At 38.1% G+C, this 136,170-nt stretch overlaps 12 protein-coding genes, 1 long non-coding RNA gene and 1 pseudogene across 21 annotated transcripts; 5 read left to right on the top strand and 9 right to left on the bottom strand.

Moving 5' to 3' along the window:
- Positions 1-2,035: 2,035 nt before the first annotated feature.
- On the top strand, positions 2,036-7,726 carry LOC141905467 (solute carrier family 23 member 1-like). The gene is made up of 14 exons (XM_074794334.1): positions 2,036-2,119; positions 2,367-2,524; positions 2,811-2,915; positions 3,102-3,192; positions 3,412-3,593; positions 3,756-3,879; positions 4,208-4,364; positions 4,500-4,649; positions 4,885-4,988; positions 5,176-5,305; positions 5,474-5,617; positions 5,760-5,855; positions 6,038-6,156; positions 7,568-7,726. The coding sequence occupies exons 1-14, from the start codon at positions 2,036-2,038 to the stop codon at positions 7,724-7,726; spliced, it is 1,803 nt and encodes a 600-aa protein (XP_074650435.1).
- A 1,082-nt stretch (positions 7,727-8,808) lies between these two features.
- Positions 8,809-19,846, bottom strand: LOC141905466 (protein disulfide-isomerase A4-like). Its single transcript, XM_074794333.1, has 25 exons — positions 19,700-19,846; positions 19,435-19,522; positions 19,236-19,356; positions 19,041-19,148; positions 18,792-18,918; positions 17,534-17,758; positions 17,168-17,335; positions 16,954-17,056; positions 16,692-16,820; positions 16,520-16,599; positions 16,212-16,269; positions 16,016-16,070; positions 14,197-14,535; positions 12,303-12,516; positions 12,037-12,124; positions 11,838-11,958; positions 11,644-11,751; positions 11,395-11,521; positions 10,538-10,762; positions 10,169-10,336; positions 9,955-10,057; positions 9,693-9,821; positions 9,521-9,600; positions 9,210-9,267; positions 8,809-9,060 (listed from the first exon to the last, which is right to left on the bottom strand). Exons 1-25 carry the CDS (start codon positions 19,831-19,833, stop codon positions 8,956-8,958), a joined length of 3,261 nt encoding a protein of 1,086 aa, XP_074650434.1. The 5' UTR covers positions 19,834-19,846; the 3' UTR covers positions 8,809-8,955.
- Positions 19,847-21,145: 1,299 nt separating this feature from the next.
- On the bottom strand, positions 21,146-28,479 carry LOC141905465 (transmembrane protein 26-like). Its single transcript, XM_074794332.1, has 3 exons — positions 27,862-28,479; positions 22,986-23,193; positions 21,146-22,039 (listed from the first exon to the last, which is right to left on the bottom strand). Exons 1-3 carry the CDS (start codon positions 28,053-28,055, stop codon positions 21,146-21,148), a joined length of 1,296 nt encoding a protein of 431 aa, XP_074650433.1. The 5' UTR covers positions 28,056-28,479.
- A 4,290-nt stretch (positions 28,480-32,769) lies between these two features.
- On the bottom strand, positions 32,770-35,596 carry LOC141905463 (angiotensin-converting enzyme-like; annotated as a pseudogene).
- A 573-nt stretch (positions 35,597-36,169) lies between these two features.
- Positions 36,170-36,928, bottom strand: LOC141904958 (uncharacterized). Its single transcript, XR_012619231.1, has 3 exons — positions 36,812-36,928; positions 36,364-36,594; positions 36,170-36,256 (listed from the first exon to the last, which is right to left on the bottom strand). It is a non-coding gene; the product is annotated as an uncharacterized LOC141904958 (long non-coding RNA).
- Positions 36,929-38,005: 1,077 nt separating this feature from the next.
- On the bottom strand, positions 38,006-42,328 carry LOC141905461 (solute carrier family 23 member 1-like). Its single transcript, XM_074794328.1, has 14 exons — positions 42,305-42,328; positions 41,959-42,132; positions 41,563-41,720; positions 41,192-41,286; positions 40,913-41,058; positions 40,574-40,755; positions 40,282-40,405; positions 39,814-39,970; positions 39,534-39,683; positions 39,342-39,445; positions 39,013-39,142; positions 38,707-38,850; positions 38,439-38,534; positions 38,006-38,256 (listed from the first exon to the last, which is right to left on the bottom strand). The coding sequence occupies exons 1-14, from the start codon at positions 42,326-42,328 to the stop codon at positions 38,006-38,008; spliced, it is 1,935 nt and encodes a 644-aa protein (XP_074650429.1).
- A 3,557-nt stretch (positions 42,329-45,885) lies between these two features.
- On the bottom strand, positions 45,886-50,526 carry LOC141905458 (solute carrier family 23 member 1-like). Its single transcript, XM_074794324.1, has 15 exons — positions 50,497-50,526; positions 50,072-50,245; positions 49,698-49,855; positions 49,360-49,454; positions 49,203-49,232; positions 49,087-49,130; positions 48,770-48,951; positions 48,467-48,590; positions 47,978-48,134; positions 47,656-47,805; positions 47,465-47,568; positions 47,131-47,260; positions 46,823-46,966; positions 46,586-46,681; positions 45,886-46,400 (listed from the first exon to the last, which is right to left on the bottom strand). The coding sequence occupies exons 1-15, from the start codon at positions 50,518-50,520 to the stop codon at positions 46,288-46,290; spliced, it is 1,725 nt and encodes a 574-aa protein (XP_074650425.1). The 5' UTR covers positions 50,521-50,526; the 3' UTR covers positions 45,886-46,287.
- Positions 50,527-53,273: 2,747 nt separating this feature from the next.
- On the bottom strand, positions 53,274-62,254 carry LOC141905184 (uncharacterized). Of its 4 annotated transcripts, none has more exons than XM_074793975.1 (4): positions 62,194-62,254; positions 59,095-61,953; positions 58,125-58,572; positions 53,274-53,508 (listed from the first exon to the last, which is right to left on the bottom strand). In XM_074793975.1, exons 2-4 carry the CDS (start codon positions 61,945-61,947, stop codon positions 53,504-53,506), a joined length of 3,306 nt encoding a protein of 1,101 aa, XP_074650076.1. In that variant the 5' UTR covers positions 61,948-61,953; positions 62,194-62,254; the 3' UTR covers positions 53,274-53,503. The 4 variants fall into 4 exon arrangements, with proteins under 4 accessions (XP_074650076.1, XP_074650073.1, XP_074650074.1 ...); XM_074793972.1 differs by lacking the exon at positions 53,274-53,508 and adding an exon at positions 57,056-57,214; XM_074793973.1 differs by lacking the exon at positions 53,274-53,508 and adding an exon at positions 57,056-57,214 and having other exon boundaries at positions 62,071-62,197.
- A 397-nt stretch (positions 62,255-62,651) lies between these two features.
- Positions 62,652-67,158, top strand: LOC141905457 (uncharacterized). The gene is made up of 6 exons (XM_074794323.1): positions 62,652-63,016; positions 63,548-63,674; positions 63,842-65,572; positions 65,992-66,115; positions 66,248-66,367; positions 66,478-67,158. The coding sequence occupies exons 1-6, from the start codon at positions 62,657-62,659 to the stop codon at positions 66,659-66,661; spliced, it is 2,646 nt and encodes an 881-aa protein (XP_074650424.1). The 5' UTR covers positions 62,652-62,656; the 3' UTR covers positions 66,662-67,158.
- A 4,549-nt stretch (positions 67,159-71,707) lies between these two features.
- On the top strand, positions 71,708-77,890 carry LOC141905590 (uncharacterized). Its single transcript, XM_074794523.1, has 5 exons — positions 71,708-71,891; positions 75,181-75,229; positions 77,118-77,276; positions 77,442-77,579; positions 77,677-77,890. The coding sequence occupies exons 1-5, from the start codon at positions 71,858-71,860 to the stop codon at positions 77,816-77,818; spliced, it is 522 nt and encodes a 173-aa protein (XP_074650624.1). The 5' UTR covers positions 71,708-71,857; the 3' UTR covers positions 77,819-77,890.
- A 2,122-nt stretch (positions 77,891-80,012) lies between these two features.
- LOC141905545 (anoctamin-7-like) lies at positions 80,013-95,067 on the top strand. 6 transcript variants are annotated; one of them, XM_074794444.1, is made up of 24 exons: positions 80,031-80,079; positions 80,168-80,958; positions 81,772-81,844; positions 81,923-82,023; positions 83,285-83,360; positions 85,355-85,703; positions 85,832-85,903; positions 85,996-86,090; positions 86,162-86,283; positions 86,543-86,632; positions 86,753-86,914; positions 87,089-87,125; positions 87,310-87,419; positions 87,506-87,660; positions 87,864-88,035; positions 88,216-88,345; positions 88,744-88,877; positions 89,652-89,732; positions 90,783-90,863; positions 91,037-91,095; positions 91,360-91,425; positions 91,815-91,861; positions 92,781-92,949; positions 94,573-95,067. In XM_074794444.1, the coding sequence occupies exons 2-24, from the start codon at positions 80,497-80,499 to the stop codon at positions 94,874-94,876; spliced, it is 3,147 nt and encodes a 1,048-aa protein (XP_074650545.1). In that variant the 5' UTR covers positions 80,031-80,079; positions 80,168-80,496; the 3' UTR covers positions 94,877-95,067. The 6 variants fall into 6 exon arrangements, with proteins under 6 accessions (XP_074650544.1, XP_074650549.1, XP_074650546.1 ...); XM_074794443.1 differs by having other exon boundaries at positions 80,013-80,958; XM_074794448.1 differs by having other exon boundaries at positions 80,013-80,958; positions 92,781-93,026; positions 94,573-94,713.
- Positions 95,068-98,368: 3,301 nt separating this feature from the next.
- On the bottom strand, positions 98,369-103,043 carry LOC141905456 (ganglioside GM2 activator-like). The gene is made up of 4 exons (XM_074794322.1): positions 102,917-103,043; positions 100,502-100,703; positions 98,854-99,034; positions 98,369-98,494 (listed from the first exon to the last, which is right to left on the bottom strand). Exons 1-4 carry the CDS (start codon positions 103,041-103,043, stop codon positions 98,369-98,371), a joined length of 636 nt encoding a protein of 211 aa, XP_074650423.1.
- Positions 103,044-108,858: 5,815 nt separating this feature from the next.
- On the bottom strand, positions 108,859-120,463 carry LOC141905204 (uncharacterized). Its single transcript, XM_074794007.1, has 27 exons — positions 120,348-120,463; positions 119,549-119,699; positions 119,089-119,233; positions 118,757-118,873; positions 118,399-118,554; positions 118,072-118,206; positions 117,806-117,971; positions 117,387-117,537; positions 116,750-116,863; positions 116,321-116,536; positions 115,948-116,144; positions 115,622-115,813; positions 115,297-115,512; positions 114,933-114,950; positions 114,676-114,811; positions 114,365-114,530; positions 114,165-114,280; positions 113,914-113,999; positions 113,658-113,824; positions 112,866-113,091; positions 112,409-112,549; positions 111,528-111,697; positions 110,719-110,927; positions 110,365-110,505; positions 109,944-110,036; positions 109,556-109,714; positions 108,859-109,207 (listed from the first exon to the last, which is right to left on the bottom strand). Exons 2-27 carry the CDS (start codon positions 119,645-119,647, stop codon positions 109,064-109,066), a joined length of 3,876 nt encoding a protein of 1,291 aa, XP_074650108.1. The 5' UTR covers positions 119,648-119,699; positions 120,348-120,463; the 3' UTR covers positions 108,859-109,063.
- A 1,535-nt stretch (positions 120,464-121,998) lies between these two features.
- Positions 121,999-122,826, top strand: LOC141905452 (putative G-protein coupled receptor 139). Its single transcript, XM_074794317.1, has one exon. The coding sequence runs from the start codon at positions 121,999-122,001 to the stop codon at positions 122,824-122,826; it is 828 nt and encodes a 275-aa protein (XP_074650418.1).
- Positions 122,827-136,170: the final 13,344 nt, after the last annotated feature.

Raw genomic sequence — 136,170 nt, 5'->3', positions numbered from 1 at the left:
CCTCTAAACTGCGTCAGAAGATACTAGGTTCAAACTACGGACATCCCGCTTAATCAGACGCCCACTTTAACCGTCAAGTGCTGCCCCTATACATATGGTTGACGGCGAATGCGTGAACTAACTTACAACCCACATGCCACATTAAGAATATTGTTCACATATTCGCCGTCAATGTTATATGTAGCGGCAGCACCTAACTGTCAAAATTTTGACGCAGTCGGTGGCGTGGGTCCGGACTCGCACTGCGGAACTAAATATTCAAATATTGAAGGTTCTGCTGCCTATGCTATAACAACAAAGTCTGTAGTCCCTGTGAAGATTCAAGAGAGCACTCTGCTGCTGCATTTGCAAGCTCAACTGAGGACTGGAGGATTGTCAATTTCTGCAGCAACAACTGGGCCGGGCAAAAGATGGAAGTTTTCAGTTTCGGCCTGATGCTCATCCGGCGCGTTATGAGCCTATTATGAATCGATTTAAGATTGTAACTTTTTAAAAAAAATTGTAGCTCAATGGACCTGATTAAGGCTTCTTGTTCACGAAAGTTACTATGTTTCAGATTTTTTTCAGGTTAAGCCGTTGAAAATGTGAAAATATCACAATCCAATCTACTCATCGACTCGATGTAGGCTATGAATTTTCTTCTAGATTTAGCTACGATAGTTTCCATTTCATCCCGGTCCAATATGAATCATGATCAGTTGTTGCCCGATAGTTCACTGTCGGAATTCTCCACCAGATGGAGAAGTTGGGATCACCTTGATTACATAAATTAGTCTCTATTGTTCTGGATCGTATATTTCACAATTTCTGTTGTATCTCAGTATTCCTGAAGATGACTATTAGTTTATAGTCAAAACGTTGAGTAAACTACACTAGCTCATGGAATTCGGACCTTATTTTTTTCGTCTTTATTGTGGGATTCTCGGTAATATTTGGCTCACCTAATTTCGATATATACCCCTACTATGAGACACTGATATCATCGATCGAACTCACGGCATTGCGAGTCAATATTCCACTGAATATGAAATGACTTTGATATCAATTGAAGCCAACTACATTTATACACTGCAAGTCAGCACTTCATTAAATGATATGACGCAATGATAGCACATTATTAGCAATAACAATAAACTTGCTTTATTCTCAACGGCCGAGTATGAATTTATGACCTGAGCTTATCAACAAAATCCGATCTTTTCTGCAAATAAGATATCCATTCAAGCAATAAGGAACCCAAATATGATATTATATTCTATTTTTAAACGTGACTGCCATCTGGTCAATTAACTGATAATCCATGTCGAATCCAGACTAACGGCATATCATCTAACCAAGAAAGTATAAATTCTTGGATAGAAAACCAATCCGAATCAAGCAGCTTCCTTTTTTGGTTTTAATAACCCAAAGAATTAATCTTCGCTAAAAATGTGAGGAAATCTTCAAGTTCTTGACCTCCCTGAAGAAAAAGACCATTAAATTATATAGCCGTTTAGCGGTGATGAAATGTATCTGATTTCGTGACTGTCTACGCAATGTATAAAAAAAAGGAACAGATTTGCCATTTCAATGGTTATTTCTTTTTGAACTGGTATTTACAAAAGAACTGGTATTCACAATATTAAGAGTTTGCGGATGCGATTTAGATCCAACTGGTACGAAATATATAGTTGGAAACCTATTATACAAAAAGTTCGGAGGGATTTCGATCAGTCGTTGTTTTCGAAACAACCATACCGGTACCGGTGCCTGTATGTTATTCGGGTAATTCGGAGAATAACTGTGGTAATTAACGGTAAGCTGTTGTCACAATAATGGACAGTCACAGTACATATAATTTCATTGAAATTACTAAATTACTATTTTTACCGCAGCTGGAACTATATTTCCTATTCAGCAAGAGAGAAATGGATTGAGAGAGAACGAGAGGGAATGAGAGCTGTCGAATGAATCTATGTCGATGACGAGTGTTACCGGCGACATATAATGGTAGATGTGACAGCTGAGCGACGCTCCGAGGAACCAGTTCTGAACGATGGCTGAATCATACACGATGGATTTATATTACACAGTAGAAGAATGTCCACCGTGGTACACATCACTAATATTTGGATTCCAAGTGAGCATGTATTTTTTTTAAATTAAATGGAACCAGCTTTTCATATAAGAAACGATAGATATGTCCGTACATCTCATATTTGTATAGGTTGACATTTCGCAATAGAATCAAATTATAAATTCCATGGCCAATTTCAATCCACAAATGAGTTCACAAGCCTGTCAGATTGGCCAGGTTATGTTATGGAGTCAGAAGGAAAAAAACACTGAGGAAGAAATTTACATCATTGATTTGGCATTAATTTCAGCATTATGTAACACTGTTTGGTGGGACGATTAACATTCCGTTGTTACTAGCAGAACCTCTGTGTATGGGCAATGATGAGGTGGCAAAAAGTGAACTTATTGGAACTGTTTTCTTCATGGTCGGTATAGGAACGTTACTTCAAACAGTATTTGGAACGAGGTATTTGCTGACGATATGATATGCTCTACATCAGTATTTAGTATCATCATTAGTTCCGTATTTGAACTAATAATAGAAAAGCATATAGTCTACAGTAAAGAATCAAACAAAAGTACTTACCTTGATATGCCCTATTCTAACCTAAACCGTCTACACCTACGATCTTGAAGACAGTGAAGTCGGCTCAATATGAGTCCAAACCACTCGAATACCCGTAATACAAGAAAAAGGATAGAATCAGTCAAAACAATCTGCAGAACACACAAAACATTGTTTTCCTCTTCAGATTACCAATCGTACAAGGTTGTTCAGTCGCATTTATAATTCCGACGTTTGCTATTCTATCTTTACCTAAATGGGAGTGTCCTGGTTCTCAAAACGGTAAGCAGCAATCGCACTTCATAAAAAGCTAATGGTATGATTGAATCGTAACATCGCTAAATAGTGCGATTCATTTGGATTGTGGCGTAAACCTATAATTACCGATATAAATAAACGCATTGTTTATGTTGCTATTTGTTGTAGTAAATGGTCCGCTGACCAATTTGTCCAGTAATCTAATGGCTACTCAGAAGCTAATGGCTTCAAACCAATCATTTTTGACTGCAAACGAAACCGATCACGTTTTAATCTCTCCCACCGAAGTTTGGCAAAGTCGTATTCGTGAGGTAACGATTCTATAGAGTTTAAACGTTAGTACGGCGTTGGTTTAAAACTTAGTTATGGATTTCTAGCACTTGAAAAAGAATGTTCGAAATGGCAAAAAGCCCACGGTGACAACTTTTTGATATATTTTAGAATTTCAAATCTACTTATTTCTTGATTCATTTAACTCCACGGTAATTCTGCTGAGGAGCTGCTTCATAATAAAGTTTCTAAAATTTCAGGTGCAAGGGGCAATAATCGGTGCATCCATGATCCAAATCGTGTTCGGATTTAGTGGAATAATGGGATTTATACTGCGGTTCATCGGCCCTATAGTTATTGCTCCCACCATAAGTCTAGTCGGACTTTCATTGTTTGTACCAGCGGCGGAAATGGCATCTAAACAATGGTGGATTGCGATATCGTAAGTGTCCGTTTTTTCATTACCACGGTATCTTATCCTCCTGAGTGTGGATTTTCTTGATGAAATAAGGTTTTATCATGTCCAACAATTAAGAGAAACAATTATTCATGAGTTGGATTTGATTCCATTAGGATGGATGCTCTGTGTCATTTTTGTTTGTAGCACGGTTATTCTGATAACGATATTCTCCCAATATATGCGTAACATATCGATACCTTGTCTCAAGTACATCAAAGGTCAAGGTTGCACTAGAACGAGCGGTTGGTCTCTTTTTACGCAATTTCCGGTAAGCGATAACGATTTCCCTCCGATAATCAGATAAACATCCCGTGATTTTCTGACATGAATACATATTCGAGAAAATATCGACCAGGAGGCACACTGTTCCCATCAAAATTTTCTCGCAGAGAACTAAAACGGTTGAATCCCAAAATACTTTTCTTTGGATGGAGGCGCCTCTGTGCATTTTTTTCTCAGGTGATTGGTTAATCATATTCAGTTTTTTTAGAAGGACTCGTTAGTTTTATTTGTACAGGTCTTCAATCGGATTTTCATACATTTAGAAATGCATCCGCGAGTTATTGTGAAAAAAGCTACTGATATTCCTATTTCAGTTGATATTGTCGATCCTTATAATTTGGTTGATATGCTTCGTCTTGACAATAACTGATGTACTACCAAATGAACCTGATAGCTGGGGCTATGGAGCACGAACTGATACTAGATTATCGGTGATTACGCAATCTTCCTGGTTCAGAGTTCCGTTTCCAGGTATTCGAGAAATCATATCAATGCTATTCTATCCCCGTTTGTTGACATTTTTAAGATTTCCAAATTTAAGATGACGTGGCTTATCGTCCAAATGTAAAATAAGATCATCGGGAAAATTTTGTATTTTACATATAGGTCAGTGGGGAATGCCTACATTTAGTACAGCGGCAGTAGTTGGAATGGTATCAGGAGTCTTGTCGTCGATGGTTGAATCCGTTGGTGACTATTACGCGTGTGCGCGATTATCTGGCGCCCCTCCACCGCCAAAACACGCAATAAATAGAGGTACGTAAACCTTTGTACTGTCTCACAGACAGAAAGGGCCAAATTCGGTTTTCGAATCTAGTCGATCAGAGGTCGGAACTAATAACCGAATGCGCTTTATTTCCGAAATATTTCCAGAATATAGTTTCGACTAACTGACATTCGGTTTCGCTTAGTCGATTAACTCCGATAACCAAAGTTGGCCCACGTTGCGTATGGACGGGGCCTATAGTATACTATATTCGTCTCGTTTCAGGTATAGGAATAGAAGGTGTGGCTAGTCTCTTAGCAGGAATTTTAGGCACTGGAAATGCCATGACTTCTTATAGCGAAAATATCAGCACTATCGGAATAACTAAGGTTTATTTACTTGCTACTGCGAACAAATACTTTACCATAGAAACTAACTCACCCGAAATGTCCTCTGTCAAAATGGATGCTTATGAATCTTGAAAATAACTGAATGTGTAGGCTTTTCTTTTGTCTCGGGCAAAAAGTGGCCGTTCCTTTGATAATGAATATGAGAGGCAAACTTTTTCATTCCCAGGTTGGAAGCCGACGCGTAGTTCAGATAGGGGCATTGGTGTCACTCATTTTTGGTATTGTGGGGAAATTCGGTGCTCTGTTTGTGACGATACCAGATCCGGTTATCGGTGGGATGTCTCTGATCATGTTCGGTACGACCTCGCGTAATCGAGAAAGTTCTCTATTGTTCTTCGACTAGGATCGCGCAATAAAACATGAAACATCACAAAAAAACTCCACATTATAGCCTAGTTCTTATGATCAACCACTCCTCACAAATTCATTTCTTTACATAATTATATTTAATGTATTTACTATAGGAATGATCACAGCAGTTGGGCTATCAAATCTACAGTACGTTGATATGAATTCAACTCGTAATATCTTCATCGTCGGATTCTCCATATTTTCTGGATTAACTCTACCGCATTGGCTGACCACACATCCTGGTGCTATCAATACTGGTAAAAGTATAGACATTGTTTGGAAATTTTTGTTTCATAAATCTAAACATTGTGTTTCATTAGATGTATTTGTCCATTTAACCAGTATATTTAAGCCATGGTTAAGCCAGAATAATGATATAAGATATTGAATCAATTATAGGTGCACCAATAGTTGATCAGATATTCACTGTTCTGCTTTCTACATCGATGTTTGTCGGCGGATTTCTTGCATTTTTCTTAGACAACACAATACCAGGTTTACCATTTGTCGCAAAGACCTCCAGTTCCACCAGATTCTGAACTAGAAAAAGTAGCATTTAAACCTTAATCTGCATAATCTACTAGGACTGTGGAACTGGATCCAGGAAACATATATTTCGTTTGTCTTTTTAAGTTTCTACCTTTTAGGCTATTGGCCCTCAATTTTTTATATTCCAGGTACACTCGCAGAAAGAGGTTTAGATAATTGGTGTAATGAAAGTAGCAAAACAGGAGATACTGAAATTGACAATCAAGGAAACTCGTCAACGTATGAATTTCCATTCGGAATGAATTTAGTAAGGAAGCACAGATGGACACGGTATGTTCCGTTCTGTCCAACGTATGGCGTAGAGACGAATGATGAACAACTGAATGCAGCCGAGGATGATTGCGATGAAATAAGAAGATCAATCCTAGTGACAGTCCAACCTTAATCAAATATAGTATATTCCCGGTATATACATATCCATAAAAACAAAGTAACCTTATTACATATTCACTAATCTATCGCAATATGAACCTGGTCAGGAGAATTGCCCTCTGGTAAAACAAAACTGTGATCTAACAAACTCACATGCCAGGCACGTATCTGATCGTTGGCGTGCACGCGAGAATAAGATCTCAGCATTAAATGCAATAAAACCATAATTCCCGTAATCAAAGATGGCTGACATGTGCGCGATTCGCTTCCAGTGATGTTGTTGGTTACGTTTGCCGTCGAAGCGCAAAGCTGTCAGAACCACCAAGCTGAAATGATCGCTTGTTACGTGTGCAATGTGTAACCAATGAAGAATGTTGTGCAAATACTTCGAATACTGTGGAGATTGTATGCCAGAAATTTAGTAGTGTATGGAAAAAACAGCAATATATTTTTTGTCATGAAAATTGCTCAAAAAGGTTTCTCTTCTTGCATTTTTCTCCTTTAAGTTTTCTTTAGTTCTTTAAGTTTTTTTAAGTCACGATGTAGAAACCATGGAAACAATAAGGTCACCAGATTTCGATAATTATATTACAAAAACTCAAAACAGCATAGAAAGTCTATATGGTAGGGTAGATAGTATGGTAGTGATATATTCTCGAGGCTAAAATGGTCTTTGAAGACAGCCCGAAGGTATTTTTCCTTTTTTCAGTTACGGTTCTTTTTAGAAATGAGAGGCGAGGCGAGTGAATACGTGTAACTGCACACTTATCTGCACACTGCACACTTATCAAAGGGTTGCCCGATTACATAGGCGTTGCCGAGTCCGATGATTTCTACACTGAACTCACGGCTAGAGATTTTCTAACGTGTGAAGGTAAAGGGGTGAAGGTGTGCCCCACGGCCCGTTCAATGAATGGAATTGCGCTCCGTGTCTAGTTGTGCAAGTGCGCTATATTTCAATAGCCATAACGACATTATGAACAAATGCGATGTACGATATCAGCAATCCGGTCATTTGGCATTTGATCTCGGAAATGGTCTCTACGTTGTAGGCCTAAGTGGGTGCGATGCTTCCTGGTCCATGACCTGCCCTGCACACAGCAAAAGCTATTGATTCATGTACAATGTACCAAAGTTGCCCTGTGGCTGCGGGATAACCGCTTCCATATTTAAAATCCTGGCGAAAATCACTAACTGTCACCGTACCGCAACGTCACCGGTCTATTTGCACCCGGTCAATCTGGCAGTTATCCTCGCATTTTTGCCATTTTCATTAAAAAAAACAGTTGTTAGACCCTAGCGGTCGCTCAACAGGAGCCCATCAAGTGGTTGTCTCGGAGATAACATTAGCCGAGGACAAGTCGGACAAGGTGGCTGACAGCGAAGGAAAGTTCAAAGCCAGTTTCCATAAAGTATCTGCAAAAGGTGACCAGAAGGTGGAGTAATTTGCTACGAAAGCCAACGCGCTTGCCCCACTTGTTTCATCGCAAGGACATTTGTTTGGGTCTAGTCACTAGAAGGTAATGAATTACGCTGCCCTTGTGGTCAGTGTGATTGCATATGTGTTTGCATTTATCGCATTTTGTCGTACTCGTCGAGGACATACTGCCATAGTGCCTGTGGCAGCGAATGCCTTGCTTACCGCGCATGCTTTTAAAATGACAGGCAAAGGGGCGTTGTATCTCCCACCATCACAGGTGTACGATCAACCAGAACCACCCATAGAAACCGTGTTGCAGGACATTGACCGACTGATTAAATTGTTGGTTGGAGCTGTACTGATATACATGCTCGTTCGGTTTGCCTTGGGCTGTTGGATTAATTGTCGACGGATGTTTAATATTTTAATATCAATATTTTCACAGTTATTGAAGACATAAGACGCCCTTTAAGTCAGCCCTACTACCTGTTGGACATTGTCCCCGAAGTTCATTCACTTCGTCTCCGGTGGCTGTGCCGAACAAGCTACTAGATACTACCCACAAAATTAAATAGTCTCCGTTTCGATCTCGATCTTACGGCCAGTAATTTTACCGGCATCAAGGACTTTATCTCCTTAATGGCGGATTGGAAAGAGACTGCTGTTGCATTAACCTGTTTAAGCAAGGTGACTGCTGCATCAAGCAGGTGCTGGCACGCCTGATCGGGGTTCGACGGGCAACCTGGCGGCCGAAAGTTGTTGACGGATACACTAGCAATGACGATGAATATATATGCATCCAACGCGAGGCAGCGTTGTCAATTTTCCCTTGGTATGTAAATAACACCCAATAATCCGTTCTCAATACGACCCCCGTCTTTCTCACCAGCACCTACCATTCCACAGCAGAATGGGCAGAATAATAATAGCCACTGTGCCGTCATCATACCACCATCATTAGCGATAACAGTAAACTTGCTTTGTTCTCAACGACCGAGTATGAATTAATGACCTGAGTTTATCAACAAAATCCGATATGTTTTGCAACTAAGATATCCATTCGAACAAAAAGGAACAAAAGGAAAATTTTATACTGTATATATTCTACTTTCAAACGTGACAACCATCATGGTAAATAAACTGATAATCGATGTCGAATCCAGACTAACGGCGTATCATCTAACCAAAATAAATCAAAATTCATAGACACAAAACCAATCCGAATCAAATAGTTTTGATTCTATCAAAAATAACTCAATGTATCTTTATCGCTTTAGCTGCTCTTCCTTTTTTGGTTTTAATTACCGAAGAATTCACCTTCGGTAAAAATGCGAGGAAATCTTCAAGTTCTCGACCTCCCTGAAAAATATGATTTAATAGAAAAAGACCATAAAGATATACAGCCGTTTAGCGGTGATCAAATCTTAAGTCGTGAAAAAAACAGATGTGCTATTTCAATGGTTATCCCTTTTTGAACTGGTGTTTACAATATTAAGAGTAATACTTACGTTATAGACTTGCGGGTGCGATTTAGATCCAACTGGTACGAAATAGATAGTTGGAAACCTATTATACAAAAAGTTCGGAGAGATTTCGATCAGTCGTTGTTTTCGAAACAACCATACCGGTACCGGTACCTGTATGTTATTCGGGTAATTCGTAGAATAACTGTGGTAATTAACGGTAAGCTGTTGTCACAATAATGGACAGTCACAGTAATTGAAAATAAGTTATGTCTGTTATAGCATTGCCATCATATAGCCAGTATATTTTGGCAGATGCCTGGAATCGAAATATGAACGATAAAATTTCTACATACTGGTGGACATGGTATGGCAGTGGTACGTCATTGGCTGTTGCATCAAATTTTGCGATCACTATGCTCTTCTCATCCTTGAACTGAATAATACGTTTAAACGTAAATTTACGCATTATTCACATCAATGATATGCGAAAACTACATACGAAGTTTATTTATGGTTTCAACTCACGGTTTCGCCTAGTTCGTTAAATTTAGGTTCCAGACTTTTACAGTGTCCGCACCAAGGAGCGTAAAATTCTATGAGCACATCTTTAGTTGGGTCGTTGACTATTTCATTGAAAGTTATCGCAACCACTTTCTAGAAAAGATTATCATCTCAAAACCTAAGTACGCAGTTTGAATTAATTTCAAACATGAATTGAAATACATTCTAATGTAAGTGCCAATATGCTGAATAAAGTAAAATCTTCATATTTCTAATATCATTTTACCTTTACTGGACCATCGTTGTGTTTTGGTACCGATTCTGACTTAATGTAAGGCTCCAGATTGCCGTCCAGAAAATTCTGCACAAATCTCTCCAAGGTTTCCACACTGGATAAAAGTAAATTACGTTGCACGTTTAGCTCTTTTCTAGAGAAAATCGACAAAAATCGAGTGGCATATATCGGTCAAGGTCATAAAGATTTGAAAAATTAGACGAACTCAAATTCTTCAGCCATCACGAAATTTTGACCGTCATTATTCGTTGCGATGGCGTTTACACTTGATTCGACTAAGCCATAATCATCCAACATCTTCGAATATTCGCCACTTCTTGAGACGGCAAAATTCACATTCTTCCCTATGAACTTTTTCGCCACTCTTAGCACCCTATTTTGTAAACGAACAAAAACAATGTATATCATGTGTATTCAGATGATCTGTTGATTTACGTCCATATAACTTTTAGCATCAATCCAAATTCTAAATCATGAAAATCGGTAATTTATGATCATTCAGTTTGGATTGAATTGATATTATTAGAATTGCTCATATCAATGTGCAGATAACAGATTTCGAATTTCGAGGTACCTGTTTCTCCAATACCTTGAACCTTTGGGATTTCGTTTGTAATCGATCTCATAGTAAACGACGACCAGCGGGGTTTTGAAATATTTCTGATTATTATAATCCCTTATTCCACAAAGACCGAATATATTGTTTTTTATAAACTGCAAAATATCTCCGGATTTGTAGACGACTTCCGAATCTTCGGACTTACTCCTCCAGAACTCCGGGCGGTATAAGACTATTTCACTAAAAAAAAACCATCACAATCATTATTGTAACTGTGTGACGATTTACAAGCATATATGGGGAGATACAATATCACATTTGTATTAATATGATGTGGCTTTATTTTCATAGGAAGCTGATGTTAACAGGACTGCTTTGAAGTATATTCATTAGCTGCGATCTGACCCAAAAAGGCATCATTCAGATGAAAGCAGCCATTTCATATGCTACTATTGGGTTCCCATCCCCGTTATTAGATTTCTTTTTCTAAGAAAAACATCGAAAAATTCCGAAAGGATGACCGTCAAATATGGAGGTCTTAACGATCTTTGACTTGTTTAAAAGGGCAACCTCATTAGGAAGGCAGCCCCCCGAGACCACCCCCAAATTGCCGTGACAAAGCGAAGTGAGTCACTTCACACGCGCCGAAATAATTTCACCTGTGCGAAAATTTGGCTCGGGCCTGTTTGGACCAAATACATTCATTCGTGGTGTCCATGCTGTAGGCGCCCGAACACATCGTGGATTTGCTCTTTGTTCTAATGAATACTCTTTGACATTCGTCGATGTTATTCAGACACTCATTTATCACCTAAAGGTTTTTGAGATATACGCAACATGGAACTGTGCCCATTATCCACAAAAAAACTTACTCATTATGTTTGAGTCCCGCGTTGATATCTTTGTTGCTTGAATAAGCGAATGTGAACACTCCATTAAATTCATTAACTGCTTTGCGAAACTTCTCCCGAAGGTCGGCGTCATCATTTTCAAAGAAACCTGTTAACAATATGAAAAAGGATTGAAGTAGACAGATTTCCGGGTGATATCTCTATATTAACCGGTGTGACAGAACGCTCTACACAGATTTTGACTTGTCATCGATACAATCTTGGTCTTACCAATAACCATCGGTTTCTCAGCTTCTTCGAGGACGCGAGTAGCGTGGGTTATATCTTTTAAGTGTTTTACAGGGGAAGCCTTCTTTTTCATATAACCTACTATGCCATCTAAAAACGAAAAAATATATATCGGGTATGTCATTAGTTTATCGCCAACTAACAAAGAAGACATTTGTATCCTGCAGAATACGTACCTGAGTCTCGGGGGCCATCATATTTTATTGCCAGCTTGCCAGATTCGAATATTCGCAGATCAGGATACCCAGGCACCCCATACTTTGAACAAGTTTCCTTGCCACTTTCTGTGCAGTCAACCTAGAAATAGATTACTCAAGGAGTCAAAATTAGTGCACGCTTCAATGTTTAGACCATTAACTTTATGAAGAGACCAACCTTGAATAATCTTATAGGAGGATCATTCGTACGAAGCTTAGTGGCAGCTGTTTCATATTCTGGGGCCAGTCTCTTACAGTGTCCGCACCTTCAAACAAGTCAAAAGGATTAATAATCGTATTTAAACATAGAAATGATTTTATATCACATTTTTATATTCCAACATATATGGATGCAATTGGAATACGTAAACCTCAAAAACCTCAACAACATAATTGAAACAAGGATTCTATGTTAACAGCGTGCATTATACTGGCCGCACTTACCAAGGAGCAAAAAAATCAACCAGAGCCAAGTCATATTCTTTAATCCTGCTTGCAAAGTCAGAATCCGTTAAGTCTATGACATCGGAAGCACCAGTAAGCACCACAGCAACAGATATCAGAAGGAATGTAAGCATTTTGACCGTCGAGATAAGCACAGGCGAGAGAACAAGCTGAGATTCAATAAGTTCAACGCAATTGTTCGCATAAATACGATCTACAACAAACGAGGCAAGGCCCCTATTGGCCAAAGGGAAAATAAAACGCATTACGTGGAATCGTAAACGTTCCTGTTCAAAAGTGCTATTAATAACGACCAGTACTGGCAAATTGACTCTAAGTCACAATAGGAGGTTTTCTTTGTAGAAACTGAGCGCTTCTTTCATGATTATCGTAGAGTCCATAGATATGTTCTCATTGGAAATAGAGTGATTTTCCCGGTAGCCGGTAGCACTTATGAAACCCAACAATCGTGCCTTATTGATGTTTTTAGACCTCGCACTTGGACGTTAGTTAATTTTACAAAATATAATTCTTTTTGGCCTGGCAGGCGTCACCAATGCAAAAATCAAATTGATCAAAGTCAGCCGCATTTTCTTTCTGATCGTCTCAGGTTTGGTAAAGAAAAATTTTAAAATAGTAATGTGGTCGTCTTTAGTTCCAAATTGTCTTCGTTATCCTCTGCAACTTTGTAACACTAGTTTGAAATAACATTTGACATATATCATAAAACTGGTGTTACCCAGTTGTGTTACCCAGTTATTGAATAGTTATGGTATGTATAGTGTTTATACGGTATACTGACTTCAGTCTGTTATAAGTGTGAATCATTCAGTGTTTATACTTGACTTACCCCTATAAACTGTACCTATATAAATATCTGTTTACTGACCACAGTGAGTCCCAGCCACAGTACTTTAATAAATGTACGTGCTTTGTAATATTATACGTCTGGTGTCGTCGTTAGTTTTATGGGTTTTAGTTCGACCCTGGAGCTTGGATCCGAAAAAGAATTGGGTATTTCGGCCCTGGAGTTTCATCCGTAACACTGGACGTAGGCAAAACTTCGAAGATCGTCTATTACTTCGTTTTTGCACTTTCGACTTAGTCAGGAAAAGGAATGTAAAATCAGAAGAAATGTGAGCATTTATTTCGTCCAGACAAGAACAAGTTCAATAGTTCGACGTTGTTGTTCGCTTAAATTCGATCTACAACATGTTATGGGAAGGCCTCTAATGGACAAAGGAACAATAAAACCGACGTGTGTATATGATATTGTAAACGCGCTAGTTCAAATGTATCCTGTAGAAAGGTTGATCCACGTTCAAAAATCTCGAAAGGATCAGGGAGTAAAGACCTTCTGCAGCGATAACCGGACGATTTAGGAGGGGGGGGGGTGGAAGCGGCCTACGCCCATTATTATTTTTGCTGAGATAGGTTTAAAAAAAGACAACAGTGTGGATTTTGTCTTCAGATGCCTGGAAATCGCATATACGGCATCCTGTATTTCAAAATTTTCTGGGGGAAGGCCCCCATCGGGATTCGAACCTACGAACCTACGGTGCTCATAAGATCGGGCTTCGGGTTTTTGTTCGCTAGGATGATATTTAGCTCCAAGAAAAGAGGAATCATTCGGAGTATTTTTGGCAAATTTAGATACACATATTATTGTAACTCGATTAAAACAGTTAAATCGTAATCGTTTGTTTAATGATATTTTTTGTTTGTTCGACAACAACGACTATTTCATGTTTTATCAATGATAGTTAGCTTCGTCACAAATCTTCCGTGTCAGCGATATACGCTGGAGTGTTCCTAATGTTTCGTTGGATAGAGTTCGCTCGTTCTAACTCGAATGAAATAATGTGTGGTATACGAGTCTGTGGTAGATAGTTACAGTTCTGCGGCGTCACGGCTTGGCTTTTTGCGTCGGCATCTTCGTGCCACGATTCTGGACTCGGAAGCATCAAATCCGTTCTTCGCTTTATTATCGGTCGGACGTCAGTAATATCACTTTCCGCTGAGAGGTCGGTCGTCATGCTGAGACTTTTCCAGGAATAGTCTCGCGAATGCTCGCACAAATTCGCCGTCGTGCTCACGTGACGTACGAGCGTGATTTCGCCGTTCTTTTTGAGGACTCGTTCGCGCTCGTAACACAGGGTAAAGCCTCGGTACACCTGCAGCAATACGACCAACGTGTTCTTACACGTGAAAAATATATTCATATAACTCAACACTTTAAACTTAACGATAAGCAAAAGTCTCAAGACGAGAAATGGCAGCCCTTGCTTTAACACCGTAGTAGCTATCGCCAATATCTCGAAATGCATCCGAGTTACTGTAAAAAAAGCTACTGATATTCCCATTTCAGTTGATATTGTCGATCTTTATAATGTGGTTGATATGCTTCGTCTTGACAATAACTGATGTATTACCAAATGAACCTGATAGCTGGGGTTATGGAGCACGAACTGATACTAGATTATCGGTGATTACGCAATTTTCAATTGTCAATTTTCCTTTGGTATGTAAATAACACCCAACAATCCGTTCTCAATACGACCTCCGTCTTTCTCACCAGAACCTACCATTCCACAGCAGAATGGGAAGAATAATAATAGCCACTGTGCCGTCATCATACCACCATCATTAGCGATAACTGTAAACTTGCTTTGTTCTCAACGACCGAGTATGAATTAATGACCTGAGTTTATCAACAAAATCCGATATGTTTTGCAACTAAGATATCCATTAGAACAAAAAGGAACAAAAGGAAAATTCTATACTGTATATATTCTACTTTCAAACGTGACAACCATCATGGTAAATTAACTGATAATCGATGTCGAATCCAGACTAACGGCGTATCATCTAACCAAAATAAATCAAAATTCATAGACACAAAACCAATCCGAATCAAATAGTTTTGATTCTATCAAAAATAACTCAATGTATCAATATATATCAATATATCAATCATTAGCATTACCTCACATACAATACTGTAATATCGTCGGGGCTAACAACTACCCCTCTAGACTAAATAATCTCTATACCCTACAGAAAAAGCTACGCGCATAATAAATAAGAAACATTACCTAGAACATTCAGGACCATTATTCAAATCTACGAAACAACTCACAATATTCGATATCAATAATCAACAAGTTCTACACTTCATGTTTAAATCTATAAATGACCTACTTCCCAAGCGATAAAATAATTTATTTACAAAGTTAAACACAACCACAATACACGTCGATGTAAGGAATTAGATGTAACTTTCACAAAGCATAATTATAGGCAATTTACAATAATCCACAATGGCCCAAAACTCTGGAACTCTGTGCAGAAAAATCTGAAATTATGTCATTCTATCTCGTCGTTTGGAAATACTGTAAAAAATCATCTCATTTCCCAATTTGTTTAGATGAAATTATGTACTTCTAATTGATCAATCTAATATACTGAATATCCTGGAATTATCATATTTTCTATGTTGAATGTTTTTGTCATGTAAGTTGTATGTATGAATGGGGCGTGAATGTGAGTGTGTGGGCGACTGATAAGTTTATTGTAACTTCACTTGTCGTCCAACGTCCTATTTTACAATATTTTGTACTAATTGCTACTACTTTATAGTGTTATTTAATTCTTAAATAAAACATTATTATCTTTATCGCTATAGCGGCGCTTCCTTTTTTGGTTTTAATTACCCAAAGAATTCATCTTCCTTAAAAATGCGAGGAAATCTTCAAGTTCACGACCTCCCTGAAAAAACATTTAATAGAAAAAGACCATAAAGATATACAGCCGTTTAGCGGTGATCAAATCTTAAGTCGTGAAAAAACAGATATTGCAATGGTTATCCCTTTTTGAACTGGTGTTTACAATATTAAGAGTAATACTCACGTTATAGACTTGCGGGTGCGATTTAGATCCAACTGGTACGAAATAGATAGTTGGAAACCTATTATACAAAAAGTTCGGAGAGATTTCGATCAGTCGTTGTTTTCGAAACAGCCATACCGGTACCGGTACCTGTATGTTATTCGGGTAATTCGGAGAATAACTGTGATAATTAACGGTAAGCTGTTGTCACAATAATGGACAGTCACAGTAATTGAAAATAAGTTATGTCTGTTTTTTAACACTGCCATCATATAGCCAGTATATTTTAGCAGATGCCTGGAAATATGAACGATAAAATTTCTACATACTGGTGGACATGGTATGGCAGTGGTACGTCATTGGTTGTTGCATCAAATCTTGCGATCACTATGCTCTTCTCATCCTTTAACTGAATAATACGTTTAAACGTAATTTCACGCATTTTTCACATAAATAATATGTGAAAACTACATACGAAGTTTATTTATGGTTTCAACTCACGGTTTCGCCTAGTTCGTTATATTTAGGTTCTAGACGTTTACAGTGTCCGCACCAAGGAGCGTAAAATTCTATGAGCACATCTTTAGTTGGGTCGTTGACTATTTTATTGAAAGTTATAGCAACCACTTCCTAGAAAAGATTATCATATAAAACCTAAGTACGCAGTTTGAATTAATATCAAACATGAATTGAAATACGTTCTAATGTAAGTGCCACATATGCTGAATAAAGTAAAATATTCATATTTCGAATGTCATTTTACCTTTACTGGACCATCGTTGTGTTCTGGTACCGGGTCGGACTTCATGTAAGGCTCCAGATTGCCGTCCAGAAAATTCTGCACAAATCTCTCCAAGGTTTCCTCACTGGATAAAAGTAAATTACGTTGCACGTTTAGCTCTTTTCTAGAGAAAATCGACAAAAATCGAGTGGCATATATCGGTCAAGGTCATAAAGATTTGAAAAATTAGACGAACTCAAATTCTTCAGCCATCACGAAATTTTGACCGTCATTATTCGTTGCGATGGCGTTTACACTTGATCCGACTAAGCCATAATCATCCAACATCCTCGAATATTCGCCACGTTTTGAGACGGCAAAATTCACATTCTTCCCTATGAACTTTTTCGCCAATTTTAGCACGCTATTTTGTAAACGAACAAAAACAATGTATATCATGTGTATTAAGCTGATCTGTTGATTTACGTCCATGTAACTTATAACTTTTAGCAACAAATCCAAATTCTAAATGATGAAAATCGGTAATTTATGATCATTCAGTTTGTATTGAATTGATATCATTAGAATTTCTCATATCAACAGATTTCGAATTTCGAGGTACCTGTCTCTACAATGCTTTGATCCTTTGGGATTTCGTTTGAAATCGATCTCATAGTAAACGACGACCAGCGGGGTTTTGAAATATTTCTGATTATTATAATCCCTTATTCCACAAAGACCGAATATATTGTTTTTTATAAACTGCAAAATATCTCCGGATTTGTAGACAACTTCCGAATCTTCGTACTTATTCTTCCAGAATCTCGGGCGGTATAAAACTATTTCACTAAAAAAAACCATCACAATCATTATTGTAACTTTGTGACGATATACAAGCATACATGGGGGATACAATATCACACAGAAAAAAAACAGTAATGTATAGATTACACAACTACCTTTCACGGCATTTGTATTGATACGATATGACTTTACTTTCATAGGAAGTTTTGACAAAATCAACTTATTGCTGATGTTAACAGGACTGCTTTGAAGTATATTCATTAGCTGCGATCTGACCCAAAAAGGCATCATTCAGATGAAAGCAGCCATTTCATATGCTACTATTGGGTTCCCATCCCCGTTATTAGATTTCTCTTTCTAAGAAAAACATCGAAAAATTCCGAAAGGATGACCGTCAAATATGGAGGTCTTAACGATCTTTGACTTGTTGAAAAGGACAACCTCATTAGGAAGGCAGCCCCCCGAGACCACCCCCAAATTGCCGTGACAAAGCGAAGTGAGTCACTTCACACGCGCCGAAATAATTTCACCTGTGCGAAAATTTGGCTCGCGCCTGTTCGGACCAAATACATTCATTCGTGGTGTCCATGCTGTGGGCGCCCGAACACATCGTGGATTTGATCAAATGATTCACAATATACGTCGTAAATGTCTTCTAGAGACGGGATTAACAAGCCCGCACAGACGAGTCTAGGGCGCAATGTAGTCTACTGAAAATCAGTCACTTGTTTAGACTGGTTTTTAAACGTAGCCGAACCGGAATATGAAAATTTACCACGCGGTTAGAGATACGTCCATGCTTTCAGCTAACCGACAAAGCGGCGATAGACACAACCGAGATGACGGTGTATTGAAACATTTCGTCATCTCTCATCGCACTTAACCAAAAATCTAAATAGTTAAATTTTGTTTCAACGACAATAGCCTTTAATCCCAGTAAACTAAAACCTAGTTTGTTCTAATGAATACGCTTTGACAATCGTCGATGTTATTCAGACACTCATTTATCCCCTAGAGGTTTTTGAGATATACGCAACATGAAACTGTGCCCATATACCCACAAAAAAACTACTTACTCATTATGTTTGAGTCCCGCGTTGATATCTTTGTTGCTTGAATAAGCGAATGTGAACATTCCATTAAATTCATTAACTGCTTTGCGAAACTTCTCCCGAAGGTCGGCGTCATCCTTTTCAAAGAAACCTGTTAACAATATGAAAAAGGATTGAAGTAGACAGATTTCCGGGTGATATCTCTATATTAACCGGTATGACAAAACGCTCTAGACAGATTCTGACTTGTCATCGATACAATCTTGGTCTTACCAATAACCATCGGTTTCTCAGCAGCTTTGAGGACGAGAGTAGCGTGGTCTAGATCTTTTAAGTGTTTTACAGGGGAAGCCTTCTTTTTCATATAAGTTACTATGCCGCCTAAAAACAAAAAAAATATATATCGGGTATATCATTAGTTTATCGCCAACTAACAAAGAAGACATTTGTATCCTGCAGAATACGTACTTGAGTCTCGGGGGCCATCATATTTCATTCGCAGCTTGCCATATTCGAATATTCGCAGATCAGGATACCCAGACACGCCATACTTTGAACAAGTTTCCTTGCCACTTTCTGTGCAGTCAACCTAGAAATAGATTACTCAAGGAGTCAAAATTAGTGCACGCTTCAATGTTTAGACCATTAACTTTATGAAGAGACCAACCTTGAATAATCTTATAGGAGGATCATTCTTAAGAATCGTAATGGCAGCTGATTCATATTCTGGAGCCAGTCTCTTACATTGTCCGCACCTTCAAACAAGTCAAAAGGATTGATAATCGTATTTAAACATAGAAATGATTTTATATCACATTTAATATTCCAACAGATACAGATGCAATTGGAATACGTAAACCTCAAAAACCTCAACAATATAATTGAAACAAGGATTCAATGTTAACAGCGTGCATTATACTGGCCGCACTTACCAAGGAGCAAAAAAATCAACCAGAGCCAAGTCATATTCTTTAATCCTGCTTGCAAAGTCAGAATCCGTTAAGTCTATGCCATCGGAAGCACCAGTAAGCACCACAGCAACAGATATCAGAAGGAATGTAAGCATTTTGACCGTCGAGATAAGCACAGGCGAGAGAACAAGCTGAGATACAATAAGTTCAACGCAATTGTTCGCTTTAATACGATCTACAACAAACGAGGCAAGGCCCCTATTGGCCAAAGGGGGACAATAAAACGCATTACGTGGAATTGTAAAAGTTCCTGTTCAGAAGTGCTATTTATAACGACCAGTACTGGGAAATTGACTTTAAGTCACAATAGGGGGTTTTCTTTGTAGAAACTTAGCGCTTCTTTCATGATTATCGTAGAGTCCATAGATATGTACTCATTGGAAATAGAGTGATTTCCCCGTGATAACCGGTAGCACTTATGAAACCCAACAATCGCGCCTTATTGATGTTTTAAGACCTCGCACTTGGACGTTAGTTAATTTTACAAAATATAGTTTTTTTTGGCCTGGCAGGCGTCACAAATGCAATAGTCAAATTGATCAGAGTCAGCAGCATTTTCTTTCAGATTGTCTCAGGTTTGGTAAAGAAAAATTCTAAGATAGTAATGTGTTCGTCTTTAGTTTCAAATTGTCTCCGTTATCCTCTGCAACTTGGTTACACTAGTTTGAAATAACATTTGACATATATCATAAAACTGGACGTAGGCAAAACTCTTCGTTTTTGCACTTTCGACTAAGTCTGTTAAAAGGAATGTAAGAAATGTGAGCATTTCGACTGTTCAGACAAGAGCAAGCTGAGATTCAATAGTTCGACGTTGTTGTTCGCTTAAATTCGATCTACAACATGTTATGGAATGGCATCTAATGGACAAAGGAACAATAAAAACGACGTGTGTATATGATATTGTAAACGCCCTAGTTCAAATCTTTCCTGTAGAAAGGTTGATCCACGTTCAAAAATCTCGAAAGGATCAGGGAGTAAAGACCTTCTGCCGCGATAACCGGTCGATTTAGGAGGGGGGGGGGGTTGGAAGCGGCCTACGCCCCCTTATTTTTGCTGAGATAGGTTTAAAAAAAGACAACAGTGTGGATTTTGTCTTCAGATGCCTGGAAATCGCATATACGGCATCCTGTATTTCAAAATTTTCTGGGGGAAGGCACCCATCGGGATTCGAACCTACGAACCTACGGTGCTCATAAGATCGGGCTTCGGGTTTTTGTTCGCTAGGATGATATTTAGCTCCAAGAAAAGAGGAATCATTCGGAGTATTTTTGGCAAATTTAGATACATATATTATTGTAACTCGATTAAAACAGTTTACATAATCGTAATCGTTTGTTTAATGATATTTTTTGTTTGTTCGACAACAACGACTATTTCATGTTTTATCAATGATAGTTAGCTTCGTCACAAATCTTCCGTGTCAGCGATATACGCTGGAGTGTTCCTAATGTTTCGTTGGATAGAGTTCGCTCGTTCTAACTCGTATGAAATGCTGGGTGGTATACGAGTCTGTGGTAGATAGTTACAGTTCTGCGGCGTCACGGCTTGGCTTTTTGCGTCGGCATCTTCGTGCCACGATTCTGGACTCGGAAGCATCAAATCCGTTCTTCGCTTTATTATCGGTCGGACGTCAGTAATATCAGTTTCCGGTGAGAGGTCGGTCGTCATGCTGAGACTTTTCCAGGAATAGTCTCGCGAATGCTCGCACAAATTCGCCGTCGTGCTCACGTGACGTACGAGCGTGATTTCGCCGTTCTTTTTGAGGACTCGTTCGCGCTCGTAACACAGGGTAAAGCCTCGGTACACCTGCAGCAATACGACCAACGTGTTCTTACACGTGAAAAATATATTCATATAACTCAACACTTTAAATTTAACGATGAGCAAAAGTCTCAAGACGAGAAATGGCAGATCTTGCATTAACACCGTAGTAGCTATCGCCCATATCTCCGTCTCGCAACAGAAACAACAGTGGTCGTGATGCCATTTCCGCTTCCGTTTACTGCGTTTTCTAGTCGAAGTGACGACCAACGAAAATTGCAACACGCTCAACGACCAACATCCAAGAATCGCCATGGTTAGAATTATATTCGTTTGGACAATATCCTCTTTAAACGCCTCAAACAACTCTAATATATCGGCCGCCATTCCTATATAAACCAGTAGTAGTTGAGATAGCTGATCACGTGTGATTTTACCCTTGGGTAACAGCCATCTTCCAATAATTAGTATCAGTAGCAGGAGCTGTTCGAGAACCTTCGCCCAACCTTCCGGGGAAAACATAATCGGAATGATCAACTGAAATACATTAGAATTAAGAATATGTACCATCAGTTTGCTTTTCTAAATTGATAGCGTTTTATTCATTTACTACTCCCAGTCTCGAGTGAAAAGGAGTGTATCATGTACTCAATCAAACCCATCCTTATCCTTTATTTTTCATTTTATTTCATCGTATATATCTCAATATTCCCCCAACTGAACTTTTATCTTTTTTCTTTTAAATCTTTCATCTCTTATTGACGTTTATTACAACTTGCTTTCCATTAGTATACTTAAATACTATCTACTTGGGGCTGATTAAGACCTGTCGTCAAATGAAGAAATAAGCCAATCTACGCAGATTTGTAGCCTCGCACTTGGGAAAGCGAACATCTTAGTGGATTCTTATCACGAAATCTCGCCATCCTGAATCCCGATAGTAGGGTTATCTGATTATGTTTTTCTTCCCCATCGAACAGGCGATTTCTGTATTCATATGTCGATACTTTTGTAAAGAAATGGATGCTTTTACTGCCCAAATAGACATATACAATGCGATACCAGAATATTTAAGTAGACTGTTACACACATTTTGTGGCTGTATGTATCGGGCTACCTCGCATTAGCGTTATCAGTTATCAATACAGTTCGTGATCTGGAAAGGTAGCAATACATTTTCTTCGAAAGCATTCAAAGTAAGATCTAAAATCAATTTTGTTTTGATATCAATTAAGCAATGCAGACTTGTAATTACGATTAGTCTTTCGGTTATGGTCAATGCTCTTATTTGAGAACCTTTATATCGCGTTCTCGAATACTCTTCGACATTATTCTAATCTAGAAGTGGTCATTCTTTATCAGAACATTGTGTCTTAATCATTCTAACATAATCATACTTCTCCATTATCTACCAAATTGAATAGCCAACCCGGCCCCTCGAGCGTTGTTACACAGTAAAACTGTTTAATGGTTTTGTACTCACTCCTTCGAGGACTAAGTATTTATCGTGGTGTTCTTCTTCATGGAACCCGTTCAGCGTAGTCGCGTCTTTACCGTCGGTTGTCGGTGTAGAGTCGGTGAAATTTTTCGTCATGTTTGTATGCGTAACCCGTTTCTCCAGAAGGTCCAACTCTATGAACCACGTCGATGGAATGACGCTACATAGATACAAAAACACACTCGGACAAAACCTGAAAATATATCAAATAATAAAATTCAGTCAGATTTCTTTGAGTTTAGCAACACTCAGTGATTAATTACTGATCTGAATCGTTTAGATATTGAACGATCTTGATAAACGAAATGCGAAGTCAATTTTGACGCGCGTAAAACGTCAACGACTAATGAACCACAATGACGACGAAGATTGATAGTTTGGTTTATAATAAGTCGTATTAGAAATTTAAGCGCTTGGTTACGACAATTTTCTTCGCAAAATTATCTCGGGAAGATGGAATTACATCAGCTGGATCCATAAGATTTCCTCCTATTTCGATATTTCTCAACCGAAGATCGCAATTTACGTATAAATGCTAGCCGAACCCCTGTAGTCTTGGTCAACGACTTCCACTCTTTCATCTATAATTGATATTTACAACTTTGTTTGTGTTCGTTTACGTATTTACTTAGGGCTAATTTATATCTGTCATCAAATACATAAACGAGCCGCGAAATCGGTCCACGCGGAATTGTAGCCTCGCACTTGGACGGCAAAAAAATCCGCAAAATGTACAGTTTTATTTGCTCTGGCAGACGCCACCAATGCAATTGTCGAATCCCCAGGGCTCTGCACGAAGAGATAACCTATCTTCTAGGCTATTGACGTGTCTTTTATTTACACTCATTCGGGTCGGTTTTCGTCTTGACGACTTTATTTCGATCGAAGGCAATCACATGCTATATCGTCGACCACATTTTTTTCCGTATCAGGTTTTGCAAATCTACATTCGTATAATCGCGTGTAATTAATTGTGAAAGTCACAAATGACTTTGCTATTATTCGCGATACATTGCGAATGTTTACCTCTTCACAAACGACATTGCTTAATTACTTCTTCGCATGCAAACGAAAGCTCGTATAGAAAGACGAGTATCGGAGTTAAATTGAACAGTTTTCGAGAGAAGGATTTCGTTTTGCTTGTTGTTCAAAACACTATGATTGCACTTTGCATTTAAAGCACAACCTATTTTGTATTCTATCTATGCACGGATGAAGCACTTTCTTACGCTTCATTTTGTCGACTATGCAAGTTATGATGTTGTTGTGTTCATTAAGAATCAAGAAGTGATTTTCGTATCGAGAAAAAAGCACGAGTGAATATCGGCCCAACAGCACGGATTGTAACCGGTAACCACGAGCGTGCATTGATTTGCATAAAACAGAAATACCGCTCGATGTCCGTAATAACGATGGACGTATAAACTAGAGTTTCTAGTTTATAAGTTTATACGTCTATGATATAACTGTATATGTTTTACCCCGTACACACCAGCACAAAAAACCAAAATGAGATAGAAGCTTTAGTAGTCGAATAAAACACTCTAATCTGTGTAAACTGTTGAAAATGTCCCGCAATTCAAATTTTATACGATAGAATTCATTGAAACGAAACCAGAACGTTTTGGCTCTTGACTAACAGCCATCATCAGGTGCAATTAGAAATAAAAGCTTTAGTTTTGCATTAAAAAGAATAAACAGAACGTTCCAAATCAAGTTATTTTTTTATTTTCGCATTTTTAATTAATATAATAATGAAATCGATTCCAGACGCGAACATGATATTAGATCCAGGCTGCGTAAATCCCTTGACACGTTGAATTAACTCGCTATTGAATAAGACCGCTGCAAATCATAGATACGAGTTGGATTGAAGAGTAAAGAATGAAAGGCGTTAGTTTTAACTTGGCACGTTATAGTTATTACGGGTAATAATATAAACATGCCCTGACTGTATAACAACGAATGCTTCATCATCGCTGCGAGTGTCAGGGCGATTCAGAGATTAACGCCGAATACAATTCCTTACGTCGCGGTTCTTGTGTCTGCGTAATAAAATCTGATGAATTACTTTCATATCCCGCATGGACAGTTGTATGAGGAATCACCAGTTCGCAGACAAAAACGATTATCCGTGGGCAAGCAGCCGAAAAGAAATAAATCTACCGATGACTAGTGAATTCCTTATTTATTACGATGGACTACATCTTGTTGATTGTCGACAACTCTGTGGAAAACAAATGATAGGAGTTGTGGAGTCCTCTATTTTCTATTTCAAGCTGTTTTTCAGTGATGGTGCATCTCCCAAAATTCGACCCAAACGATGCCACTTGGCATACTAACAACTTATAGATGCGTGTAGTTTGGGAGTAGGGGAGGATGACTTATGACTTGGCCAGTATAAAACGGCCATTAATGTCAATGGATTAATTTTCACACTCGAAACCGTTGGGTTTAAAGCTTCGACATTCTGGGAGGCATTTTCCTTGTTATTCCTGACAAAACTCTGATTTTACCATCCCTTTGACCATAGTAGATTATCAGTGGAATACCCTGGTAAATGCGAGTCGTTCGTTTTTATGAATGAAATTTTGTCCAAAGCAAAATGCCAATCGCCGAAGGAACGAAATGCATATTACAATTATGGAAAGTCTGTACTCCATTTCTTGAGAGGCAATCAAATATTCAGACATGAAGCGAGTAAATATACTATACGCGCTGTATTGGTAGAGTAGATTGTCACGAGAGTGATATTTCTCAATTCGAAAAACAACACAGTCGCCTCAGATATTGACAAGATTTATTTTCAAGTAGTTTTGATCGAAGTGAAAACGAATCTTCGCGGTTCGGTACCGGTATATAAAAAAGTAAAAATGAGCCTAAAAATGTAGGAAAAAGCGAACAAAACTGAATGACCAAATCATTATAGATTCGTTTTACAATCGAATCTATATGGTTTTCTCATTGGTGTGGAATAAGCGAAGGCGTACTACAACTGAAAACTACCAACTAATTATGTTCTAGATTCTGATCGTAATCGTGCTTATTGAATTTCTGTGGTATTGAGCTCTCATTAATGAATAAGTAATAAGCTTCCTACGCGGTTTTCGATTATTGTTTAAACTTCTATTTTGAAGTTGCCTTTCTATAGATACGTTATAGTAAAAGTATATACAACGCTGAAGGATTCGGCACATTCGTTGAATCAATGGCTTTTACTTTCGCTGGTTGTAAAAGTATGGGCCTGATAATGTAATGTTTAAGCATTGATATAGTATTGTAATTAAATGGTGCCGTCGAGAAGAGATGCTTCACGGTGGAGAGGAATACGAAAAACTGTGTTAACCGCCTGTGCAATCAGAAAACGCGTACGAGTTGGGACGCTGTTTTGTACACATCTTGATGGCAAATCACGGTACTACGACGCCTTTGGGAAACATTACAGTTTTCAGAGACATTCAATCATCCTATAACATTTTCACTTTTCCATCTTTAATATCTCCAGTGTTGACACGAGAAGAGCGTGCAGACGTCGTATTGAGAATGAATTTTGTGAATTCAATAGTCAAAACATTGGAGTCTCCAATGTTTTGACATGAATTGACTAGAGCGCGGAGGCATCGTATTGAAAAATGGATTTAGAATTTTGTGAATTTAAAAATCCATACGGTTAACAACGAGAAATCTAGCGGTAGGTATACAGACTATTTAGATTAAAAAAAACTACACCGTTGGAATCGGCTTAAAATAGTATCGTAGCCTAAATATCATCGTTAAACATATCGTAAAGGATCATATTTGTAAAAGATAAAATGTTATGAAAAGGTAACCATGATGATGTCGTAGCAAACTATCAAAATCTAAAATATCTGCTAGGATAATTAATTACCCCAATATGATGCGGTGCAATCTTGGTTTACGTCCTTTCCACAATTTTTCGACGATATTCAAGAGGCTGAGTTGATTGTTTGACGAGTCAGTGTGTCGCACGAGGAGTTGATGTCAAATTGATCACGTTAGTCAACAAGTTTCCAAAACGGGAAATATTGGCTCTCACAATATTTGCCAATGCAACGAAAGAAACCCTTTCGTATACGAGAAAATATCGAAACAATATTGGGTAGATTTGTACTTAAGTACAGTGATTAAATTCCCGCCTTTGAGAGGCATTTTTTATATTTGAGTATCGCAAATAAGATAGACAAGGGGGCAAAATTAATATAAAAAAATCTAATATGCTATTCCGGTAAGTGGCCATCACAACGATGTATATCTGATACAGAAAAAAAAACAATAATCGCTCGAATTATTGGCAAGTTGTGCTTTTAATAGGAAATACCTATTTGCACTATATTCACTGAACCAAGATCAAGTAAATAAAAACTATATCATCATCAAATATTTATATCTATATCATTAAATATTTTCTTACGATTATGTTACTTCTGTTGTAGAAACGTTCGTCTGTTTCTAACAAACACGATCAAATATGATATTTTTCGTTAGGCTGAACATGATATGAGGAAGATCGAAAAATTACTTTGGAAGAAACTTTCAAGCGGTGTACGCAGTTCTCTTGAATGAAAACCTTAAAGCTTGGCGGATATTTCAAATCTTACGGATTCAAGTATTTTCTACAACGATAGCAGAATCGAAGCAATTTCAACCTAAACAATTCGCTATCATTCAACGATATCAAGTTGTTGTGTTGTGATGTTTCGACTCCGACAGTCAAGTTCTGTATATCTACTGGTCGCTCTTTTTATCTCGTTTCCTAAACCATAAAACTACTGGAACAATTTAAACGAATTTGAAATCTTTCTAAGCTTTCGGACGGCCGTGTTTAGTTCTACATACTTACCATTTCCACTCGCCGTTTTTCTTGTACCTCAACGTGAAATAGGTTTCGGCAAGTAAGACAACAAGAGGCGTCAGCAACAGAAAATGCATCTGATTATGATTTCTAGCATGAACTCTGAACATACATACTACAGCGTGTAAGATGAACAAAACACGCGCTAAAATAGCTTTCGCTATTATCATGTTGTAACCCATCTTCTTATGGAAGAGGTGAGAAATTTCGCCAAGTTTTTGACCAAGTCCGATATAGATCCGAGTTCGTTTTCATGCAGACGTTTGACCGATTGTACACGAATGAGGATTCTCGACTGTTCCGAATCTCCTGAAAGTGCTTGTATTCTCCGCGAATTCTACAGGCGCCGTATCGACGAATTACCCGCTTGCGCGAGGTTCACCGAAGCATTTCGTTCAGAATTCTGACTCGACCGGCATCGAATACGTAGTGCGCCTTTATTCATTCAAACTGCATCCGCCTTCGTATTCAATTTTCCATATTTCATTGATGTATGATCTTTTTACGTATTCGAATATTCCAGAAACTTCCGCCCGTTACGGTGTGGTTAACTAAATCACCAGGAAACCTTTGAGCCGATGTATAAAGCATTCCCGCGCGGGTCTGCCGTCTCTGCAGAGAGCGATGCTAGCGTGCCACTGATCACCAGACGCGACGACGGCAACTACTTATTTCTATTAATCGTTGTTGTTTTCACGCTGATTTTCCGCAAATAGCCGTCTCTACTGACTACACACAACAAACGACCGATCTGATGCAAAAACTTCGGGCACTTATACTATCAATACATGTAGGGGAAATTGAACAAATATAACTAGCTCTTTAGCTAGCGAATTATGAAATAAACAGAAATAACTTTGGTGACGGCTCGAAAAACATTGATCCCCATGCCAAACAGCTTTCACAAACCTGCCTGTCATGGTGGCCAGTATGTAAATATTGAACTATTCCAATATGATGGGTTTCCTGTCTAGGTTAGTTTCTTATCGAAAAACTACAAAAATGATTTAGCTAGTCGCAGTTCCTTATTTTATATTGATCAAGCACTTTCAGCGTTTCGTTCATAGAAAACATGAAGCAAACCTACTGACCGATGAACAAAATATATCTTTGGCCGAAGTCAACACGCGCTAAACGGTACACTGTCTGGTCGTACTGATTGAACTATAATTGCGAGCGATGTTTCGTAGGAGATAAATTGGATTATAGCTTGACGTAGACCAGGCAATTTTCGAGGAGAGAACATAAAAAGTTCATCCTAACGTGCCAGTGGCAGACAGCGTCTCGATGAATCAACCGCGGTAAACTACCGTGGAGGCAAAAATTTATCCTCGCTTGCCAGAGATAGATCATGTATTATTTTAGAACAGTATCTATATGATAGGTATACAGTAATATACCCGAAATTTTGAAAATATCATAAAGGTCTTTGAATCATTATCCGAAATTACATCGAATTATCATTCATATTTTGCTATTCATAATTGGGAGTGGGGAGGCGATACTCGGTGGTTCATCGGGTGAAAAGAAGTAAATTCTGGTCCACCGTAACGGGATAATATTTTCAATTACGACTATCAAATTACATCGTTATAATCATTAATTGTTATGATACATCGTAATTATCTGTTTTTCATTTTGCGATGAGGAGGAATAATGTTTACGGTGATATTTTCGTGATATATCAACGGTCTACTTCATACTGGCGCTGTTACGCTGTATTCGCTCATGAAAAATGCAAATAACAGCCTAACTTTCATTGATACTATACTAACTGATATTCAAGAGTGATGTCTGAAAACTATGCCAGCGCAGCCAGCACGCGCGCATATGAAAATTGCTAATTAACTTAATGCACAGTTTTTCTTCAACTAAAATATTTTCGTTTTTCGGATGTAATGAACTATTGCACAATGCTATTGAACTTCTATCTCATATTGATTGTTCTTGACGAGCAGCTCATCTGCGAATCGAAGGCCAATCTCGTGAGAAAAATATATGATCCACCGATTTCTATGTTGACGCGCATATTATTTCTGGTTTACCCAGAACGATGTATAGCACGGGCACTGGTTAGGTGTGTCAGGGATGCACCACCGTAGAAACCCAACTCTTTACTGTTCGACACAAAAATACACGACTCTATTTTTGCAAAACAATAGGGCAGAAATCTGCACCAGTTACAGAAATGTTATAACAAGAAAACCTAGCTTGAAAGTGTTATTGCCGCCTTGAAAAATAACACATATTGCTTAATATTGTCGAGAATATTTAGTCTGATATAAATCATATAACATTATGGATCAATAAAGTTATTTTGGATTTGAGTATATTGATTTTTGAATTGAACTGACCGGCAACCAGTCTATACCCGATTTATTGATGTCGTAGTGCACACCCTCTCAAAAATGAAATAAGAGTCATGAAATATATATACATGTATATATAATTGCAGAATAAACGCCAAAATTCACAAGTGCTATTATTATTATTATTTTGAAACGCCAATACTATGACGTAGTGGAAATCGACTCACACAGAACCCTATATATAACGCATAATAGATACCAATGTATATAAACATGAAACGCTTTTTAAGACTTCAAAAATACACATTTTATCATCACAGATACACGGTAGTTTGTTTTTAAAGCGAAGCCGGCGCTCTAACCTTCATTGTTGTTTTAATGCGGCAATTTGTGTGGTAAAGATACCAAACGTGCGATGTGATGCGAGAACTAAAGATAATACTATCGCTTCGAAGGCTGCATCAATTCCGGGTTCCGGGTCGATTGAACCGATTTTTCGTAACCATCTTTCGTTCAATTATTCATGGTTTTTCATTGACTTTCGCGCGCTCTCGACAAAAAATCTGGGCCGATGTCGAGACGTTATGTTTCACCTCGGATGAATAATTCATTCACTTCACACTGGCTCATCATCTGCAACCAAAATGATTTCTCTAATGTTTCCGTTAATTCGTTTTCTTTGCACTGAAATAGCAGAAACTAGTATAAGTTTTTTTTAGTGTGTAACAATTTTCCTGTACGTTTCTTTGATAATAGGTATGATATGTAATGGTAGTGACGTGCAATATAGTTAAATATGATGCGTATCAATAACCTCATCCTCGAATCCCTGCCGGGGGAGGATGCAATAACCTGCACCCAGCCCAAAGGTGGACTTAGTTTTGTCACCCTACACAGAGAACAGAAATTCAGTTGGTAGAGGATTGCCAATTACATTTCTCATGAGAATTATTCGATACAGAAAATACAAAATTCAACTGCAGTTCATGTAAGTAAAAGTGAAGGAAGGCTGATATATGACAAATTTCATGTTTGCACGAAGGCCTAAAACAAAGAACTCGTTCTTATAAAAATACAACAATTTTGTCAGCTCTTTAGAATGTCTGAGATGAAATGAGATTTTAGCCGTCGCATTGTATAATCAGAGCTTTTATTTATTAAGCGTTACATCCATAACAATTATGTTCGAGTTGGTTTGAAATTTATCAGTTGATTCAGTCGAACGCTTGGATACGAACGCGTTTACTATGAGAGTAGTAACGAAGAAATGTGTCGCCGATCTTCAATAGCTCTTTCAACATATTAACCAATATTTCATGCATCAACGTCATATCAATCAGTTAGAAAAACATTCAATTGCGTTATATTTACTTGTAGGCACCGCGTCATTCATTAGCTCGTTCATTCGATAAGTATAAGCCACGAAAAAATGCATAAAAGCACTCGAAGTAGAATATAGACATTAAACACATAATAATACCATTCTACGTAATGGGAACAAATGCTGCCATTACCCAGAGGTTAAACCTCGAATTGAAGGTTTAAGTGAATATGAATTGATAATTTCGATATATATATATATACGATATATTTTTTATTCTCGAATCTTCGAGAAAATCTCCCGATCAATCCCACGTACTCCAAGTGTAGTGCTACGTACTCGACAGTTGCGGCCGACCAGCCCGAGGAGCTTTTTCATTAGGGAAAAATTCAGCTAATTTATTCACAATTGACTATTCAATAATAACCATTGCGAGTGAGTCTCCAGATCAGTTAATTATCCGTTTATTTATTTGATTTATCATCGTTAATTGTAATAACTTTTCTCTCCAATTACTGCCGCTCGACAAGCGTTAATGCGCCGAGCTAAGCGTCTATAGCGCGTGGCTGTGTGTTTAGGCCTGCGGGAAGATGGACGACTGTGATGAAATCATTTACACTGTTTAGTCCACGCTGGGGCGTCGTGCCCTGCATACAAATTCTTTCCCATTTGATTCGTTATGCGGCGTTCGGTTTTATCCGCATGTCAGGAGGCCTTCCGTTCGCTTTGGATGGACAATATACGGGGGATTTCATTTATTTTTGTATAATGACGCACTTCATCAATTTGTCGTTGGTTAGCACCATCATCGATAAACCTAGCACGATAGCTTGGTTATTTTCCATACATCGAAATGTCTATGTGAAATACTTTCGTAATTTTCCATCGATAAACATCAGGAATCTTGTGGATATATAATGTATGGTGGCTGATTCGGGCCATACTAAAAAAAATTTCTGTACGGCTAAAGCAACGATAAAAAAATTTTCACATTGGCCCGTTTTTTAGTTTTCTCGCGCGAGAATTCAAAAAGTTTGGTTTTCTCGTGCGAGAATTCAAAACCTTTGATAAAACGGGCCAGTGTGAAAAATTTTTTATAGTTGCTTTAGCCGTACAGAAAAATTTTTTAGTAAGGCCCGAATCTGCCACCATAATAATGGCGTTGAGGTAATATTGCGTTGAGGTAAATTTCATGGTAAATTTCAGAGGTCAGTAACTACGTCGTAAAAACAAACAAGACAACGAGGAGTTTTATTCTGTTGCATCTTAAACGTTTTATTTACATCACCAACCTACGTAAACACCATTTTCGCTATTGTACTGGTGAAGCCAATTGTATAACGGTTGGAAATAGCTTAACAAAGATGTTGCCTCGATATCGGATGAACCGGTGAATTCTTCTTTAGCTCTCTTCCACGGGACGCTTGCCCCTAGTTTCAGGAAGTCACTGAAAACAAAAACGAAACATTGAATTGAAGAACCTGAATTCAGCTTAAACTTCTTCTTGATTTCGTTTTTGTGTGGTACCTGAACCTTCTCCCGGCCTTTTTCGATTGATAGAAGTCGCACTGATGCAAAGGGCCAGCGTGGCCCGATACGTTGCAAAGCGATTGGTAAAATTCGAATTGCAATACAACGGAAAGGAAATACCTACGAAATCAGAAAAAAAGAAAATCAAATTTCATATAATATCATATTATACCCTTTGGCTTGGGTTAAAGTTGTCGATGTTTAGATAATGATTGAATGATCATCTTACACTATATACTTATTCTCGTAAGCAATGTGGTATTTGCTGCCGGCGTCGAAATCATCTTCCGACCTGGAGACAGGTGCGGCGACACCTTGGAACCTCTTCCTAGAATAAGAGATTCTGATCTTGTGTAACTAAGAGAATGCGTGATAGCACACGACATCGACGGAGGCCATTATTGAAGGTTTTTTGCGGATATATTTACATGTAAAATGATGAAATTACCGTATCTGCCACCATTCACTGTTCAATTTGCCGAGAGGCGTTGTGCCGTTATACACGCCCCATCTCCATGTGGCTAAAGACATCGCGAACGGCAACAAGGGTAATTTCACCATAGCCATATTAAACAAATAGTTGATATTAGTTCCTATAAATATGAACCTTCGATTTAAAGTTTTACTAAAAATGCTGATTTGATTTAAAACATTTCTTTCTACAAAACTTACCCTCATCGGTAGCATTATAATCTTGGAAGATTTTCAACGCGTGCAGATGATTCAAGCTCATTGCTGAAAGCGTCACAGTATCTCCGGTCGCTTCGTGGAATGCCGAGTTTCCAGATCTACGGAACTTTAAAGGCTGATTCTTATATGCCATGTAGTACTGGATGTGTCCCATCTCGTGGTGGGCGGTTTGAAAACTCATCATGTTTGGCTTTGCGCAAAATAATATCCTATACAACAATAGAAAATTACAATTACCATTCTATCTTTAATGTTACAATTGCTATCAGTTTTACAATTTCACCATAATTATTCATCAATGTAAAGATTTATTTTCAGTGTCAAGATTTGTTTTTAGACCTGTAGTCGTCCTTCTTTTTTGAATCCATGTCCCATGCCGTCCCGTGACAACTGATGTGCCCGCCATCTTTGCGTTGTTCCAGATGACTGTACTTCCAGAATTTCTTAGTCATTGCTGGCATTCCAATTGACGTGAAGAAATCTTCGGCCATTTTGAAAATACCAGTTGGCGAAGGATTCATGCGTTTGATTTCGTCTGAGAAGTCTGGACTTTTACTTTTTGGAAAAGGCAACATTTCATGCGTTAACATGTCCCAATTCATAGCGTACATCTCTCCTGTATAAAACAACAGAAACGCCGTTGTGTCTGTTCCAAAACACTGAGTATAAGCAATAACGAAAGCCCGATAACAGTAAGGTAATTTGAAATTCAAAATGATTGGATAATCCAATTCTTTGATCAGTTTTGTACAATGGTTCCACAAGGGACTTAGACTTGCATCCATGATCCTATGGTGGCTGATAAGAGCCATAGCGTAAAGTTCCTGGTACACAAATGAGGGCGCCAGAACGCCAGAACGCCAAAACAAAAAAAAAACGTCCAATTTTCTCTGAAAGTTCGTTTTGGCGCGCCAAAACAAAGAAAATTCCGTTTTGGCGCCCCCACCAAAACGAACTTTCATTTTGGCCCCCCCCGCCAAAACGAACTTTCGTTTTGGCGCCCACGCCAAAACAACGAAAAACGTCGAAATTTCTCTAAAAGTTCGTTTGGCGCGCCAAAACGGAGAATATTCCGTGGCGCCAAAACGAACTTTCGTTTTGGCGCCCCCGCCAAAACGAACTTTAAACCACGTAAAATAATTCTATATATACGTAAAATATTTTCATATATGCAAATTTATGCAAATTACACACAAGATCAACGCGCCAAATTGAAAAATAATTTTACTGTGGTTGAATGCTTGTTTTGGCGGAGGCGCCAAAACGGAAATAACCGCGCCAAAACGAAATTTTCTTTGTTTTGGCGCGCCAAAACGAAATTTTCTTTGTTTTGGCGCGCCAAAACGAACTTTTAGAGAAAATTGGACGTTTTTTTTCGTTTTGGCGTTCTGGCGTTCTGGCGCCCTCATTTACATACCAGGAATTTTACGCTATGGCCCTTATCAGCCACCATATGATCCTGTATGAAAGGAGCTTGAAAAATTCACATCAACGCGATGAACTTGAATAGGGAAGAAAAAGAGTTTAACATACGGAATAGATGGGCTGGAATTGGTTCATTACGCTTTAGTTTTCCAGGATACATCTTAATCAAATGGTGACGCACGTAAGCATGTAATTCTGTGTAGAAAGGTGATATTTCAGTCCAGAGTCTGGTGACGACGTCGGGGACATCCGGTTCATGTATCGATTTTGCGTTCCAATATCGCGATGGATCGTGGTTGGCTGAAAGTAACGGTAAAAAATGTGTCTCATATTTCATGAAATTCAGCGAGTTTACGTCATTTCGAATTATTCGCGGACCAGCTTCCTTGCATCTTATTACCTTGTCTATAGAGAGACATCTGTTCTTCAAAAGGTTTCCTCATTTTTCTACCCGTTTCGTTCCGCCATTTTTGCCATATGAAGAGAGCTTTGTCGTAATCGGTTGTTTTTTGTAATACGACCTGTATCTCGTCTATGTCTAAACACCGACCTTCAAGACAGACACGCGCGGCTTCGTAGATTTCCGAAATATTTTTCGCTAGTTCCGAAGCACGTCTGAAAATGCAATTACATATTGATTTTGTTGTTGTCGCTCAGGTTAGAATTTACGGTCGAAAATGGCATCTCTATTTTGCATATTACGCGAGTTCCAATCGTCACAATACAGTGGTGTAGGTAAGAGAGATTCGCTTACTGTAGGGCCTGGTTCGGGGGATTATCTCTGAAATATCCTAGGCTGGCGTTGAATAAGCGTCGAGTAGATTTGGATAATCTGGATGCATTGAAGAACGACAGTCGACTAAACATGACCGAGTCACATTTAACGCTGATATCATTGAAATATGGTTGCTGTAATTACATTAAAAGTAACATAAGATTCTTTCTTACGATTTTGTATTGGTAAACTATGTAGAACTTACAATCTCTTTGATAAGCTGGTTTTTAGTATTTGAATGTAAGTTGTACTGAATCAATGAAGTCCACCGGGAGAGCGCTGTCGCTAAGTGTTCAGATGTTTTTATCAGTGATTTCGCAGTTTTTTCCGACACTAAAACCGAACGAAAGAATGTATGTAGGACGAAGACTTTGAAACAAAAGTTCTTTGCTGTTTTGTCACTTAAGCTTGTTACATTCCCGAATACATCAGGCACTTACGTATCTTTTCAATGCCATAGGGTTGAGTAGATTTTTCCGAAACCAGGCAATGAAACTTTGTATTCAACCTTTTAAGAATTCCTTCAAGCGACTTTAAATCGTCGAAATATTGCAAGGCATTTCCTCTGTTTGTTTCATGACCGTTCCTTCTGTTGTCGTCGGCGAGAATTTTGGAAGCGATGAGCCATAGAGTACATACGATCGCGTAAAACTGAATTCGCTGCATGGCGACTAGATTATACAAAGAAATAAAACATGATACACACGTATTTCCTACGAAAATTCCAGACTAAAAAAAAAACCGGCAAACCCTCTCAGAATCGTGGTCGACCTGAGGCTTGTATGTATATGAGCCAACATTGCGAAAAATTGATAGTTCATAAAGGTACCATTTCTAACGCATACTGTATATGTTTCTCTGTTCACGACTAAATTCATTTTTTCTTACCTTTGTTACTCCAACTATTTCTACGTTTGTAACTCCTATAATTTATTCCATGATTTCGGAGTCATTTTCATAGCAAAAGTGCCTTGCTTGTCTTTCACACATGTTCCATTGTTTAAGCTCTGTGGGCCGTGACAACTGTTACTGTTGATATAGCATTAGAATTTGAAGTTATTGCTTATCGATAAATTTCACAGAGGAGTAACATCAGTTGGAGGCCGGTTTAATTATTATTTTCATTTTTATTTTAATTACTATTCATCGCAAACTCGATATCGAATATCAATAGAATTCAGCTATTCATAATCCTTGCTAATTCGAAGTGATTGATCTAAGCCAAGATGTTTGATGTCACTGACTGGATGATCAAGAACTTCGCTCCATATGACGTGACTTTAAAAAGTCTGATGAATCGCATGAAAAGATAAGAGGATTCGAACAATCGGATATCACTGATCCTTCGTAGACAGCTGAGTAAGATTATATCATTGACTGAATACCATATGATGTTGCCCGAACCAGGTCGATACCGTTATTTTGGTCCTTGATACTGCCGCTCAAATCGTGCTGTATATATATATATATATATATATATATATATATATATATATATATATATATATATATATATATATATATATATATATATATATATATATATATATATATATATATATATATATATATATATATATATATATATATATATATATATATATATATATATATATATATATATATATATAAGACGCAAATGATTAGAATAAATCAACCGAAGATATGATAATATATGCTGTCCTTCGAAGTTTGCAATATGTCTTAAACTACAGTGTATCGGCTATTTCTTGTACACTTGCATCTGCTTCCAGAAGGCTTCAGCACTTCAAGTTTAAAAAGCTTGGGTTGTTTTCGCAGATTTGGGATGGGATCAGAAATGCCGTTGTATTCTGATATTGGCATTTTCATTAATATCCCATCCAATTTCATTAGAAAATATGTGATAATATAATAACATTATGTTTTAAGGGGAAATTGAGAGCTTAAAGAACGTGGTCCATATGGGCCAGGCAGTGAGTTTCAGATCTTATTACGAGATGGTAGTTCTCCCGGCCGAATTCGTTATTACACGATAGATTGGTGAAAATGAAAAAAATAAAGATACTGTGCTTTTGTGGATATACTTTATTTTGGCTAAGGTTAAACTGTCACTACGCTTGATCTTCTTATTTCATCGCGATCATCTCCGATAACTTTCAGTTGTTCATCATTCGTCTCTACGCCATACGTTGGACAGAACGGAACATACCGTGTCCATCTGTGCTTCCTTACTAAATTCATTCCTAATGGAAAATCATACGTTGACGAGTTTCCTTCATTGTCAATTTCAGTATCTCCAGTTTCGCTGCTTTCATTGCACCATTTATCCAAACCTCTTTCTGCGAGTGTACCTGGAATATTAGAAAATAGAGGGCCGAGCGGAATGGTAAAAACTTGTAAAAAATGAAATATATAAGTTTCATGGATCCAGTTCCGCAGTTCTAGTAGAATAAATGCAAATTAAGTTCGCTACTTGTTCTAATTTGGACTTTAGAATTGGACGAACTGGAGGTCATTGTAACAAATGACAAACCTGGTATTGTGTTGTCTAAGAAAAATGCAAGAAATCCTCCGACAAACATCGATGTAGAAAGCAGAACAGTGAATATCTGATCAACTATTGGTGCACCTATAATTGATTGAATATCTGATATCATTATTCTGGCTTAATCATGGCTTAAATATACTGGTTAAATGGACAAATACATCTAATAAAGGACAATGTTTAGATATATGAAATAAAACTTCCACTCAAACCAAATCTAATGATTCGAAATAGAATAAAATGTCTAGACTTTTACCAGTATTGATAGCACCAGGATAAGTGTTCAGCCAATGTGGTAGAGTTAATCCAGAAAATATGGAGACTCCAACGATGAAGATATTACGAGTTGAATTCATATCAACGTATTGTAGATTTGATAGCCCAACTGCTGTGATCATTCCTGTATTAAAAATACATGAAACATGATAATGTAAACAAATGAATTTTCGAGGATCGGATGATCATAAGAACTATTGTGGAGTTTTTTGTTATGTTTCATGTTTTATTTCACGATCTTTGTTGAAGAACAATAGAGAACTTCTTCGGTTACGCGAGGTCGTACCGAACATGATCAGAAACATCCCACCAATAACCGGATCAGGTATCGTCACAAACAGAGCACCGAATTTCCCCAGAATACCGAAAATGAGTGACACCAATGCCCCTGTTTGAACTACGCGTCGGCTTCCAACCTAGGAAGATAAAAGCTCGCCTATCATATTCATTATCAGGGGAACGGCCACTTTTCTGCCTGTGACTAAAGAAAAGCCCACACATTCAGTTATTTTAAAGATTCATAAACATTCATTTTGGCAGATGACATTTCGAGTGAGTTTCTTCGTATGATAAAGTATTTCTTTGCAGTAGGGCTTTTATTGCAAGTAAAAATACCTTAGTGATTCCGATAGTGCCGATATTTTCGCTATAAGAAGTCATGGCATTTCCAGTACCCACAATTCCTGCTAAGAGACTAGCCAAACCTTCTATTCCTATGCCTGAAATGATACAAATAAAATATAAAAGGCCCCATCCTCACGCACTGTGACTCTGTCTGTTTCTGAGTCAGTATAAAGGTTTATGTACCTCTATTTATTGCGTGTTTTGGTGGTGGAGGGGCGCCCGATAATCGCGCACACGCGTAATAGTCACCAACGGATTCAACCATCGACGACAATACTCCAGATACCATTCCCACTACTGCCGCTGCACTAAATGTAGGCATTCCCCACTGACCTATATCGTAAAATACAAAATATTCCCGATGATCTTATTTTTACATTTGTACGATGAGCCACGTCATCTTGAATTTGGAAATCTTAAAAAATCGACAAACTGGGATTGCAATGAAAAATTTATCGAATACCTGGATACGGAACTCTGAACCAGGAAGATTGCGTAATCACCGATAATCTAGTATCAGTTCGTGCTCCATAGCCCCAGCTATCAGGTTCATTTGGTAGTACATCAGTTATTGTCAAGACGAAGCATATCAACCAAATTATAAGGATCGACAATAGCAACTGAAATAGGAATATTAGTAGCTATTTTTACAGTAACTTGGATGCATTTCGAAAGATCATGTATTTTTGTTAACTGAAATGATAAAAAAAGTCTTTTGCACTATAGAATATGAATAACTAATCACTTGAAAAGATGCACAACAGTGCCTCCACCCAAAGAAAGAAATTTTGTGATTCGAGCGTTTAGTTGTCAACGAGATTATTGTGATGGGAAAAGTGTCTGCTAGTCGACATTTTCTCGAATATGTATTTTCTATCAGAGAACCCCCAGATGTTTATCAAATTATTAGAGGGAAATTGTTATCGCTTACCGGTAATTGCGTAAAAAGAGAAAAACCGCTCGTTCTGGTGCAACCTTGACCTTTGACGTACTTGAGACAAGGTATCGATATGTTACGCATATATTGAGAGAATATCGTTATCAGAATAACCGTCCTACAAAAATACAAATGACACATAGCATCCATCCTAATGGAGTCAAACTCATCTCTCAATCAACTTTTGAACTACTAGGCCCTAAATTGCTGGACATAAGGTAAAACCTTATTGCATCAAGAAATTCCGCACCCTCGAGTATATTTGGAATGATATCGTTACACTTACGATATCGCAATCCACCATTGTTTAGATGCCATTTCCGCCGCTGGTACAAACAATGAAAGTCCGACTAGACTTATGGTGGGAGTAATAACTATAGGGCCGATGAACTGCAGTATAAATCCCATTATTCCACTAAATCCGAACACGATTTGGATCATGGATGCACCGATTATTGCTCCTTGCACCTGAAATTTTAGAGACGTCGTTATATGATGCAAACGCAGCAGTTGAGTTAAAATTCTGAATTGATTAAAGAGGTCATCGACGCGTGCTTCGTGCAATTTCAAACTTTCTATTTTCAAGTGCTAAAAATCCAGAACTAAAGTTCTATAGAATCGTTACCTCACGAATACGACTTTGCCAAACTTCGGTGGGAGAGAGCAAAACTTGATTGGTTTCGTTTGCATTCAAGAATGACTGGTTTGAAGCCATTAGCTTCTGAGTAGCCATTAGATTACTGGACACATTGGTCAGCGGACCACTTACTACTACAAATCGCAACATAATGAATGCGTTTATGTCGGTAATTATTGGTTTACGCAACGATCAAAATGAATAGGTTTAGCGATGTTCCGATTTAATGATACCATTAACCTTTTATGCAGTAGGATTGCTGCTTACCGTTTCGAGGACCAGGACACTTCCACTTAGGTAACGATAGAATAGCAAACGTCGGAATTATAAATGCGACTGAACAACCTTGTACGATTGGTAATCTGAAGAAGAAAACAATGTTCTGAGTGTTATGCAGAGTTTTCTAACATATTCAATGCTTTTTCGGGTATTTCGGGTATTCGAATGGTTTAGACTGAGATTGAGCCCACTTCGCTGTCTTGACGATCGTAGGAGTAGACGGTTTAGGTTGTTACAAGGTTAGAATAGGGCATACTAAGGTTCGCAATTTTGTTCGATTCCTTACTGTAGTATGTATGATTTTTTTATCATTAGTGTAAATACAATATGGAGAGCATATCAATATCGCAAGGAAATACCTCGTTCCAAATACTGTTTGAAGTAACGTTCCTATACCGACCATGAAGAAAACAGTTCCAATAAGTTCACTTTTTGCCACCTCATCATTGCCCATACACAGAGGTTCTGCTAGCAACAACGGAATACTAATCGTCCCACCAAACAATGTTACATAATGCTGAAATTGATGCCACTCAATGATTTAAATTTGTTCTTCAATCTTTTTCCCCCCATAATATATCTGACATGGGCATTTCGACAGGCTTGTGAACTATTTTTTCGGATTGAAATTGACCATGTCCCCCCTCAATTTGACTCCGTTGTAAAATATCAACCTACACAGATATGAGGCGTACGGACATATCGCTTTTTATATAGAAAACCGGTTTCCCTAAATGGAAAAAATATATGCTCACTTGGAATCCAAATATTAGTGATGTGTACCAAGGTGGACACTCTTCTATTGTGTAATATAAATCCGATGTGCGATCCACTTGTTGAGCAGGACTTTCGTTCACTGGAAAGCCATTCGATTTACTATATTTTTCTTTGTAAAGAAGTTCAAGTTCGGCAGCTTGGGCCCCTCGATCCTGAGCAATCGGAAAACAGCAAAATAGATAATTGTATTTTCTATCTTTTGAAAGCAAAAAACTAAAAATTGATCGATACGCAAATGGCTTGAAATTAGTAGAAAATACATTACGTTATGTATTTGAATCTAAATATGTTTGTTATTTCTGTCACTGAAAAAAAGAAAGATACCTTCGGACTATCTTTAACGACCATTTTATCCTCGAGAATCTATTCTACCATACCATATGAACTTTCTGAGATGTTGATTTTCGATAGTAATATAATTATCAAAATCTGGTGACCCGGTTTTGAACTATATCGATCGAATTACCAATTAGTCTATCTTATCGAGTATCGCGAATAATGTCAAACGACATTTAAAGTAAATACCAAAATCTAAAAATCAATTTCGACTTAAATGCGGACGATATTTGATATCAATCGCCAATCTTAATCTCCTTTGAATAGATTCATTCTAAGAAATCCTACGGGGATTTTTAAGCGGTTGCCTTTCGGTTGCTGTTAAAGGCGCCGCAACACAATTACCTTCCGGCACATGAAAAATCCTCTCATCCGCCAGCGCTAATTTTACTCGTTTTTTGGTGACATCGCTAATGGCTACGCCTACGTCAGGATTAGCTGTCCCCGAAAGAAATCGTGCCATTTCAAAAATAAGATAAAATATGGAATATGGGACAGTTTCGTGGCATATAGAGAAAACTCAAGGAAAACATTTCCAAGTAGAAAAATCATTTTCAAGCAATTTTCATGACAAAAATGTCTTCTGTATTTTTTCCATCAACTTCTAAATGTCTGGCATACAATCTCCACAGTATTTGAAGTAATATTCAGTATTTGCACAACATTCTTCGTTGGTTACACCCGACTCCAGACAGCCATGAGCATTGCACACGTAACAAGCGATCATTTCAGCTTGGTTCTGACAGCTTTGCACTTCGGCGGCGAACGTAACGAACAAGAAAACAACCAAAAACATCACTGCGGCTTGACTCATCGTTATTCTATAGAAATAGAAAATAAATCGAAATATCAACATGAGTTCGTGAAAAAGAACAAAAACCTTTGCAGTGATTTGAAAAGACGATTACTTACACTTATTTCGCTATTTTCTAGTTGCTTCCTCGCAGTGAAATCTTTAAGACCAGTGAATGTTATAAATTCAGACTAGCTTATATACACTAAGTAATCATTAGATGAATCTATGTAAATTTACCACGATTGACTAAAGAACAAGCGTTTATCGCTTTACGAACTGTCGGCACTGATATTTCACGAGATATTCAAATCGTGGTAGGAATTTGAATAAAATAACGAATGATACATTGATAAGCAGGAACTATCTATAAATATCTATGAGGAAGAACTGTCAACACAACTCAGCTAGATAGCTAGCAGGAATCTGTAATTCTCAAGCAACTTCAGAAATCCTTTGATTGGCAATTTCAATATTCTGAGGGCGGTAAATTCTAGAGGGAACTGCTCCTAAATTCTAAGAGTAGCAAAATAAACTTCGTTTTTAGAACTAGTTCAAACTGTAGATTTGAAACAACTGAATCCAGGAAAAAGGATGCTTCAGACCCATCGGAGTCAGTATCCGATGAAAACGTATTGACCTAAAACGCTTTCGATTTCGCTATGCAGAATTCATGTACTCTAATTTTGATTCGACGCGTATCTCGACCGTGAGAATCTCCTCGAATCATTTTACAACGAAGTGGTTTCAAATTTTGAACGAGTTTTCAGCGTTGGAATTATCAATATCGAATCAGAATAGTCTCCCAGCGAAAAGATGCACTTTCCCGCAAAATTGAATTTGATGCAGATATTTTAGACGATTTAACATCATGAAACGGCAAATAGTGCCTCAAATCGTCCAATCGTTTGCTATTGGATTATTTAGAGGGTGATAAATGGTTCATTACGTACTTATTTCATTGGACTGAGTGTTTAATCAATGTTTGTTCAGGTTTATCAGGATTTAGGCTTTCGTTAAAAATGTATATTTACATATATACATTCACTGAAATTAATGACTATTTTTATCGCAGCTTGAACTATATTTCCTACTCAGCAAAAGAGAAATGGATTGAGAGAGAACGAGAGGGAAAGAGAGCTGTCGAATGAATCTATGTCGATGACGACTGTTATCGGCACAAAAAGAACGGACGCTCGTAACTTGATCTGGCGACATTTAATGGTAAATGTGACAGTGGAGCGCCGCTCCGAGGAACCAGTTGTGTACGATGGCTGAATCTTTCACGATGCTCGAACGAACTATTGGAGTAACGGTCATTTCGTTAACCAGTATTTCGGGAATACTCGGCAATGTGTTGATCCTTATTTCGATAGCTAAGTTCTCGTTATTTCGCGGGAAGGCGGCGAGATTTCTCGTCATTTGCCTCAGCATCCCGGACTTACTTTTTCTGGGCATCCTCTGCCCGATAATGGTTTGTACGCTTGTATCAAACGCGTGGCATTTCGGTGAGTTGTTTTGTCAGATTTTCGTTATATTAAACTTGTGTCTTTACGGTACTTCCATGTTGATCCAGTCATCAATCGCTATACAGCGATATTTACGTCTGGTGCATAGCGTGGACTTTTTAGAGAGACGGAGAGGCCGAGTACTGATAACAATGATCTGTTGGATTTTACCACCGGCCTCGCTAATTCCGACGATGTACGACGAATTTAAAGAGGCTCACGACGACGGATTGGACGTGAAATGTATCTTCATTCCAGATACTCCAACATTTCAGAAAATAGTCAGCTTACTGTTGCTTTTCGGGCTGCCGGCTTGCACGATGATATTCTGTTATACGGCGATTCTAATTTACGTGAAAAAAACTACGAGGGCTTTGAACAGATTCAGTGAAAATTCGTCGAACGAGTCCGAATCAAACAGACACAGTATAGCTACTAGCCGCGATTCGGCTCAGATGGAATTACGTTTGACAAAAACTTTCGGGTTTATTTGTTCCGTTAGCTTTTTCGGCTATGCGCCGTTTTTCGTTCTGCGAACAGTAGACAGTGACCTCGAAGAGCCTCTAATAGCGTATGTAGTTACCATAGGCTTATATTGTTTGACAATCGCCTTGAACGTCATCATATACGGCAGCATGAACAGTGAGTTCAGGTAAGTGGCAGCCTGTTTCTCAATGGAAAATATCGAAAAACCATACCTTTACTTTCAGTCTCAGTGAATTTTTGAAAACAGAAACGGTCTATATTACTATTATATACCACACGTTTCACGTACATCGCAAATACGATATAACCATGTCAAACTAACTCTTTTTATAAACTCAACTAACCAATTACGTGCACTTTCATAATCTCAAAACGGGTTGGATGCGGGGTTAGCGTATCAGTTTTACATAACTAATTTCCTTTATTATTTATTAACTTAAATATAACTACTTATCCTTTACCGAATGATACGACTTAAATTGATAATAATCGTTCCGAGTTTAATTTTCAGAATAAACATTTTTGCATTTCCTTATAAAATGCAAAATAAAGTATATGCGTTACCACTATATCTTACCAACAGTTAAAAGTTAGTCATCGTATTATGACATTTTATCGTTTACTTTTCAGACAGGCATATTCGTCGATTTTGTCTTCAGGTCGATGTTGTCGACGGTGCTTCCCAGGCGAAGACGCAAATGGCGAGCAATCAGTTTGGTCGGTTAAAACACAACAGTCGACAAACAGCGGAACTGAATTAACCACAAACGACACCGATCGCATAGATTTACAAAACCATTCAATTCTGTCAACAAACGCTTGTCAGAGTAGCATTTAGATACTCAACTTCATTATTACTTGTGTAGATCGCCATCTCTGTGTCGGAGAGATATGCTAGCCTTTTAATGAGATATATTGATTACGTATTCATAAGTGATGTGATTGCGAATAGAGAATTTTCGAAGTACATGTACTGGTGATCCATAAATAGTGTCATATCCGTAATTCTGAACATATCCGTTATTCGTCTATTTCAACTGAAATATGTCAAGTTCATTATATCATTTACAATTCTATTTCATCGCGATCATCTCCGACAACTTTCAATTGTTCCTCATTCGTCTCTTCGCCATACGTTGGGCAGAACGGAACATATCGTGTCCATCTGTGCTTCCTTACTAAATTCATTCCGAATGGAAAATCATACGTTGACGAGTTTCCTTTATTTTCAATTTCAGAAACTCAGTTTCGCTACTTTCATTACACCATTTATCCAAACCTCTTTCTGCGAGTGTACCTGGAATATTAGAAAATAGAGGGCTGTGCAGAATAGGTAGAAACTTAAAAATGACAAACGAAATATAGGTTTCTTGGGTCCAGCTCCACAGTTCTAGTATATTAAATGCAAATTAAGTTCGCTACTTGTTCCAGTGTGGACTTAGAATCTGGTAGAACTGGGGGTCTTTGCTACAAATTGCAAACCTGGTATTGTGTTGTCTAAGAAAAATGCAAGAAATCCGCCGACAAACATCGATGTAGAAAGCAGAACAGTGAATATCTGGTCAACTATTGGTGCACCTATAATTGATTCAATATCTTTTATCATTATTCTGGCTTAACCATGGCTTAAATATACTGGTTAAATGGACAAATACATCTAATAAAGCACAATGTTTAGATTTATGAAATAAAACTTCCAAAAAATGTCTATACTTTTACCAGTATTTATAGCACCAGGATGTGTGGTCAGCCAATGCGGTAGAGTTAATCCAGAAAATATAGAGAATCCGACGATGAAGATATTACGAGTTGAATTCATATCAACGTATTGTAGATTTGATAGCCCAACTGCTGTGATCATTCCTGCATAAAATACATCAAACACGATTAATGTAAACAAATGAATTTTCGAGGAGTGGATGATCATAAGATCTATGTTGTGGAGTTTTCTTGTTTTGTTTTCTGTTTTATTTCACGATCTTTGTCGAAGAAGAAGAGAGAACTTCTTCGGTTACGCGAGGTCGTACCGAACATGATCAGAGACATCCCACCGATAACCGGATCAGGTATCGTCACAAACAGAGCACCGAATTTCCCCAGAATACCGAAAACGAGTGATACCAATGCCCCTATCTGAACTACGCGTCGGCTTCCAACCTAAGAATAAAACGCTCGCTTATCATCTTTGTCATCAGGGGAACGGCCACTTTTTTGCCTGAGACAAAAGAAAAGCCCACACATTCAGTTATTTTCAAGATTCATAAGCATTCATTTTGACGGTTGACATTTCAAGTGAGCTGCTTCATGTGATACACTATTTGTTCGCAGTCGGGCTTTTCTTTCGGCGCATGTCTAAAAAACCTTAGTTATTCCGATAGTGCTGATATTTTCGCTATAAGAAGTCATGGCATTTCCAGTGCCTAAAACTCCTGCTAAGAGACTAGCCACGCCTTCTATTCCTATTCCTGAAATGATACGAATATAATATACAGGGCCCCATCCACACACACCGTGACTCTGTCTGCTTGTGAGTCAGTATAAGGGTTATGTACCTCTATTTATTGCGTGTTTTGGTGGTGGAGGGGCGCCCGATAATCGCGCACACGCGTAATAGTCACCAACGGATTCAACCATCGACGACAAGACTCCAGATACCATTCCCACTACTGCCGCTGCACTAAATGTAGGCATTCCCCACTGACCTATATCGTAAAATAAAAAATATTCCCGAAGATCTTGATTTGAAATTGGACGATGAGCCACGTGATCTTATATTTGGAAATCTTAAAAAATCGACAAACGGGGACAAGTTGAACTTGAACTTGAACTTTGACAGCATTAGGACAGCATTGCAATGAAAAATGTCTCCAATACCTGGGTAAGGAACTCTGAACCATGAAGACTGCGTAATCACCGATAATCTAGTATCAGTTCGTGCTCCATAGCCCCAGCTATCAGGTTCATTTGGTAGTACATCAGTTATTGTCAAGACGAAGCATATCAACCAAATCATAAGGATCGACAATATCAACTGAAATAGGAATATCAGTAGCTATTTTTACAGTATCTTGGATGCATTTCGATATGTATGACGATCCGATTGAAGACATGTACAAATAAAACTAACGGACCCTTCCAAAAATCTGAATATGATTAACCATTCACCTTCGAAAAAATGCACAAAAACGCCTCCATTCAAAGAAATGTATTTTAGGATTCGAACATTTCAGTTGTCCACGGTATTATCTTAATGCGAAAATAGTGCCTCTTAGTCGAATCTCTTTCTCGAATATGTAGGCCTATTCACATTATAGAACCCCCGGATGTTTATCAAATTATTGGAGGGAAATTGTTATCGCTTACCGGAAATTGCGTAAAAAGAGAAAAACCGCTCGTTCTAGTGCAACCTTGACCTTTCGTGTACTTGAGACAAGGTATCGATATGTTACGCATATATTGAGAAAATATCGTTATGAGAATAACCGTCCTACAAAAACAAATGATAAATCCTTATGGGTTCAAATTCAACTATTGAATAAATGTGGAACTATTAGGCTCTAAATTGCTGGATATAAGGTAAAACCGAAGAAAAAAAATCATCGAGGAAATCCACACCTTGGAGGATATTAGAAATGATACCGTGGTAATGAAAAAAGAGACACTTACGATATCGCAATCCACCACTGTTTAGATGCCATCTCCGCCGCTGGTACAAACAATGAAAGTCCGACTAGACTTATGGTGGGAGTAATAACTATAGGGCCGATGAACCGCAGTATATATCCCATTATTCCACTAAATCCGAACACGATTTGGATCATGGATGCACCGATTATTGCTCCTTGCACCTGAAATTTTAGAGACGTCGTTTTTATGATAAAATCGCAGTAGTTGAGTTAAAATTCTAAAATATTTCAAGAGGTCGTCACCCCGTGCTTCGTGCAATTTCGAATTTTTCTTTTATTCTTTTATCGAATCGTTACCTCACGAATACGACTTTGCCAAACTTCGGTGGGAGAGAGTAAAACTTGATTGGTTTCGTTTGCACCCAAAAATTACTGGTTTGAAGCCATTAGCTTCTGAGTAGCCATTAGATTACTGGACACATTGGTCAGCGGACCAGTTGCTGCTACAAATAGCAACATAATCAATGCGTTCATATCGGTAATTATAGGTTTACGCAACGATCGTGCGGTTAAGCGATGTTCCAATTTAATGATACCATTAGCCTTTTATGAAGTGGGATTGCTGCTTACCGTTTTGAGGACCAGGACATTTCCATTTAGGCAAAGATAGAATAGCAAACGTCGGAATTATAAATGCGACTGAACAACCTTGTACGATTGGTAATCTGAAGATGAAAACAATGTTTTGCGTGTTCTGCGGAGTTTTCTAGCTGATTCTATCCTTTTTCGGGTATAACGGGTATTCAGTAGTTTGGGCTCATATTGAGCCGACTTAGCTGTCTTCAAGATCGTAGGTGTAGACGATTAATTTGATTATATTTGAGGTTAGAATAGGGCATATTAAGGTTGATTTTTTTATCATTAGTATAAATACTATATGTAGAGTATGTCATATCGTAAGCAAATACCTCGTTCCAAATACTGTTTGAAGTAACGTTCCTATACCGACCATGAAGAAAACAGTTCCAATAAGTTCACTTTTTGCCACCTCATCATTGCCCATACACAGAGGTTCTGCTAGTAACAACGGGATGTTAATCGTCCCACCAAACAGTGTTACATAATGCTGAAATTAATGCCACTAAATTTTTCTTCAATCTCTTTTTCTTCTGACTCAAAAACATAATGTAGGCTTTTTGACAGGCTTGAAATTGGCCATGGAATTTACAATTAGATTCGAATGTAAAATATCAACCTATACAGATATGAGACATACTGACATATCTATCGTTTCATACATAAAAAAACCCACTTTCCCTAAATGGTAAAAATACATGCTCACTTGGAATCCAAATATAAGTGATGTGTACCACGGTGGACATTCTTCGATTGTGTAATATAAATCCGATGTGCGATCCACTTGTTGAGAAGGAATTTTATTCACCGGGAAGCTATTCGAGTCACTATGTTTTTCTTTGTAAAGAAGTTTAAGTTCGTTGGCTTGGAGCCCTCGATCCTAAGCAATCGGACAACAGCAACACATATTATTGAAGAATATATGTTATTTTGTATTTTGAATGCGACAACACGACAAAATGAATCCAAGGCGGTGGGAAATGAAGATATGTAAATGGCTTCAAAATATCACAGATTGATGGTAAAGCTTGATATGCTATTAGAGTAGAAAAATACACAGCGTACCGGTATTGCTAGTTCGAAAATATCTTCGTCATTTTTGAAAGAATTGTTGCTGAAAATGAAAAATACCTTCGGAATATCTCTAACGACCATTTTAACCATACCATACCATATGAACTTTCTGAGCTTACGATGTGTAAGTTTTTTTTTTCGATCGTAATGTAGCTATCAAAATCTGATGACCCGTTTTCGTGCTATATTGATCGAATTGTCAATAAGCCTTTTTACAGTTTCCAGGCGCCATTTTTTTGGGTACCCGCCGGGTCCGCATTGTTGAATTTTTTGTCCCTATTTTTTCCCCGTTTAATATTTTTATTTCGTTCATATCTCTGGATTGGATAAAGATAGAAACAAAGTGAAAATATTGATTGACTCAGCTGATAATTAGTTTTTTTACTATGTTACTCAATCATAAAGTTAATGCAACAATGCGCGCTGGTGAGGTTATAAGCATTGATATCGTTTTCCCGATAATTCAACTTGAATTATTGCTCAGCTCATTCAAAAGTTCGTAATTCTTACAAATTTTAATCTACATTTTTGAAATTTTCAGGATCAATAGCCATCTATATGTGGTCTTATATACTTTTTACCGTTTTCAATTATCTTTATTAATTTTTAAGTAATTGCGAGTCAAACTTCCAAAACACGTTTTCCCGGGTCCCCTGGGTGCATCTTTATATCAGGAAATTTCACAATTTCACCGTTTCCTACTTTGTTGAAAATCAATTTATTAAGTAACCATGGAAATAAGGGCACCTAGGTTTTTGAAAAATGGTTATTAAAGATATATATTCTCTAGGATTTGTCAAAATAAACAAAATAACCCAGGTGTTGCTTTAACCAGCTACCTAGGTTCACAACAGATCATTTTGTCCAACGTGTTTCATTCGATTCCAAAACTGCACGTACGGGTATACGATTGCAAATGTGAAAGTCAGACATTATGTGGCACATGTATGAGAACCACAGTCTCAATGCTGCGTCGCATTGACGTCGCAAATTTGCATGGCTACTTACGTGAAGTGGGCTAATACAGACCTTGTATGATCAAAACTGACTTAGAATTCGTGCCAAATCTCAAAACAACTATCAAACACACGAGATCAATTTTGACAGAAAGTAAACGAATGTTATGTTCCTCAATATATACTAATATATTCCAAAGTTCCAATCTTTCCAACACAATCGACTAAGCCTAATATATTCAAATTCAATTTGAAACACCTTCCAGCTCGTGTCACGATCAGTAATAAAGATCGAACATCGAACGTTCTCAAAAAAGCAAACCCGATCCAACGGTTTGCAAACGTCAAGTTTGACACAACCGTGGCTGCTTCCATTTGCGTGGAGCTGCTGCTGAAAATTCAAAAATGTAAATCGGGTACCGGTATTTAACTGAAGACCGAGCGCTCGCCATTACACCATGGTATTTCTGATGGTTAACTTTTGAGCAACTGGCTCCAGAATCACCTGCCAACGGCCATATTTCATTGATGCAATATACTGTTAAACGATATAATATAGACGGGAGATCAATGAAACTTAAATGCCTGACACTAAGACTTATTTCGACTTTTTTGACTATCTTAGATGATTGGGAGAGGGGTCCAAAAATAAGGACATTTTCCGTAGATTAAGGCTGTGAGTAGGGTGCCCCTCGGTGTTGAAACAAATACATCCAAAACAATTTAATTTGCAAGAGGATGAATGTTAGATTTGTAAGTTTTATGCGATCACTGTCTTGACAAAGATGGTAATCTTAATGGGAAGGAGCAGGGGTCCGGACTACCGACCCTCCAAACCCGTAGTCTGTCCCTGTGTTACTAGAAATATCTCTATTTACCATTTTTTTCAAATAACTAGGTGCCCTTGTTTCCATAGTTACTGAAAATTTTGATTTTAACAATGTAGGACCGGTTAAATTGGCAAATTTCTTGATATAAATATGCACACATGATACTCTAGAAAACGTGTTTTGGAAGTTTGACTCGCAATTACTTAAAAACTAATAAAGATAATTAAAAACGGTAAAAGGTATATAAGACCACATATAGATGGCTATTGATCCTGAAAATTTCAAAAATGTAGATTAAAATTTGTAAGAATTACGGACTTTTGAATGAGATGAGCAATAATTCAAGTTGAATTATCGGGAAGACGATATCAATGTTTATAACTTCACCAGCGCACATTGTTGCATTAACTTTATAAATGAGTGATATCATAAAAAAGTTTATTATCAGCCGAGTTCATCGATATTTCTACTTTGTTTCTATCTTAATCAAATCCAGAGATATGAACGAAATAAAAAAATTAAACCGGAGAAAAATAGGGACAAAAAATTCAACAATGCGGACCCGGCGGGTACCCAAAAAAATGGCGCCTGGAAACTGTAAAAAGGCTTATTATTCTATCTTATCGTAGGATAAGATCGTAGACATTGCAGTTGAAAGGTAATCGCAGAACAAATAAATTCGTGAAAAAAAGATATGAGAAAGTTGAATATAATAAATTCATTGAAGTATGCCCGAGGGGATTTTTAAGCTGTTGCTACTAAAAAACTCCGCAACACAAGTTCCTTCCGGCAGAAATCCTCTCAACCGCCAGCGCTAATTTTATTCGTTTTTTGGCGGCATCGCTTAAGGCTTCGCTTCTTCAGGATCAGCTGTCTCCCAAAGAAATTGTGCCTTTTCAAAAGTAGGAAAAATATGGAATATGGGACAGTCTTTTTGCAACCCTGGTTTTTACGACGTGACTTATAGAGAAAACTCAAAGAAAAAAAAAGTTCAAGAAGAGTAATCTTTTAAAAGCAATTTTCATGACAAACAATGTCTTGCTGTTTTATTTTTCCATTTGCTACCTACTGTCTGGCATACAACCTCCACCGTATTTGAAGTAATATTCAGTATTTGCACAACATTCTTCATTAGTTACACCCGACTCCAGACAGCTATGGGCTTTGTACACGTAACAAGCGATCATTTCAGCTTGGTTCTGACAGCTTTGCGCATCGGCGGCGAACGTAACGAACCAAAGAAAACAACGAAAAACATCACTGCGGCGTGACTCATCGTTATTCTATCGAAATAAAAATAAATCAAAATGTCAACATGAGTGCGTGAAAAAGAACAAAAATCTTCTCAGCGATTAAGAAGATTACCTACAATTATTTCGCTATTTCTAGTTGCCTCCTCGCAGTTAAGAGACCAGTGAATGTTACAAATTCAGACCAGCTTATATACACTAGTGATCAGATGAATCGATATAAATTCACCACGATGGACTGCCAACAGACTTCCGTTAAAACTAGCAGGAATCTGTATAATTCTGAAGCAACTTCAGAAATCATTTGATTGGCAATTTGAATATTCTGAGCGCAGTGAATCTTAGAGGGAGCTGCTTCTCCTTTCTAAGAGTACCCAAATAGACTCCACTTTTGGAACTAGAACTAACCCCAAAAGAATTTGTACAACTGACTCCAGGAAAAAGGATACTTCAGACCCATCGGAGTCAGTATCCGATGAAAATGTATTGACCTAGAACGATTTCGATTTCGCTATGCAGAATTCATGTACTCAAATTTTGATTCGACGCGTATCTCGACCGTGGGAATCTCCTCGAATCATTTTACAACGTAATTTTCCGAAGTGGTTTCAAATTTTGAACGAGTTTTCAGCGTTGGAATTATCAATATCGAATCAGAATCGTCTCCCAGCGAAAAGAAGCACTTCCCGCTTAATTAAATTTGACGCGAAAACCGGGCAACATTTACACGCTGATATTTTAGACGATTTAACATCATGAAATGGCAAATAGTGCCTCAAATCGTCCAATCATTTGGTATTGGATTATTTAGAGGGTGATAAATGGTTCATTCCGTACATATTTCATTGGACTGAGTGTTTAATCAATGTTTGTTCAGGTTTATTAGAATTCAGGCTTTCGTTAGAAATGTAAATATATACATTCACTGAAATTAATAAATGACTATTTCTACCGCAGCTGGAACTATATTTCCTATTCAACAAGAAAGAAATGGATTGAGAGAGAACGAGCGGGAATGTGAGCCATCGAATGAATCTATGTCGATGACAAGTGTTACCGGAACCTAAAGAACGGACGCTCGTAACTTGATCTGGCGACATTTAATGGTAAATGTGACAGTGGAGCGCCGCTCCGAGGAACCAGTTGTGTACGATGGCTGAATCTTTCACGATGCTCGAACGAATTATCGGAGTAACGGTCATTTCATTAACCAGTATTTCGGGAATACTCGGCAATGTGTTGATCCTTATTTCGATTGCTAAGTTCTCGTTATTTCGCGGGAAGGCGGCGAGATTTTTCGTAATTTGCCTTAGCATTCCGGACTTACTTTTTCTGGGCATTCTCTGCCCGATAATGGTTTGTACGCTTGTATCAAACGGGTGGCATTTCGGTGAGTTGTTTTGTCAAATTTTCGTCATATTAAACTTGTGTCTTTACGGTACTTCCATGTTGACCCAGTCATCGATCGCTATACAGCGATATTTACGTCTGGTGCATAGCGTGGACTTTTTAGAGAGACGGAGAGGCCGAGTACTGATAACAATGATCTGTTGGATTTTACCACCGGCCTCGCTAATTCCGACGATGTACGACGAATTTAAAGAGGCTCACGACGACGGATTGGACGTGAAATGTATCTTCATTCCAGATACTCCAACATTTCAGAAAATAGTCAGCTTACTGTTGCTTTTCGGGCTGCCGGCTTGCACGATGATATTCTGTTATACGGCGATTCTAATTTACGTGAAAAAAACTACGACGGCTTTGAACAGATTCAGCGTAAATTCGTCGAACGAGTCCGAATCAAACAGACGCAGTATAGCTACTAGCCGCGATTCGGCTCAGATGGAATTACGTTTGACGAAAACTTTCGGGTTTATTTGTTCCGTTAGCTTTTTCGGCTATGCGCCGTTTTTCGTTCTGCGAACAGTAGACAGTGACCTCGAAGAGCCTCTAATAGCGTATGTAGTTACCATAGGCTTATATTGTTTGACAATCGCCTTGAACGTCATCATATACGGCAGCATGAACAGTGAGTTCAGGTAAGTAGCAGCCTGTTTCTCAATGGAAAATATCGAGAATCCATACCTGTGCTTCAGTCTTAGTGAATTATTGAAAACAGAAAATGTCCAAAAAACGGTCTATATTTCTGTAATATATACCATACGTTCGCATCGTGAATCGCAAATATACACGTATTTACGTCCAATTTACTCTATTCATTATCTCAACTATTCACTTACATACACTTTCATAAGAAACGGTATTCACCAATAATGCAAACTAAAAGAAATAATCACCCGATGCCGACATGCGAAGGCGTATCTCCTGGAGTACACGGAACGAAGGATAGAAGTGATTAATTTAGAGAATAGTTGGCTTGATGGGGTCCCATTAAACGTCATAAATATACAGGATCGTTAACTCGAGGACTTTTAGTGGGCCAAAAAAGCGTTTCGTCCTTGCAAATCGAATCCTGTTACGTAGATCTCAACTAAACCAGGATACATACCGCAGTCGAAAAACACGTTTTGAACAGAAAAACCGTTATTGTGAATTTTTCTTCCGGCACTAGAAAACAGCACAAAATCATAGCAGTGAAAATGATTGTTCGTTTCCATGCCCTTGAAAATGGTATTGATTCAATAGAAGTCTTGGAAGGCACGTGTACCTCATTAGAAACGACATGAGTGTTGGGATTCGAACCATAATTACCAATCATGTTTTGTTTCTCTATCGACATTTTTCATGAACCTGGACGGGAAAATGCGCGAATCAATGACGAGGAACGTCACTTACTCACGCAGCTAGCGATGTCACAATCACTTGAAAAAGTGCCTTATTTTTGGTTTTCTTTCGGAAATTCCAATAACGCCAATTCGAATTACATGTATATATAGATACATGGGTCCTTTTCCTGACTAATGGATACACCTGTCTATGAATAATGCGCATTGCTAAATCATGGTCCTCTAGGGTATTTTCATTATGTCGTATTTTCATTACAGTTCGGACTTGTATCTGCCATTCGATTACATCACATGGTTTGACATCGTATCATCTACAATAGAATTAATGTATTCAAACGAATCCAATCACATTCATGATCTATGAATTTATTAATTCGTTACTGACTGATACCAGCTGACTTTATTTATATAGGGCCAATACATACTACGCGTATTTACTTTTCACGAGGAAACAACTGGGCATGCATGTTTATTTTTTACGTGTGTGAAATCAACTGTTATTTCATTAATTTCCAAAAAGGCTTACACATATTTATTCATAGTCTTTTGTCCTTATCTGGAACGAGTTTATTCATTTCATCTAGAAACGAGTGTTTTGGCGATATCTTGAGCGAGTTTTGGGAGTATTACTCGAATAAGTCGTTAAATGATTAGCAATGGACGCGGGTTTGGCGTATTGATTTCATTAACTTCCCTATCCCTAACTTTATCATGTACCGAAATAACACGACTTTCATTGATATTTCTCATTCCAGGTTCAATCGTTAGAATAAACATTTTTGCATTTCCTTATAAAGCATAAAAAATATCGTATACAATACGGATATATTAGTTAATAGTAGTTAGTAATCGTATTATGACATTTTATCGTTTTCTTTTCAGACAGGCATATTCGTCGATTTTGTCATCTGGTCGATGTTGTCGACGGTGCTTCCCAGGCGAAGACGCAAATGGCGAGCAATCAGTTTGGTCGGTTAAAACACAGCAGTCTACAAACAGCGGAACTGAATTAACCACAAACGACACCGATCGCATATAACTACAAAAACACTCAACTCGTTCAACAAACGCTTGTCAGAGTAGCATTCAGATGCTCATACGTGTATAAACGTCATCATTACTAATAATGTGTCGGAGAGATATGCTTGGGAATTAATGAGATTGGTATATTCATTACGTAATTCATAAGTGATGTGATTGCGCATAGAGACAATTTTCGAAGTACATGTACTGGTGATCCATTAATAGTCATGTCTTTTGATTGTATACATCCGATTATTCGTCTATTTCAAGTGAAATATGTCAAGTTCATTGTAACATTTACAACATCTGCAGCAGTTTTCATATTCTGTGACATATCATTTCTGACAAGTACACGCTGCAGATAATAAATGCGACGAGAAGAACGGAAAATAGAGAAATTAATCAGCAGATTTTATTTGACGATTTTCATAGAATCGAGAAATCATTGTAAAAGACACGCAACCAGAAATCTTCGTTTCTCTCGTCAGAATAATTTCTACACTACGATTAATCAGATTAGTGGCAAAAAGAAAGCTACATATTTTTGAGTCAATTAAGTATGAACCGATGGAAATGAATCCATTTCGAATTAAGAGAGCAATTTCTTTCGGAAAATAAATTCATTTATCATGAAAAACATTGGTAATTGTGTTACTAGCTGATCTAGAATAATCAGTATATACCGCATAATTTCATTTGGCGCTGCTTTAAGTGAGAAGGCTATATAAATATATCTGAGAATTACTTGGGAATGAAATCTTAACATTTTTTATCGATGTCTCATACTAATGCATACACTTTTAAAAATCCAAATCAATGTTCATGCTCGTTTAACCGCGTATATGAGCGGAAGATAAAACCGACCCAATAACGAACCTTCTTTCCGACACGACTCGTAGTCCAACACTTTTAACGTCGAAAGCGAATCGGGCACATGGCAGCCATCTTTGATAATGGGAATGATCGTTTTATGGCGTTTAACGATGTAGTCTAATTCTCGCGTGCACCTGCCATCGATCAGATAATCTCGACTGATTACTACTATTGCCGTCTTACAGGAAACGATATCACGAGCGCTCATCTGCAACAGCGATAATTTGTTCATGTTTGGATTCGGGTTTTCGACGTAATTGACTTTGATGGCCACGGTCGGTTTATCGAAAAAACCGACGTCTCGAAATGGCGTCTCGGCGTTCTCGAGAACCGGCAGCAACTCGCATTGGACCCAAGGTCGATCGTCTCGGCAACAGGATATGTATGCTTCGAAACGCGGGCGATGATCTTCGGATTTGGTGTCCGTTGGATTTTCTGCTAATGCTTGCTCCTGAAAAATTCGAGTGTAAATTGCATCGTCTATCATTAGGCAAGAGAAATATTTTATAAAGCACAAATAACGGTAAAGTTGGGACGCGTTCAGTTAGATTGAATGATCACTGCCGAGCTAATATTTGCACGACTCTGATGACAAGATATTATTAATTACACCGATCGATCGAAATGCCCGCTCGCCTGTTCTATGCTTTATATTTAATTCACGGCATGTTTACTGAATTAGAACCTGGTTTCACACATCCATTTTCATGTGTTGTGGCATTATTATTCAATTTTTATTAAGCCCTCAATGAATGCTGTGTTCTACAAATACACGCATATATATTGGCTTATTATCTCAAAACCGTGATGATTTTGAAATGATAGTTCTTACGAAATATAGCCTACACTTTCAGGAAGGGGTGGGGGTGGGGTTTCCTCAATCATTTCATTCCTTTTCAATACTTCCTTATATTTTGATCATCAAAGACTCGCTACCTGACATGATGATTTTACCCGTCGAGTAAGCACTCACGTTTTCATAGTCGATACTTTTATCTTCTGGAAAACCGAAATCGATCTCTTCTATTTCACCTCGGCATAGAAACTTCTGGCGGCCTTTTTTGGGGAATTCCCAATCTTGCGTCGTTCCGTGGCGGGCGACTACATTCAAATGAAATCGATCTAGCTCGAAATCTTTGTCCACTAAACAGTGACAAAGAAAACCACATTCGTAGGTTAAATATTCGAAGTCTTTCATTCGTATCAGGTTAACGATGGCGTCGAGTTGTCGAAAGACGGTAAAAGTTTCAGCTTCTTCGTTCAACTTGTGAGCGCTAATTTTGATGATGTTTCTCGAAGGCGACGGTCGTTTCAGTTGCACCCGATAGACCACGCTGCCTCCGAAATAAAAAACTCCCGAATCTTTGAAAAACTGGATATCGTGTTCGGATAGTCTAACGTTGTCTTGGTCGGTCGTAAGGCGGGTCATCGTGTAGCACTTCGCCAACAAATTCATAAATATTACCTCGGGGTAAAAATATCCGAAGTCGAAATAAAAGAATTTTTCGTAGTTCATATCATGGAATGATGCATTTCGAGAATCTAACGGCAACCGAAATGGAACAATGTATTCATCGTCAGCCGAATGACGATGGACTGGTATAAGTAGTTCAAGGGATTGTAGAATTTGTATGTTTATCGCTGTTGCTCCGGGTACGTGGCCGAGTATGTTAACGAGCAATTTTTTCGAAGAGATTCCTGAATTCTCGAGTTTATCCCGGGCACGTTCGGCGTACGGGTCGTCGTTAAACGATGCGTATTTTCCAGCCAACGCTTCAACGCTATCGATTAGGATTTTCGGGTCGAGTATGACGTACCGGAATAAACGCGCGTCGTTCGGGCGAAAGAAAATCTCACCGAAATCGGCAAAAAATTGCAGCATACGAAAATATTCAGCTTCCTCTTCAAAACCGCATCGCGTTTTCAGGCGCTCGAACAAATCGTGATAATCAAAGAAACAAGATATCACCGATGGCCGTCCATTCTTACATAATGCTCTGCACTCGACGATGAAGTCATAAAAAGCGAACCACTTCAACGGAATAGGCCTCGAAGCGTATTCGGCATTTGATACCTTCAATTTGATCAATCGTTGCAACTCGTCGAGATCCGGACAACCGACGTTATGAATTCGATAGCGATTTTCGATCGCAAACAACGGAATGCGCCTCGATCTTTTCTCATTCAACGCGAGCCGACCCGCAAAAGTAGCGAACAGTTCGTTACTGAGCCATTGACCGATGTGGTTAATTTGCTGCTCCTCGAGCGATGCTTTGAATGTACCGACGAGGAATACCAGAGCATCTCTGTGTCTGGCGTGAGCGAAGACGGAATTCAACCAATACAAAAGCCGCTCTAACTGCCATTCTGGTCGGAGATATGCATCTTCGAGGCTGAACACGATCAAATATACGGAATGTTTAGCCATGAATATGTGATGTCCGACGTGATAAAGTTCATTTCCAGCGCAGTCTAAAAGACAGTATTTGAAAGGCCACGTGCCGGGAATGTTATCTCGTATTTCGCGGCGCACCAAATCGACCGGGTAGGCGTCATTTGTAGCGATATACCAACGGTAAATCTCACACGAAACAGCCAAAGCAACTCCGATTACGGATAGAGCAAGGTGCATCGCGTTCGTGCCGTTCAAATCCGCAAATGATAGTCGCCATCCCAGAAAATGGGCGAGAATCGTTCCCACTTCCCACCCGAGAAAATCGGTGAAACATCTGTTCACGTAACCAATTTTGAAAATTTTAGACATTCGTCGGCCCTCTTTTTGCCCGGCGATGAACGCAATTCCGTATGCCAATCCTGCGCATACGAACAGAATCCATTCCAGTGAAATATTCATATAGACTGCACCATTAATCATCGTCAACGCAAAAAGGACGGACATAGCTTTTATTGTTATCGTCAGTTTCTTGTTATCGACCTTGCTTTGTATCAGAACGCCTATGACAAGGAAAGAAATAAGGAGTAGGGCTTTACCGGCTCTTACGATATCACCGAGTCCCAGGTACAATACGACATCAGCGTTAATTGAGGGTTTGAGATTCGTCTGTAAAGGAGGTAACATTAAAGAAACTGCTATTGATATTCCAGCTCCGCAACCGGTTGCCAGAATAAAACCGATTAAAAAACCGAGGCATGTCGTGCACATTAAGGCAATTAAGAACACGAATTTCTCGTTGGAATTGTCTTCAGCATAAAATGCCGTAATTTCTACTGACGTGAGATAGTTCACGGTTACTAGAACGATCGCTAATCCGTTTCCGATGTTGAAACCGGTTACCGGGTTCTTCAGAAGCATACTAGTCGCCAACGTCGCTATCGCTAGCACAGGCGCGAACCCAAACTCGATTCCTTGGAAACAAAACAGAATGATACCCAAAGAAAATGTAAGAACAAAGCCTAGCGCGACCCATAGACGGCGAATTATTACTAAATACAGCGGTATTTTCACGTTGGTAAGAAGCTCGCTTTTACCGTGGATGGCAAAATGGGCGGCGGCCTTCGCCAATTCGCTCGCTCCGTCTGGTTCCACGGGTTTAAATCGATCGTTTACGACATGCTTATCGATACCGAATGTACTTTGTCCATCGTAAGTTTCGTGTTTTTCTCCCATTAGAATTTTCCTTGTGCTCGTTTTGCCAACGCCAGCATCTCCGAGTAGCATGACTTTCGTGTAGGCGCACGGTAAGTTACCGAACTTCAAAGCCTCGTCATATCGTCGTCGAGTTTTTCCATCAGCGGCTTGAACGGTCTCTGAGACCAGTTGAAGATCAGTCAGCGCTCGCGAGGTCAAATTCGCATCATCTTCCATCGTATCCTGAACATGAAATAAATGAATTACGTCAATTCGTTAGGGATTTCCCACTTAGTGGGTGACTAATGCTTTTTCGTTAAATACATAAATATTCATAGGAATGTATAATATTCGAATTACTTTTACTCAAATGAGTCTTTTTTTTCTCGATCCGAAACACAACCACGTTCGTCGATTAAAAAAACGACTGGGAGCCTCCTGCACTGTGCCAAAAATGACTGAGACTGAAGAACCAAGGCTTACCTTCGCTGAGTTCTCTAACAGCAGTTAAGTACTGACGCATGTAGACCTGCATATACCAATGTTATACTGTTAACACATATCTAATCATTGTTATCAGATTAAGGTCGTGGGTTTTACCGGTTGGAGTACCCGCAACGCTCGTTGGCTCTTTTTGTACTAGGAAAACGAGCCCTCTTTTTGTACTAGGAAAACGAGGGGCTAATAGTACAAGTCTGGCCCACTCTCGATTTCCAAACTCTAAACCCCGGACATACATTCAGAAACTGAATATTTATCCCTTTCTCGACCTGGTAATAATCAGGGAATAGACCACTTAAGTCTGTTGAAATTAATTATATTTGAATTGATAATTGTTGGCATTGACTCGCCAAGCTGCGTATACTCGAGTATCAGATGAATCCAGTGATGGCCGGTACTGCGTAGACTCGAGTAAGGGTATCCCGGAAATAAAATAGAACGTCGAATGGCGAAATTATTGAGGAAATTTGGGGGTAAAAAAGCTCCCCCGGCACCGCCAAAACGCGATTACAACAAAAGGTTTGGCGTGGCAACAGAAAGTTTCGACGATGGAGATTTGATCGATCGTGAATTGGGGGCCGTGGGTGGGTTAGATAGCCCGTCATCACCGGGATTACCACTCAGACGGGACACTGGGGATATCAATTGCTCTCCTCCGACAGGCGCGAGCCCGACCGACACACTGAGTAGTTTTCAGACGTGCCTTTCAGACACATTTCCGAGAAATCGAGAAAAACTAGCGGCTGGTCTGGCTGCAGCTGCAGTCGCGAAGAGCAGAGAGTTCGAAAATGCTCGCAAAGACAAAGTGAGTAATCATTGTTTATGCCAAAATCTCAACTTTTCCAATTATTTATTTCATGAGTCATCGACCGCAATTGTCTAGACTGAGTGGGTCAAACTTATTAAATATATGTCCTGATTTAGAGCCTTAAAAGTTGATGATTGCTGATTCCAATACTGGAATATCATGGATGGCGTTATCACTATCACTTTGACTTTTTAAAAACTGAGGCCACAACAGCTGGCTTCACCATAAATCATGTTTAATTATTTGATTGGCTTAAAAGACTTATACAAGCCTTGGTACTATTCCCTACCCTATTGGGATAGTATAAATAATTAGGGCCTTATTATTATAAATTTAAGTTGTTACATTTTCTTGATTTTCCCATAGGCCTATTATACCTACCATACTTACCTACCAACCTATAATCGTAAAGCTTAAGTTTCCTGAATGATAATACCACCACATAATCCTAAACCCTAACCTTTACTTATTAACTGAACTGCAAAATTCTAGTTAATTTAAACCGTGTTTTTGTGAAATGTTTTTCAGTACTTGGATGACTATAGCGAACCATTAGATGCCAAAAGTAGCGAATTTCAGCTGAATTTCTTATCATCCGGGGATGATTCTTATACAGAACCATATGACGCACAAAACACTGTTCAACAGCTACGAAGTAAGCAAATAACTAGAAACTTGATGATGGGTCATTGGTATTTACATTTTGTTACAACTTGTAAACAATTACACGCAATGTTAAAAAAAGTGGAAAAATGTAAAAATTTCCGAATCTAGCATCTCATCCCTGGAATTGAAAATGACGATTGTATTTCTGTTTTGCAGAATACAGTTTAGATGCTGAAGATGACGATGGAAAACTGTACGACGATCCTCTCGATTGTGACCTCGACGACGTCGCCGGATTCGAAGAGTTCTCCGAGTATCCGGCCGACGAACGACCGAAAGAGGACTACGAAGACCCGTGGGAGTGGTCGTTCAAAAATCGCCTCGTCACTCAAATCAAAGACATGGCGCAAAGCGAATCGATGCATTTCGACCAAGGATCCGAAGCCGGTGCGAGAGAGAAGGAGAGTCAGATGGAGTTGGATATATGTAAAATGATGGACAGCGCTTTAAATTCGGACTCTGCTGGCAGAGATATGAGTTTACTGAACGACGACGACGATGACGACGGTTTGAATCTCAGCGCCGGCAATTACGAAGAACCGTGGGATCTTCGCGCGAAAACCGAGGAACTCGAATGTAAATTTCGCGCCGCGAAAAAGCGAACTTCAGCGACGGAAGAGCAAATACAAGTGCAGGATGATGTGGGCGGGCTGGTCGGTGAGATATTCGGCCAGTTGGATGGGGATAGTTTCATGTTGAAAGACACGGCAGTTGAAGCGGAGAAAGAGAAACCGAAAGGAGGTGAAAGTCGTATTAAACGGGCGGTACGCGAGGCTAATAAAGATGCTGCTGGACAGCAATCCGCGGGTGGACCGAGATTCCTCAGACAGGAGGACTTCTTACCAAAAGGTAAAACGGAAGAGAAACGTTACCAGGAAGAACCAGTCGCGGTCGACGTTAAAGAACCGAAAGAACGTACGCCACGCGACAAACCTCCCATTAAACCGACGAAAGATAAAGACGGGAAAAAACGACCACAGCCGAAACCGCGGCGAAAAGGCAAAGACGAGGTGGCTCAGGATCGCGTTCGACACGCGGGTAAACACGAGCAGAATGAGGGTAAGCAAGTGAAACACGCGGAAACTCAGTTCGATCCGAGCGTGCGCTGTAAAGAGGGACACCATCACAAACACGCGAAAGAACGCGACGAATGCCAACAGCAGATGAACGAACGCGAGTCGAAAAGCACCGGAAACACGCGCGTGAAAGCGAAAAAACGCGACGACACGCTCGAGAAAAAACTACGCGAAAAATACAACCTCGTCGACGGAGACAGTAGTTCGGAGTCGTACGGATACGGCCCGTTTAACGGATACCGAGGCGGCATCGTTCAAAATCGCGAAGCGAGTCGCAGCGATTCGTGGACATTTTTATGTTTTGATCCGGAAACGGAATTTAAGAAATTCAAGTCTCCAGAAAATAAGGCGGGCGTGGGTTCGGGTCCGCCTCCCGTACCGGCGCAACCCCCGCCTTCGTTACCCCCGCAGTTACCGGCACAACCGCCTCCTTCGCTGCCCCCTCAACAGGCGACGCCGCCTTCGCAGCTGCGTCAGACGGCGGTTCCTCCGCCTGTTCCTCGAGAACGAACGCAACCATCATCGGCGCCTTCAAACATTCCCGTTGATCTTCCACCTCCCGTACCTACTCAACCAATCCCCGCTGCGCGTAATATTCCCACAGATCCGCCTCCCCCGCCGCCGCCTAACTCCGAGCGACCGTCAGCCTCGAAACCGGTGGAGCGGCCGGCGATTAGCAGTCGTAACGCTGGCAGCGATAGACCTCCCGAACCACCGCGCAGTAATCCACCGAAGAGGAATCAACCGCCGAAAGAAGATTACGACGAACCGTGGGACAAGAAAAATGTCTTTCAACAATTAGCAACGTCTGGTGAGTACACTATACCCTTGAAACGAGCGTAAAAGTATATCAGTTCTGAAAATCTTTCTATTTAGATGCAGTAAATGCCTCCTTACTCAGAAACCACGTGAGTCAGTGACTTTTAATTGAAACTCATTGGAAAAACTGATTCTCACCTCATAAGAAGACAGCTCGAACACTACCCATTTAGACGGAGTTTACTGTATTTGTTCCAGGTCTCATTATTGAAAGAACCACTTCATCCAGATCATTTCGGACCTATGAAATTTGTTTGATTTATGAGAAATCTGAATTAATCATTATTATTTTACATACATTTATGTATAGGTGGAACCTCACTGATATCTGGATAAGATAAGAATTGAGATGACACTGATGCGGGTTTAATATCTATTACCGATATAACAAAATCTTAAATTTTCTTGTAGCAGGAGGTCATATGTCTGAACCTCCTCAGCAGCCACCACCGCCACCTAAACCTCGTAATGTAGAACAATCATGCAAGTCAGTCGGTGAAAGAGTCGATCCTAATCTTCCTCTAAAGAAACAAGAGTAAGTTGAAACTAGGATTGGATGTATATTACGCATGAAAACTAGTTATTGATCATTGTTGGTATGCCTATAAAGCATTGTCTGCGTATTGAGTTGTAAATCTTGATTTTCTTTGTGTTGCTCGCTGTATAGGTGGTATCATGGTTCAATCAGTCGCGTCGATGCTGAAAATCTGCTGAGAGTGCACAAAGAAGGCAGTTATCTCGTTCGTAATAGTGAAAGCAGTAAAGACGATTTTTCACTCTCACTCAAGTAAGTATCATGTGTACCTGAAGCCTTGACCACACGAAGACATAATTAGGGAATGCATATCCTTGAAATACCTGGTCACTTACAACATATTTTATTACGTATTATTTCAGGAGCGCCCGTGGATTCATGCACATGAAAATCGTGTGTCGCGAGGGATCGTACATTCTCGGACAGTTCAGTCAACCGTATAAGAGTATACCGGAAATGATACATCATTATTCCATCCACAAACTGCCGATCAAAGGAGCTGAACATATGTCGTTATTACATCCTGTCATGCACGAGATGCTTTAAGAACACGTTTTAATAGTCGATGTGTTTCGTGTTGTCCACAGCTCTGTGAATTTAATTTAGAAGGATAAGATGTCTTGATAGTGGGAGTGCTTGCTAAGAAGAAATCTTGCGTTGACCCTACAAGCAAAGATGTCTTGAGGAAACAGGGCTTTACTTAAGTAGGACTTGAGCCTGAAAGAACATATTGTAAAAAAAATGGGAGCAAACTTTTCCCCCCTAGGAATCTATTCGATGTATATCGTAATAGTCATTTATTCATGAACTTCTTCGCAAATCATCGTTTAATTCGCTGGATAAACTCTTTACTCAGTAGAAACGTTACTCTTCTCATTTTCTCATCTCTGGTCTGTGTATTTCGTGAAATACTGGTCTGATTCGTATCGAAGACAACAAACAGTATTAAACTGTGATAAAAACAAAAACCAGTTAAATTCTAGTCAATCTTACTTTCATTGAAAAACGATATCGAAAGTGAATTAAATAAATTCAGTCTTAATGAGAGCTTTTGATAGGTACTGTACATTGCAGACCTTAGTATAATGTTTCAGTTTTAATGTAGGTATCAATCTAGCCTGGAACCAAATATCTGAGGGGCTGATTTATATCTGATACCTGCATTTATAAATGATTCAGAATTACCATGTTTATCAACTCTATGTCTGTCATGTTATGACTTTTTTGAACTGATGATATTGTTGAGTTGGTCTTGATTCTTTTTTACGCATTCTTCTTTATTTTTTTTTCTCGTAAATTTTACGAGATACAAACTTTGTTATTTTTTTTTTGTTTATTTCGAATTTAACCAACTCTAAGTTGATATACAATGTGCTATTGATGGTTTAAAAGCTGATGTCACTACTGTATGGAAATTTACATATCTCAATTTGGAGTGCCGGGTGTGCTAGGTCAAATTTGACCATTAGACTATCGAGATTTCACGGAAAGCTTTCAATATTTGTAAATTGCCAACTGGAAATCTTTTTTTTATACAATATGAATGTGGCTATATGTGTGTTCTGAATATTGATTAAGACTTAGATATAAGTTTCAATTGAATGAACATATCATGTATAAATGAAAATTTCCAATTTACTAATAGGCCTATTTCAAATGTAACCTGGGGCCAGTTTCAGTCATGGCTTAAACTTAAGACCAGTGTAAGAGCAACTTGGTTCTATAGCCAATCTAAGACCAATCTTAAGATTTAAGACCTCTTTTGGACTTAAGCCACCAGTATGCAACCAGCCCCTGGGGCCTGTTGCACATCGAAGGCTTGCATTTAAGGTCAGTCTTAGACCACTTTTCATTGGTTCTATAGTCATTGATCTTGACACCAGCCTTCAGATTAAATGCCATGTTAAGCTGGCTTGCGCTGTTGTGTTATTTTTTTAACACAGTTCTTCATCGATTTAAATGCTTTAGAAATAAGAATTCTCAGAGATTATGGTCAGAATCGTATTGCGGAGTGCATGAATTCTATAGATAGCTGAAGTACAATCACTTTAAGTCCAGGTTATTTCATTTCCACAGTTTCAATTTGTATTCAACTTGTGCTTATAGTTGAATACACCGGTAATTGATATTTTTGTCGATGATGAAAATGAACTAACTTCCAGAATCAAATTCACCCCGCGTCTGGAACTGGGCCCTTGGATGTTATTGTAATCGGATATTAGCCAGTGTAGCAGTATTCTCTGCGACGTGTGTATAGATATATATATATATATATATATATATATATATATATATATATATATATATATATATATATGTATGTATGTATGTATAATATATATATATATATATATATATATATATATATATATATATATATATATACTCAGTTTAGAATGTTTTTAAACTCTTCGGGTAAAATGCATTTATTTTTTCATCGATTTAGTTTTAGAGCCATAATAATAATGAATGATAAACGTAGATTACCTAATCATACGCGTGTATATTTATATATTGTACAGCTGTAAAGACAAATCATTAATCGTGATGTAAAATTAGTTGAATTGAAAGCATGGCTTTTTTAAGTTGTTACATATGAATTTGTGTTATTTTCAAGATATTCGGTAATTAATGTTAATCAAATTTTTATATGTATGTGCGTGCGTATACTATGCTCTTGAATGTATGACAATTAGAAAATGGAAGCTTCACTTGTTGTCACTCAGTGATCATCGTACATGTTTTTGTACTTAGTAAGACGATATTACATTAGTTTTTTTCTCGCTTCTAGCTATGTCTTTTGCGACAACGTTTTTTCCTACCTAGTCAAATATCAGCCGTCGTTCCTGAATAAAGGGAACTGGGTATTCAGACAGCCTTCTATGAAGCTCAGTTGAGAGGGAAAAGACCGTGTGAAATTTGCCCTTCGACTTTCCCGAATGATGATTATGTCGACATAATGGTATCATTATGTTACTTACATCTAGGAATATTATATCATCGATGATCACTCGGTTTTCCTATCAGGCCTCCCCGATCATCCTTGATGAAGTTAGTATTATGCTTTGCTATCTTCGGTAGAATTAATTGTAATACGTAATTTAGCAATGTATGTCGCAAATGTGTAGAACTAATCAAAACTGTGGTGCTAATCTAATGTTGTGCTTTGGACTGGACAAATTCCTATCACATTCCAGTCTTTAAGCTGATGGGGGTTTCACCATTTTATTCCGACTGTACAACTGGGCCTTGCTGCTTATAATTCGTATCATACCTAGCATAAAAATACATAAAGCCTTATTCGTGAAATGCTATATATACCAGGTATATATTGATAAATGGGAAGCGGTGGAACTGTGGAGTAGGTAGCCTCCTTAGATACATACTGGCTTCTTAACGGTTCAATGACCACTTATCATATGATAAGTCAGATAAGATTCATCGATAAGAAGCCAACGAAATTTCGCACGATGCGAAATTGCTCTGACGTCTCCTCGAGGTCAAGTACGCCGTTCTGCTCTATGTTAGATGTGATCGGAATTGGCTTCGAAACCTTACGCATTTTCACTACCGGTACTTAAAGAAAACCGTGTGATAGTTCTTGATTGAAATGATCAACATCATTTGTTGCTTAAAGCGTCGAGTGGCGGATCCTCGGTTGTATACAACGAAAACTTAACTTCAACGAAAATCCGTTCGTTAGCAATAGCTTAAGCCAGTATCAAATGTCAGTTTCATAAATATCGTGGAATTGTCTTTCGTTGATGACCCTGAATATGTGTGTGATCGATATGATATATGATATGATGTCGTAATCTAATATTTTTATTTCGGTCGAAAAAAATGTCGGTGGTCAGTTATGTATGCTGTTTGTTCCACAAGGCTGTACTGTATCGACAATAACTTTACGAAACATGGTACGTTTAATTAGATTTTCTAATATAGGCCTATACATCAACGAGTTGGCGCTGTGCCGGGGGATGTATTCACATTCAGTGTATATTTATTGCACAAAAAACCCATGACATAATCGTTTATACGCATTATATATAGGTATATATATATATATATATATATATATACACGTACGTACGCAAATTTCTTACGATACATTTGTCTTGTATATAATGCCATATTTCATATTACTTATGCCGTAAAACTTCGGTCGCTGATTAATCCTCTCTTTTTTATCAGTAAGGTTTGGTTTTTCGTTGTCATTTTACTAAACCACATGATTTTCGAGAATGGCATTAGTTTTTTTTTTTCTAAATGATCCACTTTAAACTCACGCGCCTGATAAGCGTCGTCTCATTCTGTTTTCCCGACAGTTGCAGGGCCTCAAGATGCCTCGTTCTGTTCGTACTGACTAAACCGTTATTTCTCGTTTTTGGACACCGGGTGCTTCCATAAATTAAGGACGAGCTTTAACATGAATTCTACTGATATTTTACTGAATGTTTTTTTTTTTTAATCTCTGATTTTTCTCCGTATTGTGTTTGTTCCAGACGCACGAGTAACGTGTAATCAATTATGAGATACTATCGTCGTTTTACCGAGTCGTAAATTATCAATAAACGTTTTTTTCATGATATGATAAAAAAAGGTAAAGATATTCGTCGTTGTTGATTTTATTGTACGCTGTTGACGTACTTTTCGCTGTGGTATGGTTTTTGTTGAGAGGTTATTTTGAATATTGCCAAAATCACGGCCAGCAGCCGCGTTTCCAGGATTTCCGGAGGAGGGGGTTCTACTGTAATGTTTTTTTCATTGCGTCGTGAACGATTTAGGCACTGATTTTGACCATTCTATGTATTTGTACCAATTTGTACTCTTGCCCACCGATACTCTGGATTTAGAATTTTAGCCAACAAGAAAACTTTATTAAGGGGGGGGGATGCTCGAAAGACACTTCCCCTGGAACCTGCAATATGCATATAGACATTCGCTCATGTCATATGGGTGCTGCGACTCTTGAAACTGGTAAGTAGAAAATTGCGATCAGCTCTATCATTTCACTGCCAAATTTAATATAAATCTATAGAATTACATTTCTTACATGCTTTCTCATTAATTGAATCTATCGTTTGATGAATAATATTTCAAGTGCGAACGAAACCCGAAATTCGAGTGTTATTGAGAAAGAGCTGTTCACATACGCAGAACGATGTATCAAGTGTAATGCCTTTGGATTGTATTTTCAAGGCTTTCTCCCATTTCTCGTATTTCACTACGATTTAATGTCTGCGCGCTTCGAAGATATTTTGTCTGACTGGTAGCCACAAGCATCAAAGCGAAATCGGAGAGAACTTTCAGTATTGCTTCCCAAAAATTCAAAAGATTCTGTATTATTAATTTTCGAGACATGAGCGTCTTTTGGAAGCTTACTATACGCAGAATAGACGCGGGTTTTGAAACTGACCGGAACAGCATATGATCCGAAAACCTACCTCGAGATCACATAACAGCGTTTGCTGAAGTTGTTATCGCCGATTTCGGTGACTGAATAAACCGTTCAAGTCGTCGTTCGGGTGCAGATTGTTTCCCTAATTCACCTGCCCTTCTCTCACGACTTAAAACTGCACGACATCTCTGGTTGGCTTAGCTTTATGTGAAGAGGCGGATAGAATATCCTCGCGCATATCTAATTCGATAAGATAACGTTCACTAAAATCTGGGCTCCGGTTTGAACGTCATATCCTCCTTGTTCGTCGTCTAAAACTGAACGAGAAAAAAAAACTTTCAATGGATCCCTACATTCATCTAATCTTTTTATCCGGTAAGTTGAAGCTATTTTCTTTTCATTTTTTAAGTGTTCTGAACGAATGCTTTCAGTTTTTAATGAAAAGCGAGTATATAATTTCTTTTCAATAGAAAAGATGATATATTCCTTTTGACATATTCTTAAACACGCAGCGGGAAAAGGTTAGATTTAGCTGTCAAATCAAATTTTAAGGACGACGGCAAAGGAAATTGTATACAGTCAAACCAATTAATCCGAAATGGAAACAGGTTCGTCTGTATTTGATTCAAGTGGAAAATGCATCCACTATCAATGATGTCGTTTTCAACACAACATGATTTCTGCACTTTTAGAAAACCCATTCAATAAGAATAAGATAACTTTGGAGTAATAAAAGAGTATATTTACCGAGTGAGAAGCGAGACATGCGCTGATTGATGCAGACTATTTTTGCAACTTTTTTGAACTTAAGACATAGCTGATTTTCGTATTGTATGGTTTAACTGATTTCATCAGACAATCAGAAATGATATATCGTTTTAATTCGCCTGTTGTATGCGATGCTATCAGAAACTCGGACTATTAAAACAAATATTAAAATAACATCTAGAATGATTTGTCTTTTTCACATGATATATCTATATACATATACGTATAAACCGCGTGTTCAGGCGATCCAGTGTGCTCTTTCATTCGATTGAAAAATTATATCATATGATCCATTCTAGAATTTTGTTTTCAAAAACATTTATCAAATGTTATATTCAGGTATCCATACCTGCTAAAGACGCCCACGTAACCGAAAAAAGACGTATTTCTATGCAACGTGTCTTTCGACGGAAACTTAAGTCTAAATTATTTAGCAGAAGCCGAGTTGGTCTCTGCGGAGTGATAAGGTTAGAGACAAGAGGAAAGGTTGTCATAAAATATTATCATTGAATTATCTAAAAATCTTCTCTAAATGGAAGTCGGTTATTGTCATGAGTTTGGAGCGTGATTTCAGGGAAATTTCTCTTGGAAGGCTGAAAAAAAACATTATCAAGAATAAAGTGGCGACAAGCGCCTTTAATTTCTTTTTGAAAGTAATTTATTGTCAATAATCATTTCACTCTCTTAATTGTTAAATATCCCTAGAAATCTCTCATCCTGCAGCTACATTTATAGGAGCTATTTAGAAGAGCTATTCATTAATAAATTGAAGGAATACTTAAGTGTTTTCTTTTCTCCTTTTTGATATTTTGTGTGATTAGAGGGAGAGCTAACTGTATTTCATTTGATAATATCAGGAGGGGGTGGATTATCGGCCTCTATGGCTATATTGAATCCATGGCCGATCGACGTATTAAGCCAAACCTCTTAAATCCCAAATGTCGAACATTAATCAAATAGTTTACTATCTGCCCTCGACTATTCGTGGGTTCTAAGAAATTATGGTAGACAAACCGGCATAGTTTTGAAATGTCCTTGTGTTTATGAGATGGGTTTACTTGCGCGTCGATACAAAAATGCAAGACAAATCCATTTGCAACGCAAATGTATCTTCCATTTCATCGGTCGGCGGCTGGCGTTTTTCGATGGAGTTTTCCCTAAAAATAAAATTACATCAAAGTAGATTATCTAGTTTGCTCCATAATTCATGTTGAACGAGCTGGTCCGAGATGTGTAGGCCACGGCGAACAGAGAGCAAAAATGTTCACAAACGAATAATCGTTTTCGTTACCGCGTACATTTTCAATTCTACCGCAAAATGGCATAACGCGATAAGCCTTAGGGTAATGAATAACGGGGTAAGGAAACTGTTAATTTGTGAACAGAATAATCGATGTACCGTAAGCTTCACGCCCATACCGTTTTTATGCATGAATTATCTATGTTAAACCAATAAAACATTCATGAGGAACCCATACAGTAAAAAATAAGCAGAATTATTCTTAGAATAGTAAAATAAAATAGTCTTCATTAATTCCTTGGTTTGAACAATTAATTGATATCCTTCACGTGCTTATTGCTTCGCACGATATGTGTCTGGTACTGAATGCTTATGAGTATGATTGAAGGCGTGTTTGTGAAGGTCAATGGACTGAAGGATTGCGACTAGTTAAAGCTTACTTTGACTTTTCCTCGCATAATATATTGCTACAATAATTGTGAATAATATTTGGCATTTGTAGAGAATTAACTTTCCGTATTCATACGTCTGAGGTCACAATATCGTGGAAAAAATGAATTTGAATTTCTAATGGAACCGTAGAATTTTATTTAAGAGTTTAGAGAAATATTTTTTTCATTTGTGACAGTAAATGATGTTTCCGATTTCAGCTATTGATCGGTTGTTTAGGTAAAGAAGACCATAACCTGTAGTGCTAAAGTCTATTTGATCAAAAACCCTTTGATCTATAAAAAGTGACGTTCCATATCTCCTATGGGGTTATCTTCCAAGTGAAATATTCGTGTCTTGGCAGGCAGAGGATTCGTCGTGCGGGTGCGGATTTTTACAGTTCGGTTTTTGTCACGAACTGCAGACGACAAATTCACCGTAATGCGCTTTTTCAAGATCATCACGTAAATAGAAACTCATGCTTCGGATAACCAATATTTCAATCCTTTCTATCGTTCTCCCTCGTCGGTAGCTCCTCGCAGTGTATTCTAAAACGAGCTTAGTCCCACGCGTGTGTTGTAAAGTTTCAACAGCAACTTATGTGAAATGATACGCTATCAAAGATCAGCGATGTAAGGGATATTATTGTTGTTCTAATATTGGCATAATTCAATACATAAAACTATTAATCTTAGGTTTTCTCAAAAGCAAGTTCACAGAATTTGTATTATTTTGTTATTTCTCATCTCAAACCATTCACCTTGAATGTTTTGATGTAACCCAACACGTTATTTCTGTATGAAAGACGCGTATTAAACGGTGTAATATGAGTTCAATGATCTACTTAGTTCTTGTTATTTTTCAAAATAATCCGAAAGCTCTTTTTGTAGTTTTTTTCTCAAGTAGATGGCGTACAAGTCTTCTATGTTGTTTGTCCCGCGCGTTGACTAGATCAAGATCTGTCTACTATAGAAAGAAGCATATTTCGAAACGCAAATCTTCCAGACGAGAAGGTTATCCTGGTATCCGTAGATATCGACGGTGCAGCTCTGATTGGGATGGGTTCTTAGTGTGAAGTCTTACCACTGTTTGTCGATGACTCCATATAAATCATATCATACGACAAAAATCTATGGTTTCCATTTCGCCGCGTCCATTATATATCTGCTGTACTTAAACCTTTTATTGTATTTGTTGTGTTAAGTGGTCTGAATTATTTTTTTCCAGGTTTATTCCTTGGCGTTAGTTGCAGTTCATATCTGTCAGACGATACACAGTAAGTATTGAAGTTTCACGTTTTTCATGATGTGATATGTTTTTTTCTCATATAGATTTTCTACAGAATTAATGAATAGGAAAGGAAAAAATGACATAATACGGATCATAATACGACATAGATACATGTACAAAATACTTTCTAGGGATGAATTGTAATATTGGCGTAGCGTAGACATACCAGTAAAACATGGTACAAATCTTCAATTTGATCATCAATGCAAATATTTATTTTCTACAATTCATTTTGAATTTAGTAAATTAACGAAGGATATCGATATTGATTCCTAGCAGATTATCAGCATTTATTCCACTAATTTTTAGTTGCGGAACATCGATTCCCATACAAGCTTTGGAATATACCAATTACACATTCCTTTACCTAAAACAAGTTTCGAAATATTCTCATAGCTCGGGAACTTTCCCAATTGAAAATTTTTATAAACAAATTGCTTATCGGCGTGCTTGTAAATCGCCTCAAAGGTCAGGATTGTTTTTTTTTTTATATTGAGGAAGATGTTCAGACAGACTTGGTAGTTCGAAGAAGAGTCTCCTCACTTTTCTCGTTTATTATAGGATCCACAGAAGTTTTCAAAATCTGTTTACTTTTTCTCGTTTATCAGGATCGATAGAGACTTTACCTCCGCACGTAAAACTATTATTACCGTGGTTAGCTCGTCGTCATACAAAATGAAATAACGTCGATGCGTACACGCATAAAATCTAATCCAATAACGGGGAAATATTCTTTCAGAAATACATTAAGTACTTTTTGCTCGACATAGAACTAAGTCAATAGATGACGTGAGTGTCGAGTCAAGGAGCAAAATACTACTGGAATTGGATGCAGTGTCAAACGAGAAATCAGCATCGAAAGTTTTTTTCAGGTGACACTGTGATGATATCATTGAATTGAAAACTTTTTTGTTGATATCTGCATATAAATTGATCTGAAACAGCTAAACCCTGTATAGTAGTATGTAACTGTAGAAGCGTTACTTCGGAAATGTACGAAATAAGGGTTCCTTTTACCGAGACAATGTGGGACGGTATAACGTTTAACAGAAAATCGTGTCCTTGCAAAACTAAGAATACATGCGAAGTGAAACAATTTACGTGGGGCGTACGATTTCAACGGATTAGGGATGAGAAATGCCACAAAATCTGATATCTAGCATTCTGTTCCTACAGGATTGAATTTTCCGTACTCCGAATGCCACTTTAAAAAAATTTCAGGACAAGGCGTTTTAGTTCGCGTGCCTGAAAACTATATACGAGGTGGTGTGTAGAAATTCACACGAAACAAATTGCTATTTTTTTTCTAAATTTTATCATAGTATGATATCAAACATAAAACCACGGATAACAATAACGTAGCTTTTAGACGCCATGATTTATTCATATTTTATCGAAACATTGATTCGTTCAGATTGCAACATTGAGATAACATCAACAGTCATAAAAAACTTATTAAAAATGTAGAATTTTGCCCTCAAAAAACAATGCAGGGATGGATTTAAGGGTCTGATTCAGGGAAGGGTGCTACCCCAAAATATAGCATATATAATTGAAAGGGCATCCGATCATCGGTAAACATAATACCTCACATACCTCACATTTTTGGAGGTACAGAAAACTTGCTTATGGATTTAAACTTTTTAAGAGTCAGTTGGTGTTGTATAGTTGATATTTTTCATCTTTTTAAATTTCAGGGCAACTTGACGTTTTAGGGAGGGGCGCGCATCCCTGCACCCTCCACTTGGATCCACCCCTGCAATGCATTTAAAATCTCATATCTTATACTTACTTTCAATCTATCACTACCTTAATCATTGATCTACCGTACCATTGACTACCTTCCTCTCTTAACTTCGTTTTTTTCTTTAAAGACATCTTCAAAAGCATCAGATTATGTCTCGTCAAATAATGAACCGACGTGCCGATACTGACTGCATCATGGTTGAGAAGTGCGAAATGGACTATGGAGCAGTAGAGCCGATATGTGTGCATGTCTGCGTCAAAAAAGGTTCAAAAAGAGCTCTTGATGTGTAAGTCGATTACATCGGGCTTAAACTTGTTTCACGTCATTGTAATCTGTTATCGATGCGCATAACGGTGTATCGTAACCCGAAATAAAGATAATGGATTCTTGCCGAGGTGGCCAGCGCAAAATGGGAAAAAATCCTGCTTTCTATTTTTAATTTCAATTGCAGGCGACAGATAATGAATCGTAATATTCGTTTGGAAGGCGGAATAGAGAACGGTTGCAGTGAAAAGTGCGTGAAATTATCTGAGTTTGAAAGACCTATTTGTATCGACCTTTGCATCGACTCCGGAAAGAAAAGATTTGCGTACGTAATTTTCTAATAGTATAAATATGACACGTAGTTCATTTTGAGCGAGCAAACGATCATGAATTATGTTTTTTGATCATTTCACATTTTTCAGGAGACAAATCATGTCACGTCGCCGACAAATAATGGAAGGTTATCCCAATCCCAGTCGAAGCTGCACTCAAAAATGCGTACCACTTGCCGGATTCTCCAAACCATTGTGCTTAGAACTTTGTCTTACATCTGCACCAAAATAATTGAGTTTTATCTACACTAAAAATGAACACTTTTGACAAATAAAGCATTAATCGCAAACCACTGTATCTGCACGAAACTTTGTTTTGTGTTTTTATGTTGAAAAGATGCGCATCCTAGTTATAACTTTAAGGATCTTTTTGGAATCAAGGCTCAATGTACCGAGGAAACGACTTATAATGGCGAATTATCCGCGTGAAAGACGTTACTTAAAACGTAACGGAAGCAACCAATCTTCGCAACTTTGAATGAAGAGGTGTAAAATGCTCCAGTCTGAAATGTTATAAAGTTCTCGCGATAAAATCACCATCATTTATTGATAGGATACGCGATAATTCTGTAACATTTGGTGGCTGAACACGAATGATTGGATATTTGGTCAAATTCTATTCCGCAATGAACCGTGAAATAAAATCTAATGATAACACGAAGAATCCTACCTATGTTGCTTTTTATCTAAATTATTACATATATTCTGGTTTTGATTTTACGCTTTCTTAGAAAAGTTCGTCATAAACTGAAATAATTCCCAGTCCGTTCGCTTAAATCAATATCGTTTATTATCACAGAGTTCTGATAGAAAATTTGATCATTTTCATGTATGGCCACGTAACATCCCCGTTGCTCTCTGTGCAGACATGATACCTTATTTCTTTGAACAGTCCGTCAAAAAGCTTTGGCCAAACTATTACATTTCTACGCATGAAGAGCTATTGCTACTAATTAACAGCATTAAGAGTTCGTTGGCGGATTTCTTCCAGCATAATGTAACTTATCATTTCCATTGTTTTCCGATCAAATCACTTGATTGTGAGCGTTTGTAGATTTTGTCCGTCGAAAGGCGTTTAACATTTTTGTTAACACAAATCGGAGGCTGGATTCGGTTCGGCACCTGAAATATATTGAAATATTTTACAGCTAAATTCTCTTAGCTTTTGAATGAATAGATATTCAAATAAATACACTTACTCGGCTCGCTACTTCACTTATTGCAAGAATAGCTCTGTAATCACAAATACTATAGAAGACCTACCTTTATTCCCAGGTGTGAGTTGTAAGTAAGATCTGTAGGCCCATTTTGATAGGGGCTTTGCTGCGATTTTTCGTCGTCGTAACGATACGGTAGGGGTCGCTGTTCTATGTGGCTTCGCTTTGCCGAACCGTCCGGTGATAAACCCAAAGATTCGATGTGCGATCCGACTGAGTTGCCGCGTCTGTTCAGCCGCAGTCGGGTTTCCAGTTCTTTCGATTGCGCAATATCTCGACCTTGATCAGTATGCGATTTGGATAGCTGTTTGGAGTAGATGGACAGTTTTCTTTGAAGTTCCGTGTCCTCCTTTCGGTTAGCCGCTGTTGCACGTACCAAAGTACGGGAATATGCCTTGCCATTTCCCGCCATTGAAAATCTTATAAACAAATCTATGATTTCACGCTGACCTTCGCCTAAGGCCGATTTTTATTTTTTGCTGAAAAAGAATTTGATTTATCCACAACAAAACGACAACAAAATATGAAAGTAATTCTAATCGACATCGAAATAAATTACAAATTTTCGTCTTATTACCTTCGGAATACGATAGCAGTCCACCAGTGAGTCACTTGCAGGAAATCACGGACAAACATGAAGAAGAGCATTGACTTTAAGATCGTATTTATATGCAGGGTCGCACATTTCTAGATTTTCAGTGGCCGTAGGTAAATAGTTCAACTTCTAGTTGTTAGCGCCGTTGTTTGTCGACAGGACGCGTATTTAATTATGATTATTTAACGCGAAACTCCCGCGCGGTCAAACAAACAACCAGGACCTTTAAACCCCTTCTAATTATTAATGTAAAAGCACCAAGAAAAGCTCAAAGATAAGACAGAAAACACTTTATTCAAACACCGGTAATCCGCCGGGGGTTACGGCCGGCATGGCGGAGGATTTTGTATCATTTAGGCCATAAAGGCTTTCTGGCAGGATCTGGGGGATCTAAGCTACTATTCATCCCGAAATTTCATCGACGAGCGGCGTGTCTTCCGGCCTTTGAAAATTTGTCCAATTCACTGATAGGAAAAACATACACAATTCCCGCAAAAATCTGTCATCTAGAGACTATACTGTGGCGCCATCTAGTAAAAAAGAAAAGATGGCGCGCTTAGTTAGCAACGTAATCACGTGATGAAAACAACGGCATCATGATATCCGCTATTTTGACAAGTTGTACTCGGTTATTCAACTTCAGCTATTCGATCGTCAATTGTTATATGGGTGAATGGATAGGTATAAGCTAAATTAACGAGTGATTTATGTGGTCTTGGCGGAGTACGTGATAACTGATTGATTAACAATAACAAAATATTTGGTTCAGGGTTGGAAACAGCGCTCAAAGTAAGACTTATTTTTAGTCGAATCTGTTTGGAAGGCCGTGCCGTGGTGTGACGACGAGGTCTTTGAACTTTTCAAGAATCAAACGTACGTTTATGCTACTTCGTCTACTATTTCACTCAATTAGAATGGTTCGAATAGGCCTAATGATAATTGCAGTGGTATTCTTGAAGCCAGATCTGATTACAATGAATGAGATTTAGTTTTTAAAAAAGTCTTCAAATAATTTTTCGGCTGTTTTTTGACATTCTACGACTACGAGCATCATTTCGCTGATTGATAGTTCTGAAGGATCAGACTAGGTGTTTAGACATGGATGATGTAATAAACCTTACTCAGCCAGCCGTGGATGATCATATCGGAAATAACGATAAAATTCCACTGACGGACAGTGCACCGCAACACAACAAGTTCTTGTTTGATAACCCATCTAGAGATGACATCAACGGTTTTCCAAAAGATAATATTTCAAACAAAAATAAGAAAGCCAGTTCGTTGGGCGGCGAGGGTGTGGCGGAGAAGTTAAAGCGGATTGATTTTGTGTTGACCTATCCGGTGATCGATTCGAACCATGACGATTCAAGCGCAAAGAAAAAACATCACCGGCAAGACATCGAGAAGATGAGAGAAAAATTCGAATCAGCTATGAAAACAGAGGGGTTGAAATTACAAACGGACGTCTATAAAAACAACATGTTCGTAAAAGTGCACACGCCCTTCGCTCGATTGTGCATGCAAGCTGAGAAAATCAAATTGGAAATGCCATTGATTGGGGTAAGCTTTCATTTGAAGGAATTAATCTACTGGTACATAATTAGGATCCCTATGGCTCCTTGATTCCTGAAAACCTAAAGCAAAATGCTTTTTTAAGGTGCTTGAAACCACTTCAATTTGAGAATAATGCCCAAAACTCTTTCAATTCTGAGAAATAAGCAGTTAGAAAGGTTTGAAGCAATCCTGAATTAGACAGACTGGAAAACAAAGAAATGAAAAATTTTGAAATTTCAGTGCATTTTAGCCTAATGCAATTTCCAGGTATTCGGGGGTGATATCAAAAAGAAGATAAGGATGCCCCAAATCTTGTGCAGGGGACTTAGTCTATTAGTGGTGGGTGGCAAAATTGACCGAAAAAAAATGAAGTACAGTTACTGAGATCGCTGTTAGATAAATAAGGGTGTGGTTTGTGGATGGCAATATTTACGCTTATTTCTGATGGGGGCCTTCAATATTCCCACTGTCATTGGCGCATGAGGTAAACCTTCACAATGAGTTATGAATAAATTTGAATGTAAGTCCCACAATCACGAGCATTGTAGCATTTTGATCAGGCTAAACCAAGAAACTCCTCTTATTCCACTCATAGGGAACTTTGTGTTATAAGTAATGCTTGAAAATTTGGGAAAGTTCAAGGAATTGTAAATTGGTGGAATAAGTGTCCGCCCTGTTTAAGCTGATGCAAATTTCAATCATGTACAGTACTTCTATTTTTGACAGGAAGAGTTTTTTATTTTTGGACAAAAATAATTGTCCTGTTTGTGTGAGACGTTGATAGGCACTATAGTTTTCTTGTCTGAATTCATTTTTTAGTGTGAGATTTATGAAGACACTAAAGACAAATACTGCATTTCATGCATTAATCACTTCAAAACTGATGATGAAGGTAAGTTGTTTTTATTATGCTCATGGAGCTCTTAAATACTCAAATGCTGATTCTTCATTTTTGGCTCTTTTTTTTTAGTGGATTTCGTGAGCGCCCCATTTATATTTGATCGGTTACATCTGTATGAGGGTCATGAAAAGGAAGACACCTTCTTTCGTCCATCGCTCCGAAGTTACCTGGTAAGGTCATCATTCAAATATCACTTAGGCGTCACATAAATGTCGAAGCTTGCGTTTGTGCAGTTTATTTGTGAAAGTCAACGATCAATATTGGCCTTGCCTATTTTCGAAAGTGTTCAGTAAAAATCCAGGATAAAAGAATTCATATCTCTGTGCAACAAATATCTGGGAAATTAGCAACCAAAAAATCCATTTAAGATTTTTCTATTTTTATGTGTTCTTGTAATTAATTTGCATATTTTTACCTGAAGTTACCTGAAAGCCTGCTATAACATGCGTACGATTTACTAATTACTTACATTGTCATGCAGGGGAAGTAATAGTTTTGTCTAATGAACTTGTTTCCCTTTACTCGTTAAACTTATTTCTATATTGATCAATTGCAAATACCACACAAATCTATTGAGATTGTCATCACAGTTAGATAAATAAGGGTGTGGTTTGTGGATGGCAATATTACACGACGCATTAGTTTGCTTTTAGTTCTGTTGGGGGCTTTCAGATATTCCCAGTTAGGACATCGTTGGCATATGTTTTGATCAAATCTCTGCAGGCTAATTGCTTTTCATTTCGTTTCCATGGAATGTGTTGATATTTTTGTTTGTCGTAACCATGGACTCTAAAAAGAGAATCCTTTATGTAACATCAATGTATTCTTAGATGTGATTGATTTTGCCCAATGAAGTAATTATTAAGATAAAAGTGACATTATGTTGATTAATATGTGTAATTAGTGAATCCAGGCTATTTTTAGGCCTGTAATCGTAATCCGGTACCAAGTGCATCGGTGAATCATAGATAGGTCAGAGATCCACCTATGATTTCATGCTGGGTCTGGATGTAAAAGTAATGAGTGGGTTGAATTATATTGATCATGTGTATATAACTTCTATTTTTAAAAAAGCAATAATGAATGATTTATCATTGAAAAGTACCCTAGGCTACAGGCCTAGTACTCGGCTATCAAATGGAAGAACCTCCTAGGACAGTCCACAGAAATTAGAGTGTCTCTGGAGACAAGATACTTTTGAAAGATTATGAAAATAAGCCTTATCTGATTAGATAGAAATGATTATTTCTTATTGTGGTTCCTCATTTGTTTTCCCTGTATCTAAATCTAAAAGAGGAGCTTTAGCTTCCAATCTATAACAATTATTGGGGCATCACAAAAACCACCTTCTTTATTAGGTTTATTAGCTTTTATGAACTGTAAAGATGAATTACATTCAATTTTTCGAGAATGAGTTATTTTATATTTTAGACGCACCAGATTTTGATAAACGTTGATATACGAGAAAAATCAAGCATATCTGAAGAAGATCATCTAACTAAAAAAGGTAATGATACACTATAGGTCTGATAAAACTTCACGTTATATTCCAAACCAGTATTTAGATTTCACTTGACAAAAATCGGTTAAGGGTCTGGTCTATTTTATAGAGTATTTACTTTATGAATAGTGAAAAGGCTAAATGTATTTTCACACGACAAGAATTTATATTCGTTTTTTTTTCTTTTTTGGGGTTGATTTTTTTAACTTAACTCATAATATTTGTAAGAAGTTTAATCTAAAGCTATCTCAGTTCCCTTCCAATGAATCCAACATTAATCCTTAGAGCATCGTCTATCAGTTAGTTGTGTGCATTTTATACCATGAGTTTAATTTGTTAAGGAAGTTTTCATGGGTATAGTTCAGTAATTAGAAGTTTATGCACCCTGCGAGTTATTTCACCCTTTTATTCACTGAAATGAAAAAATGAAATTTTCTGCTCTGTAAAGAAAATGAATTGGATGAACTGAGCATGAAACAAGGTAAGATGTACATTTTAATGTATACAGATGCATGAATGTCTGAATAGCCAATGGACTTAACGATAGTGAAATACTCCAGAAAGAATTCCTTTTCGTTCATTGACTTCACATGGAAAGAGAAATGCATGTGTCTTGACTACCATTGATATTTTAAAAATGCTTTTTGAACATTCAAAACGTGTTTTCATATAGCAGTAAAATCTTTCGTGTCTAATTTTTTCCCTTTATTTTGCTTTCTATGACATGTTTATTTCATTACACCCAGTTTTGCTTTATTTGCGTTCCACGTATGAAATACAATTCAGAAAGTTCAGTTTTAAAGAGATGTCTAACTACAGCAAAATAGTTTAATGTTAATGTATGATCATTCTTTTTATAGACATATTTGTTATTCTAAGTTCGACTGGAATGAAATAGGTTAAGTTCATTTTCAATGTACTTATGTTGTTTTGATAATTTTGTATGCTTTGCATGAAAAAAAAAGGTTCTTAGCATTTAGTCTTCTACAAGCATGTAAAGAGAGATAAGATTATTCCTAAGTATTGTAGTATTGTAATGAAATGAACTTCCCTTCTATCATTTTGTTTTGTCAAACAAGTCTTGTCAAGTCTTGTTTCATCTTGGCAGTAGCAAGACAAAAAATTCACCGATGCCTTTTTTCTTATCTAATGCCCTTGAGGATAGACTAAAAGGAAGTTAAAAGCGTTCGAAATTTCTTTTATTACAAACAAGATTCGCTACTCAAAAAATCGTTTAGAGTATGAGTAAGTTGCGAGACCAGTGAGTATTCTGAAAAACACGATAAAGCCTTCGTCATACGTTTATGACATAGTCGCATACACCGCGGTATGATAAAACTGAATAGGCGTAATACCCTTTGCGTGAGGTATATTACGTACGGTACAGGAAATGAGTATTCTGTCACTGTTAATTATCAGGTGTATGTACACAGACATCTGATACAATTTATCTACTGTTCAGCTGTTATTGATGTATTCCCCCAATACCCCGGCAAGCAGATCAGTTGATCCTTCGATTTCTGATAATTTCAATTCTTCTACGGTTTCCTTGAAGCAAACACCAGTTACTTGAAGGCTATTAGGCCTAGTTCGTCCATCTTATTCTGCCATTGATATGATATTATTAGTACTCATACCAAAACTGCATACAAAAGTACTATTTACAAATTCTCTACTAGTATTACAGAAAAAATAATTCTAGGTCTTGGTATTTAATTATACTTATCCTTTTCCCAGCTTTTAACGCGTAATTACTCTTGTATAGGGAGGTAGTCAGTGGAATTATTAGATAAGGATTATGCAGTACTAATAAAAATATAAACAATTTCTTGCTTGGATATTTTTTGACTTGGAAACCCATAAAATTTTCCGCAAACAATTATCTTTGTTATTTATTTTTCAGATTTGTTTTAATCTTCTTAGCTTAATGTTAATGATAATGTTTGTGGAATAACAAAGAATGTAAAAAGTTTTATTATTAATTTCAATCTGCCCCATAGGTCTTCCATATATGTTGATGAAGGGTGTTTATGCAAATGCTATTCCGTTACACGAAGAGTCAATTGAGGATCCACTTGTTATTGCCATTGAGGAACAGAAAGCTGAACTTAACTGTGTAAAAGATGTTGAAATGGACGTGATACCAAAGCGGATCATTGATCCAGATCCACGTAAAGAGCTCAATCAGACGTGGACAAAATTCACAAAATGGCAGCCGTTTTGGAAAGTGAGGAACTATTTTGGTGAAAAGATTGCTCTATATTTCGCGTGGTCCGGTACGCTGATAACATCACTTTGGATACCAACGCTCTTTGGACTTGCAATATTTTTTTATGGTCTTTATCTGAGGTAAATTGTGTAACCAGGGAGCTGGCAAGGGAATAATGCTTCTTGACAAAGTCCTATTCTCTGTACCTTTGCTTTGCTTTGAATTGAATGCTTTGAAATAATTCAATGGTTTTTTTCCATATTTTTAGCATTAAGCGTTCACACTTCGCGTCTTCAACTCATCCAAATACAGCTAATGTAAATCAAACAAGTATTTCACAGTAAGAACTTCTATTTCAACATCTTTATGGTTTCAAATATATATCTATCCGTTTGTTCTTGTCCTAAAACTTGTTTTCAAATTTTCATCAAGGCTGGTCGAAACTTTCAAAGACGTTCTTTCTGTAATCAAGGAATCATTTGATAATGAGATCACGCCATATTTTGCCTTGATTATTTGTTTATGGGGTAAGTGACAAGTGATAAACCATAAGTTTTCACACGATAGAGATTATTGACTAATTATGTTTCACTTTCAGGTACAATCTTTCTTGAATTATGGAAGCGTAAAAATGCCACATTAGCCTATGAATGGGATGTGGATAACTTTGAAATCAGTGAGCCAGATCGTCCTGAATTTGTTGGCACAAAAACCCGGCCAGTTAGTATGATTATCGATAATCTTCTTTTGAATTGCTATGCAGTTAACTATGGATAAACTTAACCAATGTGTAATGCATAAGATATGCTTCCATCGTATACAAGTATTATGCAACTGATATAACTTCAACGATATGATTTATTCATTGCTTCCAGTAGATACTGTCAACTTCAGATGACACTAATGAATCTATAACAACTTCGGTGCTCAAGAACATTATTAATAAATGTAGTCTCTTGTATTGATGGTTGTTTTTTAGGATCCAGTAACTAAAGAAGACTCGCACTATTATCCACTTAATAGAAAGCTCATCAAATTTTTCGTATCTGCTTCTTTTGTATTATTGATGGTAAGCATGTTTTTTACTCTTATTTGGTCAGTTGAGTTTTAAGTCTCCTATTATTTCCTGGTTCTGTTGGTATTGATAATTCTAAAAACGATCTGACGATTTCTACTCTATTTTTTGTAGATATTGATGGTGATAATCAGCGTTGTTGCAGTGATTGTTTATCGGGTTTTTCTAGACGTTGATTACTGTAACAGCGGAAAACTATCCGGTATCGAATGTTTACTGGCTTCGACTATATGTTCATCATTGCTCAACGCCATTTCTATATTACTTCTCGGTAAAGTAAGTATTGAACTACTATATACGTATGGTGTTGTCTTCAAGGTTGAAGCTATCGTAGAATCAGAACTCGATTGAACCAATGTAGAAATGTGATCATCACCAGCTTCATTCCATCCACTATTCCATTACGTTGCCGGTGTTCACTTTATTTACCTATGATATTTTTGTTTTCAGTTGTATGATTTTCTCGCTGTGAAACTCACGGATTGGGGTATGTTTTTCATCATCATTAATGAATAATGAAACAGATTTTTTCCAATTTCGTGCCTGATGGTAATCTATGAAAAGCGCTAGCACTCTCAAATAGGAATCGCGAGCTCTCATGTATTGATATTGAGCTCAAGCAGCTCTTTCCTAGCACGCTCCACTACATTAGTTCGTTTTATCCATTTCAGAGAATCATAGAACGAAGACAGCTTATGATGACGCTCTCATCATTAAAATGTTTTCCTTCCAATTTGTCAATTCCTATGCATCATGTTTTTATATAGCATTCTTCAGAAGCGTAAGTTTTTTATGACGCCTTCCTTGTTTACATGAGATTGTAACTAACTGGTTTTCATTCAAATAGTTGTACTATGATATTTGCAGCAAGACTATTGGCCATCTGGTATTTTAAATGCAGGGTCACAGTACCGCGATACGTGCGGGACGGACAACAACTGTATGTCACAGTTGTCATTTCAAGTACTCGTATTAATGCTCATGAAACCCTTCCCGAAATTAATCAAGGATATCGTATTGCCGTAAGCAGCACTGTCGTAAATTCTGCCTTATCTTCAGGATCCATTTCACAGATCTCAAGGTTAAAATTTGACACTTCAACCAATACATTGGAACTAAATTAATCTTAACCTATTAGTCAAACTTGCCTAATGACTGTAGAACTGGGTCCCGATGGTCTTATCCTAGCGAAGCTGATTTTATTCTCTATCCATCACATATACAGGTTCGTGAAAAAGATGATCAGAAAATGTCGAAAAGGAGGCAATAAAATACAAGACCTCGACACGATCGATGAATTGAATGAGTATATTGAGAGGGAACGTTTAAAACCGGAACTAGGAGATTTTACGCTCGGCGAATATACTGAAAAAGTAATTCAATACGGCTACCTAATGGTTAGTAATGAAAGCTTATTAGGTCATGTTAACGATTTAAAGACCTTATTTGTTTAACTTTCATCTAGGTTAAAGAACCTTGTCAAAGTGTTTGGTATATCAAGTTTTAATACCAGCAAGGTATGCATTATTGCCATGCATTTTATGTAATGAGACAAATTTTGCTGTATCATTTTTCAGTTGTTTGCCGCGTCATTCCCTCTCGCTCCTCTTATCGCTTTGTTAACGAATCTATTCGACATACGGGTCGATGCTAAACGCTTGTTGTGGTGGTACAGACGCCCGGTTAGTTTTATGGCTCAGGACATCGGTGAGTTTTAATGTATCTGGCTCACTTGACTTGTAGCTGCAAAACCAACAAACAAAATTCTATTTAATCCATTTTGAAATTTATGAATGTATATCCTCTGACACTGGTATATAGAATATTCTTAATTATTCAAAATTTATATAAGCCTCCTCGTGAAATTATGTTAATTTATGTAACTAATTTGAATATGCTATAAATATGTGTGGTGCGTTGTGAACTCATTTTGCACCAGGTTTATAAATATCATTGATTGTCATGGTTAGATTGTTCAAAAAAATATCCTTTGACTAATAATAGACCAAAATGCTCACAGAAAACTTCAAAACTTCGAATGAATTCCAAATCTTCATACATATAAGATTTCCAAACCCGATTTTTAACTGAGGCTTATCTTATAGGTATGTGGTATGCACTGTTAACATTCGTCAATGTTTGCGGAGTTGTTAGCAATGCTTTCTTAATCGCATTCACTGCGTCATTCGGTAAACAATATGACCTCGCTGGAAAATTAGCCCTTGTCCTAGTATTCGAGGTAAGTTTGAGACAAAATACAGTGTATTACTACTCAATGTGTTCCAAACAAAATCTGTGTTTTTCAAAGATATGAATATGTATTAAATGAACACCACTTCATAACACTTACTTAGGTATGTTCTATGTTTTTTTGGTATATTCTTATTTGGTATATTGTAACAACTTAATGTTGTTTGCACTGATGATACCACTTTGTCACCTTACAAATATTATGAAGACTGCCAGAAACAGCAGATTTAGTTCCAGAAATGTTTAATTCATTTCAATTTTGCTAGCATCTTAATAGAATTGGTGCCTGATATTTAACACTGACATTATAATCATGATGTACATCTTTGAAAAGAGAATTATTCAATCTAACCCTAACCCTTCATATGTTCATTTTGAAAATGCTTTGAAAACTGTTCTAGAATGTACACAAGTGGAGGAATATGAACCACTTTGATTGTTTATTCATAGCAGATGTTACTTCTAAACTGGATCATGATAATATGAATTTCAACGAGCATTGGGCCCATAATGAAAATTTCATGAAATTAAGATTTGTTGTATGATACATTTTTCAATCATATTTTAATCGATGCACAGTTGTCGCGCTATGTTAGTTTACTGATATGATTTTAGAGTAATTCTGATTCACGTGCGCACAATAAAATCTTATTACAATTTTCAATTAACTTATATGTTTAGTCCACCGAATGTCACGACAGTATGTAAGGTTTTTGCAGTGAGACTTGAGTTAACTGCATGCTGTCCTGTTTGAAATTTTCAGCATATCGTTTGTGGCATCGCTTTGACGATGAGGTTCGTCATTCCAGACAAAAGTGACCAAGTACAATTCTGTGAGCGACGGGTATGCCATCTATAGGGTGCAAGTTCCCATGATTCACATTGATATCATTAATTGGCTCTTTAGATTTCTGTTTGATATATATTTTACATATTTGATTGAATCGAGAAATCAAATCAATCTAAATTTTAATTAGCCGACCGAAACCTCTACCCTAGTACCAGCGCTTCTTCCTATTGTTGACCTGTCCTTCTCAGATTTCTCTGATTGCAAATCGGTTTTAATACTCACACTGCCATGCATGGGTTTCCTTGTTCACCTCAATCAATACCCACCATGAAAAAATCACTTTGGTGCTTTCCTGATTTTCGTGAATTAAAATAAAACTCGAACGATGTTTGCAAAAAGAGATTATGCCCAATAGGATAATGACAAAAAAAAATTAGAATTCCTGCATGAAAATTGATATCCTGATTGGCTTTGCTACTTGGAAAATATTTAATTTGTTATCAATATGCACTAGTTGAAATTGAGGGTTAAGATTCAATTTATAAGATATTTAATTATTTTCTGTGCTGCCTTTACTCAGCACGTAGTTATTGCAGTTAAACTCATTCTGCGAGTATTGTTACCTGATCAATCGCGCGAGGTTTCGCTTAGAATGAGACGGGTAAGACACGCGCCATTTTATCCTGCGCTTCTGGAGACAAATTCGAAGAAAACAAACTAAGAAGCCCATCCTGAAAATGTGGCATTTCCAATTACCATCACAAAGTGATGCCACCCTGTTGTCTTCAGAAGGCTGATGGATTATGATAATTGTTGTAAATCGTTTTGAGTCTTGTTGGTTAAGAATGCTTTTTTGCCATGTATATCTTTTGCGTGGTGATTTTCAAAACCATCGTCTGATTTTGCAATTGTTTCATCTACGAATAATTGAAGTAATCACGCACCAAATGAATTTATCAATTCTCTTTAAAATGTTTATGATTCAGTATGTTTTGTGCCGTATCTTGCATGTGTCCTCTTTCCTGGATGATCACACTTTTCATCAATTCACCTGAAATCTATTTGTATAATCACGATTTTGTTTTGATTGTCTTTGTGATTTAGCACATCGTGTTTGCAATCAAGTTCCTCATTGCATTTGTGATTCCCGACGTACCATCTGATGTCAGATTGGCCACACGTAGGGTGAGTCTGTAGATCATGGTTAATAGTAATCAACAAACAATGTTAGGAAGTTGTTGGTAGATTTACTGAAATTTTTGAAATAGACTTATTCTTTAAACTGCCATTGTATTTATCCATATGTCATATGTGATATGCTAATCTGAATGAATTTGAATTCTTTTGCTACGATTTAGGAAAAATGGCAAGTTGCAAGAATCATCGAGGAAAATGTGCCACCACCACGAAAATATTAGTACGTATTGAGTGTGAAACTGGGTTACTATTTTAGTTATCTTAATCTTCAGTTAATAAGATCTATAGCGGTCATTAGTTATTAGTTGGTATCCTCAACTTGTTTAACTTCTTCATAGACTCTACAATATGCTATCCTTCTAAGTGTTCTAGTATATACTATCATTAACAATTACTTGAGAAAAGCTTTAGATATTTCCTTGCATGGACAGCGATGAGCTGCTATGCCTTTCTGCCTGTCATTTCTGTTGCGTTATTTTTCCAGTACTGATGAAGATGGAAAATTGCGTAGGAGACGAAAGAAGAAAAAAGATCACCACCATACGGAGGAGTAAGTTAGAATCTTTAGGATACTTTCTAACTAAGCGATAACCTTGTTGTATGATGTATGTCTAAATCTCGAAACAGTGATTACCGGTAATCCTGCACGTTTGATGACAAAAATATCCGTTTTGCTCTCATCGTAAACTTCTCATTATGCTTGAATCTCTTAACGATATCGCTCTAGGTACTTTCTATAGAATAGTCATTATTATCTGTTTGTCTGTCATTAAATGCGTCTTTATTATTCAATGAATCAACAAACATATCATCAAACAATGTTCACCGATGTAATTTAGGTGATAGAGGGAATTTCAATTTGCTGCATTTTATCATCTATACATATCTTAAATCTTTTATTCAAATCCAATGATATTCTATTTGATCATTTCTATTTAGCGGTTCACCGAGAAAACATCGAAAACACAGAAAATCTGGGGACGAAGGTAATTTGAATGACACTTCTATAAAATTGGGATAAATTCCATCATATCGTTTTAATGTAATCACGGGTTGGATGCACAGGCAGGGACTGGGATAGGAAATTATATAGGAAATCTATATAGCAAATTCTCGAATATACAAGAAGAAAACGCCTTCTAATCAACTCAAGATTTGTTTACCATTTTTATATGGAAAATAATCATCCTCAACATTATCAACCTTGACCTTACGCCGATTGAAGTTATGAACATTACGTCAAGCGCAAGCTTGTATGACGTCATTACTTATTCAGGAGCATGCAGTTATTTGATAATCCTCGGTATCGTGTGCATAATCATATTTCGGATGTACTTGATATTTTCAGACATGTCGTAATAATAGTTACTATGTTTATTAATGCATGCAAAGACTCGGCCGCCATTGTACGTTCGTCTTCTTGATATAAACTATAAATCGAATGTCTTTCTCTTGTAAAGCGAATATGTATTTTGTGTGTATTTCTATTCTCTCCATCTATCACCCTCTATCTACGGTAGTTAGCAAAAAATCATATGAAACAATCCGCTTCCAGATGAACTCCTCCCGTCTCTCTCCATCCGTCAAACTAGTTTACTTCTTTGTTCCAGTTAAAGATTATATCCCTGTCATGAAATCTTAGCAGGTTCCCATGTTTTCTTGCCTGAATTGTTAGTCAGTTCCAACTCCATCGAGTGAAAGGCGTGGAGCTTTGATCGATCAGCCTCTTAAGCTTGGATGGTGGATTTTTAACAGTTAGATTTTCCAAAGGAGGAGGGAGGAAAGACGGAAATTTTCAACGGCGGATCCAGTTCGTCATGCGAGTTATTTACAAAAAAGGCTCAACAGCACATAATTGACATTGATATTGATACGGTGAAGATTATTACACTGTCGTTTTTTCAGAGGGGAAACGAAAAAAACGTGGCGATAAAAGTATGAAAACTATATCGGCATTGGCTCGAGCAGTGCCACCTTTATCCGACCCATTCCCGAATATCGTTCCGGCTAGTCGGGACCCTGTTTACGAAGGGTCGGATGAGGAATACGACCATGGTGCTTATAATCCTCGAAGGTACTATACGAGTACAAACCCGACTGTTTAATTAGATGTCTTTCGACCTATTGAATGTGTTTTAGTATGAGGTTTTTGTAAGTTTGGATTTCGTTGTTTCTTTTTGCTTGATTGCTTTTTAAAAGCCAAACGTCGTAAGTTTCGGTCTTTAAGCCACATCAATGACTCGTCAATTCGTATCCAAAAACAAATATCGTCTTAACAACTTGATATATATTTTGATCAAATTATTCAGATTTCTTGTGTTGAACAACTGGGGCTTGTTTTATAGACAGGTAATACCTTTAACCCGGGGGCTAATTCAATTCATTATCGATTGAGTTAGCCCCCGGGTTAAAGGTTATACCAGTCTATAAAACTGGGCCCTGATTTTCAGATTTTGTTTTTCTTTTTTGATACCAACTGATGAGTCATCTTCTCAAAGCAATTTTTGACAATTTTCATATAGTATATTATCCATCCAGCCTGCCACCATTGAATTCTACAATGCTTGTATATCTATCATGCATGTTTTGCTTTAAACACATTGTGTATTCTTCTTGTTTTACATCTCGCTTTCATGCTTTGTATATATATCGTTATTTTACCCTCTGTGAAGCCGCCGCTTTAAGTCACTTACTCAAATATTTGTCAAAGAATTAACTACTATTTTCTTATTCCTAATTTCTTCGAGGCAATTTAGAAATAATATTGACTGGGGCGACTTTTTTTGTTTTGAGCCCTTTCCAGACCTCTGATGCCATTATTTTTGTGGCGAGTGATTTTTTCCCATCATAATTTATTTAAAGAATAACCTTTCGAAAGGAAATTGCGTACAAAATTTCATTGGTGGGTTCATTAATTTTTGCAGATAGTGATGTAGATAGTGATTTTGGAATGGACTGGATAATTTAGGTGTGAGGTAAAACATCGGTCATTTCACCGAAACCGAAAACTAAACCCAATGGCTTGTGTGGAATTTGGCTTGCTTAATTGCACGTTTGGAGCTAGTTAATAATTCATTTATAATCTAGGTTCGGTATGAAAAACTTTCCATTCAATATAACCTTGGAGAGTTTCCTCCGAGATACACCTAACCGACTGCACTTCCGAAAGGGGATGACGCGTGCACAAATAGTCCACTTTTAAAATAATTGTGGCTTTCTCTAAAATCCACGATGATAATGCGGGACTCGGGAGACAAGTATAGAGGTTTGGACTGGTAACGTGGCTTCGAATTCGGTGAGGCCAACTCGTCTCGTGAGCTTATGAGTTCCCTTCCTTCCGTGTGATGCTAACTACACCATTTGTTTTCAATATGATCTATGCGGGTGTAAAAAAACTGGTGCCAAGTTCACTAGAATTATATTTAAGATTTTGTACATATAGAATTGAAATTAAACAGCGTGGAACTGGCGCTTGATTTTTTATATTCGTTTGTCATATTCAACTATATCTATCGTTGTAACGAACATGTTTTTCTCACTGAATATATTATAGAATAATATTAATATCATTAAAAAAAAACTGAAATTAGAAATGGCATATTCAATACGTTATTTTTGTTTCTTTTTTTCCGAAGCAATGCTTCTAATTTGTATTCACGTGAAAGAAAATTCATTCTTTTTCTAAATCTTTTTGCAGAGGACAATGTGAGCGAAATTATAGCGTTAGACGAATGTACAGTATGATGGATAACCATCCGCCGCTGGATCCTGGCGACTTGCCGCTGGAGGATAAATCAAAATTGAAGTCTCTACCGAAACTGGAGACGCCTCCGATAGCGTATTTTCCGGTAAATAACAGCAGAAGCGCGTCTACACTCTCACCGGAAAGCGGCACCGTGGTTGACGAAGAAAGTGGCGAAGCATTGACTTATAGCGATGGCGACGATACCAGCTCGCTGACCCGTGAAGGGCGTCACTCGAGTCAAACCACGCTATTATAACATTCAGTTTTAGGTATCGATCAAGTTTTAGTGACTTTCGTTATGTTTACCAGAATTCAGGGGCGAAAAGCGGTATTTCGTAATTTCGAAGAAGCTATTTTGTAACGCGTAGAAATTCTATTGTTATAGTATAATGATTTTATATTTACTTGTTATATAACTATTATTATTGATATTATTAAAAGTATATTGACTGCTATTGATACTTTATATACCAGTTATTTTCAAGAATAAAGACAATAATTTTGTTATTCAGATAGAAATGTAGTTTCCTTTCGATTCTTATTGTGAACATTTCTCCGAGGATCGAGGCCTGGTAGCTGCTACGCGATACGTTGAGGATGCGGCGGAAATGCATAGATTTGAAGGATTAGACCATATCTGATTAACGGGAAAATCTGAAGAGAATCTGAAATGAAATCATAACTTTACTCTGCATCCAGTCAAGATATGATGAAAACAAAAACTGACTGAATATAACTGATATTGCCCATTAATCGATTAATGTTTGTCTCTGGATTAACACGTACGTCCTATTATAGAGAAATAAAGTATTTTAATAAATGTGAAAATCCAAATAGAAAATTCTAATCACCTGTAATTCTGGGGGTAATTTACCTGAACGTGATGGCCACTCACACGCATTGTTTCATAGTTAAAGAAAAGATAGACCTCGTTGTGCCTTACGTAATACAATTAATTGCATATAATTAGCTATCCGTTTATTACCTATATAGCGCCTTTGAACGTACCGTTTACGGGGGACAAACCGTTACAAACATCGCAATCATACATATGATTCAAGGAAATTACTACTCTATAGTTTAAATGAAAGCGGGCCGCGCGAGGTTGTTTTGAGCACAGTCCGTTAGACCCTCTTTCGCCGGCCCCGTTTGATGTGGGTAAAAGTTTGAGCCGTCATCAACGAATTTTCTCTCGTTTTGATATATAAACTCGGCCCAACGGAATCATCTTCATCAGTTTAAAAATCTCTGCCGTCAAATAAACATCAGACCATCGAACCGAATTATGTTGCCGAATTTGATTCCGGAAGAATTGACCAGACTCGTCGCCGCAACTATGATGATGATGCCGGATGAGCCAAGTTTACCGACAGCTTCGGCCAGAGCTCCGACGGTACCACGATATGAACAGAAGACCGATTGTTGTAGAAATGAGGTGATACAGCATACGCCATCTATCAATTTCGACGCTTATCAGCATAGATGGAACAACTGGAACGACCAACTGGATCGTTCTTCACCGCCATGTTCGCTGTCGTCTTCCGGTCGTTCCAGTCCGGATAGTTCGTCTGATTCGTCCGATTTGTCGTTCAACTTACCCGCTTTACAGGACGCTGTTAATACGGATTCATCCGCGGCAGTAGCAGCACCGGATAACGACCAGCAGTCGAAACGGCCCGATCTTACATACACAGTTATGATCGCTATGGCTATCGTCAGCAGACCGGATCGTCAAATGCAACTCAACGACATTTACCGCTACATCGAGACGAATTTTCCGTTCTATCGGACCGCATCGTGCCGGTGGAAAAACTGCGTGCGACACACGCTCTCGATGAGCCAACGATTCGTGAAAAACGGCCGCGGTCGAACCCGCGGCAATAACTGGTGCATTAGTCCGAAATATTACACCGAACTGGCGAATATCATCGAAATCAAAACGAGACAGCAAAACAATACGGATTTAGATAATTGCGAAAGCGATGAGTCTGATTTGTTCAGCTGTGATGCTAGTGTTCCTGATTTCGGTAACGCTGAAATCTCTCATCGCCCTAACTTCAGCGACCACCAGCACGAACCCACATTCACCAGGCAGCCTCCGCCGCCGGCTGCCTTATCGACTACTGTCGATCCGATGTGGTCATTCTTTCCTGGGATTGACAATCGCGTGCCGAATTACGAAGAAACCAGTTGCGATTTCGGAATGAACGATTTCCAATCGACAATGTTGGGAAATTACTCGAATTATCCGCAGTTTCAGCTGCGAGATCAGTTCTATAATTCAGACATTCCGTTTTATAACGAATTATCCGGATATAATCATACCGGTGATTCTAATGATTGTTTCCCCAGTAACGAACTTACGTGGTCGCAATGTAGATATCAAAACCCGATCTTCCCTCCGCGGTATTCTCCTTACTAGAACTATCAAAGCATTCTTCAGTGACTTTTTTGTACATAAAACTGCTGCAAGGCATTCATTGTAACTTCCAGTGTAACATATTTGTTTGTTCTTTTTTTGTGTCAAAATATACTAAATGAAATAACGAAAAATTCAACTTGTCGATATCTTTTTTCTTTCATTCTCTTCCATAAACTAGTAATTTTTGCTTTGCGGTTTTTCTGGAGGATTTGCACATTCAGTTTCGTCTGATTTTTAGGATTAAAACTCACTCGTGGACAAGACTATACGAACAGCGTCGATATTCCAGACTTCTCGATTAACATTATGTCTCGTCTTTACAACATTTTTCAATGATTTAATTCGAACGCTCTTGCTGAACTGAAGTTGAAGGATTTATTCACTGGCTATCGTTGTCGCATCGAACCTTTTAAATCTTTTTCTTTCATCTAATGGAGAATCTAGATTGAGATCTTAATAAAAACGTCGATTCGACAAGATAATCTTCAAGCGACCTTTGGGTAGAACAGACTTAGATCCGTGACGAAGAACATATAGCTATTCAGTACTCATATGATTTAACTAAACCTTTCTTTATTTTTCAAGAATTCTCTGAGACAGTGAGAATAGAACAGAATACACAAATTTTCGTAATTTATACAATAGTTTTTACACATCTTACCATAACACTAATTATATATATATATATATATATATATATATATATATATATATATATATATATATATATATATATATATATATATATATATATATATATATATATATATTCGTGTTAAACTATACGTTAGGTATTATACACACTTCGAAAGAGAAAAAAAACTGCACCGGCTAAAAGATCTACATAGAGAGATCAAGTAAAAGTCTATAGCACTGTGGAACTTTTGTCTTTCCCGTTTAGCTGCCAAACACACAATTATATCAGCAAAATCCGTGCGTACAAATCGTCGCAACTGAAGTCAATCTTCGAACAATCGCGAAGCCTAATACATCGCCACTGCATCGCTTTAAACAGTCTGATGCAAGATAAGAAGATACCATTGTATTATACGTACGTATATTTACACGAATATAGCGCCGATTTTGCTGGAAACAAATCCGATCTTCGCGCTGAACGCCACGACGTTATTTAACACTACAGTATCACTTTGCGCTAGTATTATCTAATCAGATGCTAGTACGCTACTATATACGTATATTTGAATTCAGTTAGATTTGATCCTGTAGATCTCGTTTCGCGTTGATTTTAGTGATAGTTTTTTTACTGTTCGTCGATCCTTTCGTCGTCGTTTTTCTGAAAAGCCGTCGGCCTCTTTTGATCTTATGTCATTTGCCGAAGAACCAGCCTCCGCCTTTCGGTTTCTTTCGTTTCATCGAGAATTTAGTGTAAGCGCATCCGAGTTCGATTCCCGTCTTTTCATCGACAAGCGAAGCTCGCAAGTCGTATTCACCCTAGAAAAAAAAGTAATCAATCAGTTAAGTTTAACTTCTTCTCAGCAAAGTTGATCTAATTGCTTTGACTAACAACTTGTTCACATAAAATGAAAACCCGATAAAGATACCATCCGTGTTAATCGAATTTTCAAGTCTCAAGGGCGGTTTGCAGTCACGGCTTCGACTTAAGACCAGCCTAAGACCAACTTAGTTTTATAGCCAATCTAACAATTTAGACCAGTCTTAAGATTTAAGACCACTTTTGGACTTAAGCCACGACTGATTACTATCGTCGCTGTTCGTCGCAACTATCGTCGCAACTATCGATGTCGATTTTTTTATGAGATCGTGTAAAAATATGCACAGTTCTGACATACCTGTGCCATCAGGGCCGCCATGCCATGTAATTTCGGGATATGGAAACCTATATTATGCATCTTGTAATTCCCCGGTTTGAACGGGCACGTGCATGGTACTCCGAATTTCACCATCTGCCTCGGACATGTACAAGTTGATTCGTACCTCTTGCTCAAGTGTTGACATATATTATGGTAAGAGCTGAAACGAAATGAAATTGACAGTCGTTAATTCTTTAGCGGCGTTGAGTGAAAAGCGTCGAAGCATTTCTGAAATTTGGGAACAATCACAAATTTTATACGATAAATGATATTCTGGTCGTCGTCGTGGCATTTAAGTAAAGAAAGTGCGATAGTATGTAAATCTGTTTCATGTCCGCGTATATTTTGGGATGTTGATGATCGGTGTAGATGGCGTTCCGTCAAAAATAAGTATATATATACGTTATTGATTCGAATATCGGGCCTGCCAATGATAATGCGCTTCACCAAAATGGGTCAAAATTGTTGTGTTTGTCAATGCGAATCGGAAAGAAAGAACTGCCAATTACGTTCATGACAAAGTATCGGTGACTTTTTTGGCGAAGGTCATGACATTCAATAAGAAATTATTGGCAATCGAAGCAAAGAGTCGTATAATAGACCACATCCATATAATGTTAAGCCGAAAGCTACTCAGGTATGCATGAAACGACGGTCTTAAGTGTAGCTTCCAGCCTCTTCAAACGAACGGGCTCTCGTTTGCTTGTCAAATGATAAATAGTGCGGGGGAGGCTGCCTGTTTCCGTCATCGGCTATTGTTATCGCGTCAAATGTGCACAAATCTCTATAGATGCCTTTTCATGAATTATATATCAGAAAAACTGCTAGTCTAGATCAGTTGACGATACAGTAGTGTATGCTATAACATCCAAATAATTGACTCTCGACAAAACATCAAATGTATACATCGCATGGACGTTGTCGTTGTAACACGGATGGATAGACAGAAATTCACAGAAAAGCAAATTAATCGAAAAAAACTAATTTACAAATCTCTGAAGCGAAGCATAACGCGATGAATCGTGCAAGTTTTCACAAACAGCGCCGACCCTGGCCATAAAAAATGTAACCTTTCCTTGAGGAGACCCTCCAAAAGCAATTATCGTGTTTTATGTGGTGGCATTTGCAATTAGATACCCTCTTAGACGCACGTGGTATACTTATTTCGAAAGTATTTACTGAGCTGACAAATAAGCACTCGGGTGGCACTTTTTTCCATATCGCCCGTTATTGTTCGATAATGTTTACGATTTCAGCGTTGACGCGGATGTGTTGTTGACCTTTAGCGACAAGGCTTTCAATGGTCAGTTTATCGTTGATGAAATGTAGGCATTCCGGAATTCGCCGGCATTCATCTAACATGTTATACAATCTTTTTTGAGCCGTTTAGTTTACCAACGATCTATTCAGCCCATGATGGTAGATTTCTAAAGCACGAAAATGCGTGGAGTCAGAGATGTCCTGGGCACTTTCCTCATTTACCTCATTTCCTCTGAGGATAGCTATGAATATTCGAGATCAGCACCAAACCAGCCGAAATTTACACATACACGTATATATTCTAAGAAACTTTATTTCAAGGTTTAGCTGGAAATTTGGGCGCGCATAAAATGTTTTACATGCTTACCAGGTTCCTATTGTATCGTCGATACAGGGTACGGCAAACGCGAAGCCAAACAGGTACTTGTTAACGGTAACGTTAAGCATTATCGTCTCCGGTAGCTGTTTGGCAATGTGTAGTCGGAATGAAACGCGCAACTTTCCCGGTGACATGATAGGCAACGGATGAGCGTGTAGCGACACCAGTCTTACCAGTTTATGCGGTCCACCTGTAAAAAGTAAAAAACCATTAAGAAAATGAATCAATTTGATGTAAAAATGCAAAATTGGCGTCCTAGCAAAATTGGGAGTCGAACCATGTTCTCTACATTTAGTATCCTGTGCGGAATATTTCCATGACGCTACATCGTATCCTTGAAAGTTGTAAGGGTACGAATTTCAATCGCGCACGAAAATATTTCTTTCATGCATAGTTCAAATACCTTTAATTTTTTGCGAAATGAATTTTTACGCAACGAGCTGATATTCAAACGCACCCCGCTGAAACATTGTAACTTTATACAAATTAAACAAGTCAGGAGCATCATCATCAGCCAATTTTAAATTCCGATATATCAATCAAACTTTGTATGCGTTTCGAATTGACAACCGATTACGCGCGTAAAACCAGCAGTAGCGTTCGTAGCAGTTAGCGCGCAGTTACTGGACCACCCATACACCAGCGAAACCGTCATGTTACTCCTCTAAATAAATCCCTGATTGATAATTCTACACATTGACGCAAACATATAAAACCGACATTCATTATTACGATTAATGAATTCAAGAATGCTGGAGAATTTAAATAGTGTTGTGGAAAAAGGCGCAGTGAGGTCAGGAGAAGAAAATTCAAGCCCTCCAGCCCAACACGCATGGCGCAGGGTAACACGGAAACGAGAAAGAGTTTTTCATTTTTTCATGTTTGTTTCAGTGACGTGAAACGTAAAAGATATACCCCAAACAATTACATTTTTGAATCCACACCCCCCCCCCCCCGCCGTTCGACCAGTTATATCATAAAGGAGTGAAGTAATCATGGGGAGGGAGACTAAGTATGCTTAAAAAAAAAACTACAATTCAAAACTACCCTGTATTACATTTTTTTTCAAATTATTCACTTTTTCTCGAAAAAATGTATCAACTATTTTTCATTTAGTAAAAAGGGTTTAGCGCTCTTAACTCCGTAAACAACTGCTGATTGGTTAACATCTCAATCGAATAGTCAACAGGTGCTCGCGGGAACCTGCTGCTACAGGTGGAATAAGCAGGTGAGTTGCAGATGAGGAATGCTTATTAACACCTGGAGAATTCCTCGCCGGTAAAAAGTGATAGACCGCAAATATGTTCGGCATGTGCGGGTAATCGATAAATGTTTCGTGGTCAACCGCCAGGTTGTTGTAAATAAACTGCCGATGACATTTTAATCGCGTTGCGATCCGCGTGGTTCGAATTCAGTACTCTCGGAAGGCTAGAATGGCCAATTTTACGATTTCCGAGAATGAACGAAGAATCCATAAATATCTCTGGAAACTGGGTCTGTTTAAAAATGATCTCAAATTGATTGACATGTTTGGTTGGTAGGGAGGGGCACCTCCTGATTGATGCATCCTCCCTCGACAGGGATTCGAACCTGATGGTATCGTTATAGACTCGGCCACGCTGTCTCGATGTCATCAGGTTTTAATCCCTGCCGAGGGACGACGTGATTGATGCCACCATTTTTGATAGATCTCCATAATATAATAAACCAGATATCAATAATGTACGTTTAATCAACTAAAAGTACGTTTCTCGCATCGTACAGCGCCGTGATAGCTGTTTTTGAACGCGACGAATGGACGTTTTCTTAAGCTCGACTACAGCCTCAACAAAAACACATTCAAGCTGATAATGGGATAAATGTTCGTCTGGTATTTTGACGCTATAAGTTTGTTAGAATTATTACACGCATTGACAGTTTATGATGTATATTCGTATTATCTGATATAAATCAGTAGACAGCGAGGCCACCCGCATTACCGTCTCCTTCATGTCGCTCAGTTTTGACTGTGAACGATAAGTTTTCGATAGGCACGCACACCTTTTGCTGAACCAGTTAGTTCTGTCGGAGACGGTTTCCCAGGTTCGGTAACAGCGCTGCATTTTCAACCAAAAAGCCCGATGATACGAGATTTGAACGGAATCGGAAAAAGCGCGCGAAAGCCATCGCGCTATGGGTGGTTCGAATCCCAGTGGAAGCACCGCCAACCCGATAATGTCTTCTCTAAATCAAAACATTTGCGAGATGCAGTGCATATTTACTAAGACAAATAGCAATAGTACAAACACATCGTTAAGATAAGTAGAAATATCAACGAGTTGTAAAGATCATACACAATCCCTAATAAGGTAGAAACAAATAAAGCAAACAGTATATATGAATAATGATAGATGCTATACGTACCGCAATCTTCAAGGTGAAGTTTAGCGCGTTTGTGATGTTCTCTTTTGCGACGGGTTCGCTTTCCATCGCAAATCGACTTCAACAGGACCACTTGTAAAATCACGTAAACTAGAATCCGTGAGTTCATTTTACTCGCTCGGGTGTCTTTTTGAAATAGAAATCTAACTTATGTCGCGTGTATTCGCGTAACTTCGAACCAATAGCGCGTGATAAAGATCCTTACGAACAATTCGATAGTTGTTTTACGACATGGAAAAATGATATCTTTGAATAACGAACTGTGTAATTTAAGGTGTTTAAGAAAACATTCTTTTTAAGAAAACATTCTTAAACTTTATCCTCAACTCTCAGCAGCTTCTATAAGGTATAATTCAAAGTATTATCGCGTATTGTCAAATTTCTATCACATTTCGAATATATAGCGTGCCTATATAGTACACGGAGTTTGGTCGCTGGTCACTGGTTGCTTTTCGCTGTTGTTTCACATTGAATGTCCCATCTCGAAACTCGTCCCGTTTCATATACGACGCGCGCGCCAATCAGATTTGGTCGGATGTGAAAACTGAAAAGTTGCTAAGATGTGCGCGGGGCCACTGTCCCGGCGCGCGTGAAACACCGAGCGATTCTGCGATGCGATATTTACAATCGATACTCGGTTGTTGCCGCGGCGGCGAAGACTCGGCAGCGAGCGAGTTACGAGTCTATAACATAGTATAATCCAGTATAATAAATTAATCCATCTACTACTAGTAACGCAGCTCTTCCGCAGGCCGCCCAAGAAGATTCGTATAATGTGGCGAAATTCACCAGATGGCCAATCGGCGAATTCTTCACTCGTAAAGATTCGATATGTCGATGCTAACATAAGATGCCATGTTTTTACGAACTTTTGATATTGTACCACCACAATCGGGCGTCTTATTTTGATAAGATTGATGAAATTGGGTTAATAACCAAGTCGTTTGCGATGGCTTGATTAAGCCATTCATTGATGACCAAGAGTTCGAATTAAAACTTAAGAATAACCTATCCGGGTGACATTCTTTTGAAATTAGGTGCGTCCGCAGCCGAAGACACACGCTCTCAGGCATACTGGCAACTAGGAACATTAGATCTAGCGTCAGCTGAAGTTTCTTACACAATAGATGCAATTTGAGGGTTTTGTATTCGCAGACTCGTTCGTTAAGACGCGATATGAAAGTTTGCCTTCATTCAATTTCCGTCGAAGATATAATTCATCCGTATATACATACTGTAAAAGAACGTTTATTTTCGTGAAAATCAAAATTAAAAATCGAATTTGGAGGACAGAACAATGTATAGAAACAACGAAGAAAATTGTTTCTGCATAACCAAGGTTTGGTGATGACGGCTACCTTAAAAATCAAGTGATTTACCTAGCATTTGATGTTTATCAAACAATCACCGACAAACTCCAAAACTGTGGTGGTCGTGACCCTAGATAAAGCCTGGGGACTTTCTCATGCTACCACGAATACCACTCTGTGAAATTAAACGACGCCGTTCAAGGCGGTACCTATCGTATTCTCTAGATGATTCTGAGAAAACGAACGCATATATTTATAGCTGGCCGTTTTATGTGACTTTCAGGACGAAATGTACTTAGGGACAAACAGGATAGAGTCAACGGACGATCGTGATCCAAGGCAGTACATGAAGACAAAAACGTCTTGTTAGTTTTTGGTCGTTTCTGTTGCAGGTTCAGCCTTATCGGGCCTTCGTGCTCCTAGTGTTGAATCGCTATATCGTATTAGTTTTTGGCGAGGAAATATATTTAGAGTTTTATTACTTTTGTTCTAGAAAATAAGTCATTATTAAGCCAAGAATCTTTCACATTTCTTCGTCAACTCCTTTCGTCTGGCGAATTCCGTCTGCGAACTTTGGATGGCACGTGACTAAATTCTAAAAAGCGAGTGACGTCCGAAATACTGGGTAACGATGAAATCATTTCTTGCTCAACTTTCGACGGACATGTCGCTAATTGGTTTTCACTGTTGAGTCGTGTTATCGAAAGTTTTTTTTTTACACTTCACGTATCAGAGCGCCGTTAATTAATCAGTAAAATGAATAGACGAATACCGATGAGATGTTTTCTGCGCTGTTAGAAAAATCGGAAAGCGTCTGCGTATTTTCTCGGAATTCAGAACCGACGATGACCAATTGTTGATTGAAAAATAGTTACGTGAACAGTTTGCCAGGTTTCTATTTTTAGATCGATTGATCGGTATATTCGATTAATTGATAAAGGTCTGATGACGGCGGTGGTAATTTTTCCGTCGATACGATATAAACGCGGCTCTGTAACGTCAACTGTCACGTTTGCCTCTTGAACTGGTTTTTACCTGAAACGCTGCGCTGACTCAAACAAATCATGACGCAAATCTGACTAAACATAACTTCACTATTCATCAAGTGCGTTATATTATACGCGCAGATGAAATATCCTCTTTTTACATTTTCGGGTAAAAATAGCGTATAGTCACCTTTTTTGTTTATTCATTAATAATCTGTCACTGGTGTCAAGGAGTGCGAGAACACTCCCTGAAAGATAGATGCGATGCTGGATAAAAGATTCTTTTAGATTCAAAATCTCTTCGTTAAAGGTCAGCCATATATTCGCACCGTGTGACATTAAAACTGTACGACGCGTTAGCTTCTTTGGCGGATCACTCAAATAAGAAGTCAACCAATCCCACGAATACGACGTTAAAAGCTGCCGATTATCTAATCAAGTCAGTTTTCTGTCATTTCATCGTTGCGCAGTTTAAGTTTTATCGCGACTTGCAGCGCGTATAGCAAAGCGATGTCAGCGGTAATTTTTCTGATAGGAATTTTTCGTCAAGTCAGGTGCATCTGACTCGTTGATAACTTCGGTGTGTGTAGGGAGAGACGCAGGGGACAAGATCCTAACGACATTGAGACTGTTCTTACACGATATAGACTCATTAACTATATGACGCCAGAAGTGATGATTATCATGGCAACCGGGAATGCGCATCAAATAGGACTTGTGCTTTCATGAATGACATTCTTTAAACTAAATGGAAAATTTAGATCTCTCATATCGAATGCTAACAATTTTCAAATACGTATTTGGGGTAATTGGCAACAGGAACTTGTGAACATTCTATATCTTTACTTTTATTATACACGCTTCTTATTCTGCCTTGTCTTATGTATTTGTTGATGATGAAACATTCAGATATGCAAGATTGGAAATCTCCTTTAGTCTCTCTTTCTCTCTCAAATATGCGAAAATATTTTAAAATAAAATATGAATAAAGCTCCTCGGTATGCCTACCACGAGCTTGTAGAGAGTCGTACAAAGTAAGAAAAATGTTTTCTTTGTTGAAATAATGATTGGTATATGCTTGGCAGACTTCCACGGTGGCATTAGGTTTTTACACGTATATAGTAGCAATCGGGGTCCCTTATACACATGTTAAATCTACTTGATGATTGCAAAGTTTGATATATTTGTCTGTAGTACAACATCGAGGAATGCAAGAAACAAGTAAATCTACCTGGGTGTTTACGATTTACGCACGAGATGACTGAAATGCCGAGAGTTGGTTAGGACTCGTAAAACTGAACGTGTGCGCGCCATAACACAAAACAAGGCCTCACCATATGGAACACATTGCCGTGCCGAAGTTCGCAGAATTGGTGACGGTTTCGGTCGGGAATGCAGTTACGGTTTAGCGGTAGCACGAGTTTTGAATTCTTTTCCGATTCAATCTTTTCTCACGCGGCATAAATTAACTATAAATCGCGTCTGTAAAATGAGTCTAACTATAGATAGAAAGTTCCTATCTACTTTATAGGGCACTATAAGATCGATGAAGATATTCATCGACAACACTATTCGAGAGAAAAAAGTACCAGCCATGGATCTAATTGAACTGAACAAAAAAATTAGGAATTCTAATGCCAAAGAAAATTTCACGAAATGTGACATTTTTCCTTAAAGAATAAGGCTATTTCACGTGAAAGGACCACTCTCATATTTGGCAGTTTGAATGTTGTTAAAATGACACTCTTAAAATGGCAGTTCGAACAATGCAATGTGGCCACCCGTTGCTAGAACAAACAACGGAAAGTGAAAGCTATAGAATGCTTTGACAATAGTGGGATGATCTTTGAAATTATTGCGAGGCAATCCCTGTAGGTGAATGCTCAACTTTCCACTGAGCGCATTTAAAACCTGTTGAAAATGAAACGTGTTTTCATAGCTCGAAATAGATGGGCGGGGCAGAATTCACCGCATTGGGGCCATAAATTATAGCGCGCAAGAGGTTTAATAACTACCACAAAGAAATAGTCATCACTTCTATTTATCGGAATATGTGAAAAAAAGTACTAAACATCCATATTTCTATGTACAAAAATTCAAATTTAACGGATTAGTTAACTCGAGAACTTGAGAACTGATTCCAAGTTTATGATGTCCAGTTGATTTTGGACGCTGATCTCTTATAGTTCACAGTTGTCCTTTCTTTATTTTCGGATTCAATGAATGAAAAAAAAAAATTGAAAAAAATATTTACCTGAAGAGGCATTATTACATGTTTATTGCCCTTTTGATTATTGACATCGGGATGGGCGTAAAATGGAGCACATGGGAATTTTCGATGATTATCACGTACGGAACTATGTACATACGTGCTCACATGGAGATCTTATGAAAATCGTAACCTTCAACTAAACACTAGATTTTGAGGTAATCGGTGAAAATTGGGTGGTCGGTCGATCTCATTCAAATGGCACAATTAAAATACGTCACTTGACTTTCAACGAACGTGTCAAAATTTTGACTCTTTCACGAACGACAGGCGGGCTACATGGGCCACTTAAATGCCACGTATTCAAAACATCGTTCTGCTAAATTTACGAAGAAAAATACCTGGACGCAGTAAACACTGGATGCCCTCCGAATTATTGGCTAAATTGTTTGCCGGAATCGTGTATGATATGGAAGTAAGGAAAGCCTTGGCTTGCAGGCAGATTTCGTAGATGCCACACGTGTTGTACGACCACACACGAAGCAGTGGGAACTTTGAATTTGAGTTTACTATCAGGCCTGAGTTCGTGTTCAACATTTAACAAACTAACGTCCATGTCTAACGACAAGTTTACTATCCGAGTATATTTTCTTGAATTTTCCATGCTCGTTTTCTGTTCATTTTTTGAGTTGGAGTCCTCGCTAATGGGTTATATCTTTCATTGATACGTTTTTTTTCTGCTCGTAATCTTCGCCTGCACTTCGAAAATACTTGAACTTTCACAGTTTTCCCGTTTCAGATAAACGGCCACCCGTACGTTCATTCCTCATTCTATACCCCGGTGTATCTATCATGTCGTGTTCATTTAAACAAGGTGCGCATATTTTGTGAATGATCTTTGTGATCGTTTCTAAGAATCCATTTCTTACAAAATATTTTTGTTCATTTACTCTTGACATCAGTAACTCGTGCGATTATCAGCTTGGGGTCGAAGAGAGACAGTTTGTGATATCTCTGTGGTCAAGATCAATGGATAATTCGCGATAGAACTATTCTCTCACATTCAGTTACTTTCAGTATTGATCATTTCTAGAGGCTTACGTCAATGATACTGAGCCAATCATATTGGAGAGAAGGCACGTGAACATCAACCCTTTATTTTTACGCAAACATCAGCCTACGCGTTACATTTTTACTTCTGCTTTTACGACTATTTTTGCAAGTAAAATGGATGAAACTATTGACCTATTACAATACTTAAAAAACTTTCCAAAACTGTCGTCATCTTATTCTATATAATTTACTGATTGATGCGGCGCCGTCTACCAGTCGTTTCTTCCAGAATAGAGCGCGCGAAGAGCGGCAACCCATCTGAATACTTAATTCAAACAGGCTAAACAGATGGAAAAATGAAGCGACTTTCACCATTAGCATTTATTTCACAGTAATTCACCGTCGTATATAACGAAACAGATAAATCAGCTAGAATAAACGTTCAGAATCATATCCTTCACCGTATGTATAGCAAGGTACTTCAACGTGTTCGATTCCTCCCCCTGTTCAAACATTTCAGCGTAAAAAATACACCAAAGGCGAATACTCGCTTTAAAATCGTCTAACGGTTTTATATTGGAGCTTCTCTGGGTTCGATAAGAATTTCGTTGAGTCCGACGTGTCCCGGTTGACTGACAGCATAGACGACTGCTCGTCCAATATCATCAGGATCGAGAATTTTACACTGTTCACTACCGTCGTATTGGGATTTAGCCTGAAAAATGATACTACATGTAGGCTAAACAAATCTGAACAATAAATTGTGAACCATTACTAGTAATTACTAATCGAATTTTGCCAAGACAAGTTATCAACACTTCCCAGAGTTAGACCACTTTGAGCAGTTTGGAAAATTCAATTCTTGAATTTAGGAAGTATCATTGCACACCCTATAGTCAAATCATTTACTAAGAGATACACTCTACCGACAAACAGTGGCTCTCATCATTCAAAGAGACACACAAGTCTCTTTAGCGAGGATAATTGATAACCTGTGCTGAAGACATCCACAAAATACGTAATTAATATCTAGTAGCCCCACGACCTGTAACTAATAGAGTACCTCAGCATCAGTGGTGTGAGTAAGGAGTTCAGTCTTTACATCCCCGGGTTGTATGCACGTCACTCTTATTCCTGAACCGCTCACTTCCTGACGCAACGCTTGAGAAAACCCTTCCACGAAGAATTTAGTACCCGAGTAGACTGCTAGTCCAGCAAATCCCTGCAATGTACGTTATCAAGAGGTTAGGCTCTTTTATAACATCAGAATTAATACACAGTAAATTTTTAATATCGATCATGTAAAGATACGTCATCTATGAAATCTCTTCAAAATAAAGCCGCATTGACTTTTGAATGAAACAGGTAAGTCTTTTCTAAGCGCACCAGATATCTGAAGACCTTAAAATTGGGGGCGTTGGCTACACGATATATCTTGGTAAGTGGCCTACCCGTCTACCGGCATTAGAAGACATGTTGACAATATGACCGGATTTCCTCGTCAGCATTCCATCAATTGCTGCTCCTACCATGTTCACAACACCCTAAAAATGTGGAACATGTTCGATATGTTTACGGAAATAAGTTACATATGGATTATATACTCAAAATATGTGATGGATTATGTTAATATACTATGTACAATATATTATGTGATGGATTATATTATTATATGAAATGGATTATATACTCAAAATATGTGATGGATTATATATATATATATATATATACTATGTACAATATATTATGTGAATGATTATATTATTATATGAAATGGATTATATACTCAAAATGCGCAGTGTCGTCCGGAAACCGCTAAGCTGGTATTCTCCTTTGGAGGTTGTCAAGTTAAGAAATCTATTTGTTGCTTACCTTACAGTTAATGTCAATTTGTTTCTCCCATTCATTTTCATGAAGGTTTTTCATCATAGTATAATACATAACACCGGCGTTATTGACGATAACATCAACTGGGCCTAACGTACTTTCGACATGTCGAATCAGTTCTTTAACCTTAAAAATCAAGTTTACGCCTGTGTTTACAGCTTTTTGCAACTTCAATGGTTTTTTATTATAGATATCCCGTCGTTTAACTATTAGATGCATAGAATCATTTCAATTATTGAGGTCGTTTGGTATAGATTATATATAATAGCGATCATTACAATGAGCAGGCGTCTACTTTTACATTTCGTGGATTACGTGTTTGCTATTTTGAACACATACTTGTAACTTATCGGTGACGTCAGTTTTAACACATATGGACACGCCATCTTCACGCTGTATGGTATCGCTCAGCTGCCGCAGTAGATCGTCGCGCCGCGCCGCCAAGGCGACCCGAGCGCCAGCGCGCGCCAGATGAATAGCGATAGAAGCCCCTATACCGCTAGACGACCCTGTTACAATTGCCACTTTTCCTTCTAATAAACGCTCGCCTGAAAAAAAAAGAATTACACTACAATTGATGTACTAAGTTTCATCATCCAAAGTACGTAGCTTTTCGAGCTCGCCGTGTTGATACTGAGGTTTGTGTCGAGCTCAATCTCCTACCTTTCTCCTCCATTGAAGCCTGTATTTACTGTATGAAATATACACAGATTCCGTTGCTTGGTGTAGTAGCGATAGCCGGTATAATAGTATGACCTATTTTCCAATACCGGTACAATACTGAGCAAGAATCAATACCATGGACGGAAAAGCCGTCAAGAGAGGGACAGGCGCAGCGCATTCAGAATATTAAGGTGTTTGAGGTTAGTTTGACCATGGACTCTTAAAGCGTCGTCTTGAGTCCTTGGTGACGATGGACGAATTGACGAAGCTCGTTTGTATTAGTTGTGAAGTTAGTTTGACGAAGCCGCTAAAAATGACTCAGAACTCGACAGGCAATATCCGCGTCGAAACTCGTAATTGATAATTAGTTATCGGGTCATTACCGTATATTAAATTTATTATATAGCGGTTATAGCGAATCATAGCCCCGATCCTCGATGTAATTTAGCACGACAGAAGTTTATAAATGATATGTGGATAATTACCGAAGTCGATTCGCTTTGGAGCTGGAATCACGTGGTGCTTCGACAGCTTCTGGAAGTAGTTAGCCAATAGTGAGGGATCTGTGGCCGGATAGGTCATGTTCAATTCCGATAAAACAGCTCGTAGATTATCATTTTTGTACGTTGATAAGTTTGCAAAAAATGTTTCGTCACTGAAAATAAAATCACCGATTAAAATAAAATATAAATGGAAGTATTCCACTTTGAATGAGGATTCCACGTTCGACTGTGGCTTGTGGCAAGCGAGGATCCACCAGGTTCGCTATGGTGCATTCGTACAACGATAATTTATATACATGTATGATTTTCAGAGATTCAATTAAAATCTATCAATAAATCCTAATGAGCATAATAACAACTCAGTCAAAAAGATAAGAGGGTCAATTCCATCGAAATCAAGTTTCCCAACTCCTACGGATGACGGCTGGAGTTTGCACAATCTGTGAAACCTAAAATCAATCTGAGTTGTAGAGGCATGATTTGCCTGATGTTCTATACGGGACCCTAAATATCTCGATGAAAGTTGATTTCAAATGATCATAATTTTGATGAAATTTGCCACACTCGTCCACTTTGAAACGAGAGGTTTGCAGAGGGACATCAAGAAGTAGGTCTATCAACATTTATGAATCAACGACAATTCTACATAGATTATACATGTATATATGTAATGAACAAAAAAAAGAACGAAAGATCGTTATGTCCAGACCTGTGCAATTATACTGAGAAAGGGACCGAGATGATAAAGATATGCGTTTCGACTAAAGTCGAAAAGTTTATAGTTTGATTGCGTTATCCTATGCGCACGTCATCTTGCGGGATAGCATGTGGAACGGGGTCCTCATTGGGATTAGAACACTCACGTGACGAGGTTTTCAAGCACGCGTTGCAGAGTTGATAGATCGCCTTTCGACTTCGAGTGTTGCCTCAGATTTTCCAGCCACTTCGTATATGGCAATATTTGTAGTTTATATCCGTGGGCCATAAGCCATTCAAAAAGCCATCTGCAAGGAACGTTTTTCGAACATACTATTCGTTTCATGATTTTCTTTAGTAGTGCAAAATCAGTTTCCAGAGACTTGAATGTTACGTGATATTGACGTAGTTTTTATGTCTGACTGATTAGCCATCGAGTTGTTACAAATAAGAGTTGATTACACAAAATTACTGACCAAGAAATCCGTATGGTTAACCTAATTTATTCATACTCTAGGGAGCCAGCGCTTTTCTCTGTATTGATACATACGCGATTTGACTTATCAAGAAAATGAAGATGTTGTTTTGAAAATATTTTTCATGCACGAAAAGCAGTTTACTCACGAAGCGTGTAGGGGATCGTCATTAGCAATGTGGAAAGTTTTCCCCAACGAGAGCATGATGTTTTGAGTGAGCATTACGATCGCTTTGGCGGCGAAATCAACGGGCGTCATCTCGACTTGCCAGTCTATCTGAGGAGCTGATCCAGTTTCTAAACAAGCTTTGATCATCATCAAATTGAAATCGGCCGGATTCCAATGAGCTGTTTTCGAATCCCCGGACATGTTCCCTTCATAACGATAGTAATAGATTTATTTTGCATTTTGAAAATAACATTATGTGAAATTTTAGTAATGATAGTAATGATAGTTTAGTAATGACACGCACACACCCCACTGGGCGTTGAAAGTTGGTAATGTTGTTTTAGCACGTCGTCGCGCCTCATCAATTTACAGTGTAGTTCACACCTCTGTTAGGGTGACAATTAACTCTCAGAATGGGAATCAACACTTTGCAGTAAAATGAACATACGTGTAAATTGAAGACTTGGACAAAATATCACGATATTTCCAGGGCCCTACTTAGCGTTAGAATTGGAAGGGGGGTCGGGCAGAGAAATCCAAAAAGGCAGTTCCATTGAATATAACAATAATCCCATTCGCAAAAAGGTACTTGCCCCCTCCCTGCACCCCTTACCACCCGCTAGGTTCGGCCCTGATTTTATGCACGTAGCAGGTGTTGGTCAAAAAGATCGCAATTTTGCTCGCAGTTAGAGTAGTCCTGTGAAAACTGGAAAAATGACCCCCACAATACTATAAATGGCTTACTCAACCGATCGAAACTGTAGTTACTGACCTGGGCGATATATGACGACGGGAACTCCGCGTGCCCTAGCTCTCAAAACAAGCTGTTCGGCTACCCACTTGCTTTGGCTGTATCCGTCCTCCAATTGACCGTATAGTTGCGAAACGTCGTCATTTTCACTACAGTTCTTTAAGCCATGTGGAAACACCGCATCGGTGCTGAAGAAGAAAGGGGATATAATTATTATATCCTGAAATATCTTCAACTATCTACCAAGGCACATTCCCAACATTTTCAATAGACTTACCTGACATAATGCAGTGGCTTGATTTTGTTTGTAGAGGCAAATAGGATGACATTCTGGGTGCCGATTACATTCGGACCGTGAAGTGCCTACAAAAATAAGTCGATATAGAGACAGTTCTGTTAGTCAAATTGCTGGGCCGTTTGAAACTGCACCAGACACTAAAATTGAACTACATATAAGCGTTACGCTAAAACAGGCGCCAGGATGAACATACAACCGAACGAAATCAATTGTTTTATTGAATGATATACCTGGTAAGGGTAGATCAAATTGACATTAGCAGCTGGATGTATTATGAAATCTATTTCCGTAGAAAAGTGTTGATGGTCTTCTTCGCTCAGCCCCAAGTTGAGAAGTGTTATGTCACCTAGAAAAGGTCAAATGTGGTTTAAAAACTCCTGGGCCATCGACTTCGGAAGGGACGTGATTCTTCTTATGTAAAACCTGCTACCTTTCAAACAGGACACTCGATTTTCCAATTCGACAAGTACATTTGCTTGCCTGGCGTCGGCTTTCTCAGTGACAGATGCGATAATTCCATATTGTCTCAACGCCTGTTTGAGGCGATCCAATACTTTTCTATCAGGCTGACTTCTAACCAGACAGTAGACATGCGTCTGTAATAGATATTGCATCGTTATCATGAAAGCAAGGTATGAGAACCTTCAGATGACAAACAGATAGCCGCCTTCATTAATCAATCTACACATGAAATTATCCGGTCATCTTTGCAAATGTTGGGAGATGATACATTCTCATTACCTGAGTCTCAAGAAGAAGCTCGCGCAAAATGAAAGCGCCTAGGAAGCCAGTCACTCCGGTCAATAGAACTCTTCCTTTCTTCCAACGATTACCATAACTTACTGATCTCCAAAATGCACGAAGTTGCATATCAATTCTGCAAGTAAAAAAAAGACTATGGGTTAAAATGCCTTCCGCTCAGGCCATAAGATCATTTTCCAATGACTCTTTAAAGTCGTTGAAAATGCATTTATCAATAAAGCTCTCTGCATTCTTACCTCACAGAATTTACAGTGCTGAAATAGAAAATATAGCATTTGGTAAGCGGTGGTTCGCAAATAGACAAATTGATATGGTAAGTATATATATGAAACGTATCTACGTTGCATGAGCGTATAAATGCTTTGACAACGAGCATTAACGCATCTGGTGTGAATACGTTATTTGTAATTGGGTTGATTGTAATTACAATTGTAATTTGTAATTTGCAATTCTAAGGTAAAGACTTTGAAAGTACAAAAAATCCCAATCCGACTGGATAACGTGGACCATGATAAAAACTGGAAACATACGAAATATGTAGAGAAGTACAATAATGTTCTTGCATTTTCTCAACCTCAGTTTAATTCATTTGGGAAATACCTGTTGATGAATTGGTCATGAACTTCAACCTCATTAACCAAGTCGATACTTGGAGATGGTTCCGGTGAGCTTGGTTTATTGTCTGGTTGCATCTTCTTTTCGATTAGCGACGCTAATTGAGAAATGGTCGAGTGGACGAACAGTTCTCGCACTGTGACATCGACACCAAACAGCTGTTTCGTTTTACTCAGAAGTTTTGCAGCAAGTAGGGAGTGTCTGAAGAGACAAAAAGGGGGCAATGGTCTCAAGGTTCCATTTCGAATTTCAAGGTACCTTTCTTAAGAAACAGAAATTTTGGATATCCCAAAGATTCATTCACACATACCCTCCTAAATCAAAGAAGCTTTCCATCGTGTCGACGCATTTCAGTTGCAATATCTCTTTCCAAATATCAACCATGACTTTTTCATTATTGGTTTTCGGCTTGCCATCTTCGTCGACAGTCTGCTCACTGGATGTATCTAGCGTAGGAAGCGCTTTCTTGTCCAATTTACTCGAAGCCGGCAAGACCGGTATACTGAAATTCAAAGAAGATCAGTTCGAAATGATCACGCGAAATAACTCCCAAGTTGAAAAAATGAAAAAAACTCTATTTGAAAATGGTTTCTAACTTCCCATTTGTGGCGTTTATATGATTTGTAGTATAAATACCTTTGTATGAAAATGAAATAAGACGGGATCATGTAAAACGGAAGAAGCCTTTTAAGGTTTGCACGAACGTCTTTTTTACTAGTTTCTCCCTCTGGTACGATGTAAGCGATTAGAAATTTGTCATCGCCTTCTTCCCCGTTTACTAGTACAACAGCTGCGTTGACCATAGGTAAACTTATGAGAGCCGCCTCGACCGCCTAATGAACAAAAATATAGCCGTTGAAGGGATAGTCATATCTTGAAATGGATTGATTAAGTATATTCCTAGTTTTTCAATCAAGGGGTAAGCAGAGAAATTGAATTTAAATGCTTAAACTTTTAAAAGTCCATGGTATGTGGTGTATTCTCATTAGCGATCGCTGAATATACAAACCTGTATTTCGATCGAATATCCTCGAACTTTAACCATTGAGTCGCAGCGTCCACAAATCTCGAGGCTACCGTCTGCCAGCATGTACCCCCAATCTCCCGTCCTATAGTATCTCTGCTCAGTTTGACCGGCGGCAGGTTTCAGACTGACGAACCTCTCCCCATTGAGTTTCGGGCGGTTGAGGTACCCTCTAGCAAGTGTCGGACCACCAACGTATATCTAAACCATATGAGATAAAATCAGTGTCACGTCTATGCAGTGTTCAAAATTTATTTGTTAAGTGTGAATTAAAGAACAACTTCTCATGCATCATGATGTTATTGATAATAATGATGACTTATTTCGGATATATTTGATTTAAAATACTACGTTTTTATGGGTAGAAAAGAACCTTTTTTTAAATTCAAGTCAAATACGCTCTATGTTACGTACTTCCCCAGAAGCGCCTATCGGCTGTGCTACCATATCAGCGCTCATTATAACGACTTTGACATCGGGTAGAACACGACCTACTGGACAGAATTTCCGTTCTTTCATCGCTTCCGACTAAAAATGATGATTCATTAAATAGAATATGTTAGACATATATCGGTACGTAATAGTTCTTAATGGGTCTGAGAATATTGGTGATTAAAGATGTTTAATCTAATGAATTATGGCTACTTTCTGAAAGCAGCCGCAATTCATTAGATTATCATAGATAATCATATAACCCTGTTTACACTAAATTTAACGGAAGTATTCAACAGCTACTTGCTACCGATGTTACAGGCAGACTTTTCTGACAAATCTATGTATCAACTAGGCTATGCATGAAATATCAAGATTTCTATACAGAATATTTTTCAAGTAATGTTGGCGTAAAATGACTATCAAATTCAAATCCTAGAATATGGTCAAACGTCATCAAATCTAACCCCGTAAGGCAAACATTGAGCTGCCAGATATTGCTAGGTCCGAAAAAATGGGGCTTATTTAGGCGATTTGTTGAATGGCTCTGGCAGCAATTAACATATCATGTTACTTAATGCAGGTAATAGCAGGTAATTCTATAGCAGGTAATATATACTTGATGTTTGTAACAATAAGACAAATCAGCGGCTGCGACGTCGTGACATTCTGAAATACTGTACAGGTTCACGAACTGAATCCACGGCAAGATTTTGCAGCATCGTTCGAGCAGAGCAGTGGTCACGACTTCACCACAAAACCACAATTGCCTGAAAACATTAATGCGACATATTGATGGCCATTCCGCCCATAATCAGCCACCGTATAGTCAACAGGCTAGAATTCCTTTTATGTATCACTATTCTATTTGTTGTAATCCTATCAGAAAATAAATAAATGTCTCAGTAAATGACTAAATTTTGAATTAAGATAACTCGTGGTAATATTAGATTACATAACAGAAGAATGCTTTTATGTAGATAATCACTACTCAGACAAAAGTTGTTGCACGTCTGCTGAGAAGTCAGACCTACTAACTTGAAGCTTTTCATCGCCGACTGCAAGTCGATATTTTCAGCATTTATGACGGCTTCGAAGAGTGACGGCGTAAACAACATGCGAGTGATAGCATGTCGCTTGAAATACTGCGCCAGTAGAATCGGGTCGTATATGACATTGTCAGGGATGATGAACAGAGTTGCACCTGCCGAAAAATGGTTATGAATTTTAAATTATTTTAAATTACATGTTACATGTTATGTTAACGATGTTAACGAGATGTATTGTCTTTCATAGGATATCACCTTTCAGCAATGGCCTCAGCATTTCCCAAACGAAGAAGACGTTGCAAGCTTCTCGGTTATCCTCGTCCGAGTACGGGTATTCGTTGTGTCGCCATGTGTAAGAAAATACTGATCCACGATGTGGACATTGGATACCTGTACGTAGATTCAATGAAAGGAAAATAAGTTTCAGTAACTTTGGAATCAGTAGTAAATTTTAGAAGATCCGACAGAATCGAGTATCGTCTAGCCAGAATGATGACTCCTTTTAACATATTTTGGATATTGACCTTATACTTTTAAACAATGATATTCGACTCCTACCAAAACGGTACAATGTTTTTTTACCCTTTGGCTTTCCAGTCGTTCCCGAGGAATACACAGTGTACGCCAAATTATCGAGGCTGATCCGAGGTGTTTCCAAAACTCGACCGGCCTCCTTCAGTTCATTGCGGATCGTTTCCAGCCACCCATCACCCAATGTAATCAATGGAAATTCGACCTCTGCAAGTGAATCAATCAGCAGACTCAGGGAACTCTCTCACATGATGGATACGTGTTATCAAACCTATTTTGTTTTACTTTCTTACGATATTGCCAGTATAGTATATTTCTGATACTCTTTAAGTTATTTTCTTACAGTTTGCAGCTTTAACCAGACATAATGTCGTTTACAGTCAGACTTTCGCCCGGGATGGAGTTATACCTGGTAACACATCCTTTACGGAAGGCAATGTTAAAACCGCCTTTGGAGTTGCATCTTCGAACACCGATGCAAGTAAAGATAAAGGGTAGGTGACGTCTAACGGCATATAAGCAGCCCCTGTAATACGAATTAAACTGTATAAGTCATTACCTTTTGAACCAGAGGAAATAAACGCTTATACGAGTAGACATCGAAAATTTCCTTGATCATCTCTGAAATGTGCATTTATCATTGTGTCTAACAGAGAAAAATATCCGTTATTAATCGTGAAATGGAAATAATCACTTATCGTTAAGCTTTGATCACGTAGGGTTAGAATGTTTTTGACTTACCCGCTTTTAAAATGGCAATGTAGGAAATGGTGAACTCGACGCATCTTTCCATATATACGCCAACGATGCTATCGGCCACCGTTCCTTTTAGGATCAAATATTGCGCTAGCGTGTCTGTGGCCTCATCTAATTCTTTGTAAGTGAGCTTTGAGAAAAGAAATGCCACATAAGTCAACTGCGATCGAAGCCAGTAAAATTAGATTTGGATATTAATGATGATAACAATGATTTATTGTTCATAGATGCTTAATATTAAAGCAGTCTCGAAGCTCTTTACAAAATATGTACAGTGTATTGTTTTTTGAAAGGTGACTCTTCGAATAAAAATGTTTTTAAAACACGTTTTAAAGACTGCACTGATGATCGGTTACGGATCTGTGTATTTGCAAATTAATGACAAATTGTGCCGAAAATGAACGTGAACTATCGATAATCCATTTTGTATTTATGGCCCCCTTACCTTTCTCCCATCGTCTGAAACTATAGCATGTTTATCAGGAGTTAGCGCCGCCTGGCGTCGAAACATATCATGTAACGGTCCCAAATGTTCGTAATTCATCTTTCTTTGTACGCAATTCTATAATTGCTTCTAAATTGGTTTTCCGGATTGTCTGTGGAAAAAATGTCCAACGTTTGTTTTCAAGAGTTTGTCGGGCAAATTCGTCATTGTTTAGAAATGTAGATTATTGACGTGTCTGCCATGGGTAAGTAAAATGGCCGTAATAAAACAGGGACACAACAAATATAGCTATTTATCAGGCGCACATGAGTCACGAGTGAGTTTTAACCGGATTGATAACGAATTCATATATATATATGCATTATATCGAAAATCTGTTGCTTCGTTACATCTGGCTGTTCTCATACATAATGTCGCTTAATTTTCATTCCGACTCTTTTGTTGGCAACAGCAATATTTGCCAGCAGTCGAAATCGCAATCCAAGCTATCCGTCGTCGTCCATGTACATTATATATACTTATTTCATCGCTTATATCTAGAAATCTCATATGAACAGGATATGGGTAGCTTGATGCTGTATCCATTTGCTCCATTAGTAAGTAGCTCAACTACGTGCGCTATGACTTTTTAATGACCATGTATATATAATTCGACATCGCATTGGCTGGTAGGATCGGGATCGAGATATCGACATCTCGATTCGTCCAGTTCCAAACCCACAAATAAAGCTATCTGTGAATTTCCCCCCTTTATGTTGGACATATATTGGATTATGAAATGTAAACGAATCGAACGTACCTGGCTCTTGATCACCGTATATTATGTTCTGTCCAAAGCGACTCTTGTCCTCGAGAAACTTCTACTTTTCCACTTAGAATTGCGACGACTCAACCGCATAACAGCTCTGTCCAAAATACAACTATCTGATTGATACCGGGTACACGGGGGTCAGTGTTCCTAACGATAAACACCGTCAATACAGCTCTTATCATCTGGTGCACATCGAAGGCAAGCTCCTGGAACGACAACAGCATTGGACTATTGATCTTTGATTTCAGCAGTACGTATTGCTGTTTAGTTATTTAGCACGCAGCTGATAGTATTACGGCCACGTGGTAATAAACGAGTCCAGAAGAGGGTTGAGAGACGACATACGAGAATTAAAAATCGATCATGCGGCATCTGTCAAACTGTGTCCATAGATCCGAAATCTGCTAAAAAATCTTTATTTTGCAGAGATTGCACAGTATGCGATATATACACAGAGCCAAGAAATAGGCCTACGAATCAAATGATTATGTTCCAGGGCCAATTATATGATTTTATGGGATATGTCGTGTTTCCTTTGTGCGCCTTGGCCATTGAACGGGGGACATTGGATTCCTTTAAGCCGGGGAAGGCATGGTTACCTTCAAACAACTTTTTAAAGGGCCATAATTTCATGAAAAGTCTCTTGCGGAATTTGAGAAAAATGATTTACTTATGCACAGGCTACATGTTTTATGGAAGTAGATATCATTTCATAGTTCATTTCATGAAACTTTCAATGTCACCAGGCTACTTACTGTATATATGTATATCTGACTGTGATCGGTGTGCTGTTTACGAATAAACCGTTTTTTTCTCCCAAGGTTCTCTTAAAGTGATCATGACGGTAGTAATTTCGGCGTAATAATCCGTTGTCGAATTGTTTCTCGGCGACCTGTGATTATGTGATGTATGATTTATCAATACAATAATGTAATTCATATAATTTCATGTAGTATATTCTACGTGTTCTATAATCAACTCCATGATTGAACCACAAGCTATGTATCTACGTATATATGACAGGTTAATGGAATACTTACTCTAAATCTGAATTAAATAATAATCTAAATTATCTGAATCGAAGGCGGATGTTGCAGGGCTTTAACCGAATGTTTCAATCAAATCTACTTTTTCTCATGTTTGTCTTTTGTTTGCTATTTTTGGCTGATGATTTGCGATATCCGAAATATTTCCAATGCGTCGAGACTAAAAACCATAAAACAATTTTATAACTTATTTTCACACGGCTCAAATTGTTCGAATATTTCAATGATTCGTCTGATCGAACAAATGCAGGTGTTTTACATATAATTATATTTCTGATTTGATTTACGTGAGCGCAACATTCATTGGCGGTTGGCGGAAGCCAGACCTATCTCTTATTGTGTTGGGAATAAGTCTTATTCTTAAAACGAAAAAGCTCATAGGCTGCTAAGATTGTGACGTGGTTGTGCCCGGCTTGTATAAGTATAAGTCAATTACTGGTGTGTCATAGCAGAAGCGTCTTACTTACAACATGGCCAACGTCAGTCAAACTAGCCACAGTGAATTTCTGTTTGTTGCCAAAATCTTAGATGTTTATGCCCCTCCAGTTTTAATTATTTTCGGAGTGATTGGTAATTGCTTTTCTTTGCGGATTATGCTACTGAAGTCGAACAGCAAAACGAGCATTTGCTGCTATTTCGCCTTTTTAGCTATCGTTGACACACTGTTTCTTTGCGTGCCGCTTCTGTGTTATTGGATAAACTATAATTTCAATAGAACCGGTAAGAAGGAATGGCTTTGCAAAAGTATCAATTTCGTCGCCAATTTTCTATCGCAGCTGTCTGCGTGGATAGTCGTTGCCATAACTGTGGATCGCCTGATCGCTGTCCGCTTTCCGATGAAAGCCAAAGTCCTCTGTTCATCGGCGAGATCTCTGCGAGTAATAGCCGGCCTTGTCTTGATCCTATTCGCTTCAAATGTTCATATTTTCTGGAGCGCCACCCTGGTTAACGTGAAAATCATGAATAGACTTCAATGCGAGTGGAAGATCAACGATTCTCCAAACTTGAATGAAACGGTATTTCTAGTCGATTTGGCCGCCGGATCATTCCTACCATTTCTGTTACTTTGTGGACTCAACACTGCAATTGTGTATACATTATGCAGACATTCAACGGACAAATCTCTACGTGCCGGTCATCAGTCACGCGTCGGCTTTTCCCCTGGTCGTCTGTTAAAAATGCAGATGATAGTGGCGTGGACGTTCCTATTTCTTTCTGCTCCGTTCAGACTGCACCGGTTGATATTCCACTACATTTTGGCCGCCGATAATCTACGCCTGGAGCGAATGTTATTTTCGATCACGCACAAGCTTTTCTTCGCCAACAGCGCCGTCAACTTTTACGTATACTGCCTGTGTGGCGGTTCGCGATTTCGGAAACATTTGGTTGACTTGTTCCGATGTACAGGCGCACGTGATTGATTCGAATATTCCGGTGGTGAGATAATTGACAGACGAGCTGGATCTACGTACTGGAAAAATAGCAAATGCGCAAATTGCTGTATATATTTGGATTGAAGTTTTCGGACAAACCACTGAGAATACTAGCTGAATATGGTCGAGCGAGGAAGAACTATTGTTTCATTCAAATGCAGCGTATTTTTTTCGTATTTAGAAATCTATAAACGTTTCATTGTATGAATGATATTGATAGGGAAAGGTTTTCTTGTCGATGTTGTATTAGCGTGATTAATCGTAGCCTACCGCACACTGCCCATTTTTAAATCTCCCGCACGCATGCTCCTCGCCTAATCGTCGTACGAATTAAAACCACTCATTTGACGGAGAAATTGGTTTTGACTATCGGCAAAATATCTCCGGTGTATAATGGGTGCATGGTGGGTAGAACATAAAATCGTCTCCGCGACTGGTTGTATAATCTGATTTTAAATGAAGCAGTGACGATAGCATGAAACATCCCTACACTGGTGGTGAATTCTAGTCGTTTCTTTATGTGTGTAAAACGTACGGTCGTCGTTTTCGACGCCGTATACACTGCTGCCGTCTATTGGTTTAAGATGAAGTTATCGATACCGAAAGATTTCTGTAAATAGGACACTCCTTTTTTCGAAATCAAAGCCCCGTGTTTCGTTTCCAGTAGGTGTCGTGGGGTGTCGTGGGTTGTTTTTATATTTCATATTTTGTATTCAATCTTGCCTCCACGTACCATTCTTAAGGTTGGAGTGAAATAAATATCTCATCTGTAAGGGACACACAAGCGGGTTCGAGTCCCGCTGGCTGCTAAAGGTGTTAATGATGAATCCAATAGGGTGTCTAGGGAAACCAAGCTCCAAAGAAATAACGACGAAGAATAAACACCTATAAACCGAATCGACTTTAAAGACGAAATATTTGTAATATATATGTTAATCCGGCTTTTGTTGTGCGTGTCAATCTGTTGGGTGACCATTTTCATTTCGGCTTCTAAAGACAAGTTTTAAAACTTTATAGATAAGTTTTTACTTTTTACGTAGGGTTGGGCTAAATCTGGTATATTGAGCTAAACCTGCCGAGAGCATTCGTCTGCCATGTCAGAAAATGAATTTCAGAATTAAAAAATGAACAACGTGTCCAAATAACCTATGAATGACTCGAAAATGTTGCGCGCCCTCCTCTGTGATAGGTGCTTATCATACGCCATGTTCTACGCATAAATAGAAACATATACTTAACTAACCAATAATAACTTTTCGCGTTATTTTACAGTTTTCGCTTGGAAAACTCACTCAAGGCGTTTAGATCAATTGACGAGGACGAGCGCAAAACTTCAAAACACTAGTTTTGCTCCGTTCGTCTAGCCGTAAGCGACATGTAACGTGGATATTGACTAAAAAAACTTGTCTGTCAAAACAGAAGCGATGATCAATGCGAGTACTTTGCTAAATATAACAGTAACATACTCCACCCTGAATATGATCAATTTAACTTTATTTAACGTGTACTATCTTCAGGTGAAATGATGTGCAGTACTAAAGCAAATGTTTCTAAGATAAGTTCTGTAGTCGGTATTTTCTCTTCGCTAGTTTTCATTTCAACTATTAAGTCCTTCGTCGTGTTTCGCTGCCCCTCTCAACCACAGGGTCGCGAGACACAAATCCACTCTTGAGGTCCATATGAAATCATTGATTTTAAAACGTTTTAGGGACCATGATGAAATAAAGTCGACATTCTCACTAAGTTTAATAATCTATTCATTTCATCTACACTAAAAGAGGGACACTTTTGTGAACCGGAATAGAATTTGTAATCAGGTCATTACTTTAGCTAGCGGTTTAGCTTGATCGTGATGTTTTTTTGAAGTAATCCTCAGGGTAGATAGACGACCGGCCGCTACAGCTTCTAAGCTCAACAGGAAGGAGAAACAAGGTATCAATTTTCTTAGCCTAAAATGCGAACATTTTTTTCGTAATTTGATCGATAACCGATCGATTTTCAGCAAAGGTATCACAACTTTTCAACAGTTTCAAGTATCAATTAGTGTAGACAAAATGAAATGCTTACGTATTTTACCCTAACATAACGTGTACGCGTATACAGCCTACTGCGGGTTGGAAAAGGTCGAGTATTCGGCTTAACGAGTTTACCTACAAATTCATTCATTATAGATGGCGCATTATTGCTTGATTACGAGATTTCGCTCGAAGCGTGGAATGTAGGAAGCACTCAATATGTATAAGGAAAGTTCATCATATAAGCATAAATCTACATATCTATCTGAAACTTTGTGAGGTTTAATGTATGGAAAAAAAAACATTCCAATTTTGATTTTTACGTATGTCACTTTTAATCCTCACCATACAATAAACATCTGAGTTCATATTTCACAATAGACACAACATTTCACAGCGACAGAAATTTTCCAGTCACATGAGACCGTGCTCTTGGATTTCTTCTGATGGAACAGAATTTCATTTTGTTCACTGCGGCGCCATTTATTTATACGTGCTTGAAAAGCAAAAACTAAATGTGCGGCTAACGTCGCAGCCGCTAGAAAATGTCTTGAAAACTCACTACCAGCGAAGTCATATAACCTTACATTATTCATAACCTTTGCTAGAGGAAAACATCTGATGCGATGTGTGATAAATGAAAAAAAAGTTAGATGCGGAAACTTCATGAAATATGCAACGGAATATGGACGTAGTGTGGACATTCCATTATCATTTTATCGTCAGTAATAGCGAAACAAAATTTCAGAAGAATTTTCAGAAGAAAATTCGGTGTTGAATTGTTTAACTATGGTGGCTGATTCGGGCCATACTAAAAAGTTTTTCTGTACGGCTAAAGCAACGATAAAAAAATTTCACATTGGCCCGTTTTTTTTGTTTCCTCGCGCCAGAATTCCAAACTTTTGGTTGTCTCGTGCGAGAAAACAAAACATTTTGGTCAACGCGGAAATTTTCATCATCGTTTTGAGTCATTCGATTAGTTATGCGAGAATTTTCGACCGAACAACGTAACGCTTAATTGTTGAGACGAGCGATATTACAACATCTTCGCAGATGCGCGGAAAAGTTGATGGCACTCGAAGGGAACTCCTCGTCTAGAGTCTTTCATCAACCAAATATGGATTTCTTATCTACGTCCGGAGCCGCATTTCTACTTAAGGTATATTCATATTTTGCGTTGATGGCGGTATTTTCACTGCCCATGGGAACCACTGTTTACCGAGGTTGTACTTGTTCACCGACAATAGCTCATGAAAGAGGGCCAGAAGGCTCTTTAAATGTGATATTTTATCGGCGATTTTTGCAAATAACTATCTTTTGTCGCGTTGCTGAAAATCCCATGGGCGACACTTGCGAGTGAAAAAGAAGAACGCTTGCATTCCTTATATGGTCGAGACAAGGCTTTCGTGCTACGATTAAATGAAAGTAATATTTTTGCGAAACTATTAAAGAATAGCGAAGCGTACAACGCGTAATGCCTGAGCAAATATTACAATGAGATTTTTATTATTGCAATATTCCCGAACACATATCCTCCGGGTATGGATAAATAACCGCGGAACGAAAAAGTTTCATATATTCATTTCAAATGAAATTATTTTCAAATATCAATTTTCCTACATACTTTTGTAAAATCGAAGCGAACTGGGAATCGTGTGTATGATGAAGTCTCATAATGAATAGTGCTCGAAGTCCAAATGCTGTTTTTTTTTTTTGTGCGTTATTTGAAAACTTCCATCGTGAACAGGTATGATGACGAGGAGCGTGCCGCTATTCAGCGCACTCTCTATTGTGTTTTTTTAGCACTTCTCTCGTGCCCTTATCGACGTATGGAAGTATATTGTATAGTATAATCAAACATCATCGTACGGCTGGTCGTGAAACACTGAAGAGAATTCTGCAATTGTGAAGAGGGAATGCATCTTTGTTGCGGCTGATATCGGGGCGAAATGCCGGTTCTATTTCCCCTATCGAATTTGCCCCATTCATTCTATAAACAATGAAAATATCTGCCCGATGTTCAGTAGTTTGGACGCATATCGTTATTCTTATTCGGGATATCATCTTCGTTATAGTTTGTCGTCGTCGTCGGAGAGGCCGGCGCAATCTCGAGCAATGGAAACCAATCAGACGTGAGGTGAAGTCATGTGATCAGCAATGGAAACTTCACGTAGCGTATTTCACTAGATGTGAACTGTCTGCGCGTGTACGCACATCATCTCGTGTTTGGAGTATTACGTGAAATCCGCGTCGATCATATTATTTCGCTAACGATATCGGAAGAAGTTCTTTTATTTTTCTCCGTGACGTTATCAGGTAAATATCAAACAGTTTTATATATAATGGGGCCAGTTTCACTGATCTGAATTATAATTGTTTATAGGCATTGAAACCTGTTCATTCTTAATGATTCAGTAAAAGTATTTGATATTATGTATATATGATTTCTCCAGTGAATTTTGGCAAAATGCTTTAATTATAAGTATCAAATACAGCTTTGTGAAACTGGCCCCATTCATCATTTCATATACCACACAATTCTAGGAATATACCAACTTTTTGATCTCTTGCTCGCACATAAAAAATAAACATTTATATATTGTATACACTTATTGCGCGGTGATTATCTATTATATAATACATCGTTAGTGGATGTAATTAATAGGTCATAAAAGTATGAACTAGTCTTTATGAAATAGTCATAATAACAAATCAACTGTCATCATGCTTTCATTTGGGGATATTTCATATTCATTTTCGTGAACAAAATCATAACTCGTTATGGGAAAATCATCGTCTTTGATATTTCTGTATTTTTCTGCTACAACGCACTATGAACCCCGAGCCCTTAAACTTTTCTCGACACTTTTTCGTTTAGAAAATACTAAGTTCTTATTTCTACACCGCGCGTGCGTTTAAAATTGCAGTCGTTAAGGATTTGTTAAGTTCTCTAGAGAACACATTTGATGTTCGGGACTTGCAAGGTGCCCGACATCAAATTATTTAAACGTATTATCAAGCTTCGTCGGTCTTCGGTGTGAACACCTTCGTCGACCACAATCGGAAACGGTCCGACAAAGAGTATAGTTTCAACTTCTAAAAATCTGAACAAATTCAATTAGGATCGGGGAGGGAAAAAAATCCCCTCATCATTAGATGAAGGTCTTGATGATTTTAAGAATTTCTATCAGCAGTGACGTATGCTGGTTTAACATGGTTTTACTGGTGCCCAATAAGGCAATGACAATGACAAAGTGAATGGTTGATAAACATTATTAGGTTTACTTAGAAAATGTAATGAGCGCACACACATCCCGATTTACAAACATTTAAACATCGGATTATAGCCGAACATAACATTAACACTTTCTTTTGTAAATGCGCCTTTATTTTCAAATTCCACTGTTTACACGGAGCAGTTTAGTGTTCGAAAATCTCAACGGTTTTCGTGGGGCATCACTTTGGCGATAATTGAGAGAGTACATACTTGCCTTTTTGTTCATGACTTCATGGCAGTAAAATCACGCTCCATATAGCGATACAAAGATCGTTTAAGCATTAACCACCGGGATTGTCTATACGCATCCTTGAGATATAATATCAGGTAACAGCTCTCTGTTTGGCATCCTGCGCTGGATCAAATCGGCTTGTCTTAAGAATCAGGTTTCCGGGTTTCCGTGGTATACATCGAGACCACGAATAATGCAAAAGACAAACCAAGACATCGATAGATTTCAAGCGCGGCGAATTTTTGTTGTTACCGCTCACGAATCGATGACAACAAATCGCTTTCAACACCTCCCTGTGAGAAACCGATCAAGAATCCGTAGCTAAGCTAAGTAGACAAGCACTGCTGTCCTGATTGCTCGTAATGAACGACAATTTAATTACGCTATAAGGAATCATTTAATTGATCATCCTGCCACATTGACACTTTATCATACAGCCAACCTGCTAACTTGTAACTTAATTTCTATAATCGTCACAGCTCGAATTATTCGAATCAGAGTAATAAGAATTTATGGATACAAGTCAGGGTGTGGAATGATGTCCATTTTGCGAACAGGACCCAGTTACACAGTCATGACTTAAGTCCAAAAGTGGTCTTAAATCTTAAGACTGGTCTTAAGTTGTTAGATTGGCTATAGAACTAAGTTGGTCTTAGACTGGTCTTTAGTCTGAGCCTTGACTATGCAACCGACCCCAGAGGTGTAATGAATATGATAACCACCTCGAGCGTCTGTTCTGTTCTTCAAAATATACTCGATACGATAATTTTGATAAGACTGCTAAGATATTCAATCCGATGATCAAACCATTTTTATTCTTTCTTATCAATTTTCACAGATATTTTTTTTTAAACGGATTTCTTTCTTTTTGTATTTGTGTTAACGAGGGCAGGTGCCGTTTCGTTATACGTCATGTTTGATCAATTTAGTCGGCCATGTTGCTTTAATGGCATGGCCCTTGTGCGCGCACCATTATTCACTTTTCGAATCATCTTTTCGTCGTTGTCTGCGATACGCGCTCGCGTTCGGGGTATTCCAATTTCAATTTAACATTTTAAGCGAATTGGTCCGATGAAAATTAAGCTGGTTATAAGTGCGTTTTAATCCCATCTCCGTTGGCAATGATTCATGAGCGCTTCGACCAATTATTGCGAGCTACGTATAAGCTCTACGTGCACGAGCGCGTAGCGTAGTTTAAACGTTTTAAAACAAAAGCCCCGAAACCACCATCACCTAAAAGCAGTTATGTCAGAATGCGATCGATCAATTAACGTCGTCGTTGACGGTTTAAATTTATTTCAGTTTCTCAGTTGTCGCATTCTCGGGAGCATACCCTTGCAGCTTGACATCCTGAATCTAAATCGACTGCAAATTATACTCAATCATTCCATTTCCCAAGCCTATAGGGGGCTCTCCAATTCACAAATTGCATTGCCGTTTTGACGACGCTCTTATCGGGATCGGTTTCAATTATCGAATTCATTGAAAAACATTCATTTGTCGTAATCTTGATTGAGGATTTAGACCCATGAGAGCCCAGAGGTAAAGTTGCCGTTTATGATCATACCGATAAATCACAAATATATAGCGAAAATAACAACCTTTCGACCCCACTATTACAATTTGGAATCAGGAAAACATCACAGGAAGAAAGTGATCACTGGAAAGACCTAACCGAGTCCGCGTTTGAGCTTTGAGCCATGGGATTAAATCAAACCGATTTATAAGCCTCCGTTGCTATACTGCCATTCTTTAGAGACTTATTTTTGATAAAATCTCCGTATTCATTATACCATCGACGGAATATAATTAAGTCCACATGCCGACGTAGGTAGATTATCAAATATGTATACGTTTCATGACTACTAGCCAGGCAACAATTAAGTGAACATCTTTTAGAGAGAGAAAATTGTATATACTTCGAAAGGATGCAAACATCTCCAGCCGAGTCAATTAAAAGCATTTCAAAGACAGTTATTTCCGGCAGCGCAAAATTGTCATTGTTGCCTTGAACAAAAGTTGCCGGCTCGACTTTAGTCGAATTAAGTGTTGCCACGTGGCTTTGTGTATTACATGTTCTTACTATTGATGAAAAATAAGTGGGATATCGCCACGGTAATTATTTAACGATGATAACCTCTGTGATGCGAAGAACCTCGTTCGCCTTCCCAGTTCATTGTCTTTTATACCGACACAAGGCATGGCATCTGGGAAGGTCATAATTATGACCATGGTTCATTGGTGACCATCGTTCCTTCCCTATAGCACTCTTCTTCTTAAAGTTCCGTAAGATCCATGTTATGTAATTGAGCTGAGTCACTAAGGGGACACGAAATTTCAAAGCGTTTGGTGAACCGTAGTTTGGATCGGAATGGTCTATCATAATTCATGGTGTCGTTTTATCAACTGACCGTTGATTCTGAAAAACTTATCTAAATCTGGTGCACGGTATTGAGTCGGACTTTTCCATCGTGTAAGCCGAGAAAGCTAGTCCTCGAGACAGTCCTTCTGAATGATTGATTATTTCAAGTTTGTTATATGATAAATCAACATCTGGACCTGTAGAAACGGCGCAAGTATTGTCTATAAGTAAACGTACTTTGATCAATACCATACAAATGCTGTTTTGCCTAACGATATCTCATTTTTGCATACATTACGAACTTTGTCTGGAGAGATACTGGGTATATGTTTAGATTCTGATCCCAGTCGCGTGACTAACCTTACTTTTCTGTTTCGGCGTAGACATAATTTCAACCGGAATGAAATGACGACGCTGCGCAGACATGGCCATTTTGGATTATTAGTGCTGGTTGGCGCGCGGCAGATTGAAATAAATCAAGTGAAAATATCTGATTTTCTCCGACAGACAGTGACCGCATCAGAAATCGCGTGTCCAGCATACAAACTGCTCATATCTGGACACTCGTAACTACATATATGATTCACATGTCACAAAACCACTCGATTTACTGACGAGAGTATGTATCATACATGAAAACATCGTCGGCCATAAAAACTATTATACGCACAACCGGGGAGAGATACGAGAGGCACGCTATAACTCATGGTATGCGCCGTGGGTGTCTTTTGACTTTTGTTATTTACTAATTTTTTATTGAGACGCTTTTGTCGTAATCACCGGTGATGTTTTCAATATTTCCCACAACAAATGATGGGCTTTTTATATTGAAGTTTATCATAGTTCAGTGTGATGAAAACAGATGAATATGATATTGTTTATTCATTCGTTGTTGAGAAAGATCGGGCGATGGGACTTTCGAAGATGATATGAGACCGTTTGCGGTTGACAGCGAAAAGAATGTTCAATAATGCTTCTCGATGTACCATTCATTAACTTAGGGTTGATTATAATAATGTGATAGAATTCGGCATTTGTATATATTTGTTTTCAATAAAAGCCACAAGAAATGAAATTCCAATTTCACCGTTCTATTCAAGAATCGATTGCAGAAGTCGACGCTACCCTGCATTTACATTCGCTTCGCCATATACTAAAAATATGCTTTCATACCATCAAAATTATTACGATGAATTGACACGCAAGCATGTAAACTGGTATGGCTCCACCTTTATCAACTAGATCATTTTCGTTATGAAAGAATCAATCCCAATAGAAACAAATTGCATTTTTGGTAACCTGAATCGTCAATAATCGCGGCCACCTTCTGTGGAAAGACACTTCAAAATTATTCTCTCGATATTGGTGACAAAGGATACAGATAGGCGCTTGAAAGTGAAATCTGAAACCAATTCAAAACGGTAACGTTGCAATCGTTAGCATTTTTCGAAATTGATCGCGCGTCTTGAAAGTCACGCGCGCAAGCGGCACATGTTTGCGATGTGCTAGGCGAATCGTGCCTGTTCGCGAATATCTGCCCGAATCGCAGTTGACTGGCAAAATCAATTTCTAAGTGCACTTTGCTGGTAGCGCATGATCTCGAAGACTACGCGTTAATAAGGCCGCCACCGAGTAGGATAAGGCTCAATGGCAATGTGGCGTGACTTGGATTTTGTTTAAAATTGCAAAAATGCATCATTTCGGCTGACTAACGATTCTGTGCAGTCAGTCGTTCATTTGTTTTTTTTCTGTAATCTACATAATGATCCACGCAGGTTTACCTGCCCGGCATTCTTGAGAGGCTTACACGAAGCAGATATCTTCATAGATAAAAGCCCCGGGTGGGGTAGTCGTTTTACTTCACTTTCCTAAAAATAATTCCACCAACTCTTATGAAGTAACGATTTTGCGGAAAAAAACTTTTTTGACTCCCGGTAAAATACGTAATTTGAATATTTTCAAGATGTTCTCTATATAGGGCGTTGTTACCGTTTCAGGGCCTTCGTGGTTCGATATTATGTTTCGTACATGGTCTGCTAAAATTGGTACTCATAAGGGCAATAAAAAATCGTATCGCGTGGACCAAATTCCATATTTTACAGCGACGAACGTTTACTTACTGTCCCCATTACGTCGTATCAAATAACAATATAGCAAACGATTAAAGTGCAGTTACTTGTATTTTACCTCACTTGGTTGGATAATCTATAAATATATATTCCGTGTCACATCTGCAATGTGAAGTGTCGATACAGCCAGATCTCGATTGCTGGCCAGTAATATGTACTGTACATTGCAAAACGTGTTAGGTATCGTGGGCATAAGATACGTAGATCGAATCGAATATACACATTTATGTATATTCTAAGGTAGGTAGAACTTTCTTATTATGATTTCGGTCGTCATTTCGCGTTAAAACCGTTTGAAAGCAATGTTGACGTCGGATGTAGCGCAGACGCGATTATCAAATATTCGATAGATATCCTTATTTGAAATATTGATGCTGCCGAAATTGAATAATTACATTATAATTTACACAATAAACAGTACGACGTCTGGAGCTGCAGTCGCTTGAATATTGTATGATATGTTACGGGTTGAATCGAAGGTCCACACCCAATCTAAGATTCTACATGGCCGAATAGTTTGTCGCTGTTGAATATTAGAATAACTATAAGAATGGAAGCCAAACCTATATTTATCGGACTAATTTCCATAGTAGAAGGTAAAGAGTTCATTCTAAGTGTATAAAGGCTATGTACGTACGACATAATGATTTGATGATTTTGAATATCGTTAGCGGGTGGAGTATAGTCAAGGAATAACCGAAAAGCGGGGGTCCAGAATTCCGCTGCGAGATTTTCATTGAAGAATCATCTTGAATTTCGTTTTGTTTGTTCGTTTTGAAATATCAAAGTGATGACGTCGTATATCGAATGACTCACGAAACGTTAGATTAGCTATATCACTAGAACGTCACGTCTACTCAGCGTTTCCACTGAAAGAACGCTATACTGAAAAATTCATCTTTTTCAAAAAAAGAAAATAAACGTCGTCATCATCCAATTCTACGACGATTATGGGTGCAGGGAATCGGTTGTTTCACGAACAAACGCGAAATTCGAATCGCTCGTTGATAAAACGTTTGTCAGATCCGGGCGGTGTTATCATCACGATCACGTGATACCTCGAGCGAGCGAGATTTGGCGGCGGTTTTTTTTTTACGTAACGAAATATAAAGGCGCATCATATGCACAATAATCCTTCATAGAAATATAACTGAATAATGTGTCGACGTTCTTTAAGGTTAAAGCTTTTTGATCTCGCCGACGAATAAAAGCGTTAATGGTTGTTCACGCAAAGGGAATCAATTTCCTATATCTTTTCGTTATGCGTTACGTCATCGACGTGACAGAAAAACAAAATTCGACTGTGTATCGTGAAATTTCTTAGGTGGGTTATAGCGCTATTCAAGCTGCTGGAAATGTATTTTTGTTGTTTTTTAGTATTTCGAAGTTGAAATTGGTAGAACCTGTTTTTATTGTCAGTTGAGATACATTTCGTATCTAACCGTTCTCTGTATGATACCATCAGAGACGATTTTATGAATTCAATCACCGCCGTCACACAGAATTTTCAATATGTGTCCACTGCCCAGACATTAAACTGTTTGTTTGAAACTCAGTGTATTCTTTATGGAAAATATTTAGAGAAATATATAGCGCGAAATATATAGTGAATATGGAACTTCAGGCATGGAAACCTGTATAATGATTAAGCTTTTGTGAACTTTTCATACATTAAAACAAAAAAAAACTTTTATTTTGGAATCATTTGTTTTGTATATGTGACGTATAAGTCATATAATGGACGTAAATGAAAAGAGAATAAACGCTGTGTAATAATAGTTTAATTTTGTCGCCCTTGGAGCAAAGCTTTTCAACGATTTAAGACAATGAAGACATTTAGTCGATTCTAGAGGTAATCCATTTTGGAAAATCGATCCCTGGTATACAAGTCTTCCCCTGATCTCGATTCCAAAACCACATTACCGCAATTCTTTATCAACACAAATTTTGATGATAAACAAAATTGTATACAAAAGTTCCTTCGAACGGACCTGTCCGATTCAACACATAGTTTTTATATCATAGTAAAGAAACCTCAAGTATTTTGGTAGATATAGCCAAATTTGACGATTCTGACGACTCAATTTGACTCAATTTTTCTTTCGTTTCAATCCTTTTTCCAACCTTGGAATGATTTGTTTGTCGTGAATTTTAAAATATTGCCTGTGTGATTAATTTAGAAACGCAACTTAGAAAAATTGTGCTCCTACGCCGTAAAATTTCGAAAAAAAATTGCAATTATAGAAAGAAATTTACTTTGAGACTTCTACATTCTTTGATACACTACGAGAAAACCTTTAAAACGAAAACCTTTCTTTTTGCATGAAGGAAAGTTGTTTTGAAATTTAAAGAGATCTGAAAGAAAGACAAATTGAAATCCAGCAGTAGATAGATGAAACAACTCCACAAGACGCATCCTGGATGGAATTACAAAGTAATTGCTAATAAACTCGTATGACAATTTTTCTATTTTCAAATGTTTTTCACTGGCGGGCACATCAGTAATTAAATCCAATTCATACGCATGTATGTAACACTATCATCTCGGATATACCTTTTCTTATCGCGAGTCCAATTATCATCCTTATCAATCGCCAATTTCTTAAGACTTGCCTTTAAGGGGTAATCTAGTTTTACCATCGTCGCGCAAAAATGTAATGACACGATTGATTTTTTATTATGGAATATCCGTATCTCGATGTTCACTCGGGTGAGTGAGTCTCTCACGCACATTCTCTTGCTCTCTATCTCTCGCTCTCCCCTCACCTCTCACCTTTCTGTCTCACATACTATCTTCTAACGCCATACTATCCTCTCCTCCCTTTTCTATCTATCCCTATCTTCTCTTTACTCTTCGCTATAACTCTCCCTCCTCTATTACTTTCTTACCACTCCATCCTCTCTCTCTCTCTCTCTCTCTCTCTCTCTCTCTCTCTCTCTCTCTCTCTCTCTCTCTCTCTCTCTCTCTCTCTCTCTCTCTCTCTCTCTCTCTCTCTCTCTCTCTCTCTCTCTCTCTCTTTCACTGCTTTCTTTGCCCTCTCTCGCTCGGTGGTTGGTTGCGGCTTAGCGCAAACGACGCAACCGGATGAAGATACTTGGCCAATTTATGACTTATGTAATCCAGGTGAAGGCGGTGATAAGTGCCTAAATAGAGCAATCTGATCGGATAATGATAATTGTGCTATCAGAACTAATATCCCGAATCCTGTAACGTTCATCAAATCTTACGCGGAATCGGTGTTTATTGCGCCATGAATGTGAATCACGCCACTGGGAAATGTATTACGCCAGCTCACCGATGGTCATTTCCAACGATT

Source organism: Tubulanus polymorphus, chromosome 5 (genome assembly GCF_964204645.1).
Source record: "Tubulanus polymorphus chromosome 5, tnTubPoly1.2, whole genome shotgun sequence".
Classification (NCBI taxonomy): domain Eukaryota; kingdom Metazoa; phylum Nemertea; class Palaeonemertea; order Tubulaniformes; family Tubulanidae; genus Tubulanus; species Tubulanus polymorphus.
This window is presented reverse-complemented; position numbering and strand designations above follow the sequence as displayed.

Excerpts from the sequence above, each read along its gene's own strand:
- LOC141905456 (XM_074794322.1), bottom strand. The coding sequence starts at position 103,043 with ATGAACTCACGGATTCTAGTTTACGTGATTTTACAAGTGGTCCTGTTG. Across the intron at positions 100,704-102,916 it reads ACTTCACCTTGAAGATTGCG|GTGGACCGCATAAACTGGTA; the intron begins GTACGTATAGCA and ends TACTTTTTACAG. Across the intron at positions 99,035-100,501 it reads GACGATACAATAGGAACCTG|CTCTTACCATAATATATGTC; the intron begins GTAAGCATGTAA and ends ATTTCGTTTCAG.
- LOC141905204 (XM_074794007.1), bottom strand. The coding sequence starts at position 119,647 with ATGAATTACGAACATTTGGGACCGTTACATGATATGTTTCGACGCCAG. Across the intron at positions 116,537-116,749 it reads CGATAGGCGCTTCTGGGGAA|ATATACGTTGGTGGTCCGAC; the intron begins GTACGTAACATA and ends CATATGGTTTAG. Across the intron at positions 111,698-112,408 it reads GTGCTTGAAAACCTCGTCAC|TGACGAAACATTTTTTGCAA; the intron begins GTGAGTGTTCTA and ends TTTTATTTTCAG.
- LOC141905184 (XM_074793972.1), bottom strand. The coding sequence starts at position 61,947 with ATGGAAGATGATGCGAATTTGACCTCGCGAGCGCTGACTGATCTTCAA. Across the intron at positions 58,573-59,094 it reads AAAGTATCGACTATGAAAAC|GAGCAAGCATTAGCAGAAAA; the intron begins GTGAGTGCTTAC and ends CGAATTTTTCAG. Across the intron at positions 57,215-58,124 it reads CGAGTCGTGTCGGAAAGAAG|ACTGCTGTGTTTTAACCGAC; the intron begins GTTCGTTATTGG and ends CGCTGTTTGTAG.
- LOC141905458 (XM_074794324.1), bottom strand. The coding sequence starts at position 50,520 with ATGGTCGTTAGAGATATTCCGAAG. Across the intron at positions 48,952-49,086 it reads GGCAAAGTCGTATTCGTGAG|GTGCAAGGAGCAATAATCGG; the intron begins GTAACGATTCGA and ends CTAAAATTTCAG. Across the intron at positions 47,261-47,464 it reads GCACTATCGGAATAACTAAG|GTTGGAAGCCGACGCGTAGT; the intron begins GTTTTTTAGACA and ends TTTTATTCTTAG.
- LOC141905457 (XM_074794323.1), top strand. The coding sequence starts at position 62,657 with ATGGCGAAATTATTGAGGAAATTTGGGGGTAAAAAAGCTCCCCCGGCA. Across the intron at positions 63,017-63,547 it reads AAAATGCTCGCAAAGACAAA|TACTTGGATGACTATAGCGA; the intron begins GTGAGTAATCAT and ends AATGTTTTTCAG. Across the intron at positions 63,675-63,841 it reads CACTGTTCAACAGCTACGAA|AATACAGTTTAGATGCTGAA; the intron begins GTAAGCAAATAA and ends TCTGTTTTGCAG.
- LOC141905461 (XM_074794328.1), bottom strand. The coding sequence starts at position 42,328 with ATGGTCGTTAAAGATAGTCCGAAG. Across the intron at positions 39,684-39,813 it reads GTTCAGAGTTCCGTATCCAG|GTCAGTGGGGAATGCCTACA; the intron begins GTATTCGATAAA and ends TTTACGATATAG. Across the intron at positions 38,535-38,706 it reads TCCTGGTGCTATCAATACTG|GTGCACCAATAGTTGATCAG; the intron begins GTAAAAGTCTAG and ends AATCAATTATAG.
- LOC141905467 (XM_074794334.1), top strand. The coding sequence starts at position 2,036 with ATGGCTGAATCATACACGATGGATTTATATTACACAGTAGAAGAATGT. Across the intron at positions 2,916-3,101 it reads TCTCAAAACGGTAAGCAGCA|AATGGCTTCAAACCAATCAT; the intron begins ATCGCACTTCAT and ends TACTCAGAAGCT. Across the intron at positions 4,650-4,884 it reads AAAACACGCAATAAATAGAG|GTATAGGAATAGAAGGTGTG; the intron begins GTACGTAAACCT and ends GTCTCGTTTCAG.
- LOC141905466 (XM_074794333.1), bottom strand. The coding sequence starts at position 19,833 with ATGCTTACATTCCTTCTGATATCTGTTGCTGTGGTGCTTACTGGTGCT. Across the intron at positions 18,919-19,040 it reads TGAGAAACCGATGGTTATTG|GTTTCTTTGAAAAGGATGAC; the intron begins GTAAGACCAAGA and ends TATTGTTAACAG. Across the intron at positions 16,600-16,691 it reads ATAACGAACTAGGCGAAACC|TTAAAGGATGAGAAGAGCAT; the intron begins GTGAGTTGAAAC and ends CGTATTATTCAG.
- LOC141905452 (XM_074794317.1), top strand. The coding sequence starts at position 121,999 with ATGCTACTGAAGTCGAACAGCAAAACGAGCATTTGCTGCTATTTCGCC.
- LOC141905590 (XM_074794523.1), top strand. The coding sequence starts at position 71,858 with ATGGATCCCTACATTCATCTAATCTTTTTATCCG. Across the intron at positions 71,892-75,180 it reads TCATCTAATCTTTTTATCCG|GTTTATTCCTTGGCGTTAGT; the intron begins GTAAGTTGAAGC and ends ATTTTTTTCCAG. Across the intron at positions 77,277-77,441 it reads TCAAAAAGAGCTCTTGATGT|GCGACAGATAATGAATCGTA; the intron begins GTAAGTCGATTA and ends TTTCAATTGCAG.
- LOC141905465 (XM_074794332.1), bottom strand. The coding sequence starts at position 28,055 with ATGGGTTACAACATGATAATAGCGAAAGCTATTTTAGCGCGTGTTTTG. Across the intron at positions 23,194-27,861 it reads AAAAACGGCGAGTGGAAATG|GTTTTGTCCGAGTGTGTTTT; the intron begins GTAAGTATGTAG and ends ATATATTTTCAG. Across the intron at positions 22,040-22,985 it reads AATACTTAGTCCTCGAAGGA|TTGATCATTCCGATTATGTT; the intron begins GTGAGTACAAAA and ends AATGTATTTCAG.
- LOC141905545 (XM_074794443.1), top strand. The coding sequence starts at position 80,497 with ATGGATGATGTAATAAACCTTACTCAGCCAGCCGTGGATGATCATATC. Across the intron at positions 83,361-85,354 it reads AGATCATCTAACTAAAAAAG|GTCTTCCATATATGTTGATG; the intron begins GTAATGATACAC and ends TCTGCCCCATAG. Across the intron at positions 85,704-85,831 it reads TTTTATGGTCTTTATCTGAG|CATTAAGCGTTCACACTTCG; the intron begins GTAAATTGTGTA and ends CCATATTTTTAG.